We start from the raw sequence: 144,179 nt of genomic DNA, 5'->3' as shown, positions 1-144,179 counted from the left end.
ATACTACACAAGTATATACTGTATACTGCCTGCTATTTTTCAGTGTAGTACCCAGTATGCGACCATTAATAATTACATTTGTAGTATGTTACATTGTCGCTTGAAATCAATGCGAGTTTAGAAACGTCCAGATTTCCTCATGGTATTTTCCAGTTAGACGCCACTTGCATTCTCACAAGTAGTATTGACGAGATCACCTAAAGTATTCGCGAGTTGAAGTATTTTCAGTTTTTTTCTTACCTTTCGGTGGTACGGGTAGGGTGAATGCAGGTATATTGGGACAGCATAAGAAAACAGCATTGTATTTCTGTTGTGCTGAGAAGCTTGCTGTGGAAGCATATGACCAAAGTTCCTGTGACATCACATGGGAGGTTGTGGTCAGCATCAAACAGGAAGTTGACCCCAAAAACCAAGAGGTAAGAGAAATGACATATGCTTAAGCTTGATTTTAATATAAGGGTATAAAATTTGAATGACTAATATATTGTAAATATAGATGATATACAGACATGTATGTTGTAATAGTGTTCCAAAATAAACATATATTGTTTTGAAGTTATGTTTACATTTTTTAAATTAGGACAATTTTTTGGTGTCCCAAAATGGTTTGGTAATTTGGGACAGCATGTTTCTGGTAAATTGGGACAATGTTAAAAGGCTACTGAAATGAAGTGTAGCACTAGTGTATTCAAATAACCTGATAAGAGGGACCTCACATCTATGCCAACACAGAACCACAGAGATGTAGCCTACAGCCAACTTTTAAGTAGACAGAGTAAGACTTTCTAATGATTTATGAATGGACTTCAAATTGATGCTAATCCCCCAAATTGTGTGTAATAGTAGGCCTTATAATTTGGTTAAATTAGCCTATTCCAATCATTTTCTCTGACAATGGTGAACAATAAAGCTTAATCTAAATGTTGTTTAGTATGTTTAGTGTGCAAGTAGTGGCATAACAAGGAATTTAGTCTAATCAAGCAGCAATGTTGGTGCCTGCTGATGCAGGTGTAGCCTACAGAACTCTTGATCACTTTTTTTAATCCATGGTTTAACCCCTATCCATGATGCATTTAAGGCCTGTTGCAGAATAGAATGGCACCCAGGAAACAGTCAGCCAGATTGAGGGAGAAAGTGTAGGGAAGAAGTACAACAAGTGGAACGAGGACAGAATGAAGGGAGCTATCAATGAATACAGAGAAATGGTGAAGGCAGGTAGCAGACCCCAGCTACATTTTTTGGCCAGGGCATGGAGCATTCGTAAGTCCACCCTCCAAAGACGAGTGAAAGGTCTCATACAGGGACACAAACACGTGGCAGGAAGGAAGACCATCATCTCAGCATAGGATGAGGCCAACCTGGCTGAGTTAATTACAAGTCTAGCAAAGCGGGGATTTCCGATGAGGAACATGGAAGTTCAGAAGCTAGCATTTCAATTTGCAAAAGTCAGTGGCCTAAAAGGCTTCTTGGGGAGCAAGGAACGAGCAGGCCACTATTGGTTTCAGGGATTCATGCAGAGACACCCCAGTCTCAGCATGAGGAAGCCAGAAGCCCTCTCTGCAGCCTGGGCCACTTGCTTCAATCCAACGTTGTGGGGCAGTGGTTCAAGACCTATGAAAATATCATCTCTGAGCTCAGCATCCAAGATGTACAGAGCCATTTCTGGAACTGCGACGAGACAGGGTTGCAGGATCATTTTGTGTCTGCGAGAGTGGTGTTACCGGTAGGATCCCCCTGCTTCGAGGTCACTGCGAGTGAGAGAGGAGAGACCACCACTCTACTCACAAGTCTCAACGCAGCGGGGGAATACGGCCCACTTGTGGTGATTTTCAAGGGGAAGCAGTTGCGCCATGAGTGGTGTTATGGGGCTCCCCACAACATGCTGGTCAAAGCGACAGAGGCCGGGTGGATCAATGCAGACGTGTTTCTGGACTGGGGAAGACAATTCATTGCTTCCCTACCAAAAGATGACCCCCACCCACATGTCCTTCTCCTGGATGGGCACAGCTCCCATGTGTTTAATTTGGAGTTCTTGGAACTAATGAGAAACCACAATGTGCATGTCATGTGCTTTCCTGCACACACCACCTACATTCTGCAGCCAGCAGACAGGGCCTTTTTCAGGAGCTTGAAGTACAGCTGGAACCTGGAGGGCCATATCTTCACCAGGGAGAATGGTGGGCAGAGGCTGCAGAAGCCTCTGTTTCTTGGAGTGTTTTCAAAGGCATGGAAAAGTGCAGCAACACCTCAGAATGCCCAGGCAGGGTTTAGGGGCAGTGGAATCTATCCTCTGGACCCAACTCGCATTGACAGGTCTCTGTTCACTCCAAGCCTTATTACTGACAGAGAAGAAGCTCCAGAGATTGACAACACTGTGAATGCAGAGAGGGAGAATGCTGTGACTGAGATGGTGACCCCTGAGATGGACATCTCCCTGGCAGTTAACCTGGACGTTGATCTAGATGTGTTTGCCACCTTTGACCCCACGGTGGCTTCTTCCACATCTATCCAGACTGCTGATATGATGCCTCCAGATCCCAGCAACATAGCCCCTCTACCAGCAAGCCGAAAAGATACAAGCCTCCAAGCTGCTACCTTACAAGTGAGACACACAGACACACTTTGACTATGTTCAAAGCAGAGCCAAGGGGAAAGGGAAGGGGAAACAACCCCAAAAGAAGCAGAAAACTGAGGATAATTTGTGCAGCATTTGCGGAGGGAAGTACAGGGACATAAAAGATCCGAAGAGAGAAGAGGAGTGGATGTCCTGTGGAGCCTGCAAAAAGTGGTACCATCAGACATGCAGGGAGGAAAATGGAGTGATTGATGATGATGAATCATACCTTTGCAAGGACTGCCTTTAAATATGAGAAATACCTTGTGAAAGTTCAAGATCCATGCTCGGGCTGAAAAAAAAAGTTTAGGCTACCTGTTGACATTGATGAATACACTCTTTTTTTGTTTTGTAATGTTTTGATGAATTTTTTTACAAATTTAATGAGTTGATGAATAAATATGAATAATTTTTTACAAATTTAATGAGTTGATGAATTAGATGAATATGTTTCAAAATATTTTGATGAATTAATGGCCAGGTTGATGAACAGGCTAGATGAATGCACCGTTTTAAAAAAGAAATCGATGATCGGTTGATGACATCGGTGAATTCATACGTTGGATGAATTTATGTACTGTTGGTTGATGAACTGATGAATCGATGAAATGATGATTTAATTTTATGAAATATTTTAAGTAAATTAAATATTTTTGAAAACATGTTGGATTTTTTAATCACCTTAACACCTTAATCAATAGCCTAGCCTATAGGGCCTAAGCCTAGCTGTTAACATATTAATCCATTACGCTATCATAACACATGATAATAGGCTAATACATAATATCAACCAACCTTACACATATATTTAAGGCTAAGAAAAACAAGAAATCAGTTTAAAATATTCTTTGAAATATGTCATTAGGGTTGAAAGCAAGGGCCTACACTAATGAAACTGTGTCCCAAATTACCAAACATGCTGTCCCAAACATGTCACTGAAAAACAGTTTTGTGTCAACTACAACAAAATGGTGAGACATGCTTTGTAAAAATATCATACACACTTAATTTCTTCACATAGAGGAAGTAGACACCTTGAGGACTTCAGAAATGTATCATATGTTGGGTTATTTTTTTAACTGATGACAAGAATGCGATCACAAGATAGAATTACAAAAACCTCCCCAATATAGCTGAATTCACCCTACATAACGTGGCACAGAGGAGGAGAAGGCGAACACAGCTATTGTATTTTTGGGTAGCCTATAAAAAGAATCACACATATCCATCCAAATGGTGCTACCAGTACACATAATTTATTATTGTAACCCTCCCACTAAGCTGACCTTTACATACATGTATTATTGCGCCCCACTACCATGAACACGTGAATAATACACAACAAGGGAGGAGCTTAAGTGGAATGCACCAAGCAGGATATAGGTCTAGGGTTACTGTCTCACACAGGGTGTCTAAGAGGCCTGGGATAGCCTATGGGAATGGCTATAGTTAGATGCTGGATAACTGACCTCCCTTGCATTAACTACTAATAACAGTGTGAGCCCCCACTTTGAGTTAATCTTCAAAGACTTAATTGTAAACAATGTATCCCACGAATTACAAATAATTGGACTGCAACACCACTAAAATAGCGGACTCTCTAAATGATAGCTGAATGCTCATTAACATAAAAACTCTTATGCATCAATTACTTTAGTTACAGATGACATTTATTTATCCAAGAAGTGCAATTACGGTTTGAGAAATGAACAGACATGTACCCAGATAAGTGCACAACAAAATACAGACAGCGTCAAATAAAATAAATAATAAAAAAAACACTCGCGTTGTAAACACACACACACACACACACACACAGTACCATTTAGTTGGCGCGCATGGTGGAGCTCATAATGCCGGACAAGGACGTGGTTTTCTTACTCACGGAACCGTTCGTCTGCAGACCAAGGAAAACTTCACGGACATCCGTGATCTGAAGAACAAAGCGGCCTACTCCGAGAGATGGTATCCGATGCGTTGTCCTCACACAATCACCTCAGGCTCTGCTGAACACAGTCCTTTTTTCCCTCGCCGTCTCCTCGCAGCAATCGCGAAAAGGACTCGTCGCTGCCCTCCGTTGACTCACTCGCAACGGTCTGAAACAGCTAAATGTCCCGTGCAGCTAACGGCTAATCCACAAAATGGCGATCAAGCACAGGAATTCTTACTCTTCGCCACTACTGAGTACACCTCAAAATCCCCAGCAAAGTGTAACCCACAAATAAAAATAATGACACACACAAACAGTTCGTAAGTTGTATTTTCCCCAGAATCTTCTGCTTAACGCCAATAAAACTTTTCTTTTCCCCACACAACTCGAACTCTCTCTACCCTCGTTACATCGTAATGAAGACATATGAAACGGAACCACTTGTAAACATGGCAACTAGCCCATTGCAAATACACCTTTACCTTGTTCTCTATTTGTAAATAATTTTATTCAAAAATAAAAGCTATGAATTTCCCAGGGGTACTACATACAATAAGGTAAGTTTTTGTTGTTCGCTATGTAATGTTAGGTCACCAGTTCACCTATCTCACCATACCTATCACTATTACTTAGCTACAGCTTAGCTAGCTACTAACCAGATAATAAACTACTAACCAACGTTATTAATCATCGTAAGCGACAAGTTTTGGCAGTATAGCTATAGTTAACTATCTCTGTAATGATCATTGGATTCAAAATAGCATGTATTTAATAGCATGTATTTGGACGTATCCGCACTGTCAACGAAACAGTGTTTTCATTTTTTAACACTGTTATCTTATTCACACAGTTATCCTGTTCTCGCACTGTTATCCTATTCCCACACTGTCATCCTGTTCTCACGTATGTTATTTTCTCTGTTCTTGCTCAAGTCAGCATTTTATCCTCTTCCCCTGCTGCACCTACTTATCAATGAGACACCTGCACCTGAGTGCACCTCATTCCAGCTCGCCTGTCTGGCTCTCACATCCCTCCATTCCCTGTTTCTTTTCTCCCTACTCCTGCCCCATCTCCTAACAGTAATGTAAGTCAAGTGGCATTCAAATAAAGCTGAAGAGCCATGGTGTGGTGCAAAAATGGTGTGGTTCTAGCTTAATTGTGTATCTCACTCTGACACAGGAATGTAGTTATAACCACTGGCTAGGTCAAGTGTAGAAAGGCAACGTGGCAAAACGTCTAGGTTACGTACGTAACCCTGGTTCCCTGAGGGAGGGAACGAGACATCAACCACGTATGGGGAAGCCCGACCCGGGCTTGACCATTCATGAAGTCACTCTGAAATGGCTAGATAAGCGTCAACAACTGATTGGGGCCCGCCCCAATACTATAATACCTGTGACTGACCTTATCACTTCCTCTGAGCCAACTGAGAGCCCAGTTAGGGCACAGTAAGGCAGAGATTGGTGATGTCTCATTCCCTCCCTCAGGGAACCGGGGTTGCGTATGTAACCTAGACGTTCCCTTTTGGTTGTTCACTCAACATCACCACGTATGGGGAACGTATACAATAGCGCCTTACTGTGTAACTGTGTGAGAACAAGGGCGAATGTACACAAAAAAAACGGTTCCCCAATCACTGCTAGCACATATCCATGCCACTGCGGTACATAAACAGGATGGGTGGTGAGAACCAGCCAGTCACATGAGAAGCAAACCGGCGAGAGCGTATCGAACGTAAGCTCATATACCGAAGTTATGTGCTGTTGCACCTAGGACGCCCTGAGGGTCCTGTGACATCCAACATGTAAAAGCAGACAAATGTGTGCAGTGAAGCCCAGCTTGCTGCTACACAGTTGTTCTCCATCGACACCCCTTTAAATAAAGCCCATGAAGATGCAACCCCTCTAGCGGAGTGAGCACACAGTCCTACTGGGGGTTCCATATCTACACTCTTATATGCTAATGCAATGGCCTCAACGATCCAATGAGCCAGCCGCTGTTTCAAGAATTCACTCCTGAGAGAAGCACACCATCATTGATCTCGAGTCCAGCTCCAAGCCCAGGAAGCGAAAGGACTGGCTCGGAGTCAATGAACTCTTTTCCATATTGACAGCAAACCCCAGGCATACGAGATGAGACATTGTTGCATGCTGTGTCGCCTTTTCCTGTGACTCGCTGCATATCAGCCAGTCATCCAGGTAGTTGCATATACGTATGCCCCGCTGGCGCATGGGCACGAGCGTGGCTTCTACACAATTTCATGAATGTTCAAGGGGCGAGAGACAGTCCAAATGGGAGGACCAGAAATTCGAATGTGTTTTCCTCAAAAGCAAAGTGGAGAAACTTTCTGTGGTGAGGTAGTAACGGCACATGAAAGTATGCATTCTTCAGATCTATTGTCACAAACCAGTCGCCAGGACGAATAGACCGGAGAAGCTGACTCAGTTAGCTTGGTACCTTTGTAGCAACGCTGTGGTGTTAATGGTACGCGCTGCTTGTCCAGCTGCAAGATATGCCTTCTCAGTGAGTGTAGCAGTCACTCTGCACAGCTTCGTAGGGAACGACAGTTTGCCTCCAAGCCTCACAGGAGAAGAGGGTGAGAGGTAAGCCGTGATAATGTCCTCCACCACAGAGAAAGCCAAATAACCCAGCTCTGTATCTTGGACGACACACATAATAATAATAATAATAAGTTACATTTATATAGCGCCTTTCTCAATACCCAAGGTCGCTTTACATGGTAGTCAAGGGAAAAAAAAGGGTAGAGCTATGCAGTGGCAGTGCAGGAGAAGTGATCATTGAAAAGAGAGGTCTTGTGTCGGGGCTCAGGCAGGGACTCAGGCGCGGACCACGGGAGCGTCGGGTTCCGAGCGTCTTTAACGGAATCGTCAGGCAGATCGCTAATCCGAAAACAAGCAGGGTCGAAAACCGGGAGACAGTCCGTGGACAGAGCGAGGATCGGGAAATCGGAGCAGGCAAGGTCGGGGAACCGGACAGGCAGGCAATCAAGCGAACGAGGCAAGGAGGCAGGCAAAAACGAGGTCAGGGTACAAGCAGGGTCGAAAAACGGGAAACAGGCAGACAGAAGCATAAAGCAAACGCGGGGACGAAACAGGCGAAAAACACTGTGACGAACTAGCAACAGGACAGGGAAAAGCAGGGAACATATAAGGCAGGGCAGACGAGGGGATGGAAAGCAGGTGTGCAGGCAATCAGGCGGGCGGAGACCGGGCGGGGAGCGGGGCAGGAAAAACACAAGGAAAACAAAAGCACGACAGCTAAGGAGGCGGAGCACTGACAGTACCCCCCCCTCTACGGACGCCCCCAGGCGTCCTAGCGGGTGCGCCAGGATGCCAGCGGTGGAAGTCCCTGATGAGGGCAGGATCCAGGATGTCCCTGGCAGGGACCCAACACCTCTCCTTGGGGCCGTAGCCCTCCCAGTCAACCAGGTCCTGGAGTCCGCGCCCCCGTCGCCTAACCTTAAGCAGGCGGCGCACAGTGTATGCCTTTGTCCCGTCGATCAGGCGAGGAGGTGGAGGAGCCCGTGGAGCCGGGCAGAGGGGGCTACGGACGACGGGCTTGATCCTGGAGACGTGGAAGGTGGGATGTATGCGGCGGAGAGAGAGCGGTAGCTTAAGGCGGACCGCCGCGGGACCGATCACCTTGGCAATAGGGAACGGCCCGATGAAGCGAGGAGTGAGCTTGCGGGAGTCTGTCCTGAGGGGAAGATCCCTAGTGGAGAGCCACACCCGCTGACCCAGGCGATAGCGGGGGGCTTTGGAGCGGCGGCGGTCGGCGAAGCGCTTAGTCTGGGCTGAGGCTCGCAGCAGGGTGAGCCGCGCACACCTCCAGGTGGGGTGACATCGCCGGATGAACGCAGCCGCTGAGGGGCCGCCGACCTCCTCCTCCTGGGCTGGGAAAAGGGGGGGCTGGTAACCTAGACAGCACTGAAAGGGAGACAGTCCCGACGACGACGAGGGCAGGGAGTTGATGGCGTATTCCACCCATGGCAGTTGCTGGCTCCATGCTGACGGCTCTTGGGAGGTGAGACACCGCAGCACAGTCTCCAGTTGCTGGTTCGCCCGCTCGGCTTGGCCGTTGGACTGGGGGTGGAACCCGGACGACAAACTGACCGTGGCGCCCAGCAGCCTGCAAAAAGCCCTCCAGAAGTGAGAGGTGAACTGGGGACCCCGATCAGACACCACGTCAGTGGGCAGCCCGTGCAGCCTGAACACGTGGTGTACAAGCAGTTGGGCGGTTTCTCTGGCAGAGGGGAGTTGAACGAAGTGGACGGACTTGGAAAACCGATCAACGATGGTGAGGATGGTGGTGTTACCATCAGATGGGGGCAGACCGGTGACGTAATCCAGCGCAATGTGGGACCAGGGTCGTCGGGGAACCAGCAGGGGTTGCAGCAGACCAGCAGGCGGCTGGTTAGGCGTCTTGTTCCGGGCGCAGACCGAGCAGGCAGAAACAAAGCTGCGGACGTCCTCCTTAATGGTGGGCCACCAGAACCGCCGACTGATGAACACCGCTGTACGTCGGGCGCCGGGATGGCAGGCGAGTCTGGACGAGTGTCCCCATTGCAGGACCTGGGATCGGACAGAACGAGGAACGAAGAGGCGATTAGGGGGACAGGAGCTAGGACCCGGTTCGGTCCGGAGAGCGGCGTGGACGATGGTCTCGATGTCCCATTGCGCCGCTGCGACCACACATCGGGCAGGCAAAATGGTGCTGGGTTCCTGGATCTCGTCTGCTGGCGCGAACAGGCGAGACAGAGCATCGGGTTTCCCATTCTTGGTTCCCGGTCGGTAGGACAGAGTGAAGTCGAACCGGGAAAACAGCAGGGACCAGCGGGCCTGTCGGGGTTTCAGACGCTTAGCCGACCTGATGTATTCCAGGTTCTTATGATCGGTCCACACCAGGAACGGCGTCTTCGCCCCCTCCAGCCAATGCCTCCACTCCTCCAGCGCCAGTTTAACAGCGAGTAGCTCCCGGTCACCGATGTCGTAATTACGCTCAGAGGGTGAAAGACGGTGGGAGTAGTAAGCAGATGGGCGGAGCTTGTTGTCGGAAGCGGAGCGTTGTGAAAGGACGGCCCCCACTCCCACGTCCGAGGCGTCCACCTCCACGACGAACTGTCGGGCAGGATTGGGCTGGGTTAGAATGGGCGCTGAGGTGAAGCGGCCCTTCAGGTTGCGGAATGCCTCCTCGGCTCCCGGGGACCAGGTAAAAGCCCTATTGACAGATGTCAAAGCAGTGAGGGGAGCCGCTACCATGCTGTAATTCCAAATGAAGCGGCGGTAAAAATTTGCAAAGCCGAGGAAGCGCTGCAGCTCTCAACGGGAAGTGGGGCGAGGCCACTCCTCTACTGCTTGCACTTTCTGCCGGTCCATTTGGATCTCTCCCGCTGTGATCACGAAACCCAGGAAGGAGACGGTCTTCCGATGGAATTCGCATTTCTCCGCTTTGACATACAGGTGATTCTCCAGCAGGCGCTGGAGAACCCGACGGACATGCTGAACGTGTTCGGACAGGGAGCGGGAGAAGATGAGTATGTCGTCCAGGTAAACGAAGACAAACCGGTTCAGCATGTCCCGGAGCACATCGTTTACCAGAGACTGAAACACAGCTGGGGAATTCATTAACCCGAACGGCATGACCAAATATTCATGGTGCCCGGATGGAGTGTTGAAGGCAGTCTTCCACTCGTCTCCCTCACGGATACGGACCAGGTGGTAAGCGTTGCGGAGGTCGAGTTTGGTGAAGACGGTGGCCCCTTGCAACGACTCAAAAGCAGCGGACAGGAGCGGTAGGGGGTAACGATTCTTAACGGTAATGGCATTGAGACCCCAGTAATCAATGCAGGGACGGAGAGAGCCGTCCTTCTTACCGACGAAGAAAAACCCGGCCCCGGCAGGCGAGGAGGACGGGCGGATGATCCCGGCGGCTAGGGACTCCCGGATGTAGCGATCCATGGCCCTCCTCTCCGGCGGAGACAGGGAGTACAGGCGCCCCCTCGGGGGTGAGGAGCTGGGCAGGAGATCAATCACAGTCGTAGGGGCGATGCGGAGGAAGCGAGGTGGCGCGGGACTTACTGAAGACTGGCTTCAAGTCCAGGTACTCCAGCGGCACTGCTGACAGGTCCGGGAATTCCTCGGGTGCGGCGGCGTCAGGTGACACCGGAGTCAGAGCATCGCGAAGACAGTGGGAATGGCAGAACGGGCTCCAACCCAAAATCTTTTTGCCCTGCCAGTCAACGTGGGGGTTGTGCTGAGCTAGCCAGGGATGGCCCAGGACCACGGAAGCTTATGGGGTGTCTAGCACGTGCAACACGATCTCTTCGCGATGGTTGCCGGAGATGAGGAAGCTCACAAGGGGGGTAGCGTGGGTGATGCGGACCAGAGGGGCCCCGGTGATGGCGTGGGCTTCTAGCGGCGAGTGCAGCGGGATACGGGGCAGCTGCAATCGGGCTGCCAAGCCGGCATCAATGAAACTCCCGTCGGCCCCCGAATCGATTAAGACAGAGACAGCATGGGAACGACCCCTGATGAGCAGAGTGACCGAAAACAGAGGGCGGATCTCAGGGGACTGGTTTAAAGGGGTCACGCTCACCTGTACTCCCCCTGCTACGGGTGAGCGCTGGCTTTTAACGGGGCAGGTCGCCACGAAATGCCCTGGCTGACCGCAGTACAGGCAGGCTCCGGCGCTAATCCTCCTCTGTCGCTCGGCAGGGGACAGGCGAGTCATGCGAGTGCGGTCTACTTGCATCGGCTCCGGGGAAGTAGGCGGCAGAATGGCGGGGCTACGCGCAACCGGTGCGGGCAGTTCTTTGAAGGGGCTCAGCAATCCACTGGCTCCTCTCTCCCGGCACCGCTGCGACAGGCGCTGGTCGACACGGATGGCCAGATCCACCAGGGCGTCAAAGCTGGCCGGCAGTTCCCGAGTGGCCAGCTCGTCCTTGATGGACTCCGAAAGGCCGTGAAGAAAGGCGTCGTACTGCGCCGCTGTATTCTAGCCACTGGTGGCAGCGAGAGTGCGAAAGTCTATCGCAAAATTCGACACTGACCGGCGCCCCTGGCGAATCCTGAGCATCTCCCTTGCAGCCTCGCGACCGTGTCTGGATCGGTCGAAGACCTTCCTCATCTCCTCAGCAAAGGCTGTGAAGGAATGGCAGAAAGAAACGCCGGCGTCCCAGACCGCAGTGCCCCACTCCCTGGCACGTCCCGTCAGCAGGGTAATGACGTAAGCGATCTTCGCCCGGTCCGTGGGAAACGTGGAGGGCTGCAGTTCGAAAACCAGGGAGCACTGGGAGAGGAACGACCGACAGGTTCCTGGATCCCCCGCGTATGACTCGGGAGGAGGCAGACGGGGCTCCCGGCTCGGGGGTACTGGTGAAACTGGTGGGGGAGCTGCCGCAGGCGGCGAGAGGCGATTACCCTGGCTCAGCTGCAACTGTTGCAGCTGGGACGTGACGCTGGCGAGGCTGGCAGCGAGGCCCTCCAGGGACCGGCCGATGGTTCCCAGCTGGGATTGGTGCCCCCCCAACAACGCGCCCTGCAGCTCCAGTGCAGCCCGCAGCTGGGGTAGGTCCGCTGAGTCCATGGTGGCTAGTTCGTACTGTCGGGGCTCAGGCAGGGACTCAGGCGCGGACCACGGGAGCGTCGGGTTCCGAGCGTCTTTAACGGAATCGTCAGGCAGATCGCTAATCCGAAAACAAGCAGGGTCGAAAACCGGGAGACAGTCCGTGGACAGAGCGAGGATCGGGAAATCGGAGCAGGCAAGGTCGGGGAACCGGACAGGCAGGCAATCAAGCGAACGAGGCAAGGAGGCAGGCAAAAACGAGGTCAGGGTACAAGCAGGGTCGAAAAACGGGAAACAGGCAGACAGAAGCATAAAGCAAACGCGGGGACGAAACAGGCGAAAAACACTGTGACGAACTAGCAACAGGACAGGGAAAAGCAGGGAACATATAGGGCAGGGCAGACGAGGGGATGGAAAGCAGGTGTGCAGGCAATCAGGCGGGCGGAGACCGGGCGGGGAGCGGGGCAGGAAAAACACAAGGAAAACAAAAGCACGACAGCTATGGAGGCGGAGCACTGACATCTTGAGATGTGCTTTAAAGAACGGAAAAGGGCAGTCGCAAAGAGGTTGAGGGAGGGAGTTCCAGAGTTTGGGGGCCTTAGTCACATGTAGGGAGCAAACCCCGGCACAGGTGAGCAAGCCGAATACGGGCAGCCCCAGGATTTCCTTACCTCCGCGTGTGCGTTGGGGAAGAAAGCAAGTGGACTGTGGGTAGTGGGCGGGCGATCGTCATAAAATTTCCCATCCATCAGAGACTCCTCAGGAGCAGGGGGGTTGGGCAGAGGGAGGCCAAGTTTAACGACGGTGGCCCTGCTAGCCACTTCCTACAGCTGTGCCCCAAGCAACTTATTGCTTCTCTTAGAGGGGATAGAAGTGGGGGTGTCATATTCGGCCATAGAGAGCTCATCTCCTGAGGCTGATAAAGATACGCAGTCGTCCTCCAAGCAGAACGACAGTCCATATTCAGAACTTGGGTCGGGGGGGGGGGGGGGGGGGGGGGGTATTGTCCATGAAGACCACTGGTTCCGAGCTCAAGGGTCGAGCTTGCTTAGGGGCTTAGGTACATCAGAGCCGAGGCACCAGCTTGCCTGTGGTCTCCCTCGTCGACAGACACCTCTGGAAGGTCCTGCACGGGGTCCACTTGAGGGCTCGTGGCTCCTTACATTCATATGGGTGCAGTGGTTGCAACGTCGAGGGCAGCCACCGTATGTTCTCGGCTCAGGCAGAACACGCAGTCGGTGTGTGTCGCCTTTCACCTTCCCCTGACCACAAGGGCAAACTCTGGACATATTCCTGTCAGAGAAAGATGTTAAGAGTGCAACAATTCTACTTAGCTAGGTAACAACTTAGCTAGCTAGTAGGGAACACAGGTAGCTGGCAAGTGAGCTAGTCAGCCTCCTCGAGGCAAATATATATATATGCTCACTAAAAACTCAATGATGCTCGAGAGGTAGTGGCTTCACCAGCTGAAAAGAGCAGTTAAGCCATCGAGTATGCAAGTCTGGAATAGGCAACGGAAGAAATCATTGTAGGTTAATACTACAGAGTGATACGTGCAGTTCAAGCGCAAAGTTGGCAACAAGGAAGTGATAAGGTCAGTCACAGCTATTATAGTATTTGGGACGTGCCCCAATCAGTTGCTGACGCTTATCTAACCATTTGGTGAGATTTCAGAGTGACTTTGTGATTAGTCAAGCCCGGGTCGGGCTTCCTCATGCACGGTGATGTTGAGTGAACGACCGAAAGGGAACACCTCCGTGTGATGTAGGGGTATGGCCAATTCTGTGAGTGAACATTGGCTTCCCTCTTATTCTGTTTCTCTCCAAGATTATTGTTATGGGGGAGTTTTCAGATGTGTTGAAGGCACTAACTCAAAGAGCAGAATTACTACATTAGATTACTAGATTCTTCCTGAGGATTTTCCCCCTCAATATATCATTGTAAACTTAAATATGTAAATTTAGATAATATAATAATATATACTTAAATTATAAATGCAAAACAATGCGTTTTTTAAGTTTCGTTTTACGATTTCGTCCCCCCTCTGCCTCACAGTGGTTTGGTCCACTGCCTGCTATCCCCGATCTGTCACACACATTAGCCTGGTACGAGTGTTTGTGGCTCAGCTGTGGCTGATTGAGTAAGTAGTTACTTTGTTAATAGTTATTTAAAAGAGCGGATGTGTCAAACATGTTTCTTTACCTCTACCACTCAGCAGAATAACACAAATTTACATTTGTAACCAGACTGCATCTTGTTCGCTCCGTTACCTCGCGGTTTACACAATGACAGCAAAACATTAGAGATCTGCTTCTTCAGTTAAACTAAATCTAATTAAGCTTTAGCTTTATTAGCTTTAGATCCGTTAATGGGTGTTGCTTCTCTCCTACTACTATAACGATAACGTGAGCATCCACACTGATAAACGATAAAGTTCTGTAAACAGTGGCGCCAAGTACGCCCTACGTGCTTAAGCTCCACAGTTTAGGAAAATGGATATTGATGTTGAACGTGACGCCCTGTAAATTCGTATGGATTTTGCTGTCAGTGTTTCTGTCGTTCATCAAATCGCTCTGAAAGTGATCCCAACGATATTGTTCGCAACTGTCGTTGTCGTCATAGTTGTGGTGTAGACTCCGCCATCCACCTGAGTAAGAACGATTTTTAAAACGATATATTTATAGTTATCGTTATAGTTATCGTTCTTGGTGTGGACGGCCCTTAAATAACATGCATGTTGTGTGTGCGTTTTGTCAGCCAGCCAAAATGGCAGTAGAGAAAAGGAAAACGGACATACGATCGTTTTTCAGTACATCAAAACGCCAAGTAAGCCCCCAGTAATATCAAAGGGAATCTGTATACATGTACAATGTATAATTTACATTTATTGGTCTTATTTAAGTTTAGTTATTTAAGTTGCCCTATATTTGGTGGCATAACTTGTTTTGAGGAAAAACTACAATAAATAAATATTTTTGATTCATATTTTGGTTGATTTAGGTTTATTTTGGTTGATTTAGTGGGGTATTCATTGAAGTATTTCTGCTTTTAGAACTGTACTTATTTTGTGTCCCCCTCAGGAATTGCTCTTGAGAAATTTTTCTGTTTATTGTCGCCCTCAATAGTGAAATGAAATTTCCACCCATGGTGCCATTGTCATATTGGCTTTACTAACATGGATATCTTTAGTTTTCTTGGTGTGTTAAGCATTTCAAAATGTATCATAATTGTTTATGCAAATTGTTAAGCTTAATTTGAATAAGTAATAAGCTTGTATTATCGTGCATTTGTTACAGATTTTAGATTTATGTAATATTTTCCCCCAGAAACCAGTGATTTGGCCACAGTAAATGGATTGATTTAAATACATAAGTTTTACCTCTTTTCAATCGTTTTGTAACATCTGTGTATCCTTTTATTTCCCATAGTTACATGATTCATATCTCTAATAAGCTATTATTTTTAATTCTTAAATAACCAATATAGTTTCCTCAAGCTTCCCTTGCTGCTGACTCAGTCTGATTGATTTCAGTCATCCCTCTTCTAAACAGTACCTTCAAAGAATTCAGTTAATGTAAATGCACATTTATTAATACACGCTAATCAAATGTAACATTAATTCAATGCATGCTTAAGTTTGTCATGGGAACTGTTGGACTTCTCAGCTGTTCAAACGAGATGGTTCTTTCATGTTGTACAAAAATAAAAAAAGAGAGCAACTACTACTGTGAGTGTTATGCTGAACAGTAATTGGTTTAAAGTTGGCGCAGCCACTACATTGTGATTTTGCAGGTGGCAGTTCACCCACACTACAACAGATAAGTAAATGGTGGCTACATTGCATGCAAAAAAATTGAAGTTTACTCACACTGCATTAACATATTACAATCATAATCAGTGTTCAAAAAATTGAAACATTCCATTATTATTTTTAATGGAGAAAAAAGCAGGCCTATTGAAAAACAACAATAACTGGAGAACATGTGTACAGATCAAAAAGTTGTTGACAGCACTTCATGGGTATAGACAGACGTGGAAGTACCTGCGTGAAGTTGGCACCCCAAGTATTTAAAAAGGTCGAAATGGTATTACTGTTCGTTTGTGCCACGTTTGTGCCGGTTTGTGCCGTAAAAAATTTCGTTTGTGCTGCTATGGTTTTTTAGATATAAACATTGCATCTTGGGGTCACCCAGCACCCCAAGCTTCTCCGAATTGCCCTTAAATGGTGACGTTAGTTTCTGCTACGTTTGTGCCATGATAATTTTCGTTCGTGTGGTCATGCTTTGGATAAACACTGTACTTCATGGCAAAAATTCTGTGACAACTTCAAGAACGCTGCTTTCTCCATAACAAAGAAAGTGGCTTCTACTGTGCAACGTTTTGCTGGTTGGTGCCCTGAAAAAACGTACATTACATTATTTCCTGATAGGCCTATGTGAGATACAGGATATTTCATGTCATGTAATATTTAGTATATTTAATAAACATAAGCCATACTGTTAGCGCCGGTGATCGGGACACAAATGCGGACCGCAGGATGTTCCGGTTCCAGGCGATTATTTGAAAGGGACAGGCAGTTCGTAAATCCAGGGACAGGCAGGGTTCGAAACACAGAGAAGCAGTCCGGGGGCAAATCCAAAGTAGGGAGTCAGGGAGAACAGGGTCAGGAATCAGGCAGGTGAGTGGCAGCGATCAGATCCAGGCAGGTGCAGGCAATGAGGGAATCAGGTGGGCGGGGACCAGGCGGGGAGCAGGGCGGGGCAGGAACACAAGGAAAACAAAAGCACAAGGACAGGGAAAACACCGCGGCTTAAGGGGGCGGAGCCCTGACACATACGTGTGTGGTCCTGCAGGTATACAGGAAATCTTGAATGTCTATAGACATCACCCCATTTCATTTTTTTACTGTAATGTATTTTAACTGCTCTATTTGAGTGTAGAACGCATGAGACCACCTGTGGGTATTTAAACTGTAACAGGGCATCCATTAGATGGCTGTGCCACATCATTAAAAGCCTCTACAATTTCAACTTTGTCTTTCACTTCATTAGAATCCATCATTAAATGGTTTGGAAGAACAGGACATACATTAGAAGTTGAAACTGTTTTAATCAATTTCCAGAATTTAGCGGGGTTATTAAGGTTCTCTGTGATTGCTTTCAGGTAGAAATCTGATTTAAACTTCCTGATCAACCTTGTGCACTTGTTTCTTAGAGCCCCAAAGGAGTTCCAGTCAGCAGGTGCTTTTGTGCATCTAGCAATAGCCCAAGATTCATCTTTCTGTCTGATTAATTTAGCTAATTTATCAGAGAACTAGGGATTGTCCTTCCCACTAATTCTAAATTTCTTAACGGGGGCATGTCTATCACAGATGGACATAAACTTCTTTTGAAAGTAGTCCCAGGCAGAGTCGACATCTGGAATCAGATTTACTCTGTTAATATTATGGAACAAGTCATGCAAGAACGCCTGCTCATTAAAATGTTTAAAATATCTTTAAAAAATGTAACGTGGCTTGGCTTTGGGCATTTTGGTATTTCTAAGGAACACAATGTGTAGTGTGTGTGTTTATGTAGGGGGTGGGAGTGGGCGATGGTGCAATAAACAGGAATATGTTGTTTTTTTATTCTTCGGTGTTCTTCAATGAGAAACATGGTCTGTTTTGTTTGTTTTGTAATACTGGAACTATGTGAAGTTTAATTAAAAAATGTTGAACTCATCAATGAAATCTGTTTCTTCATTAGTGATGGTGTTAATGTAATTTATTTTAATGGCCTTGAAAACATGTGCATTCTGCCTTGGGAAAAAGTCCCATAAGTAATTCAGCCTTTAGTATACTGGTAACACATTTACAATACTGTTGTGTGTAAGAGTATGTAATATACTAAGTAGCATAGCAAAGTAATAACAAAGTATATTGGTTATTAACTACAAACTGCTTTTTTTAGTAATTGGAATAAGCCAAAATTACTATTACTGTTACTGCAATAAGAATATATTCATGGTATATTGCTTGTATATTTGCAAGACACTCACAATTTTTAATCTACTTATAGCACAAACAAGGCACACTTTAATTTCACTAATCAAGCATGTATTTTAGTACATACACAGCCATATACCTAAAGTGTACATAGTATACTTGAAGTTGTTCCACTTTAGCACATAAAAGTACACTAAATACACTTCAAATTGTGCTTTTCTACTATTTAATTACAACTAAAATATACTTAGTACAAAATTAGTTGTTCCAAAATAGCAAACTTCAAGTTAACTAATCATTAACACACTTGAAATATACTGATCATTAGTCTCGCTGCAAGTATACTTAAGTATGCTAAGATTTAATATACTTAGCACATTTTTTGCACCAGGGTACATAGGCACGAGCACACTTTTTAGACATGTGTAATATACAACGGTCGTTTTCCAGGAGAAAGACTTTTAATTATTATTTTACCAAGTAAAACACCACATACATACTGCCTCTACTGAACACATACTACCCACTGTCCCATGAAGCATTGGAACTTCGTCTTTACTCCCTCAAATCAACTCTATTCATTGGATAGATGCATCCCGCAAGCATTAAACAAGAGCTGTGCTCTACAGGGTAGATAAGGTTCCATTTTATTCTTATCCAGTTGCAGTGCATAATGTGATTGCAACGCGGATTCTCTTTCTGTAGTATTGTATTCTCCGGAATTTGAGTAACAATATTGTAGTTTATCACTAATGCGATTTCGAACATTGCGTTCTTTGTTTTGTCCTGCCGGCCAGCCCATCTGCCTGCGGAATACAATTTGGATGCTGTTCCAGTTGGTATTTTCCTGGAATATTATCGCCTCGTATGTTTCCGTTATACATCCTCTCATTCTTCCAAGAGCGCCGCATGGAACGAATCGCTTGGATGAACGCCGGGGTACAGCGCAGTCACAGCCAGTTCCACGGCAAAGACAGAAGCAAAAACAGACAAGAAAATTGAATAAAGGGCTGGTCTGGCCTCCGGGCAAGGAGTGTTTACGACAGAAAAACTGTTTCATGTGCAGGAGTATTCTACGCACTGATTGCTATAGGAGCGGGTCAAAAGGATGGGATATGCCAAAAAAATCTTCCTAAAATGCGCGTTTCTGCTGTGGATTACTTCTGCACTGCTTCTGGTTGATAGTAAGAGAGCAAGAGCCCGATGCCCCATGTTTTGTACGTGCACCAAAGATAATGCCTTATGTGAAAACATAACATCGATTCCACGCAGCTTTCCTTCTGATGTCATTTCATTGTAAGTGCTGATGGACACGCATGACATACTTTGCACATTTCAAAATATAAGGAAACATGAACGCTATTTATTTACAAAACACATAGATGTGTATTTGTGGTATGTCTAGTCATTTAGATTCACAATTCAAAACGTACTAATATGTTTAAAAATTTATATGAATTGCTCTGTGCGTCCATGTCTTGACATCATTCTGTATTGAACAGCTCAGTTTAACGGGTGCTGCATTGTTCTTGTAAATGTGTTTGATTATACTATATCCCCAGTCGTACAGGAACGGTACTTTCCTCTTTTCCAGATCTTTTGTGAAGTCTGGATTCACAGAAATTCCTGCAAGAAGCTTCATGCACACGCCAGCCCTGCACCTCCTGTAAGATTTGATTCATTTATATTTTTCCGTTTTTACTTCATCATGCTTCGTGACATGTTCTATTTTAAGAGAACGCCATGTTTTAAATGGACAAAGGTTTGAGCTCTCAAATCCACAATTTGCCCAAATGAATACTGCATTGATTTACATTTGTGACCCGTGTTGGAACATTATTTCTAAATTAATACTTCATCAAATTATTCACTGCAGTAAATGAGAAGGCTGCGGCGAGATGTGTATATCTAATGTATTTCTGTGTAAAATATGTAAGCATGTATTTTGTTGTTTTACAGATTGCGAAGAGCACTGACATAAATAGTACAGGATCCAAACTGCCTTTCCCTATCCCCTGATGTTTCGCATCCAGCACCAATATTCAGCAATTGTTAGCAAAACTGTTTCTTTGTTAGGTTATCTTAAACGTACCTTCGCTGTTGTATTGTCCTGTCATAGGGCGTAAAGCGTCGGAGCATTTCTTAAAATACCGAATGCTTCACGTACAGCAATCGCAGACTCGGGTATTAAGGTCCAGTACTAGTTCCCTGAACAAATCAAAGGCAAGCCATTTATCTTGGAACTACACTGCCATAAGTGAAAGGGGTATTCGGTCTTCGCGCCCAACACCCAACAAATTTATCCCATTAGACCCTGTCTAATGTTTCAGTGACTGCTTAGGACCTCACGAAGACAATGATGAAAACAAACTAGCTATGCAAGAAAATGCATTCACTTTCTTTTACTTTGCAAGCATCAATGAAAATATTGGAAAACCCTACAGAAGAGAAATGTTACATAAGTTTCAGGTGTTTAGTATTTAGGAATTGTCTGTCTATTCATCTTTTCATATCAAGAAAGACATACTCTACCCTGCAAATGTATCATCTCATTTTTGGCTTTGTGTAGAGATTTTTTTAATTCTTGAATTTCACACAGAGACCCATGGTACAGAATTCTCTTGTTAAACCACCCATTGCAGTAAACACATCTTTGTTTTCCACTGATAGAATTTTATAAAGTTTTCAGTGCAAACATTGATTCATGCTATACCTGTAAAATATATCACAAGTTTCTTTTCTCAGTGTGCTGCTGGCATGAGGGCTTTTCTGTGAAACATGACATTCACGGTTCATTCTCAATTACTCTCAGTGGTGAAAGAGTTCCACACCTGCTCTTTTTCCTATTAGAACATATTATATATTATTAGCCATAGGACATGTGTTGGGTTTAGAAACTTCTGTTTTTTGGTTATATACTTAGAAGTGTCCTTAGTATACTCTTAGGTGTTTACATTGCTGAAATCCCTCTCTTTAGATTGTTCGCAGCCAACTCATTTGATTCTATAAATGAAGATGCTTTCCTTGGTCTGCCACATCTGGAGTATCTGTAAGTCGTTCTTCTCTCTGTAGACTTAATAAACGGGATAAGTGTGCAATTGTCAGTTCTAATCTTGTATGTATTGTCTCTTACAGGTTTATTGAAAATAATAAAATTAAGTCAATATCACCAAATGCATTTCGAGGTCTAAAATCTCTTATACACCTGTAAGTATACCTTTAATTACATTTCTCTTTCAGTGCAGTGTTCATTAATGCAATGAATGATACATCTACATTGGGAGATGTATCATTTTAAGAGGCATCAATTTAAGAGGTAGATGACAGCCTATTCTGGTAAGTGGACATAACTAGAATGAAGATGACAGCTGATTGTGAATGGACTGACAGAAGTTGCTTGGCTCTGGTGTTGAGGTATTTCAGAAAGTGCTTGCCTGAAAGTAGACAATGACATACTGATATGCAATCGTTACTTCATTCTTTGAAAAAGGGAACAGTTTCAGATGTGTCAATATTTCTTATGAACTTTATGAAATGTTACATTTGTATGACACTAGTTTCTGAAAATTGCATGTATTTGAATGTGGTCCTGATACATACTGAACTGAATTGTTATGGAGAAGACACTGACTGCTTTTAGTACTTGCTAAGGCAATTTTGTGCCACTTCATAGACATAGAGAAAAGTAGTGGTTAAATTAAGGCAGATGAAGCTGTGATTATAGTATTTTTAATGGGGAAAATTCCCTTCAAATAAAGCTCTTCTGAAAATAATTCAGCCATTTTCAGCATGATCATAAAATATAACAGTCGTATTGTCACTAAGATCAATATTGATGGTTAAACTGTACTTTATAATGTACCTTCAAGAAGTATACGCAAAAGGTTTTATTGGTGGTTGTGTTACTGCAAATACTGCAGCTGCAAAGCCATGTAAGAAAATGCATTTGAAGAATCCCAACACCATCCACCTATGTATGTTGGTATCAAGGCCTTTCCCACCTTTGGTAACATTCCGAGAGGTAAATAGTTATCTGTGCTGAATTCCTGGAATCGTCATCATTACAGCGGTTTATTAATGCATATTTACGCACCTCAGTTCTTGGGCTATTGAAGGGTACACACGCAGTTAACAGCAGAGAGTAATTAGATCCTTCTCTCTTAATATAACATAGAATGTTGTGGCTAAAGGGGCTAAACTAAATTTAACTTTGCTCTGTGACCTTAAACTCTTTTGAATCTCCAAGGCACAGTTATTCTGGTTGACAAACTGCCAATTACTCATTGGCTTAATGCCCCCTTATGTTTTAAAAGTAATGTGGTCACTGAAATCAGTGTTTACATTGATTTACATTACATTAAATTTTGAGACACATCAAATTTGAGCTGTGGAGTTTAAGCAAATTGTTTTGTTTTTGTGTTGCGGTGATCCAACATTCCTGATATATTAGGAAATCAGACCTGGAGACAGACCAGCTCAGTCCAGCTGCATTTCAATTGCAAAGAAAGGGTTCCTTCCTCATTCATACAGCCTTTAAACATTTCAGCTGCTCCTCGTTGATTTCATTTTTCCAAATAGAGCCAGTTAATTTCAATTGGATTGAATTTGTTATTTAACAAATTGTTATTTAAAGAAAAGGCTAACAAATTGCAATGCTGTTAGAGGGTACGGCAAATTTTCATTGTGGAAGGATAAATCTAGTCTCTGTTCCCCTATTGGAACAAAAGCATTTCACCCAGAGCTGAGTAAAGTCTAACATAACATATTAATGCCAAACCACTCTTGACTTTGGAATCAGCAGCCCTTAAGGGAAACCTTATACATGGCAAACTTTCTTTCCCTCTCTCTGTTGCCAGGAGCCTGGCTAACAATAACCTACAGACTCTACCCAAAGATGCTTTCAAGGGCCTGGGAGCATTAACAAAAGTGTAGGTATTTTTCTTTTTTGCACCTGACAATCTTCATGATTTTGGATTTTTTGTTTTTAATTGTTTATAGTTTCATTTTGTTATGAAAATGCAGAGATATATCTCCATCAGTCAATCAAACTGATGAAAAGGGTGTTTTTTTCTACTATTCCTTTGTTTCTATGGGCTACAGAGGTGTTTTCCTGCTTATTTGGGTATTCCAAAGTCTTATTTGATCAGAGGTTTTAAAAGAGTATAACTTACATGTCTGTAGTGCTCTGCAGTCAACAAACATTCTTAAATATAAGCAACTGTGAATGTGATAAGTTTCTATATATACCAGTCAAACAGTAACAGTACACAAATGGAATTATGGAATTAAACAAATCAAAACTATCATATATTTTAGATTATTCAAAGCAGCCAATTATATTTTTAAAAAATAAAAGTTTTTGGTAGGAAATTATAGGCATCAACTTCACTATTTATATTTGTCTAAGAAATTTCAAACATAAAGTTACTTGAAACATAAGTTCAAGTAAAACGTAAGTTTTTAGATCAAATGTCATCGAATGCACATTTCAAAATGTCCAAACTTTTGACCAGTACTGGTGTGTATATAATATAATATTGCAACTGTAATAATAAACTTTTGCTTAAATTTGAGGACAAAGCACAGTGTTGGGAATGTATTTCTTAAAATTAACCATATAAATATCTCTTTATGTGCTTTCTCTGTACAGACATACAGTATATTACTTTGTTAATGTGGCATAATATATGAGTAAATCTGTCACAGGTAAAAATGCATAGTCCTCTATAATAGACAGCCAAACAGAAGGGGAATGCATGTACACACAGCTAGCTACTGAACCTCTATTACAAAGGAAGCAGCACTGCAGTGAGGCTGTCTTTCACGAAGAACTATCTTACTTATATTATCTTTACCATTTCCAAGCTGTACTTCCACTCAGAGATCAATGTTACATTATCTTTGCATTTCTGAACTTTGCCTTTGAGGATTGTGAGAATAATGCCTTTATTGCTTAGTGGTTAAGATGTCCATTTATGCATGTATTTTATTAAACAGGGATCTTCGCGGTAACATCTTCACCTGTGATTGCAAACTGAAGTGGCTGGTGGACTGGATGTACCACACTAATGCAACAGTGGACCAGATCTACTGCAGTGCCCCCCCTATTTACCAAGGGAAATCCATCAACCAACTCGTTCCACAGTCCTTTGACTGCATAACAACAGGTGACCCAAGCAATAATTCAAAATACTTCATCTGGAAGTATTTTTCTCTCAGAATTAGAAATGCATGGGAGAGCTTAACAGGATTTATTGTGGAAGGAGAAACCCCTGTGGCAGCCTTAGATACAATGTAGACCACAGGCAGAATGACAAACCTATTTGGGCTGAACTGGGCTGAACAAACCGTGTTCTGGGAACTCATGTTCCCATATTCTTGTTTCCTCTACCCCTATTTGTTTTTAAGAACTAACCCAATATTTTACATTGTATTTTACAGAATTTGCCTCCTATCAGACCCTAAAATTTCAGTCGATTTCAGTGGAAACCTTTTCATTTGGCAATGATCAGTACATAGTGTTTGCCCAGCCCTTCATTGGAAAGTGCAGCTTCCTGGAGTGGGACCATGTTGATATGGTTTTCCGTGACTATGATGACATTGACAGTGAGTATACTTTCATTAAAGCATCCATAAACCCAGTGTTAGCACTGCTTTAGTGCAGAGAGTGTTGTGATGTTTACGCACACTAGGGCCGTCTATGACCATAAGTTCCTTCTGTTCATATGGTCATATAGTGTAATTGTGCAATATAGCTCAGGCTGCCAGCTGTATACTAGCTCTGGGTGTCAGATGCTCTTTAATAAGTGGTGTGTCTGATTACTTTCAAAACCTTTTGGAGGATTATATTCATCTTATTTTTGTAAAAGTAACAATATGAGAAATGATGAATGATATTTTCCATCAGGAACATAGCAAGATTAATTATTAATTAAAGATTAATTATTAGATTAATTAAAGATTATTTATTTAATTAAAATTAAAGTTACTTTTGCCGGGAGTTAATTACTTAGCCAGAAGTGCAAAGCTAGGTGTACTCTTATAATACTATCATTTCAGCAAGGTGTCTACCATTTTAAATTATATGTCAGGAAAAAATGTAGCAAGCCTGCACATTAATGGCCAGCACATTGCTGTTTTCTGAAGCCAACAGAACCCACTCTCTTTTGTTGTGAACAGGAGAGTTTTGCTATCAAAAGTGATGACCTTTCAAAACTGGTGCAGTGTTGGAAACAAACAAGCCTGTGTGTGTTTTCTGGGACTTCTTCTTCTGTGTACTGTTAGTATGTGAGAGAAACGCCTTTGGCCAGGTTCCACTTTGAGACACACGAGGGCCACTTTCACAGGCTTTTTGCATTGAGCTCTACTTCCCATTGCTCCAGCTAGCCAGACCCTATCCTCTCTTATAGTTAATTTAGTTTGAGAAAAGTTTTGAAATGCTCATTATTTTTCCTGAAGCAGGATTTATCAGTAATAAATTTGTGTGTTTCCTATGTTTTCCAGGTACATCTACAGTTATTTGCAAACCTCTGGTCATTGATAACCAGCTGTTCATAATAGTTGCCCAGCTCTTTGGTGGCTCTCACATTTACAAGAGAGATATCTCAGCCAACAAATTTATCAAAATCCAGGACATCGATATTCTGAAAATAAGGAAACCCAATGACGTGGACACCTTCCGCATCGATGGAGAGCATTTCTTCATCATAGCTGACAGCTCCAAGGCAGGCTCCACGACAGTATACAAGTGGAATGGCAATGGCTTCTATTCTCACCAGTCTCTCCATCCCTGGTACCGGGACACGGACGTAGAGTACCTGGAGATTGCCAACAAGCCCCACCTGGTTCTCTCCAGCAGCTCCCAGCGACCTGTCATTTACCAATGGAACAAGGGCAGGAAGCAGTTCAACAGACGCACGGACATCCCAGAGATGGAGGACGTATACGCAGTCAAGCACTTCAGAGTGAAGAGCGATCTGTACATCTGCCTGACACGCTTCATTGGGGACTCCAAGGTGATGAGGTGGGATGGCTCCATGTTCACCGAGATCCAGACCATGCCCTCCCGTGGTTCCATGGTCTTCCAGCCTTTCTGCATCGGCAGCTGGCAGTATGCCATCCTGGGAAGTGACTACTCCTTCACTCAAGTCTACCGTTGGGATGAGAAGAAGGGCCAGTTTGTTCATTTCCAGGAGCTGAATGTCCAGGCCCCCAGGGCTTTTTCACCCATCTCCATTGACAACCGGCAGTTTTTGCCTGCTTCTAGTTTCAAAGGGAAAACTCAGATTTATGAACACCTCATAGTTGATTTGAGTAACTAGTTGGTTCTGAAAAGGCACTTACTGAGGCCACAGCAGTGTGGCTGCCCTGGGGAATACTTGTTGAATTATATGCATGACAAAGCCCACTAATACATAAATATGAATGCCTTGCTAGAAATGTACATCTTAAGTCACCATCTAGTGCTTTTGAATTTTTATTTCAAACAAAAGCCATTCATATTCCCTGCAGCTATACATATATTTGTAATTGCATCTTTCACTGAGGGAAAATAAATGAGAAGTTTTTAATATATTTATTAACTTGTTTGGAAGAAGAAATAAATCTGCCAAATAAAATGTTGACATTTTCTGTCTTTCCAGTTTTACACAAATTATTTATAAGTGAAGCTTTTGTAAATATGAGGGACCATACCAGTAAGATAATTATTTGATAAGGGGATTGTTACCATTTTGAATTCATACAACATAAAATTGAAAATCTGACATGTTGCAAACTTAGATGTTGCTGCATAGAAAATAATACTTAGCAACTTGGATTTTTATTGTTGGTTGTTTGTATGAACTGTATAGTATGAATAAAAATTATGAACCCACTATGTGTTTTAAGAACAGAATTAAAGGCCTTATTTTACTTGCTTTTATTGTTGTACAATAATAATTTAGTTCTGTTCCTTTTTGGTACAGTACTTGAATGCTTGTTCATTAAGTGTCAAAAGAATAGTGCACTCCAATTCAGGCCAAATTTGACTTTTTCTTTCAGAACATACACTCGTACCTTTTTCAACCCACAGCGGGCATATACACTCATACCTCTTTTAACCTGCAGGGGCACATGTAGTGATTTACAAACTGCAGGTCTCCCCGTGAAAACATAATTTCGGTTTGCTTTCAAATGTAGGTTTCTGTGGTAACAGATGAAGCATCTATGCTACTGTATCTTGCTCATTGTGTTTCGACCCTCCTGATTTTGCATGAGGTATTTTTCAGCCCTTTACCCTATTCAGCTTAATGAGGCTAATTTTTGAATGTACATATCATTTACACAGCACTGAAATGTATACCCTGATTATTGATGCTTAACTGTTAGCGCCGGTGGTCGGGACACAAACGTGGACCGCAGGATGTTCCGGTTGCAGGCGATTATTTGAAAGGGACAGGCAGTTCGTAAATCCAGGGACAGGCAGGGTTCGAAGCACAGAGAAGCAATCCGGGGGCAAATCCAAAAATCGGGAGTCAGGGAGAACAGGGTCAGGAATCAGGCAGGTGAGAGGCAGCGATCAGATCCAAAACGGCAGGCAGGAATCATGGTCAGGAAACAGGCAGGATCGGCAATGTAGCAACAACTCTTGAGAAATAAAGTGCGGGGACGAGACAGGTGAAACACACTGAAACAAACTAGCAACAAGACAGAGACACGCAGGGAAGATATAGGGCTGGGGTAACGAGGAGATGGGAAGCAGGTGAGCAGGCAGGCAGGTGCAGGCAATGAGGGAATCAGGTGGGCGGGGACCTGGCGGGGAGCAGGGCGGGGCAGGAACACAAGGAAAAAAAAAGCACAAGGACAGGGAAAACAAAAACACCGCGGCTTAAGGGGGCGGAGCCCTGACAGTACCCCACCAGGCATCACAGCGGGTTCGCCAGGGTGCCGGCGGTGGAAGTCCCGGATCAGGGCCGGATCCAGGATGTCCCTGGCAGGAACCCAGCTCCTCTCCTTGGGACCGTAACCCTCCCAGTCCACCAGGTATTGTAGACCGCGCCCCCGACGCCGAACTCTCAGCAGGCGGCGCACGGTGTGAGCTTCCGCTCCCTCGATCAGGCGGGGCGGCGGAGGAGCCCGGGGAGCTGGGCAGAGACGGCTGCGGACGACGGGCTTGATCTTGGAGACGTGAAAGGTGGGGTGAACACGGCAAAGAGAGAGCGGGAGCTTCAGCCGGACCGCCGTGGGGCTGATCACTTTCGCGATGGGAAAGGGGCCGATGAAGCGGGGAGCCAGCTTGTGGGAGTCCACCTTGAGGGGAAGGTCCCGGGTGGAGAGCCACACTCGCTGACCCTGGCGATAGCGGGGTGCCTTGGAGCGGTGGCGGTCAGCAAACCGCTTAGCCCAAGCCGAGGAGCGGAGCAGTAGCCCACACAGCACTGGAAGGGCGATAGCCCCGTGGAAGCAGAGGGAAGGGAGTTGACAGCGTATTCGACCCAGGGGAGGTGCTGGCTCCACGCCGACGGCTCCCGAGATGTCAGGCATCGTAGCACCGTCTCCAGCTGCTGGTTGGCCCGCTTGGTCTGACCGTTGGACTGGGGGTGAAAACCAGAGGACAGACTGACGGTGGCCCCCAGTAACCTGCAAAACGCCCTCCAAAAGTTAGACGTGAATTGGGGCCCTCGGTCGGACACCACATCGGAGGGTAGACCGTGCAGCCGGAACACCTGGTTTACGAGCAGCTGAGTGGTCTCCCTGGCGGAGGGCAGTTTGGGTAAGGGGATGAAGTGCACGGCTTTGGAAAACCGGTCCACGATGGTGAGGATGACGGTGTTACCGTCGGATGGGGGCAGGCCAGTAACGAAGTCCAGGGCGATGTGGGACCAGGGCCGTCTGGGAACAGGCAGGGGTTGCAGCAGACCGGCGGGAGGTCAGGTGGAGGTCTTGCTCTGGGCGCAGACCGAGCAGGCTGCGGTGAAGCTCCGGATATCCTCCGTCATGGTGGGCCACCAAAACCGATGAACGCCGCTGTGCGCCGGGCTCCAGGGTGGCCAGCGAGCCTGGATGAATGCCCCCACTGCAGGACCTGAGAACGGACAGACTGGGGAACAAAGAGGCGGTTAGGGGGACAAGAGCTGGGACCCGGTTTGTTCTGGAGGGCGGTGCGGACGGCGGTCTCGACGTCCCATAGCGCCGCGGCGACAACGCATCGTGCTGGCAGGACGGTGGGCTCCTGGGAGTCTTCGGCCGGGGCGTGCTGTCGTGAGAGGGCGTCGGGTTTACCGTTCTTAGAGCCCGGACGGTAGGACAGGGTGAAATCGAAGCGGGAAAAAAACAGGGACCAGCGGGCTTGTCGGGGATTTAAGCGCTTAGCCGATCTGACGTACTCGAGGTTCTTGTGGTCTGTCCACACCAAGAACGGAGCACTCGCCCCCTCCAGCCAGTGCCTCCACTCCTCGAGCGCCAGTTTGATGGCCAGTAGCTCCCGGTCGCCGATGTTGTAGTTACGCTCGGTGGGAGTAAGGCGATGGGAGAAGTAGGCGCAGGGGTGGAGCTTGTTGTCGGCGGACGAGCGCTGGGACAGGACAGCCCCCACTCCCACGTCCGAAGCGTCCACCTCCACCACATACTGACGAGCGGGGTCGGGCTGGGTCAGGACAGGCGCCGAGGTGAACTGAGCCTTCAGGTCGCGGAACGCCTCTTCGGCAGCCGGAGACCAGGTGAACGCTCTGTTGATTGATGTCAGGGCAGTGAGGGGAGCCGCTACCGTGCTGGCTCATTCATAGTTACGAATGAAGTGACGGTAGAAATTGGCGAATCCCAGGAATCGCTGCAGCTCCCTGCAGGAGGTGGGGCGAGGCCACTCCTTGACTGCGCGGACCTTCTGCCGGTCCATACGGATACTACCTGCCGTGATGACGAAGCCCAGGAAGGACATGGTGCTCTGATGGAAGGCACACTTCTCCGCTTTCACGTACAGGTGGTTCTCGAGCAGACGCTGTAGGACACGGCGGACATGCTGTACGTGCTCAGGCAGGGAGTGAGAAAAGATCAGGATGTCGTCCAAGTAAATGAACACGAACTGATTGAGCATATCTCGGAGGACGTCGTTCACCAGGGACTGGAAAACGGCTGGGGAATTCGTCAGACCGAATGGCATGACCAGATATTCGTAATGGCCTGACGGGGTGTTGAACGCAGTCTTCCACTCGTCCCCCTCTTGGATTCTGACCAGGTGGTAGGCATTGCGGAGATCGAGTCTCGTGAAGATGGTGGCGCCCTGTAGTGACTCAAAGGCAGACGACAGAAGAGGTAGGGGGTAGCGATTCTTTATGGTGATGGCGTTGAGGCCCCAGTAATCTATGCAGGGACGGAGGGAGCCGTCCTTCTTCCCCACGAAGAAGAATCCGGCTCCTGCAGGCGAGGAGGAGGGGCGAATGAGGCCGGCCGCGAGAGATTCCCGGATGTATTTGTTCATGGCCTCGGTTTCCGGTGGCGATAAGGAAAACAGGCGCCCCCGAGGGGGCGACGAGCCGGGCAGCAGATCAATGGCGCAATCATAAGGGCGGTGAGGAGGCAACGAGGTGGCGCGGGACTTGCTGAACACCAGCTTCAGGTCCATGTATTCAGGCGGCAGTGCCGACAGGTCCGGGAAGTCTTCGGGAGTGGAAGCAACCGGCGATACAGGGGTCACGGCATCCCGAAGGCAATAGGAGTGGCAAAAAGGGCTCCAGCCCAGGATTCGGTTACCCTCCCAATCAACGTGGGGGTTGTGCCGAGCTAACCAGGGGTGACCCAAGACCACGGCGGCTTGCGGGGAACTGATGACGTTGAGGACGATCTCCTCGCGGTGGTTGCCCGAGATGAGGAAGTCCACCAGGGGAGTGGCATGGGTCACGCGGACCAGAGGGGCCCCGGTGATCGCGTGGGCTTCCAACGGCGAGTGCAGTGGGATGCAGGGCAGGCATAGCCGGGCTGCCAGGTCAGCGTCGATAAAACTGCCATCTGCCCCGGAGTCAATCAGGACGGAGACAGCGTGGTTCTGACCTCTGACAAACAGGGTGGCAGAAAACAGAGGACGGGTTTGAGGAGAATGGCGTAAAGGGGTGACACTCACTTGTAATCCCCTCGCTACGGGTGAGCGTTGGCCCTTAGCCGGGCAGGTCACCACGAAATGGCCAGGCTGCCCGCAGTACAGGCAGGACTGGGTGCTGAATCCCCGCTGATGCTCCGCGGGGGACAGACGGGAGCGGTTGACCTGCATCGGCTCTGGAGCACCCGGGAGTGTCGGTGCAGGGCTCCTGGCCGCCGTCACGAGGGGCTGATGACGGACAGGACTGGGCAGGCTGCTGGATGCTCTCTCCAGGCGTCGCTGCGACAGGCGCTGATCTACATGGATGGCCAGGTCCACCAAAGTATCGAAGCTGGCAGGCAGCTCCCGAGTGGCCAGCACGTCTTTGATGGGCTCCGCAAGACCGTGGAGGAAGGTGTCGTACTGTGCCTCCACGTTCCACCCGCTGGTGGCGGCCAGGGTGCGAAAATCAATGGCGTAATCTGACACTGACCGCCCCCCCTGGCGGATCAGCAGCATCTCCCTCGCTGCCTCGCGGCCCTGCCGGGAGCGGTCGAACACCCTCCTCATCTCCTCAGCAAAGGCTGCGTAGGACTGACAGAAGGGAGCGCCGGCGTCCCAGACGGCGGTACCCCACTCCCTAGCGCGGCCTGTCAGCAGGGTGATGATGTAGGCGATCCTCGCCCGGTCTGTGGGGAACGTGGAGGGTTGCAGTTCGAACACCAGGGAACACAGAGAGAAACGAGCGGCAGGTACCAGGATCCCCGCATATGACTCGGGGGGTGGCAGCCGGGGCTCCCGACAGGGAGACGTGGGCGGAACTGGCGAAGAGGCAGCAGCGGGCGGAAAAGGGCGATCTTCCTGACTCAGCTGCAACTGCTGCAACTGAGCAGTGACCCCGACGAGGCTGGTGGCGAAGCCGTTGAGGGACCGGCTGATGGAGTCCAACTGGCTCTGGTGCCCCCCCAACAGAGCGCCTTGAAGCTCCAGGGCTGCCCTCAGCTGTGGGAGGTCCGCTGTGTCCATGCTGGCTAGTTCGTTCTGTTAGCCGGTGGTCGGGACACAAACACGGAAAGCAGGATGCTCCGGTTGCAGGCGATAATAGAAAGGGACAGGCAGTTCGTAAATCCAGGGACAGGCAGGGTTCGAAGCACAGAGAAGCAATCCGGGGGCAAATCCAAAAATCGGGAGTCAGGGAGAACAGGGACAGGAATCAGGCAGGTGAGAGGCAGCGATCAGATCCAAAACGGCAGGCAGGAATCGTGGTCAGGAAACAGGCAGGATCGGCAATGTAGCAACAACTCTTGAGAAATAAAGCGTGGGGACGAGACAGGTGAAACACACTGAAACAAACTAGCAACAAGGCAGAGACACGCAGGGAAGATATAGGGCTGGGGTAACAAGGAGATGGGAAGCAGGTGAGCAGGCAGGCAGGTGCAGGCAATGAGGGAATCAGGTGGGCGGGGACCCGGCGGGGAGCAGGGCGGGGCAGGAACACAAGGAAAACAAAAGCACAAGGACAGGGAAAACAAAAACACCGCGGCTTAAGGGGGCGGAGCCCTGACACTTAACATTGTGAGAATGTACTTGGACCCTTGTCCCACACTTTCTGAGACCCATGTAATTTGCAACTCTTAAAGGAGTGCTTACTTAAAATAATAATAAAAAATAGAGAGACTCTTAGGTTCTAATTAAACATTTATGTTTGATGTAGCTGGTAGCTAACTGTCTTCCCATTGATCAATTTGAGGTGAATTGTTTCCTATTCTTTTTGAAGAAGTTTGTCTCTCATGAAGTAGGTTAGTATGCTGCTGTTTGAGACTGCAGGGATAGCTTGTATGCTATATCTAATGCAACATTGATAAAATGAAGTACCTCCTTAATTCACTCTGCCCACAGCTCTGAGTGTCCAAACAGTGTTGCTTTCTGTGGTAGAAGTTGATAACTGTTGGTAGCACCTGGTATTCTAAACTGAGACACTGTAAGTTGCAGCCCTACTTACTATATTCACAAATAGGATAGTCTTTGCCAACTACCTTACTTGACATTAGCTTGTCCTAGCTACTATCATTTTCCTCTGTAAGGAAAAACAAGGCGCAATTCCGATCTTCGCAGAAAAGACTTCTTTATTTACAGGAACGGCAGTTGTCAGAAATACGTGAAAATGCACTCTGGGTTCAGCGGAGTCAATCTGACCATGAGGGTCCACTGAAGACATTCTTTATACAGATGCCGCACTTTGATCGGGATAGACAATAATGAAGTAACTATCAATAAGGGTGGGAATACATGTGGTGAAATACCGGGGGTTTGGTAATGAGATTATTTCGTCTTTGATCAGGATAGACAATAGAGTACCGGTGGTGAACTACCGGAGGTCTGGTGATTAGATTGTCTTCCCTAGCAAGAACAATTCTCAATCACCCATCGCTGGTTCCTTTAGAAGTGTCAATTGTCGCAGCAGCTAGCTGCTGCCAAAGTGATAGTTGAAGTCTGTGAGCAGGACTGTGGTTACAATAAGGCCATCTAGACAAATGAATACAGGTATTAGCATACCTTAAGTGAGAGGATCTGTGCTATCTTATGCTGCACTGAGTGAGCTGGTTTAGGGATCTGGACCAAAATCTTACACCTCCTTGCAGTATGTTTTGTTGATGTGTTAGTAAATGTTGTGTGAGAGCATGGAGCAGATACCTAATAAGAGACCATCTGGCAAACCACAGAATCTGTGCTTCTAAAGTCCAATTCAAAGGAGGCTGCAGGCTCTGTACTTCTAAAGTCCAGCTTCAGGGAGACCACAGGCTCTGTGCTTCTAAAGTCTAGCTTCAGGGAGACCACAGGTTCTGTGCTTCTAAAGTCCAGCTTCAGGGAGACCACAGGCTCTGTGCTTCTTAACCATCCAGAGGACTATGTACTGCCACTGTCTGAGTCCAAGGTCCATAGAACCTTCAGGAGGGTGAAAGCAGGGAAGACAGCTGGCCCAGATGAAATTCCCCCGCGTCTTCAAGACCTGCGCGGACCAGCTGGCTCCTGTGTTCACGGACATCACTGCAGCAGTCTGTCATCCCAATGTGCTTCAAAGAGACAACCATTGTGCCGTTACCCAAGAAGACCAAGGTAACAGGCCTCAATGACTATTGTCCAGTCACTTTAACACTCATAGCCATGAAGTGCCTGGAGAAGTTGGTCATGGCACACATAAACAGTATTATCCCTGACTCCTTGGACCCACTACAGTTCGCATACAAACCAAACAGGTCTGTGGACAACACCATCTCCCTGACACTACACACTGCCCTGGAACACTTAGACAGGAAGGACACCTACGTCAGACTTTATTGACTACAGCTCTGCGTTCAACACAATCGTTCCCTCCAAGCTGGTCCTGACACGGAGGGACCTAGGCCTGGGCACCCCAATCTGCAATTGGATTATGGACTTCCTGACGGGCAGGCCTCAAGTGGTAAAAATTGGTAACAACACCTCATCCACTCAATCCATCCATCCTCAACACCGGAGTGCTGCAAGGCTGCTGCCTCAGCCCACAGCTGTACTCTCTGTTCACACATGACTGTACAGCCATACACAGCAACAAACGGATCATCAAGTTTGCAGACAACACCACAGTTATTGGCCTGATAAGCAACGACGACGACACAGAGTATAGAGATGTGGTAGCCCAGCTGACACGTGGTGCAAGGACAACAGCCTTGCACTGAACGTCAACAAGACTAAGGAGCTCATCTTGGACTTCAGGAACCACCGAGGGACCCACTCCCCCATCAGCCTAGATGGGACACCGGTGGAAATTGTCATTTGCTTCCGTTTCCTGGGACTACAGATCTCTGACAACCTAGTGTGGACCCACAATACGGCGGTCAAGAAGGGACACCAATGCTTCTACCCCCTACGGTGCCTTAGGAAATGTGGCATAAGCACACAATGGCTTGTGAACTTTTACCATGGCACTATAGAGAGCGTTCTGACGGGTGGTGTCACTGTGTGGTATGGCAATACCACTGCACAGGACAGGAAAGCCATCCAGAGGGTCATGAGGATGGTGGAAAAGATCATCGGGTGTGCACTTCCATCCATCAAGGAGATCTGTCAGACCAGGTGTCGGAACAAGGCCAGCTCCATCATACAGGACCACAATCACCCTGGGCACCAACTGTTCTCCCTGCAGTCCAGTTGCTGGTACCGCAACATTCGTACCAGGACAAGCAGGTTCAAGAACAGTTTTTACCCACAGGCAGTTCACCTACTGAACTGTTAATCGCTCACTGGTCACTTTATCATTATCACTTATCATTACACCTTTTCATTATATTGTTGCTTCAGCTTCACATTTTTGTTTTGCTATTACCACCTAACCCTATTGCTACTATTTATTAGGGGATTATTATCACTGTGCTGCACTTGGTCACTTTACAAAATTTAGTCACTTTTTATTGTACTTATTATGTACTTATTGTTTAGCATTTATGTTTAGAAGAAGATGAGATGAGATGAGTGTCAATCCCTTCTTAATCAAGTGGTATTTTTCCTTCTTAACCAATTGAAGCCAGCACGTGAGAGTCAATAACACCCTTTCAGAATCCAGATCAATCAGCACAGGTGCCCCGCAGGGCTGTGACAGTTCCCCAGTTCTTTTTACACTATACACAAAGGAATGTTCAAGCAGCCACCCCAGGAACTTTGTTTTTAAATTTTCTGATGACACCGTTATCCTTAGCACAAAGACACAAGCCCATCAGTGTATTTCTCTGAAACAGAAAACTTTACAGAAACTTTACAGAAAACTGTACAGTGGTGTGATGCTAACCATCTCATTTTAAATGTTGTTAAAACCAAGGAAATGGTTCTGGATCCTAGATCAGTGGGGGATCACAGCCCTGTGGTCATACATGATACACACATCAATCAGGTCTGTTCATACAAGTACCTTGGTGTTCACTTGGATGATACCCTCAGCTAGAAGGTCCATGTTGACAGCGTATGCTGTCGTCTACAGCAGAGACTATATTTCTTACGCAGACTGTACGGTGTGGACCACAGGATCATGTTTTTATTTTACCAGGCTGTATTAGAGAGCTTAGTCAGGTATGGGATGTCAGCATGGTATGGCAACCTCACTGTGCAATTAAAAACCAAGCTAGCTTGTATGGTTCACACCGCTATGAAGGTGATGGGGAGGAGTGAATACCAACCCCTTCAGTCCATATATGAGCAGTATGTTCTTAAGCAAGCTCAGAGGATCCTGACCGACCCATCACATATCCTCCACACAGAATATGAGCTCTTGCCCTCTGGCAGACGATACAGAGTCCCCAGATGTAAATGCAACCGTTTTAAAAACTAATTTGTTCCTGTCTCTATCAAATTTTTAAACAATGCTGCTTGAGGCTGTATGGATTGTGCAACAGGCTTGGTGTTCTATTATGGGTGTGTGCAACATGTGTTACACATAATATGCAATGTATTTTATCATGGGGTGTGTGCAATATTTTGTTATGTGCATTTTACTGTTGTGATTGGCACAGCTGGTGCTATTCTTTTTATATGTAATTTATTTTATTGTAACTGTGAAGGCATTTTATGTGTGCAGCATTGAGTCCAAGACAAATTTCCCTAAGGGGACAATAAAGTATATCGTATTGTAAGTGATACTGTGGGAGTGAGTGGGGAGTAAGCATTCCATTGTACTTGTTACACATGGCAATAAAGACTCTTGCATCTAAAGTCCACTTTCAGGGAGACCGCAGGCTCTGTGCTTCTAATGTACATTCATAGGAAGCATGCTCACAGGCAAGTAAGCCATTTTGCTAAATGAAAAGCACAGAAGAGCCCTCAGAGAAGTTATCTCTCTGAAGGACAAGAACTTTTCTAACTGAACTGAACAATCATTAACTGTACTCCTTGAACTGTATGAATTTGAGAGAGAATGCTTTTTGGACTGATTATGAGGCAATGCTCTTCAGACTGTGTGAATTTGAGAGAATGTCTTTTTAGACTGTGTGAATTTGAGAGCATGCCCTTTGGCCCGTGAATTTGAGAGAATGCCCTTTGGACTGTGATTGATGCATTGCTGCCTGGGAAACCAGCCATCTTTACATTTTACTTTGATGATGTTCCTACTGATTCTATGGATTCTGTGGAGCCATCTGGTCCTTCTGGTGATATATTCTCAAGCTTTGGCCTGGCAAAAAACAGTTTCTCCAATAACTAGTAAAATTCCCTGGACTCTCTTTGGAAATGCCCAGTGCTGTCAGACTGCCTTGTATATAACTTTAGGTTGTTTGATGCTACGTTTTTGCATACACCCAATGCTTAAGATTACCTTTTTGCACATGAACAGTATTGCTGTATTGCTATCCATTTAAAAAGCTCTGCCTTGAAATACATTTTTACATATGTGAAGTGCTAGACATTACCATTTTGTAATGTTAATGCTCACCACTGTTAGCCTTTCATATGTGATCAGCATGGCTAAATGTTGCTGCTTCGTACATGATCATATTGTTCTGGCTAAGCTTCTGCACATTAACAGTCCTGCTCAGTAACAGTATGCTGCCTTTTAGGCTCTTGGGCTGTGGGGATGGAAGGCTGCGATTTTAAGGATAAGGATAATTATAAGGATGTTTTATTGTCATTCCAGGACATTTGTTTCCTGTCCCTGCTCTGGAATCCTGCCTGGAGCTGTAGTCCAACCATCACACCCTGATCTCCAGTCCTGCTACTTCGCTGCCCTGCCTATCAAGTCAACTGCGTGCCAAGATACGGACATTCTCATTTTATACATTTTACAATTATTTTACAATTACTGTTATTTACTACTGTCTATCAAAACTCACATATCTTAAAATACATTGTACAATTTCAAGTATTCTATGTAATTCTATCTGCCCAGTGCTGGCCAGAAGAAGATGGGCTCCCCCTCTGAGCCGGGTTCTGCTCAAGGTTTCTTCCTGTAAATTAGGGAGTTTTTCCTTGCCACTGTTGCCTTAGGCTTGCTCTCAGGGGGTCTCAGGCCTAGGAAAAATGTAAAGCTGCTTTGTGACAACTTGTGTTGTAAAAAGCGCTATACAAATAAAAGTGAATTGAATTGAATGTTGTACATGACAGGGAATGAAATGAGGTACTCATGTCCTGGTTCGGTAATATCAATAATAAAAATCAAGAAGAAGCAATAATAAAATCAAGAGGAAGCACACAAAAACACCATTAAAGATAAAAACAAGTAAATAAATTTATAAATATGAGTATAAAGTGAGCAGAGTGTGAGGGGAGGAATAAGACTTCAAGTCTCACAGCATCCGGGAAGAAGATATTCTTCAGCCTGGTGGTTCTGGCCTTGATGCTGCGTAGCCTCCTGCCTGAAGGGAGGTGGGCACACAGTCCGTTAGCAGGGTGGGTAAAATCCTCCTGTTGTAAATGTCACTGATGGTGGGTAGGCTGTTGCCAATGATCCTATGTGCAGTCTTTACTACACGCTGCAGTGCCTGTCTGTCTGCAGCAGAGCAGTTACTGTACCACACGGTGATGCAGGAAATGAGGATGCTCTCCACCACACACCTGTAGAAGGAGGTGAGGACTAAGGTGCCAAGGCCAGCACGCTTCAGCCTCCTTAAGAAGTAGAGGCGTTGGTGGGGCTTCTTCACTGTGCTGGCTGTGTTGATGCTCCAGGTGAGGTTGTCAGAGATGGACAACCCCAGGTATTTAAAGCAATAGACCACCTCAACAACTGCTCCCCCGATGTGGAGGGGAGGGGGGTGGTGCTGGTAGTATAGCTACAGTGTGACACAAGGACTGGATCTAACACAGGGCCTCCAGCTACACAGGGCCAGTGTGGCATAAGGACCGGATCTGCAATCGGGCCCCCAGCTACACAGGGAAAATGTGGCATAAGGACCGGATCTCCTCCAGGGCCCCTGGCTACACAGGGCCAATGTGGCATAAGGACTGGATCTCCCCCAGGGCCCCCGGCCACACAGGGCCAATGTGGCATAAGGACTGGATCTCCCCCAGGGCCCCCGGCTACACAGGGCCAATGTGGCATAAGGACTGGATCTACACCAGGGACCCCGGCTACACAGACCCAGCATGACATAAGGACTGGATCTAAACCAGGGTCCCCCGGCTGCACAGGGCCAGTGTAACATGAGGAACGGATCTAAACCAGGTTCCCCCAGCTACACAGGGCCAGTGTGACATAAGGACTGGATCTGGATTTTGATGGTGGAACTGAGATGCAGTCTGAAGAGGTGAGTCTTCAGTCTCTGTCGGAAGATGGCCAGTGATTCCGTTGTCCTGACCCTAAATGTAGGTATGAGGGGGCTGTCCCTTTTACTGCCCTGTATCCCACCACCAAGGGCCAATGTAGTGAGGTGAGGAGATGAGTAACGTGACTGCATTTAGGGAGATTGACAAGTTGTGCAGAATGACTGTTGGCTATCAAGCATTATACCAAGGCTTGTAGACAGTGCTATTGGTGAAAAGGCTTGTAGAGTCTAGGCTGAGTGAGAGGTCATGAAACGGGGAGGACTTGGATGGGGGGAAAGCATCTCAGTTTTAGCCAGGTTAAGCTTTAGGAGGTGGTCCACCATCTACTATGAAATGTTTTTCAGGCAAGCTGAGATGCATGCAGAAACCTGTGTGTCAAACAGCAGAAAAATTGTGAAGCGCAAGATAATGCAAGTACTAACTTAAAATAATGTTCTTAACACTATCACTATCGACAGTGAAACTAACCTGATCTAGTAGAACACTGGATGCTCATTCCACAACTGTAGAAATACACTCTTCTAATTATCTGCTTGATCAGTCTCTAACTAAATAGTGTTGCAACTGTAACTTCCACACCCAGCTAATTATCAGAACAATAAGACTAACTGGGCAGGAAACAGTAAACACACAACAAACAAACATTACATTACATTCAGACACTTAGCAGATGCTCTTATCCAGAGCAACTTACATCAGTTACAGGTTTTTTTTTACAATGTTACCTATTTATACAGCCTTTCAGTCATGAGTCCTGCACCTTAACCACCATGTTACACTGCCACCAAGAAACATGCATGTAATACAGCTTACAAACTGAGGTAAAAAGCTACAAGATATAGTATGTCTCACAACATCAGATTTCACCACAGCTTGGCAACCACTGGAAGTAGCCATCATGGCAGGGTGCACCATGTCCTCATTGGCCTTCGCTATGGCAATGGAGCTCATTATCAGTGCCTCAAAACAGGCTGCGGGAGGAAAAAGGCTACAGACTGGTCAGCGGTTACCATCGATACAAGCCTATACGGATGACATAACAACACTGACGACAACTGTCCCATGCACCAAGAGACTTCTGGAAAAGCTTCACAAAAACATCACATGGGCAAGGATGAAGATCAAGCCCAGCAAGTGCAGAAGCATCTCCATTGTCAAAGGTCAAGTCACGGATCAAAGATTTCATATTGGCAGAACACCTGTCCCAATTGTTTCTGAAATGCCAGTGAAGAGCCTGGGCCGATGGTACGATGCAAAGCTCAAGGACACCAAGCATTTGAACAACTCAAAAATGATACCATCACGTAAGTAGCTGGCATCAACAAGACCTTGCTGCCAGGAAGACTCAAGCTGTGGTGCTTCCAGTTTGGCATACTCCCAAGACTCATGTGGCCTTTAACAGTGTATGAAATCCCCATCAACAAAGTGGAAAAACTAGAAAGAATGATCAGCACACATGTGAAGCAGTGGCTTGGACTTCCACGATGCTTAAGCCCTGTTGGACTGTATGGGAATAGCAAATTGGAATTATCAATTGCAAGTCTTGTAGAAGAATTCAAATGCACCAAAACAAGGTTGGTAATTACCTTCACTGAATCTGAAGATACCGTGAACAGAGACAGCTCGTGGTGGAGGAGGTGAGAAGACAGGAGGAGGCAGAGCGACACGCCTGTCTCAATGGCTAAGCAGGGTCAATGGACAAACTGGGAGAGCCTGGAAAAGAGGAAAGTCAGCTGGTGTGACATCTGGGAGATGGAGGGATCTCTGCTAAGTTTTTGTCATCAGAGCCACTTATGACCTCCTTCCCACACCCCAGAACCTGAAGCAGTGGTTGGGAGAAGACCCCACTTGCTCCCTTTGTTAAGCACCTGCATCACTAAGGCACATTCTAACAGGATGCACTACGAGCCTCACCCAAGGGCGTTACTTGTGGTGGCATAACCAAGTTCTCAGACAGCTGGCATCAATCTTGGAACAGAGGCGAACCACCACAAATGCCTTCCCACAAACATTGGCAGGAAATGTCCACTTTACACCATTTGTACCAGCAGGCCAACCTCCAAAGCACAATATAACATCAAAGGATGCAAGCATTCTGCAGGCTGCTCAGGATTGGAAAATGGATGTGGACTTAGAAAAAAAGCTTGTGTTTCCCTGAGACATTGTGGCTACAACACTCTGGCCAGACATGGTCCTGTGGTCCACAACAGCTAAGTTGGCAAACATTGTGGAATTGACAGTACCATGGGAAGTTGGCGTTGAAGAAGCCTTTGAGAGGAAAAAGACGAAATACTCTGAACTGGCAACTGAAGCTGCCCAGAACGGCTGGAAGACCAAAATTTTCCTGGTAGAAGTAGTATGCAGGGGATTTGTTGCTACATCTATGACCAGACTACTGAAGAAGATTGGCGTGAGAGGTCGCACACTCCAGCAAGCAATCAAATCCTTGCAAATCAAAGCATACTGGGTAGGTTGCCTGACTGATGAGTCCAAAAAATCTTTTAGAATCACTAACCATTACATACAGTACAATTAAACGAGCTGTTCAAAAAGATTCATTTGTTTGCAAACTGCACAATACCGGTTCCCAGTAGCTTCTGGGGAAACTAATGTTGTGTTAAAGTGCACTGAACAGAATATGTAAGAGTATATCCTTTCCATGTAATAGTTAAATAGTCTAAGCAAAGTTACATTGGTGCTTATAGTAAGCCTACACAAACATCAGCACATATCCAGAAAACATATTACCATGAACACTTTGAACACCTTTTATCTTTGAAGGTGTCCCTGTATTAGACACTGCTCTACACTGCTGTTTGGGTTCAGTCATACATATTTTGTGGGTATACATGTATCTTGTATGGGTGTATGTACATGTACCTGCTCAGAGTTAATAACTAATGCAAATAGATATGATTATTTAGCACAGACCCCTTGATTGACACTTGAGACCCCCTGAAAGCCTCAACAGCAAAATTTTGGGGGGTCTCTGAAAAAATCTTAAAAAAACTATTTGTCACTTGCAATTGTCACTAAAAATGTCTTTTAACCCTTAAAGCCCAACAGGCACAGCCGGAGTCCATATTCCATATCGGAGTCCGAGTTGAGCTGCTCAAGAAGTATTCATCGCTAACGATGCTAGTTGCTTGTCTATGCGACGAAGTGTTGGCGAGAAAAATTATTTTAAATTTACATCAAATTTAATCATAGTTACAATCTGTATACAGCTCTGCGTCCATCTCCACACCAGTTACTCTAGTTTGAATTACTCATGAACTCGTCATTGCACAGAAGGTAGAATATTTTTTGATCTTTAGCCTATGTTTGGTGTGACTGAATTGTGATTGACCTGCTGTGCATAAGGTGAAAAGTTGTATAGCGACACACAAGTGTGCGTGTGTCGGGTACTAGTGTATGTGTGTGCATGTGTGTCGGGTTAGGCGAGTGTGCTGTGTGGATTCTGTTGCAGGGCATAGTTGTTGCATGGTTGTGTATTTGTGTGAGTGGCCTTATTGGTAACAATATAAGCCTTGGTGATGTGTGTGCAAAACGTGTATAGCCTAGTTGATTGCCTTGGCTTGCATCCATGAAATCTTGTATATTGTGTATTGAGTCTGTGTAAGACTTCAGCATAACACTGGAGCCCTAGGTAGGGGCATACCTGCCAACACTCCCGTTTTTCCAGGGTTTCTCTCATATTTAAAGGCCATCTCCCAGCACCCTCCCGTTTTGTTGTTTCTCCCGGGAAACTCCAGTAATTTGCATGGCAAACCTTATTATGAATAATTGTCATACACGGATCCATAAGGTTTGTATGTTTGTCTGACGTTACCCAAGTTGCCAGATCATCTATGAAACAATCTACACACACAATCCACACACACTACATACAATTATTTATTTACTTATTTACTATCCACAACCCCTCCCGTATTTTGAAACCTAAATGTTAGCAGATATGGGTCAGGGGGACCCCCCGATTGCCACCAGGTATTTCGCACACTGAGTCCATGTCAGTACAGAGGTAGAGCCTTGGGGGGTGACACAGCAGAGCACTGATATGCTACCTCCAAACGGCTGTCAGAGCTGCACCCTTCTCTCCTGCATGTCACAGCTGGACTGTCGTGTCACCTGTGGCCTCTCTACTCACAGTTTGAGATGAAGCCACTGGTCGTGGGGCCACTTCCCAGAGCGTCTTAGAAGCTTGTAACCTCTGGATCTCTAGACTGGGGGAATGACATGAACTCTCCAGACTGCAGTGAGCCTCAGACTTAGAGTGCCAGCCTGATACTAGCACCCCCTGGCTGGAGTCATCCCCTCAGCCCCAAGCTGAACATTGGAGTTCTCTGGACCCCAACTCTGAGTACTCTTCCTTTGATACAGTTGCAATCACGGTGGCTCAGCCAGAGGGGTTCCCAGGCCAGGCGCACACTGATGCCAGACAACAGGGGATCATTGCTGTGCCCTACTGTCAGTACTGCAGTTTCTCTACAGATGACCAGCAGGACAGCAGCAGCAGCAGCATATCTGAGGCCAAGTTCATTCACAATAAAAAAGAATGGTCCACCCTACAAATCAGGAGGTTTTACAGAAATAACACAGGTGAAGAAAGCCATGTCACCGGGCTCCAGATCTGCAGACAATCAGTCAATCAATTACATTTTAAACAAATTTTACTTGATACAGTACATTTTATCGTCCATTCATAGTGCTGAACACAGTTTTTCCATAGTTTGTGCAGTCAAGGTGTTGGAGAATGTCATGTAATCCCATGTTGACTATGTCCTCTACAGACCTGATGGCCCAATAGGCAAATTGTAGGGGGTCCAGCAGAGAGTCTGTTGCCCCTTCTCCACCAAGACAGTTCAAGGGCCAGTTCGGAGCTGGTGCCAAATCTCGAATTGGTTCGCGTTTCGACAGACAAAGAACCGGCTCTCAGCCAGGAAAACTGATTCCAGAGCAGCACCAACACTTTGCTGATCTAGAACAAAGAACTACTATGTCAGGGGCTGGGGGCAGGATTATCGTGACCAATAAGACCAACTAAAACTTTGTGACCGCCATTTTTCTTAAAAATCAGACCTAGTGTAGCATCTAGTCTGCTTAAAAAGAAGAAAAACCAGAGTTTTATTTTTCAAATGTTTCACCTTGTTGCCAGACAGCTATGTACTCCTTAGCTGTTTAGCGAGCGTAACAATGATGGCTAGCTAGCTGGCTAGCTGTTGGTCACCTAACATTACCCAAACCTATGCTTAGCTACTGATTTCTCACATCAATGTTACGTTCAACATTTGTATCATTGATGTGAGAAATTAGTAGCTGTGCTTTTGTGGTGCCCTAATACCTGGCCCACGATCATCTAGACTGCCACCTTCAGTCTACAGAGGAGTAGGACCTCGACCCATCCCATGAGCTAATAAATAAGATATCTGTATGCGGGGTTAATAAATCACCAAATGAGACATGAGCTGTACAAAAGGATATATAACAATTTATTGTAATCAGTATGTATACATTAGTTAAAAGGATAAAAACTCCCACTGGAAGCGGGTTTCTTCAGCGCCAGCTCCAGCTCCACCCTGCCACTCACGCCAGGTGCCGGCTGGAGAAACTGAAGTGAACAGCAGCAGTGTAACCTTGCGGGGAAAATGACCCCACTATAGTCGGCCCCAGCAGCAGCAACAGAAGAGAAAGTGCCCCGGCTGTGAACACTCGAAGCACCGCCTACTGGCCATCTCGGCACCGCTGACGATGTGGGACAATGCAAAAGATCCACCAAGCAGTACAGTACAGTCAGTAATGTGCAGTGAGGTCCATGGATAGTGAAGCAGTGTATTATTATAAGCATGTAGTCAATTAACGCAGCAAATTTATCAAAAGTTTACAAAAGAATAACATAGCTTGCTTTAAAGACAAAATGACGCCATAGCAGCAACACACCAAAATGTTCATTATTGACCCAAACAGAGAGAGAGAGAGAATTATTCTGACATCTTATATATATATATATATATATATATATATATATATATATATATATGTTTGTAAAGGATGGAGCTACACCCACTGCCGTCCGTTGATTGGTCGACAGAGAGTTGTCACTTCCGTGCAACAACGTGATTACAAACTTGAAGGGCTGTTAACATTAACACTTTAACGCTCATTCGCGATTAATCTGGACTCTTTAACGCGTTAATGTTTTAACGCAAATTAATCATATTATCAAGTTTGACCGCAACTTCCTTCCGTAATTCCAGTGCAGATATTTACCTGGCTGAATTACTGAAAGGCGTGGCAAACGCAGATGTGCTGAACGGCAAATTTCGTTTGAACGCTTTCGCGCGTACGGTCACACCGGTGTGATTAGCCGTTTAGCGCATATGCTAAAACTGGTGCGATTAGAACACTAGATTGGAGAAATTCTCTTAATTCTCTAAAAATATAGCAAATGCTAACTGAAATCTATAAGAAACTTAATAACGCAAATGAAAACATAACGGACCATATAAGGTAACAAGTGCGTTACATACCATAACAAAGTAACATGCGAAAGGGTTAAAACGAAATGTGCCATTCAGCACATCTGCATTTGCCACGCCTTTCAGTAATTCAGCCAGGTAAATATCCACGCTGGAATTATGGAAGGAAGTTGCGGTCAAACTTGATAATATCAATAATAATTGACAGCCCTAAATATAAGTCATCCTTACCTGTGATAAGCTAGGTCATTGCGGAATCGTGAAAAACTGGAGGGACTGATTATATATGTGTGTATATATATATATATATATATATATATATATACATATATATATATTGAAACTGAGGGGGCAGTTTCACCCGTACTAGGTTCAGGCTACTTTGCTGTCACAGTGGAGTGTCGGTCAGGACACAGGAGTCAGGTTCCGGGTTCAGTTGTTTATTGGGGATTTTGAATGGATGGATACAAGGGTTTGTGGTGTATGGGTGTGTGGTTCCTTAGGCACAGACGCACACAACAACAGCACAATGTTTGGTCCCCAAAGGCTTGGTCTCTCCAGTTCTTCACCTCCCAGATATTGTTGTGGTACTGAGGTGGGGGAGGTCGCTACCACCTTTATCTTGTCCCGTATCCCCGGCCCTATTGAGGCCCTGATTGGTGGCCAAAGGATACGAGCAGGTCCGAGGGCAAATGGTGACCTGGGGGCTGTCCTTAGGGGTGCGCCTGTGACTCGAGTTACCGGTGGGGGTCCTGCTGATAAGGGGAGCAGCAGGACCGGTTTGGCCAGGTTTCAGCTGAGTTGTAAACAAGTGCCTGTGAGAGGTGGGGGTGGTGCGCAAACAAAGACAAAGACAAAGACAGAAACATAAACATGTGGCCCTTTTCTACAGCCGCCCTCAAATTTCTTGTGGAAATTTGCTCCATACAAAGGGCCACATCATACACATTACGGGCGTCCGGTTGTGTTGTTAGGTCTGGCAGGGAGCACAACCAGTCGGGCAACTGGGCGGGTGTAGGTCTGGTCCTCGACCTGTACTTTTGCAGTCCAAACCTATCCGTCTCTGCCAGCTCCACCGGCGACGACACGGCCTCTCACACGGTGGAGGGTAGGCCATGTTGGTGGAGTTGGAGGTTTGCAGGCGAGTAGGGGGGAGGTCCGTCTCCTTCGGGACCGCAGGCTTAGCTCGCCGTCGCTTCCATTTCACACTGCTGTGTTGGTGCCGTCGACTGGACCCCCTTCCTCGCAGAGTCCAGGACTTACGTACCGAGCTGGGGCCACCCGAACTGGGCGACAGGGTTGTCAGGTGGCTGCTGAAGGGCACTGGCTTGTCTGCTTCCAAACCAGTGGGCTCTTCCTGAAAGCTGCCTCGTTGAGCTCTCTTGAGGAGCTGGGCCTCTGCCTTTGGGTGCTTGGTGGCTGAGGGTTCACTGGCCTGATCAGCCGCCCCGTAAAGGGATGGTGCACTCCCTTCCAGTAGCTCTTGGGAGCCCCTGACTGGGCTGCCTTCTAGGAGGGAGGGGCTTGTGTTCCTTGCCACTAGCCCACAGAAGCTGGGTTCCTGCCGCTTTGCAGCATCCTCCACTTCTGCTCCACTTGGTCTCGCGGGTCCCTTATTTGCTCTTTGGCGGGGGAATGCAGCATGCTGGCCCCATTGGCTGGGTTCAGCCAACCCCAACCGGGGCTTGCTGCGGGTGGTGTCCTCTCTGGGTTTGCTGACTGAGGTCAGCAGACATTTGGGGGGAGAGGTGCGGTGCTGAAGGCGCTGTGCCGGCCCTTGGAGTGTCCAGCCCAACCGGGTCTTGATTGCTGCTGGGCCCCCTGGTGGGCCCAGACGCACTGGCTCGATGGGGGTGATCAAGTGGGTGTAATCCGCCCCGATCAGCAGGAGTGGGCGCACCTGGTTGAGGGACTGTAGCGGGAGGCCTCTGAGGTGTGCATACCTCTTCTGCAGCTTTGCCACTGGATAAGTATGCTCTGACAAGGCCAGGTGGTCAGCGGTGAAGGCATTCCATATCCAGTAGGTCCTCTTCGGTCCGGACGCAGGGGAGATCTGGAATGACACGGCCGCCCCGTGGAGGATATTGACCTCCTGCCGTATGGTGCGGAGGGCCAGATCCTCAGCTTTGCCTTGCAGGTGGAGCTGTTTGGCTGCGGCTGGGAGGAGGATTGTCCGCTCAGAACCATCGTCCAGTGCCGCGTAGGTCTCTGTAGACCAGCCCTTGTGATGCAGGGAGACTGGGATGACTTTGAGCATCACAGGGCTGTGGCCACTCGGCCGGTTCAGGTACAGAGTCTGGACGGCTGGGCGTGTCCTCTCCCCGGACCTCTCATTCACATCGTGCAGTACCTGCAGGTGCTTGCCGTTGCAGGTACTGCAGGGCCGCTTCAGGGTGCACTGCGCAGCCTGATGAGCGCGAGTACACCGCCAGCACCTCTGGTTCTCTTTGATCCAGGCCACCTTCTCGTCCCTGGAGAGCCGCTGGAAGGCGGTGCACTGGCTGAGGTAGTGCTCGGCGTTGTCGCAGTAGGGGCAGTACGCGTCTTTCCTCCCCCTGAGGTTCCCAGCAGGTGGCGCTGCTGGCGATGACTTTGGGGCTGCGGTGCTGGTGGCCTGGTTGTCTCCGTGCAGGATGTTGGCCCTCCGCCAGGTGGGCTCTGGTGCAGGCCGCTGCTCCTTCTGTCCAGCTGGGGGGCGCTCTCTCCTTGGCTGGCAGCGGGCCTCTAGCTGGAGCCAGGTTGCAAAGTCCAGCAGGGTGTACGTCATGGACTCGGGCCTGAGTCGGCTGATGTACCTTTTGAACCTGCTGAACTGCTCAGATGGGAGCTTCTCCAGGAGGCGCTCCACGTGCGAGCCGCAGGCTAGCTCAGCTTGGCCCTGCCCCCCCATAGTCTGAAGGAGTCCCACCAGGGCGTGGATGCGGAGGGCGAAGTCGTCAAGGTGGTCCAGGAGGATGTGGTACTTGTACTGCTCTGTCTCTTCTGGATCGAGCAGGTTGTCAAGGGCCATCCGGAGCATGGTGTACTCGGTCTCATCCTCCTTGGTCAGGTCTGGGAAGGTCGGACCTTCCACCCTCCTGTAGGACCGTCTTCGCACAGCAGGGGGCGCTGTTCCTGCTGTCTGTAGTGGAGACGTCATCACTGCTCCAGGGTGCTGCGTTAGCCAGTGGGAGGGCAGGGTGGCAACCGGTTGTGGGTAGGGCGTCAGGTATGAGGGCACGCCCATTACTGGTCCCTGCGGCAGATACTGAGTGGGCTGCAGGAGGACTGGGTTCTGGTCTGCAGTCACCGCCTGCATGGCAGGGGGAAAACTTGGCTGAGGCTGAAACAGGCTGTAGGGCAGCTGAGGGAGCTGGCCCTGTGGGTGCTCCCCCTGGTGGGTTGGGTGCACCTGCAGTGGCAGCAGGGGATGCTGCTGTGGAGGGGCTGGTTGCAGTGGCAACACTTGGCTGGGCGTGGCACTGTCTGTCAGGGTGCCCTCCTGCCCCGGTGGCAGGTGGTACAGGGCACTGGAGATGGACGCCGAGGAGCGGCTGACTGGCGGCGGCGTCGGGGGCGATGATGGCAGCTGCATCCGATGGAGGTGATCTGTCAGCTCCTGGACAAGGGCTAGGTGTGTTCCTGGCTGCACAGGCTGGGTACGGGCCGTCTGGGGTGATGGCTGCCTTGAGCTCCGGCGTGAGGACCTGGCGCTGAAGGGAGTGGAGGTGGCAGAGCACTGCAGCATGCGCTCCATGAGCTCGCTCTGTCGCCTCACGGTGTCCCCCATGAGCTCACTCTGTCGCCTCACTGTGTCCCCCACGAGCTCACTCTGCCGCCTCATGGTGTCCAGGAGCTGTTGCACCACTTTATCACGACTCTGTGGGGTTGTGGACGATGGGCTCTGCTGGACTGAGGAACTCCTCTCTGGCGTCCTGAGGGGGGTCATCTCGGCCTGTCCCTCCTGCTCACTGGCGTGGACGTCCGCAGGTCTGTGGGTGCTCTTCCCCACATACTGGACCTCGTAGCTCTCGTGGTGGACCGGGCGACGGGTCTCACGGCAAGAGCGGCTTGCGGATGGTGGAGCTGAACCCAGTGTGCCTGACATTTCCACTGCAACAGCACCGATCCGGCTCGAAGGACCACTGAAACTGAAGGGGCAGTTTCACCCGTACTAGGTTCAGGCTACTTTGCTGTCACAGTGGGGTGTCGGTCAGGACACAGGAGTCAGGTTCCGGGTTCAGTTGTTTATTGGGGATTTTGAATGGATGGATACAAGGGTTTGTGGTGTATGGGTGTGTGGTTCCTTAGGCACAGACGCACACAACAGCAGCACAATGTTTGGTCCCCAAAGGCTTGGTCTCTCCAGTTCTTCACCTCCCAGATATTGTTGTAGTACTGAGGTGGGGGAGGTCGCTACCACCTTTATCTTGTCCCGTATCCCCGGCCCTATTGATGCCCTGATTGGTGGCCAAAGGATACGAGCAGGTCCGAGGGCGAATGGTGACCTGGGGGCTGTCCTTAGGGGTGCGCCTGTGACTCGAGTTACCGTGGGGGTCCTGCTGATAAGGGGAGCAGCAGGACCGGTTTGGCCAGGTTTCAGCTGAGTTGTAAACAAGTGCCTGTGAGAGGCGGGGGTGGTGCGCAAACAAAGACAAAGACAAAGACAGAAACATAAACATGTGGCCCTTTTCTACATATATACTGTATATATAATATAAAATATAAAATCAGTGGCGGCTGGTGAGCTGGAAACAGGGGCTGAAACATTAGGCCTACCTTTAAATCTGTCATTCAAATCTATCATTACTTTCAACCTAGGTACTTACCTAGCTGATGCAGCAACCGCCATGCAGCATACACCCCGCCTATTAAGTGGGGTACGGTTGGTAGTGGAGACACAAGCTGTACCAGGGTTTACCGTACCAAACTGTTACTTAACGAACCCAATTGTACTGTACTGCTTGGTGGAAACGCACCAATAGTTTCACTTAGCATTTGTTATATTTTTAACGTTACATCACTGTTTCCTCAAAGATAAAATTAGCTAGAATTTTTCCAATCTAGTGTTCCAATCGCACCAGTTTTAGCATACGCGCTAAACGGCTAATCACACCGGTGTCACCGTATGCGCAAAAGGGTTATTCCATTATGCTAAATAATTGCCTAATTAACATTACTGATTTGCAAAGTTAAGGCTATATGCAGATAAATATATTGTCATATGCGCTTTTAGGCTTAGGCTATCCAAGTGTTTGTGGGGACTGGGGAAGCTAAATTACCTCGCTTACTACATGTTTAACTTCATGTTCTGTTTCATTTTTATTTATTTTACAAGTTATTGTGTTGGTGTTACAAGTTCATAATTTGTATTATATTATAGCCTACTGTGTTGAAATAAATTAACAAAATGTTCAGTCTCCTTGATGGCTGTTCTGACACATTCAGATTCAGAATCATTAGGCCTACCGCTTTTTTCGTTAGCATTGTCATTAACAGCTAATAATAAAAACATTTACAGAGACAGAGATAAAATATAAAAAACCTTTCCACAGCACACAAAACACAAATGGAACTCCTTAGTTACAGAGGCTGGATAAGTGTAAATACTTCAGGCATAAAAGAAACAATACCACACAGGTATGAGCTTGCTTGCATGTCTCCCAATTCGCACAGGCTTCACCGGTGAAAAAAAATGAAACAAACACAGCCAAATGAGTGTTATTTAAAGAGCTGCTTGGCTATAAATCAGTCGCTCATTGGTCAGACAGCCGTCAGTCTGTCCACGGCGGCCGCACGCATACCTCTCATCAATTAACCACTCAGTGATTCCCGAACGCAGTGCACCCAACCCAGAAAGGAAACAGACAGGTAGGAAATAATCCCAACCTAAAACAACCGCGATTACCTTTGAAACCCGCTAAGGTATATTGATCATTTTCGTCAGGGATATGAATTCTATAAACTATTACTTTTAAAAAATGTTCACACTCCCATTACAACGGTGTTGCACAGTCCAACAGGGGAGTCTGGATTTCTGAATGGTGGAATGGGAACCCTGGTCTGTGAGCTGTCATTTGGAGTGTTGAAACCGTGCTGAAAATACATTTGCCATTACACTGTCAATGTCCAATTTAAAGGCAGAAATGTAATGATTGCCCATTATAGCCATTCAGAGAACGCCTTGATCCATTCCACAAGAAAGGGGCACACGCATGCTTGTCAGAACTCAGGCAGGGACTCAAGTGCAGACAGAGGAGATGGATGCCAAAAACAGGTTTAATAATCCAAACGGGTAATCCACAAAACGAAGTCAGGGCAGGCAGAGTCAAAAACCGGGCAGACACGGCGACCAAAACCACAGGGCAAAAATGAGGAACGAAGTCAGGAAAAACAGGCAAAGTCCAAAACCAGAAAAACACAGCAAACATACCACAAATCAGGTCCAGAAATCATAGTCAAGAATAAACAGGCAAAGCAACCAGAACCAACAGGCAAACCAGAACAGACGGCGAGTAGCGAAACAGCAAACTGAGACGAACTGGCAAACAAGACAGAGACAAGCAGGGTAGATATAGGGCTAGGCTGATGAGGTGATGGGAAGCAGGTGTGCTGGCAGGCAGGTAGAGACAATCAGGTGGGCGGAGAGCGGGGCAGGGCTAGAACACAAGGAAAACAAAAGCACATGGACAGGGGAAAGAAAACAACCGGCTAAGATGCCGCAGTCATGACAATGCAGTGGCAAAGAATACAGTCAGACATTAGGTCTACCTCACATTTTTGAAAATGACATTAAAGCATAGATGATATTCGACGATGTTCTCGTTTGTAGACGATAACAACACCATGTTGGTCCTTTAGCTCCTGATTGTGTCAGGCAGTCTCTTGGTTTGGTGGAAACCATTTTATATGCCCAACTTTGCTCAGATAAAGCTGCTTGGAAGGAGAGCCATGCAGGCATCAACCAGTATAAACAGTTTTAATTAATATTTGTTATGTTGGAGCCAGCCAGCTGCCATTTACAATGAACATAATTGAATGAGGAGTGTCTGTGTAGGATTAGGTACATTTCAGTACCTCTAAATTCAGTATTCAAAAGAGACTCTGACTCTAATAAGGAGAAGTAGCAGATTTATGTTAATTATAACATACTGCATTGTTTCTGTCTGGTTTAAGAATGTGACAAATTCTGTACAATTTAGTCCTCTAGAATGAAAACAGTAAAAGTAAAACAGTTTCTTGGTATTGCTCTGTAATGACATAAGACCTTAAGGAGTATTGCATGAGGTGCTAGCAAAGCCTGTTGGGAAAAAATATTACCCAGGCTGAAATGAGCTCAGTCATGTCTCACCTGGGATATATGGAAGATACAAACTGATGGATAAAAGAGATGTTAATTTTTTTATATATCTGTATCATCAAGTTGGCCGATTTATTACCATGGAGTACAGAGAAGGCAGTAGCAAATATACTCAAGGTGAAGAGGACTTAATGCATTTATGTATTTTATGTCCTTTAAAGGATCTGAGCAGCTGAGGAGTGTCTCAAATTTGAATATGATGAAGACAAATATTTGAGGTACTTTAATGCACTTTGACTGGGCTGTGAGATTGCTGACTGGGGAAGTGCTCCTGAAACTTATTCTATTTACTTTAGGGAGGGGCATCATGGTGGCTGGCTGCCCCAGGACCCCTGATAAGATTGGCTGACCCATGAATTCCTCTCTCCAGTGTTTTAGAACGAGTTAATGGGATACTTTGCAGCTTTTATTGGGGAATGATGAATGATGAATACAAAGAATTTGTCAGAAGATAGCAGTTGTACCATACTCTGCTGAGATAGTGTTGTTGTACCCTGCTGAGGTAGTGTAACTGTACCACACCTTGCTGAGGTAGTATAGCTGTACCCTGCTGAGATAGTGTAGCTGTACCACACCTTGCTGAGGTAGTATAGCTGGACCCTACTGAGGTAGTGTAGCTGTACCCTGCTGAGATAGTGTAGCTGTACCCTGCTGAGGTAGTGTAGCTGTACCACACCGTGAAGATGAAGATGGCAGTTTGTTTGTCAAGTCTGTCAGTTTGGAGATCTTCAAATGTATCCTGTGGATTGAGGGTTTTCTACCAAACAACTTCTCTAACAGTCCCTGGGGGCAAGATACACCAGAGTCCTCTTCTAGGGTTGCCACCGTTCTAGTAATGATACCTTTCTTAATAACGGACACTACAGTGCAAAGTGGTAGGTTGAACTTTTTGTGAGTTCCTTTATAGTCATCCCCATGTTGTGGAGGTCAATGACCCCTTGTCTGCAGGACGGAGAAGTCTCTGACCTTGACTATGATAATGCATGCTTAAAATGATTTTCTCTCATCCATACATCCTTTTTCATTCCGAGGAAGTATACAGGGTACTGTATATCATAAATATGATCTATATATCTCTAGAAGTCCATTGATACAGTACTTCACTATCAGCGAGTGAGAATATTTCAGTAAGCTGCATGGGTGTTCAGCTCAGATTGGTACTTGCTAGGATTTGGCATTTCAGCTCCTCCTCCTCATTTCACCTATAATAACCAGGGTCCCTGAGAGAGACAGTGGAGATTGAATCCAGATTGTTATGAAAGTTGTTTCCTATGTGCTGAAGCCATCAGTGTCATCTGTGTACTTGTGTTTGGAATTGAAGCCATCAGTGTCGTCTGTGTTCTTGTGTTTGGAATTGAAGCGGTCAGTATCGTCTGTGTTCTTGTGTTTGGAATTGAAGCCACCAGTGTTATCTGTGCACTTGTGTTTGGAATTGAAGCCATCAGTGTCCTCTGTGCACTTGTGTTTGGAATTGAAGCCATCAATGTCGTCTGCGCACTTGTGTTTGGAATTGAAGCCATCAGTATCGTCTGTGCACTTGTGTTGGGAATTGAAGCCATCAGTATCGTCTGTGTTCTTGTGTTTGGAATTGAAGCCATCAGTGTCGTCTGTGCACTTGTGTTTGGAATTGAAGCCATCAGTATTATCTGTTCTTGTGTTTGGAATTGAAGCCATCAATATCATCTGTGCATTGTTTCTGGAGTTGGCTCCAGCAGACTGATGGAGTCCCAAACCAGTGGATCTAGAAAGTCTACACACATTTCAAATTTTCTTGTTTTTGTTGTCTTAAGAAGATATATTTCAAAAAGCCAGCCATGATGTTGTTGTTACAAAAATATTTTATTTAGTAATACATTCAACATAAAATAAAGGTTACATAAGTCATTATCTATTGCATTCTTAAACTGGTGAAGCAGATTTTCACAAATGAAAATTGTCATCTTTTTCTGCTTAAAGATATGTATGAGATAGGAAATGTTTATTGGGCTTAAGGGAAATAAAATGTTGCAGATATCTTCAAAAACATATTTAGACAGGAATTACGCACAGGCCTGAATAATGTTGTGACATCCATCTCATTACATCCTTTGAGTCAAGCGCAGAATGTCATTGCTGTTTTTATTCTGTTCTGGAGGGAGTCTTACAGTGGATATAAAAAATCTACACACCCTTATGAAATTGCAGGTTTTTGAAATGTAAAGACAGAAATAACAGCAATGTAAATGTCAGACTTTTTCCATCTGTAACGTGATCTCCCAACAAACAAAAATCCAGAGAAAAAACAAATAGTTATTTATTAGGAACATTTTAAATAAAAAAAGACTACAACACCCTGATTGCATAAGTCTGCACACCCTTTCATAATGGGGGCTCTAGCTGTGTTCAAAGTTAACCAATCACATGCATACACCTGCCATAAATGAAAGTGATTCTGAGTAAACCCAAATTAAAGCCAACTGTTGCTATAGGATTTATTTGAATATTTGGGGTTGCATCCTACTGGGAGAGCCGTAGTCCGCAAAGAGTTGCCGAAGAAACTGCAAGAGCTAATTGTTGACAAGTACCAATCAGGAGAGGGATATAAAAGAATTTCGAAGGCACTGGATGTACCATGGAACACTGTCAAAACTATCATAAACAAGTGGAGAAAATGTGGCACCACGGAGACATAGCAAAGATCAGGACGACCCTCCAAAGTTGATTAGAGGGCGAGGAGAAAACTAAGGGAGGCTACCAAGAGGCCAACAGCAACACTGTAGGAGTTACAGGAATTTCTGGCAGGTAGCGGTCACTCCTTGCATGTGACCGCCATCTCTCATATTCTGCACACGTCTGAGCTGTAGGGTAGGGTGGCAAGACAGAAACCCTTTCTTACAAAAAGGAACATCCAAGCCCGTCTAAATTATGCCAAGATTAAAGAGAGCTGTACACAGTAGATCCTCTCACAATTTGAAGGAACTTGAACTTTTTTGCAAAGAAGAGTGGGATAAAATTCCAAAGTCTGGATGTGCAAAGTTAATAGAGACTTATTCACAAAGACTTGCTGCTGTAATAAATGCAAAAGGTGCTCCCACAAAGTATTAGTTGTGACTCTTTGTCAGTTTTGCACAGTTGAGGTTAATTTGGCTGAATTTCCTGCTAATGGTCTTGCAGGCAGTGTGGAACTTTAAGCCACTGTACTCCCATGCTTTTATATATGAGCTGTGTGAATTTTGACTGACTGCTGCACCTACACATAGTAGTAACCTAACAGTACATTAAATTACATGACATTAAATTATTGGCATTTAGCAGATGCTCTTATCCAGAGTGACATACATCATTTAGTTTTTTTTTTACAATATTATGCATTTATACAGCTGGATATTTCCTGAGGCAATTGTGGGTTAAGTACCTTCTACAGTAGCAGTGCCACAGCGGGGAATTGTAGCAACAACCTTTCGGTTATGGGTCCTGCTCCTTAACCACACTACGCTATACTGCTACCCCCAGTACAAGTGCATTCAACCAAATCCTCTCATTTGTAACTAGCTTAGTCTATGCTTTTGAAAAACAGCCTCCCTGTAACATCCATGTGCTTGCAAGATGATTTTTATTTTCATTCATTTCCAGAATGCAATTTTTTGCCATTGGATTTTTTTGCTGACCATTGTGGCCAGTAAGATTTTTTATGTGTTGGACCATTTATTTTTTACCAGCTAAAAGCTGGTGTACACTGGCTAAGGGAAACCCTGCTCATGACATGAAGGAAGTTTTAAAAGTGTGTCAGTGTTATAGTGTTGCTTTTGTGTCCTCAGGTCAGCCATGTGTTGATGGGTGGAGAGGGAGTGGCCCATTCAGACAGCTTGCTGCATCCTTGTGGGAAGATCCTGGCCTCTTCTGTCCTGGAGCTAAGGCTTCTGCTGCTGGGATAGGGAGCCATGCTCCTACTCTGGTCGTCCTAGCCTCTGCGCATCCCTGCAGAGGACTGCCATCTCTGCTGACATTACGGGAGTGCTCCTTGAGGCCACCGTGTCCATTGGGGCTCACAGTGTCCTGCCCAGCATCTGCATCATGCCCACACACAGAGTGATGCTGAAAGGTAGGCCCCAGGAGCTCCATTGCTATACCAGCTACACAGCCATCCAGGAGCTCCATTGCTATACCAGTTACACAGCCATCCAGGTGCTCTACTGCTATACCAGCTACACAGCCATCCAGGTGCTCTATTTCACAGTACAAATATACTAAAATTCACAAGTTAAGATGTGGCACTGGCCGGGAAGAAGCACTCAGTTGGGTGTATGTGTGTGTGTGCTGGCTGTAAAATTATAATTTATATATTAAGCATTTTGTAGCAAGAAGTAAAAAAACAATATTATGAACAACCAAAGGATACAGGAGAAAGTCTCTGCCACAGGTTAATAGAGAATAGATGCATGCAGCTGTGATGCAGTTGAATGATGCTGAATGATGGTCTGTGGTAGATTTCTGTTACATCTACTCATTCAGTCCCAAATGAATTGTGATGCCCTTTTCCCACGTCCCTTCCTGTTCCCATGACAACTGCTGAGAGAGGAGTCCTTTAATAGAGCCCAAGCTGAGCGGGTCACATGTCTCTCACGTCTGGCTGTCCCCCCCAGGGCCACGACCATGGTTCCACTTTATTTACATACACTGAAAACACTGAGACAGATTTGTCTGACACATGTTTATTACACTTAAACTGAATTAGTGCTGCAACTAGATTAAAGCTGCTGGTTGGGTTTTATAAACATCAGTACGGCCTGGTATTCATTCAGCATTTTATCAAACCTTTTTTTCTGTTTTTAAAAGAAACAAAGTGTTCAGTTATTCCTGCAAATGATTTGTGGGACTGAGAGGCTCTTTATAGGAACAAACACATACTCTGTTCTGAGATACCCTGTCAGGGTATTGCTTAGTGCAGGCTACATAAGTGCATACAAATTATGCAGTCTACAACCACAGTCAGTTTTGTCTTATTTTTTCAAACAGCAGTTTAAAAACAAAATATAACAAAAAATGAATATAAAGTATAAATCAGTATATGGAAAGTATTAATATACAATATATGATCCAAAAATTACCAGAATTTAGTGAGCATTCCTGTTGAAAATTATGCCAAAAAGATCACACTAGCTAATGTGCTATCCTATCAAATGCTCTATGCTGTCCTATCAAACGATAGCAGTAGCATTAGCACGAAACAAACTTAAGTCCAAATGAAAGGGGCAGTTTTGCAAATGTGGCACAATCAGCAGGTGAGCTAGTAGGAGACGATACCAAGCCAGATGTAAGTGCTGGATCCTTGGTGGTGACAGACGGTATTAAGGTCATTTTAAGGTCAGTCAGAATGGGATAAAATGCAAGAGTGAGTTTAAACAATTTCAGGTGTGTCTAATAGAATATTTGACAAGAATATGGCCAAAAAGTGCAAGAATTTAAAACATAATTTGCTTTGATTTGCTAGTGAATGGGACTGTTGAATGCTTTATTCTGAAATGCGGGAGGTAATGCCGTTCATCTTTGATAGGCAGCAGACATGCACACATGCGCATACCTATAGATATTGAGTATCTCAGCCTTATGAGGACTAATAGGGCTCTGTGATTCTGCTCCTTATGAGGACGAACTGAGCCCTATGTTTCTGTTCCTTATGGAGATGAATTGAACTCTGTGTTTCTGTTCCACACTGTGGCTCACAGATCTCTGTGTTTCTGGTCTTTACTGTGGCTAACAGGGCTCTGTGTTTCTGTTCCTAACTGTGGCTAACACGGCTCTGTTACTGTTCCTTACTGTGGCTCACAGATCTCTGTGTGTCTGTTCCTAACTGTGGCTAACACGGCTCTGTGTTTCTGTTCTTAACTGTGGCTAACACGGCTCTGTGTTTCTGTTCCTTACTGTGGCTCACAGATCTCTGTGTTTCTGTTCATAACTGTGGCTAAGACGGCTCTATGTTTCTGTTCCTAAGAGCGGCCACTGTATGGCACAATGTCTGAGTCTGGTGTGCCCAGTGTGACAGGCATCAGTAAAGAGCTGTTGGACCCGCAGCATTTGGTCCAGTTCCCAGAGGAGATGGCCATCATCCTGACAGATCAGGAGCAGATGCTCTACCACAGGGTGCTCCCTCTCAACTACCTCTGCTTCCTCACAAAAGATCTGGATAGCCCCCAGAGCCCCCTGAAAGCTTCTTTGTCCACCCAGCCGCACTCACAGGCAGCGGTTGACACAATGCAGTGGAAGACCTGGTCGCACACTTCAATGAGGTGAGCCTGTGACCTTGTGACCTTAATAGTAAGGACATATGTTTTGCAATTAGGTTGAACAGCATGTGTTGGAGCTGAAAGGCCAATTGCACTGTGATGTAAGGATATGTGCATTACAAACTAGTTCCCCCTGGTCAAGACACACCCAGGTTCAGACCAAGACAGTACAGCTCAGCCTGTACTAGCACCTTAACTGCCTGAGTTATTCAGGAGCCCCTACTTGGTTCAATTTTATTGAAAACCATCCCATTGTAAAATTTCTGATATGACATAAACAGACTTTAGACAGTAATTTGATAGTGGTAACATACTATGCATGCAGTGTGTGTGACTTTTGACTTAATCGATGGGGAAACTGTTTTTATAAGCCTTGTGCCATGTTACCCTTCTGGTAAAGTCTACTGAGATATTACAATAGGAATGGTTTGTGTCAGACCAGGGAAATGACAACACAGGTATGAAAGTGATGTAATAGACAATACTGCCACTGCACCACTACACACTCTTTGTCTTCCAGATCACCTGCATGCATGGACGTACACATTATTAAGTAATTTCTGAAAATTCTATGCCATGATGCTGACAAATATGAAACCCAAAAATTAAGAAATGATTTAACATGCATATCATATTTTGAATTTTATTTATTTTTCACAATATACTTTAGAGTTATCTGCTGTTTTACACATGTAGTACCTGTCTCTCAGCCAATCTCAGAGCCAGCAGAGAACAGATTAACTTTTATTTTCTGCTGATTTAAAATGGGCTGGACAGTCCATAAGACAGTGACATCCCCATCTAGACTCTGGTTTGGCTCAAAATAGCTAGAGGCCAGGGCTTGGGATAGAGATTGTAGATTGGCTGTTTTAGCTTCTCTACAGTAATGTGTGACTTATCAGTGAATTTCATGTTACTAAAATAAAACCCAAATGGAGCCCCCAAACAGAGTTATGAACAGACCCAAAACACAGCAAAACCATACATAGGTTAATGTACCACAAGTGCCAGTTTACTGAAATTTGCAATTTTCTTTTTCTAAAAAAAAAAACGGATGTTACACACAATACACAATACTCATTCAATGAAAATAATTTAAAAAGTCTTTAAGTCTTTAATGGCCATAGCCCCCGTTGGCATGCATTGCCTTGGAACTCAATTTTCCTTTGGAGAAAAAATGCAGAGGGTACTCACATTCACCCGAGAGAGGGTGGAGGTAGTGGCATCTAATAGCAAAGGCCTAGCTTCATGTAGCATCACAATAATCCAACAAGAGTCCATCCTGCAGGCAGATGCAACTCCAGCATCCACAATGTAGGTCCCTGGGTCACTGGCATAACTATAGTTTATGCAATAAAGGCTACAGCGTCTTCAGTTGCCTCATAATTTCTCAATCAAGCAAAGGTTTCACCGCAAAACTCTCCACAGCACCAGACCACATGCAGATTTTTGCCATCTTTTTTTCCCTGTGTACTCTCTTACAGTCTGGTCTGGTCTGGCCTGGCTTACAGCTAACTTACCAGACCTTTCTCTGACAGCTCTTCTCTGCCTGCTCTATTAGCTGCAAATTCACACCAAAATAAGAATTCATGGCCCAGATGTCCAGACAAGAATTTTAGAAAGTAATCAGACACAAACATACAAACTAAATTGCGCAAACAGTAATATTAAAGGTCAAACAGGAAAAAAGCATGCACACAGTGGTACAACGAATCACAAAATGGAAATCCACATGGCCATTCAATTAACCTGCAGTCCAACAGAGCACACACAAAAAAAAACAAAAAACAAAACAAGAAACAAAAAAGCTGAATGTCTAACTGAAAATTAACCCTCTTCTCCATATTTATCCCCTTTTCCAAGTGGGATACACACATTTTTAATGAGAAGTACGTGTAGCAGAGCTGAAGTGATTAGCTCGTGTGAGTCCTGCGTAAAGCCTTAGGTAGCGGGTAGCAGGTAGCCGAGTGGTTGCAGCGGCTACGTCACTCCCCCTGAGACCTGGTTAAGTAGCGTTGTCGCCGACAGGCTAACGGCAATTTGCCTTTAGCTCAACTGGCAACGACGCTGGCTTTAAAGGGGTTGGCAGCGAGCAGTAAGAACCTCGGTTCGAAACTCGCTCGCTCGCCGACCCACGTAACATCACATTAAAACACAACGCAAGAGACCACCCGTTACATACGCCAAGAGAAAGGCATATACATGTTGTCTCACAGCTGGTTTTCATAAAAAATGTGCAATGTAGCCATATTTGGCAGTGCTGGAATGCAGCCAGAGAACTGACTTCTCCAAACAAACCTTAAGATATGAAGGAGGATTTTCCAGGAGGACTCAGTTGTCTCAACAGAAGTAGGTCCCTGTAATAATAAAGTTTAAAAACACTGTGGGGCAATTGCTCTGTCATTAGCTTAGCTGTGGTTTATAGTTTAACATGGTTTTAAATGCGCATGTTGCAGAAGAAGTCACGTGGCTTCTTAAGCCCCATTGCTGTGTCATCGGTACCTGTGGTTTAACCTGCTGCTGAGGTTTAGCTTGATCTCAGTTGCTGTGTCTTCAAGAAATTACATATCAGCCACTAGAGGTCACTTTTTGTGCGTATTTGCTTAAACCTGACACTGAGGTGGTTTAAGGAGAGACTAAACCATCTCATTTGCAGAATGAGACCTACGTCACATCCTAAACACAAACTGTAGTAACATTTTGTTAATTTCTGCCCCCATGTTGGCCTATGTCGTCACTTACTTTGACTGTGTGAAATAAAAGCTTTATAGGCACATCTCTTTATATAGTCCTATAATTGAGGTTTGCAGAGATAACTCTCTACATATTCTTCCATGAAGACAGACAAAACACGCTTAATCTAAATAGTGCATTCTTTATTCATCACCAGGATTTTTTTGAAGGTTTCCGTGGGCTAATGAACTTTGTCGAGCCAGGATATCGCATCCCATCCAGAGGCACATTGACAAATCGTTTGGAAGAACTATACGTGGAAAGGAAGGATAAATTAAAAGTACAGCTGGCTATGGTTGATGTTGCTATCACTGTTGGACTGCATTAACTACAGAGAGCTACATTACTGTTACGTGCCACTACATCGAGGAGGACTGGCAGGTGAAATCAGCGGTCCTGCTCACAGAAAGCATGTCACTTCGACATACTGCTGACAACTTGGCAGAAAAATTGAACCAGACAGTGCATGCATGGGGCCTAGCTGGCCAAGTTGTCGTATGTGTTCATGACAATGCTAATAATATAGTTGCAGCAAACGACCCCACTCGAGTGAATTGGCAGTTGGTCCCGTGCTTTGCACATACTTTGCAGCCGCCTGATCCAGTCATGCAAAAGCAGATGGAATTCAGTCTGTGAAATGTTCGACAGGTTGATGGAATAACGATGGGCTCGTACAGTGAGCAACCTCCAAGACGCCAGGGTTCTTGAGCTAAAGGATGAATGTTGGCAGCTAATGGAAGACTCGTTGCCTGTGTTAAAAGCACTTAAGTGTGCCACCATGGTTGTGTCTGCTGAGACAGAGGTGTCCATCTCCAACACGTACCCGATCACATTCAGCCTGATAAATACCCATCTGATGAGAGAAGGGGACAGCCCCAAAATAGTAGCGTTCAAGTCTAAAGTTCGGTCTAAGCTGGCTGAACGAATGAAGGTGATTGCAATGATTGCATCAATGATGGACCCTTGTCATAAACATTAGGATTTCTCACACCAGCGAAGAGAATGGCTGCGAACACCAAACTTCTTGAGTTAGCAACAGCAGTGGATGTGACCACCACAACAGTTGAATCGAATCATACGACTGGTAGCGTAGATGAAGGGGCTGGTCTTGCCGGGGAAGATGCACCGCTGCAAAGAAAAAAGCGCTGCTGTAAACGCCATGGCTGTACTGTTAGGGGACAGCTACACCACTCGCCCCAATGGTGTAGATGCAAAAGTGGAGAGCTACCTCAAAGATAATCCTCCCCCCTAGACACAAGTCCCACAGATTGGTGGAAAATCAACGCAGCAAGATTTCCAAGGCTGGCTAAATTGGCACGGCGCTATTTATGTGTACCTGGGACATCGGTACTGGCTGAACGGGTATTTTCAGCAGCTGGACTTACAGTAAACAGATTGCGCACACGCCTCATGCCAGAGCATGTAGATATGTTAATCTTTTTGAATAAAAATAAATAAGTAGGCCAACCTTTATCTTTGGAAGGGCTTTAGAAAGTTGCAGTTCATACAATTGTTTAAGTTAATGGCCTTTATCTTCTGATTTTATATCAACATGGATATGTGGCCTAAATAGCCTATTAGGCTAATCTTCACAAGCAAGATATCATGTAAGTGTAACCCAGGTTTCAAACTGAGCAATAAATAGTAATAAATACCAAATTAAATAACGCTAAATAAATAAATAAATAATTCACGGTGATAAATAATCTTTCTTAAAATACTTTAAAATGTTGCGCTGTTAGTTTCATACAAGTTTCAAGTGAGGTGAGATAAGGGTTTAACAATCCCTTTTAATTCAACCTGACCTCCCAGTGCAGTTAACGTAGCTCAGAGAGGAGAGCGAGGCCAGCAGCAGAGAAAAACGGTGTGTAGAGCCAGAATATTTTCGCTTGGTGAATTAATGGTTTCTTTAAACAAAACCAGCGTCGATGATTGTTGAAAACAGTGACCAAGAAGGTTTTGGTGAGTTTTACATTGATTTTGTTAAGTTTGAATGAAGTTGTCAGGCAGCACAGGGTAGGACACAGTCGCAGACCCCAAAAAGACGCGAGGGCAGAGAAAAAACACACGGCAGAATCAAAAAACCAGAATACAGGCAGGGTCAAAAACCAGGGAGGCAGTCCGTGGGCAAATCCAAAACGGGATAGTCAGAACGGGCAGGGTCAGACAACAGGAAGGCACGATCAGGCAAACTAAGCAAAGCGGCAGGCAAACAACGGAGTCAAAAACGGGCAGGTCGAAATCACAAGAATAGCGAGTAAAGAAAACGCGGGGACGAAACAGGCAAAAAACACTGAGACGAACTAGCAATGACTGCACAGCGAGCAGGGTATATATAAGGACAGACCGACGAGGGGATGAGATGCAGGTGCGCAGGTAATCAGGCGGAGACAGGGCGGAGAGAAGGGCCGGGCAGAAACACAAGGCGAAAAAAGGAAAAAAAAACCAAAAGCGCAGGGCTAGGAGGCGGGAGTACTGACAGTACCCCCCCCCCTACGAACGCCACCAGGCGTAACAGCAGGTGCACCAGGGTGCCGGCGGTGGAAGTCCCGGATGAGGGCAGGGTCCAGGATGTCTCTGGCGGGGACCCAACATCTCTCCTCAGGGCCGTAGCCCTCCCAGTCCACCAGGTATTGGAATCCACGTCCCCGGCGCCGAACCTTAAGCAGACGGCGCACAGTGTACGCCTCCGCTCCGTCGATCAGGCGAGGTGGCGGCGGAGCCCGGGGAGCAGGGCAGAGAGGACTGCGGATGACGGGCTTGATCTTGGAGACGTGGAACGTGGGATGGATGCGACGGAGGGAGAGCGGGAGCCTGAGCCGGACCGCTGCAGGACCAATAACCTTGGCGATAGGGAAGGGGCCGATAAAACGAGGAGCCAGCTTTCGGGAGTCCACCTTCAAGGGAAGGTCCCGTGTGGAGAGCCACACTCGTTGGCCCTGGCGATAGCGAGGGGCTTTGGAGCGGTGACGATCAGCAAACTGCTTGATCCGGGCCGTGGAACGGAGCAGCGCGAGCCGAGCACGTCTCCAGGTACGGCGGCAGCGTCGTATCAGCGCCGCCGCCGAGGGTACGCCGACCTCCTCCTCCTGGGCCGGGAACAGGGGCGGCTGGTAGCCAACACAGCACTGAAAGGGGGACAGACCCGTGGATGCAGAGGGTAGGGAGTTAATGGCGTATTCCACCCAAGACAGGTGTTGGCTCCACGCCGTGGGCTCCTGGGACGTCAGACATCGCAGCACCGTCTCCATTTGTTGATTCGCCCGCTCGGTCTGGCCGTTAGACTGGGGGTGGAAGCCGGACGACAGGCTGACAGTGGCGCCCAGTAGCCTGCAAAACGCCCTCCAGAAATGAGAAGTAAACTGGGGACCCCGGTCAGACACGACGTCGGTGGGCAGACCGTGTAAACGGAATACATGGTTCACCATTAGCTGGGCCGTCTCCTTGGCGGAGGGTAGTTTGGGCAGCGGAATAAGGTGAACAGCCTTGGAAAAACGGTCGACGACTGTGAGGATGGTGGTGTTACCGTCAGACAGGGGCAAACCGGTAACGAAGTCGAGGGCGATGTGAGACCAGGGTCGTCTGGGTACAGGCAGGGGTTGCAGCAGGCCGGCGGGTGGTCGGGTGGTAGTCTTATTCTGGGCACAGACCGAGCAGGCGGCTACGAAGTCCCGGATGTCTTTAGCCATGGTGGGCCACCAGAATCGTTGACTGATGAATGCCACGGTGCGACGAGCACCGGGATGGCAGGCGAGTCTCGAGGAGTGCCCCCACTGCAGGACCTGAGAACGAACTGGCTGGGGAACAAAAAGACAGTTAGGGGGACAGGAGCTGGGGCCCGGTTCGGTCTGGAGAGAGGTGCGCACGGTGGTCTCTATGTCCCAATGCGCCGCCCCGACGATACATCGGGCGGGCAGGATGGTGCCGGGCTCCTGGGTCTCATCTGCAGGGGTGAAATGACGGGAAAGAGCGTCTGGCTTACGGTTCTTGGCTCCCGGGCGGTACGACAGGGTGAAGTGGAATCGGGAGAAAAACAGGGACCAGCGGGCTTGTCGAGGGTTAAGGCGCTTAGCCGTCCTGATGTACTCTAGGTTTTTGTGATCTGTCCACACCAGGAACGGCAGATTCGCCCCCTCTAGCCAATGCCTCCACTCCTCCAGCGCCAGCTTGATAGCCAACAACTCCCGGTCGCCGATGTCGTAATTACGCTCCGTGGGCGAAAGGCGATGGGAGTAGTAGGCGCAGGGGTGGAGCTTGTTGTCAGCCGATGAGCGTTGCGACAAGACTGCTCCCACACCCACATCCGAAGCGTCCACCTCCACCAAAAACTGCCGGGCAGGGTCAGGCTGAGTCAGAATGGGCGCCGAGGTAAAACGGGTTTTTAGATTGCAGAACGCCCCTTCAGCTTCCGGGGACCAGGCAAACGCTCTGTTGACCGATGTTAGAGCCGTGAGGGGAGCTGCCACCGTGCTGTAGTCGCGAATAAAGCGTCGATAAAAGTTCGCGAATCCCAGAAAGCGTTGCAGCTCCCGACGGGAGGCGGGGCGAGGCCACTCCTCCACAGCCTGGACCTTCTGCCGGTCCATCTGCATGCTCCCTGCCGTGACGATGAAACCCAGGAAGGAGATAGTGCTACGGGTAAATTCGCACTTCTCCGCCTTGACGTACAGGTGGTTCTCCAGCAGGCGCTGGAGAACACGACGGACATGCTGGACATGTTCTGACGGGGAACGGGAAAAAACGAGGATGTCGTCCAGGTAAACGAACACGAACCTATTAAGCATGTCGCGAAGGACGTCGTTTACCAGGGACTGGAACACGGCAGGGGCATTAGTTAAACCGAATGGCATAACGAGATATTCATAGTGCCCGGATGGAGTGTTGAATGCCGTTTTCCACTCATCCCCCTCTCGGATCCTAACCAGATGGTAGGCGCTACGAAGATCCAGTTTCGTGAAAACGGAAGCCCCCTGTAACGATTCAAATGCAGATGTCAGAAGCGGCAGGGGATAGCGGTTCCTCTCCGTAATGGCGTTGAGGCCCCGATAATCAATGCAGGGACGGAGGGAGCCGTCTTTCTTGCCCACAAAGAAAAACCCGGCCCCGGCGGGTGAGGAGGACGGACGAATAATGCCGGCGGCGAGGGATTCCCGGATGTATTTATTCATTGCCTCGGTCTCCGGTGCAGACAGGGAATACAGGCGGCCCCTAGGAGGAGATGAACCGGGCAGGAGGTTAATGGCGCAGTCGTAAGGGCGATGCGGGGGCAGCGAGGTAGCGCGGGACTTGCTGAAGACCGGTTTGAGATCCATGTATTCCGGCGGCACAGCCGACAGGTCCGGGAACTCCTCAGGGGCTGGGGCAACCAGCGATACAGGGACCAGAGCGTCGCGAAGGCAGCTGGAGTGGCAGAATTGACTCCAGCCCAGGATCTTGTTTCCCTCCCAGTCGATGTGGGGGTTGTGCTGGGCCAGCCATGGGTAACCCAGAACCACGGGAGCTTGAGGGGAGTCAATGATGTGCAGCACGATCGCCTCGCGGTGGTTGCCAGAAATGAGGAAATTCACCGGGGGAGTGGCGTGGGTGATGCGAATCAGCGGGGCTCCGGTGATGGCGTGGGCCTCCAGAGGTGAATGCAGCGGGATGCGGGGGAGACGCAGGCGGGCCGCCAGGTCGGCGTCAATGAAGCTCCCATCGGCCCCTGAATCGATCAAAACAGAGACCGCATGAGGCTGATCCCCAACGAGCAGGGAGGCAGAGAACAGGGGGCGGATTTCAGGGGACTGGCAGATAGGGGTAACGCTCACCTGTAATCCCCTCGCTACGGGTGAGCGCCGGCTTTTACCGGACAGGTCGCCACAAAGTGACCAGTCTGCCCGCAGTACAGGCACGACCTGGTGCTGAGTCTCCTCTGACGTTCGGCGGGGGACAGGCGAGTGCGGTCGACCTGCATCGGCTCCGGGGAGGCAGGAAGCGGGGGCGTGGGGCTCGGTGCTGCGAGCGCTAACGGAAAGGCTCGAGAGGAACCAGGCAGTCCACCGACAGCTCTCTCCTTTCGTCGCTGCGACAGGCGCTGGTCCACACGAACGGCCAGCTCCACCAAAGCATCGAAGCTGGGGGGTAGCTCCCGGGTGGCCAGCTCATCCTTGATGGTCTCAGCAAGACCGTGGAGGAAGGCGTCATACTGAGCCTCGGTGTTCCAACCGCTGGTAGCAGCCAGGGTGCGGAAATCGATGGCGTAGTCCGACACCGACCGGCGCCCCTGGCGGATCAGCAGCATCTCCCTAGCGGCCTCGCACCCGTGCCTGGAGCGGTCGAACACCTTCTTCATCTCCTCGGCAAAGGCGGTGTAGACGTGGCAGAAGGGGGCATCGGCGTCCCAGACCGCAGTCCCCCACTCCCTGGCTCAGCCCGTCAACAAGGTGATGACGTACGTGATCCTCGCTCGGTCAGTAGGGAACGTGGAGGGCTGGAGCTCGAAGACCAAGGAGCACTGGGACAGAAACGATCGACAGGTTCCCGGATCGCCTGCGTACGACTCCGGAGGTGGCAATCGGGGCTCCCGGCTCGGAGGCACGGGCAGGACAGGTGGGGAGGCTGCTGCGGACGGAGGGGAAGGGGAGCGGCTGCCCAGGTTGAGCTGCAGCTGCTGCAGCTGTGCAGTGACGCCCGCTAGGTTGGTCGCGAAGCTCTCCAGGGATCGACCGATGGCGTCCAATTGGTTCTGATGCCCCCCCAACAACGCACCTTGCAGCTCCAGTGCAGCCTTCAGGTGAGGTAGGTCTGCTGGGTCCATGATGGCTAGTTCGTACTGTCAGGCAGCACAGGGTAGGACACAGTCGCAGACCCCAAAAAGACGCGAGGGCAGAGAAAAAACACACGGCAGAATCAAAAAACCAGAATACAGGCAGGGTCAAAAACCAGGGAGGCAGTCCGTGGGCAAATCCAAAACGGGATAGTCAGAACGGGCAGGGTCAGACAACAGGAAGGCACGATCAGGCAAACTAAGCAAAGCGGCAGGCAAACAACGGAGTCAAAAACGCGCAGGTCGAAATCACAAGAATAGCGAGTAAAGAAAACGCGGGGACGAAACAGGCAAAAAACACTGAGACGAGCTAGCAATGACTGCACAGCGAGCAGGGTATATATAAGGACAGACCGACGAGGGGATGAGATGCAGGTGCGCAGGTAATCAGGCGGAGACAGGGCGGAGAGAAGGGCCGGGCAGAAACACAAGGCGAAAAAAGGAAAAAAAAAACCAAAAGCGCAGGGCTAGGAGGCGGGAGTACTGACAGAAGTGTGTTTTACTACGAGCTGACAAAGCATTTAAATTCGTCTTAGTTCGGGAAACGAGACAAACTTTATTTCAGACGGTGTATGGTTGTATCTTTCTGTTTATTAAGGAAAATAGATGTGAGAATATTTTCTTTCTGGACAGTTTGTGAGTTTGTGACTGTAAAGATAGAACAGCCAACGGCGGGAGGAAAAATACTCCACCGCCGCTTGTTTTAAGTTAACTTTTGTGGAGTAACACTGTGTATTTTTGTTGATGCTTATGAAGTTTATAAGAACTGCTGATAGAGAGACCTTATTTTCTGTATGGCCTGCTACCCAGGCCAGGTTTTTTCCCCCGGGAGAGTTTCCCAGGAGGTTGAATGAGGAGTCGAAATTTCGTCGGTGTGTGTAGCCGTGGGAAAACAGCACGCTCATAGTGAAAATGAAATCTGCAGGGATAACAGGAGCTATCACTGAGTGGGTTCGAAGTTATCTAATAGATTTCTCAATAGCACACAAACTACAGACAATCTGCGCTGTTTCGCGAGCATAATCATTTACTCTGTTTACGCACTGGTGCCAATCACCAACAGGGATCCAACACGTGTATGGCAGGGCATCCAGCACGTTACCAATTACAGGAGCAACAAAGACCCACGTACAGACAACAATGCCTTGCTGGCAGAAGAACTCAACTGCTTCTTTGCCCGCTTTGAGGTAAAAGAGAACAATGTAGCCACTCCCCCACCAGCTACCACCAGTCACTCACTTACCATACAGACACGGGAGGTAAGGCGAAATTCTCAGCACGGTGAATGTGAAGAAGGCGGTGGGGCCTGATGAGATTCCAGGGAAGAGTGCTCAGAGACTGCGCCCATCAGCTTGCGGAGGTGTTTACTGACATCTTCAGCCTGTCCCTCTCCCAGGCTACTGTACCTGCCTGTCTGAAATCAGCCACAATCATACCAGTGCCCAAACAGACCAACATCAGCAGTCTGAATGACTATAGACCAGTGGCACTCACACCCATCATAGCAAAGTTTTGGTTGGAAAGACTGGTTTTGAAGCACATCAAATCCACCACTTGTCCACGGAGCTGCTTGTATCCTTCTACCACTGCTCTGTTGAGAGTGTATTGACATACTGTATTACAGCATGGTATGCCAACTGCACATCAGCAGACAGGAGAGCTCTCCAGAGAGTCATAAATACAGCCCAGAAAATAATTGGACTCCCCCTGCGCTCACTGGAAGACACCTTCAGATCACGCTGCCTCCGCAGAGCCAGCAGCATTCTGAGAGATGCAACTCACCCCTGCCATCACCTCTTCTCTCTGTTGCCATCTGGTAGGCGCTACAGGGCCTTAAAGTCCCATACTTCCAGGCTCAAAAACAGTTTTTACCCCAGAGCCATTACTGAACTGAACTCCATAAAACACTGATAACACCCCACTGCTACCCCCCCCCCCCCCACAACTGGAATAGTATTCCCATTCAATCTGCATATAACGTGCAATAATGTTTATAAGTGCAATAATACTGGTACTTTTGTAGTTGTACTTTTTACCACAGTGAAATAATATTTCTTCATGGTGCAATATCATAAGTACAATATAAGCTTTCGATATGCCACTTCTTTTTTATTCTATTTATTTATATATATATATTTAATTACACTTTTTATATATTTCTTTTCTTTGTATATATATATATATATATATATATATATATATATATATATATATATATGTATTCTGTTGTGTGTTTGTGTGTGTGTACATGTGTAGAATGTTAATGTACCGTCTCAGGGGCTGCACAGCAAATTGTACAACAATGTGCGATGACAATAAAGGCATTCTATTCTATTCTGTGAATTATTTGTTTTATTGTTAATCAAGGAGGATAAAGGGGAACAGGTTGAAAGTAATGATAGATTTGAATGATAGATTTAAAGGTAGGCCTAATGTTTCAGCCCCTGTTTCCAGCTCACCAGCCGCCTCCGATTCTCCGATTCCGCGATTACCTAGCTTATCCCAGGTAAGGATGACTTATATTTTGGGCTGTCAACGTTAACGCGTTAACGCTCGTTCGCGATTAATCGCGAAACTTTAAGGCGTTAATGTTTTAACGCAAATTTATCATATTATCAATTTTGACCGCAACTTCCTCCCATAATTCCGTAATTCCGATGTGACTTATTTGTTATGGTATGTAGCGCAGGTGTTACCTTGGTTTGTTATGTTTTCATGTGCGTTATTAAGTTTCTTATAGATGTCAGTTGCCATTTGCTATATTTTTAGAGTTAAATTGCTGTTTCCTCAAAACTAAAATTAGCTAGAATTTCTCCAATCTAGTGTTCTAATCGCACCAGTTTTAGCATATGCGCTAAACGGCTAATCACACCGGTGTGACCATACGCGCGAAAGGGTTCAAACGAAATTTGCCGTTCAGCACATCTGCGTTTGCCACGCCTTTCAGTAATTCAGCCAGGTAAATATCCGCGCTGGAATTACGGAAGGAAGTTGCGGTCAAACTTGATAATATGATTAATTTGCGTTGACCGCAACTTCAAGGCGGCCAGCTCATCCTTGATGGTCTCAGCAAGACCGTGGAGGAAGGCGTCATACTGAGCCTCGGTGTTCCAACCGCTGGTAGCAGCCAGGGTGCGGAAATCGATGGCGTAGTCCGACACCGACCGGCGCCCCTGGCGGATCAGCAGCATCTCCCTAGCGGCCTCGCGCCCGTGCCTGGAGCGGTCGAACACCTTCTTCATCTCCTCGGCAAAGGCGGTGTAGACGTGGCAGAAGGGGGCATCGGTGTCCCAGACCGCAGTCCCCCACTCCCTGGCTCGGCCCGTCAACAAGGTGATGACGTACGTGATCCTCGCTCGGTCAGTAGGGAACGTGGAGGGCTGGAGCTCGAAGACCAAGGAGCACTGGGACAGAAACGATCGACAGGTTCCCGGATCGCCTGCGTACGACTCCGGAGGTGGCAATCGGGGCTCCCGGCTCGGAGGCACGGGCAGGACAGGTGGGGAGGCTGCTGCGGACGGAGGGGAAGGGGAGCGGCTGCCCAGGTTGAGCTGCAGCTGCTGCAGCTGTGCAGTGACGCCCGCTAGGTTGGTCGCGAAGCTCTCCAGGGATCGACCGATGGCGTCCAATTGGTTCTGATGCCCCCCCAACAACGCACCTTGCAGCTCCAGTGCAGCCTTCAGGTGAGGTAGGTCTGCTGGGTCCATGATGGCTAGTTCGTACTGTCAGGCAGCACAGGGTAGGACACAGTCGCAGACCCCAAAAAGACGCGAGGGCAGAGAAAAAACACACGGCAGAATCAAAAAACCAGAATACAGGCAGGGTCAAAAACCAGGGAGGCAGTCCGTGGGCAAATCCAAAACGGGATAGTCAGAACGGGCAGGGTCAGACAACAGGAAGGCACGATCAGGCAAACTAAGCAAAGCGGCAGGCAAACAACGGAGTCAAAAACGCGCAGGTCGAAATCACAAGAATAGCGAGTAAAGAAAACGCGGGGACGAAACAGGCAAAAAACACTGAGACGAGCTAGCAATGACTGCACAGCGAGCAGGTATATATAAGGACAGACCGACGAGGGGATGAGATGCAGGTGCGCAGGTAATCAGGCGGAGACAGGGCGGAGAGAAGGGCCGGGCAGAAACACAAGGCGAAAAAAGGAAAAAAAAACCAAAAGCGCAGGGCTAGGAGGCGGGAGTACTGACAGAAGTGTGTTTTACTACGAGCTGACAAAGCATTTAAATTTGTCTTAGTTCGGGAAACGAGACAAACTTTATTTCAGACGGTGTATGGTTGTATCTTTCTGTTTATTAAGGAAAATAGATGTGAGAATATTTTCTTTCTGGACAGTTTGTGAGTTTGTGACTGTAAAGATAGAACAGCCAACGGCGGGAGGAAAAATACTCCACCGCCGCTTGTTTTAAGTTAACTTTTGTGGAGTAACACTGTGTATTTTTGTTGATGCTTATGAAGTTTATAAGAACTGCTGATAGAGAGACCTTATTTTCTGTATGGCCTGCTACCCAGGCCAGGTTTTTTCCCCCGGGAGAGTTTCCCAGGAGGTTGAATGAGGAGTCGAAATTTCGTCGGTGTGTGTAGCCGTGGGAAAACAGCACGCTCATAGTGAAAATGAAATCTGCAGGGATAACAGGAGCTATCACTGAGTGGGTTCGAAGTTATCTAATAGATTTCTCAATAGCACACAAACTACAGACAATCTGCGCTGTTTCGCGAGCATAATCATTTACTCTGTTTACGCACTGGTGCCAATCACCAACAGGGATCCAACACGTGTATGGCAGGGCATCCAGCACGTTACCAATTACAGGAGCAACAAAGACCCACGTACAGACAACAATGCCTTGCTGGCAGAAGAACTCAACTGCTTCTTTGCCCGCTTTGAGGTAAAAGAGAACAATGTAGCCACTCCCCCACCAGCTACCACCAGTCACTCACTTACCATACAGACACGGGAGGTAAGGCGAATTCTCAGCACGGTGAATGTGAAGAAGGCGGTGGGGCCTGATGAGATTCCAGGGAAGAGTGCTCAGAGACTGCGCCCATCAGCTTGCGGAGGTGTTTACTGACATCTTCAGCCTGTCCCTCTCCCAGGCTACTGTACCTGCCTGTCTGAAATCAGCCACAATCATACCAGTGCCCAAACAGACCAACATCAGCAGTCTGAATGACTATAGACCAGTGGCACTCACACCCATCATAGCAAAGTTTTGGTTGGAAAGACTGGTTTTGAAGCACATCAAATCCACCACTTGTCCACGGAGCTGCTTGTATCCTTCTACCACTGCTCTGTTGAGAGTGTATTGACATACTGTATTACAGCATGGTATGCCAACTGCACATCAGCAGACAGGAGAGCTCTCCAGAGAGTCATAAATACAGCCCAGAAAATAATTGGACTCCCCCTGCGCTCACTGGAAGACACCTTCAGATCACGCTGCCTCCGCAGAGCCAGCAGCATTCTGAGAGATGCAACTCACCCCTGCCATCACCTCTTCTCTCTGTTGCCATCTGGTAGGCGCTACAGGGCCTTAAAGTCCCATACTTCCAGGCTCAAAAACAGTTTTTACCCCAGAGCCATTACTGAACTGAACTCCATAAAACACTGATAACACCCCACTGCTACCCCCCCCCCCCCCCACAACTGGAATAGTATTCCCATTCAATCTGCATATAACGTGCAATAATGTTTATAAGTGCAATAATACTGGTACTTTTGTAGTTGTACTTTTTACCACAGTGAAATAATATTTCTTCATGGTGCAATATCATAAGTACAATATAAGCTTTCGATATGCCACTTCTTTTTTATTCTATTTATTTATATATATATATTTAATTACACTTTTTATATATTTCTTTTCTTTTGTATATATATATATATATATATATATATATATATATATATATATATATATATATATATATTCTGTTGTGTGTTTGTGTGTGTGTACATGTGTAGAATGTTAATGTACCGTCTCAGGGGCTGCACAGCAAATTGTACAACAATGTGCCATGACAATAAAGGCATTCTATTCTATTCTGTGAATTATTTGTTTTATTGTTAATCAAGGAGGATAAAGGGGAACAGGTTGAAAGTAATGATAGATTTGAATGATAGATTTAAAGGTAGGCCTAATGTTTCAGCCCCTGTTTCCAGCTCACCAGCCGCCTCCGATTCTCCGATTCCGCGATTACCTAGCTTATCCCAGGTAAGGATGACTTATATTTTGGGCTGTCAACGTTAACGCGTTAACGCTCGTTCGCGATTAATCGCGAAACTTTAAGGCGTTAATGTTTTAACGCAAATTTATCATATTATCAATTTTGACCGCAACTTCCTCCCATAATTCCGTAATTCCGATGTGACTTATTTGTTATGGTATGTAGCGCAGGTGTTACCTTGGTTTGTTATGTTTTCATGTGCGTTATTAAGTTTCTTATAGATTTCAGTTGCCATTTGCTATATTTTTAGAGTTAAATTGCTGTTTCCTCAAAACTAAAATTAGCTAGAATTTCTCCAATCTAGTGTTCTAATCGCACCAGTTTTAGCATATGCGCTAAACGGCTAATCACACCGGTGTGACCATACGCGCGAAAGGGTTCAAACGAAATTTGCCGTTCAGCACATCTGCGTTTGCCACGCCTTTCAGTAATTCAGCCAGGTAAATATCCGCGCTGGAATTACGGAAGGAAGTTGCGGTCAAACTTGATAATATGATTAATTTGCGTTGACCGCAACTTCCTTCCATAATTAACGTGTTAAAGTTTCGCGATTAATTAACGAGCGTTAACGCGTTAACGTTGACAACCTTACTTTTATCCTTTGTCTAAGGTAAACCAAGTGACTAAGAGGAAGGGCTCCCAGGTCCTAATGCCCTGCCCATTACATTGGATAAAAGACATAGAGGATCTTGAAAGAGTACAAAGAAAGGAAACAAAGACTGGTTCCTCTTTTCAGTTCATTTCAATTGATAGATTTCACTATTCTTAGTTAATGTCTTTACTAAACACATGAGCTATGGAGAAAGGCGTAAGATTCTTTTGTCTTTATCAAACATGAGTTATGGAGAGAGGCTCTCAATCTCTTTAGTCTCAGCAAAAGGCATCTACTTGGGCTTGGGCTGTCCTTTTCAATAAGCTTCTTATTTTCTCTTGCTCTGAACAGTAGACTTAAATTTGTCCTAACTCGTAGGTGCAGCTTTGGGTGTGACAGTGACATTCTGTGGTGCAGGTGTGCAGCCATGTCTAATAATAAACATGCTGTGATTCAAAGCAGGGAGGCCAGTGAGTGGGGAAAAAATTATATTTTGGGCATGGAGGCTAGAACAGAAATTCTGTTACTATGTGTTTATTTTTCCCAGAGGGAAACTGGAACATTACTGGGTTAATGTATTGTAATTTCTGCATTCCCAAAAAAACAATCTTCATGTAATGAGCAGTATCACAGCATTTCCACCAACTACCAACAATTTATTGTAATTATTATTAGTATTGGAGTATTATAGTTGTTAATAATAATACTGCATAATACTACTACAGCAATGACAATAAAAATGCAGAAATAAACCATCCATTTTTAAATACTTTCAAACTACCTGGATTAAGGAAACAAAGCTCTTTTGTTGGATACACTTTTCAATAGCTGGCACAGGTCCTCCACAGCAACCTTTTCCACATGATACAAGGCCAGATCTGTCACATGAGAAGACCGTTTAAAACACCAAACTTATAAGCTTTCTGAGGAAGGAAGAATCTGGTATCGAGATTTCAGTTTATTTCAATTAAGCAATATATTTACATAGTTCTTAAACATAGCTGCAGTCATATGAGTAGGGTTTCTAAGACATTTCCCTGTAAAATATGACAGTTGAAGCCTGTGGGAAAGCTGACAAATCAGTCTCATTTTTTCTTGTGTGGATGTCTGAAAGCAAAGGGTGACATTATTATCAATGCTGAGGAAACAGAGGTCCAAAACTTTGCTAATGTGCGGCTCTGAGTGGCTTGGGCATCTGAAGTGCTTACTCAGAGTGCTGGCTGAGTCCTATGCCCCAGGGTCTGATCCCATCTGTGTCATCAGCCAAAAGTGACCCATGGTGGTGGAACAGCTTGACTTCATCCTGCTGGGAGTAAGGATGGGTTTGTCAGCCATGGTCTCCCTGCTCACTGGCACCCTGCAACTCCTCAGGAGCCTGCAAGTTGCTCAGGTGGAGATGTGCCTATCCTCTAATTGATGTTTGCTTCACTAGAGAATAATAATACCGCATATACTAATAATATTGATAGAGTGGTGGTCTATGGGTGTGAATGCTGTACTGTAAAGTGCTGTTTTCCAGATGAATAAATCAAAGCTTTTGGTTTCTCCATTTTTGTTCTATATGGAAACATAGTAATAAATCTGAATTGATTTTAATTTCATGTCAACTGCATTTCTTGGTTTGAATAATGGATATTCCTGTTCAATATCTTAGCTGTACACTAAGAAAGGAGTCTGTATCCTAGATGAAGGGTGTGTGTCCTTGTAAATATGCATTAATCCTAGCTGTGGGTACTGTCTGTAGGTGAGCTTGTGGGTTACCTGGCTGATCCTGATGGCTGGATCCATGAATGAGAAACAACAGGTGTTCTCCTACCTGGGGCATGCCGCTCGATGCTACTGGAACATGGGAAATTACAATTCTGTGATGGAGTTCTTGGCAGGACTCAGGTAGGGAAGCAGCATGCACTGTGAAATTACACATTAAAGCTGGAATACTTCCATCTGTAATACAGTACTTACATTACCTTACATTATTGTCATTTAGCAGAGCTTTTATCCAGGACAACTTACACAAGTATTCACCCCCCAGAGTCAATACTTAGTGCATTGTCCTTTTACAGCTTTGAGTTGTCTCAGATATGTCTCTGAGAGCTTTGCACATTTTGATTTTGGAATTTTCTTCTACTCCTCATTGGTCATGCCATAGATTTTCAATTGCTTTGAAATCTGGGTTTTGACGGCCATTCCGGAACACATTCAGACCATTCCTTTGCAGTTTTTGCCCTGTGCTTTGGGTCATTTTTTTATTATTATTTTATTTGTATAGCGCTTTTTACAACACAAGTCACAAAGCAGCTTTACATTGATCCCAGGCCTGAGACCCCCTGAGAACAAGCCTAAGGCAACGGTGGCAAGGAAAAACTCCCCAATTAAAAGGAAGAAACCTTGAGCAGAACCCAGCTCAGAGGGGGAGCCCATCTGCTTCTGGCCGGCACTGGGCAGCTAGAATTAGAGAGAGACTTAAAGTTGTACAATGTACTTAAAGACATTTGAGTTAGATAGACAGCAGTAATTAATGACATAGTAATTATAAAATCTATCCTATAATGTCCGGTTCTTGGCACGCAGTTGGCTTGATAGGCAGGGCAGCGAGGTAGCAGGACTGTTCGGTTCTTAGCACGCAGTTGGCTTGACGGGCAGGGCAGTGAGGTAGTAGGACTGGAAGTCGGGGTGTGACGTTATTGTCCTGTTGGAACATAAATCTTCGCTCTAAACTCATACCTCTGGCTGACTGGAATAGGTTCTCTTCAAGATTTTGCTTGTATTTGGCTCCATCCATATAGCCCTTGATGGGAACAAGCTTTCCAGTTCCTCCTGCTAAAAAACAACCCCATAGCATGATGCTACCACCACCATACTTGACGGTAGATGCCAAACATAGCAATTTGCCATTTAGACCAAAGAGCTCAACTTTAGTCTGATCAGACCACAAAATCTTCTTCCAAAAGCTCTCAGGTTTTGTCACATGACTTCTAGCGAACTCCAGGCATGCCTTTATATTGGCCTTTCTCAGAAATGGCTTTCTTCTGGCCTGGTCTCTTGGTTACCTCTCTGACAAATGCCCTTTTTGCCCAGGCACTCAATTTGGAAGGATGGCCTGATCTTAGTAGCACCTGGGTTGTGCCATATTTTTCCCACTTTGTTATGATGGATTGCACAGTGCTCCCAGGAAGGTTCAAAACTTTGCTGACCTTTTTATAACCTCCTCCAGCTTTTTTCCTTCATCGCAAAGTTTCATGACAGCAGGTCAGATCAGACCTTCAAAAATCAGTGATATTTATTATGCAAGCAGACAATTGGACACAGGTGGATTTGTAATGAATACAGGTGTAGCTTGTTTACTATATTTAGTGTGAGCTCTTGTAGCAGAGCTGAAGTGATTAGCTCGTGTTAGTCCTGGGTAAAGCCTTAGGTAGCGGGTAGCAGGTAGCCGAGCGGTTGAAGCGGCTACGTCACTCCCCCGAGACCTGGTTAAGTAGCGTTGTTGCCGAAATGCTAAGAGCAATTTGCCTTTAGCTCAACTGGCAACGACGCTGTCTGTAAGGGGTTGGCAGCGAGCAGTAAGAACCTCGGTTCGAAACTCCCTCGCTCACTGACTCCCACCCGTTACACTCTCAAGAAAATGAAACACTTCTCCTAATTTAGTTTGTTTAAAGAAAGGGGGGTGAATACTCATCATTTAAGCAGTTTTCAGATTTTTATTTTTAAAATAATTCTGAAGATATTTCTGTAGAGACTCACTTCAAAAGGAGCAGAAAAAAATCCCATTCTAATATACTTAAATTTGATGTTGCAACACAACAAAAAGAATCACGGGGGGGGGGGGGGGGGATTACTTTCTGAAGCCACTGTAGGTCTTATCCCTTTATACAGATGGATATTTACTGAGGCAGTTATGGGTTAACCACCTTTCCCAAGGGTACAACAGCAGGGATTCAAACCAGCAACCTTTTTGTTACGAGGGCTGTTCTTTGTAGGAGATGTTAATCTTCCTCAGAGAGGGCACCACTTACGTAGGGACAATGCCTGCGATTAGAGGGGGTACCACTTACGTGTAAGGAATATCCTTACATAAGGTACCAATTATGTTGGGGATAATTAAATTAAACACATGGAGGCGCCACACAGAATATGGCATCTACCACAGTGGTTAAAATAAAATATCAGTCTCAATTTCGTTTCGTATATCAGTCTCATAAAATATACTAAACTATTATTTTGGAACTTCAATTCATAATTAAATTAATAAGCATAATCGAAATTACCACATCAATAGTTATTCTCAATCAGATCACAATATTATCTATTTAGCCAACTAAACAAATAACACTGATAATTCAACTAAGAGGTGAAGGTCTTTAAAATTCTGATCAGCAGTGGTTGGCGATATTCATTCCACGTGTTACAACAGACAACCTTGGAAAACAATGCATTTATTGAAATATAAAATCAAAGTAGTAAGGCACATGTGTCACGTACAATGAGTGAAGCATGTGTATGTATTTACACTGATATGTAGGTTTGAGCAAATGTCTTGCACTAGTGTGTGTGAGCGCGTCGTAGGGTGTGCGTTCCTTTGTTCTGAGTTGTGCGTGTGTTGCGTGTGCACATATGTGCGCATGCCCGCTGAACACACGTGTTCAAGGAGAGCAAAGGAACATGTGTGGTGGCGAGTTTGAGTTGCCTGTGTGCATGTATTAACGAACATAACATCTGTCTGGTACAGGATATGTTCTGACGATTCATAACCGCGGAGTTATTCTGTGCGGATTAAAAGAAGGTAAAAATAAGCCTCAGGACCCTAGAAAGAATGCTACAAAAGCATCCACTGACATTATGGTAGTCACACTGTCATTGTCGTGACAATAGTCAGTGTAGGTTACTGTATGTCATCACGGCATTTCAATGTTCAGAGAGACTATAAATGATATTGACGGAATCTCTGGATGGCTATGTGTCTCGCACCCTTCTCTACTGTTTACCGTAAGCGGCACCAGAGATCAGACACAGTAAGGGCCTGGCATTTACACTAAACTCTGTTGTTACACTAAACTCGCATAGCCTAATTCCAAACAACGAGATACTATCTCGACTCGATACTATTTCGACAAATTATCTCAATATTTAGACATACTATCTCAATATTTCGAGATAGTATGTCGCTATTTAGAGATACTATCTAAAAATAGCGACATAGTATGTCATTATTTTGAGATATCTCAAAATGATGAGATACTATCTGTAAATAATGACATACTATCTCAAAATAACGAGATACTATCTCGAAATAACATATTATCTCTAAATAATGAGATATTATCTGTAAATAACGAGATGATATCTCTAAATAACGAGTTGTGATCCATTTTTTTTTTTTTAAGTGGCGGAAACGGGCTTCCGTAGGTAGCAAAGGAATGCACCCAGTTTTTACTGGCATCTCTGCGGGGGGAGGGGGGGGGGAATTTCCTGTTTGTTGTCCTTGGTTGGATGAAACTGCAACATCACTGTAGATTCATCCTGTGAGATTGCGTTTCACATTAAAATCAATTTATATATTACTGTCCATAAAAGTTGAACAAATAAAATAAACAAATCTATCAGTGGACGGCACTGTACCTACATCTTTACCACCGTGTCACACTACTTAGTGAAGCCTGAATGTAAGATTTCAGTGCGTTTCAATGACAGTGTATGTAATATTTCATGGATGTGACAGCAGCCACTGGATTTGTTCTAATTACTCTGTAAGGTTAAAGCTAGCTGTAGATTGTTGCAACTGTTTCCCAATAAAGACTGCTTCCACTAATCGCGAGGAAATTGCTTTGTTCATTTTTTTCTCACCAAGGAGCAATCACAAGAGGAGAGACTGAGGTATCAGTCTCTGACAGTATGTTCTCTATTCAGCCTTCTTAATCAGACATTGATGCTACCCTCCAGGAGAGGTGGAGATCTCCTCATAGTAACTGTGTTTGGTTTTTGCCTCAGTCAGGTCTCCTCTTAGTAACTGAGTTTGGTGTTTTAACTGGCCAGGTCTTGTAAAGTGCTAAAGATGTGGCAGTTCATGGACCAATCAGATGTTGAGACCCTGCGCAGGCTGAATGATGCCATGGCACACCATGAGTCCTCATCCACCTACAGAAGGATGGTGAACCACGCCCACAACATTCCGGGCTGCAGGGTAGTGCCCTTCTTTGGCGTGTTCATGAAAGAGCTCTGCCAAGTCCTGGAGGGTGCCACCAGCCTGATCAGCCTCCAGCCACATGCCGACCCCCAGACGGACCCAGTGGAGGTGCAGTATCATGTTGATAAACTCTCTGGCTCCAGACTCCTCTTCTGCAGAACCTACCAGTAACTGAAGCTTATATCCTCTTCAGTTTGTCACAGGCTACAACAAGAGGGAGTGTTTTCTCCAGCAGGCAGGGAAGAGTGGCCCGAGCAGCGGTGAGAAGGAAGCCACAGTCAGCAGCATCCTGCACACCATCCACAGCTGCAGCCAAAGCCTGGGGGCTGAGGAGAGGGATAAAGGTGCTGCGGAAGGAGCTGCAGCTCACAAGAGCTGTCTTAAAGGCAAGAAGCAAAACTAGTAAGTGGCCTGTGGTATTGCAGCAAAGCCTCTTCACCTCCTAATGCAATGACCTGCACTTACAATGGTAAAGTGATCAAAATTTTCATACTCTGATATGAAAGGAAATTAACTGTGCCTTTTAGTCTTGTTCCCTGTTCTTAACAGAGGTCTATTCACAGCAACACATCCTTTATGTGGTAATTTTAAGTGTCCTTCATACTGGAAATGCACATCTCAAAATGTTCTACAAAAGTGCAAGTGGAGGTATAGTTGGAATTCTGTGTCATTAATGAAAGGAGTGTTAATCTGAATCCACATCTCTCTCTCTCTGGAAAAGTGACTTAAGTATTCCAATAAAGTCTTATTTATGTTATAATGTTTTATTTTTATTAGCTAAGCTTCCAGTCTGACCTTCAACAAAGTTCATCCGAGTTCGAGCCCTGAGGCTTATGTGGGTGATATATTCAGGATCATCTGAATTGCTTAGAGATTATGGAATTCAACTGGGTTACTGCGTCTCTGCTGTGGTCTTCCTCTTGGGGCCCAACTCCTTTACTTACTCCTTTACATTGTCTGTCTGTATTCCTTTTGCTGAAATACCTTGGGAATCTGAATGGCTACTTTAGGCACTATCTCCCAGATGGAACCTTTGTATCAGCTACTATTAAACCTTGAAAAGCATTATATATAGCACATTTTCTGTAAATTCAATGAATAAATAGTTTATGTAAAATGACCACATGGAAAGGCCTATTTCTTATTACATTTTGAATTATATACTCGACAAATAAAAGGTACTTACATTTGATTATTTTTCTCCTTTTATTTAGAACCTTTGTGCAAATTTTCAATTTACGCCTCGTTTTCATATAGCTCTGTGTATGTATGCGAGTCAACCGGAAGTCCATTCATTCCTATGGGAACCTCTGTGATCTCCAATGTGTTTGCGAAATTCCTCCTCCATTTTTTAAGGTCCAGAATTTGCCTTCAAGTGTGGTTGAAAAAATTAACATTTGCAGCGGATTTCGGAGAGTCCGTATGCACTGTGTGCCAGGAAGTTAATGGCATTGAAAAAACGAATTAGCTAACAGGCTATTTCCTTCAATTCAGTTGCTTGACTAGTGATCGAAGTTAAATAAAAGTGAGAGTTCATTAAACATATTTTGAAGAAAGAATTTGCATAATCAGGCAACCTTTTGCTTCGACATAAACACTGTGCTTTAACCAATAATCTTAAGGACATACAGATCATCTTTTACTCACTTTGATATGAAAACTTCATCCTCCCTCCCATTCTACCACTGTGATTTTCCCTCCATTATATTGCCGCGCTCATTTGACATATAGAGGCTGCTCACCCGTTGCCATCATTCCATGATGACACCGACATGAGTGATGAGTTACGTTTTGATCCATCTCCTTTTCCTTGCGTTGAACACTAGAGGGGAAATATTGCGTATAATTATACTGAATTATAGACACCAAACAAAACTGTGGGGAAACGAGGCATAACCCTTTCGTCGCGTACGGTCAACACCGTGTTAATTTGCCGTTTAGTGTGTATGCTATAACCGGTGCGATTATAAAACACTAGACTAGAAAAATTCTAGCTGATTTTAGCTTTGAGGACACCAGTGATTGAACATCTAAAAATACAGCAAATGCTTTACTGAAAACTCTGAGAAGCTTAATAACACTAATGAAAACATGAACCATGTAATGTAACATACTTCATAGCATAAAAACTAAGATACGTGTGAAAGGGTTAAGCATGTAACAAATATAAAATATAATTATAATATAAAATAATTAATGTTTAAAATATGAAAAGGTTAGTATAGTTCTGTCACATTCACTCTCCTCCATGTTTTGTTTGTGTTGCCTTCATGCAAATTTCCTGCCTGCATCCATGCCATGTGGAAGAATGCAAAGCATGTCATCCAAATGACGAAAAATATTGCCGTAAAGTGTGTGATTTGCGAAACAACAAAATAAACGATATTAGAGCATAATATGAAACGATAGGCGTCTTTTTCTATCGTCACACCATATATATCGTCATATCGCACAGCCCCTAGTAGGAGTGTTACAGTGGCTCCAAGTTGGTCAGTGAGACTCATTAATGGCAGAGTGTTACAATGGCTCCATACTACTTAATGGGTGTTACAATGGCACAGAGAACTACAGTAGCTCCACATTGGTTGATGAGAGACATAGTGGCAGAGTGCTACAGTAGCTACATACTGGTTAATGAGTCATAATGATGGTCATGGCATGCTCTTGGTATGCCCTTGAGAACAATGGCATAGACAGCAGTCTAAGCACACTGCATTCTTGGTAATGCTCACGTACTGGAAGCAGGCCTCAGGACAAGCACTTTCTTTCCTTAAAAGGTAGAGCTGTGGGGTCAGTTTGTCTCCCAAAGGTATGCTACAGTTTTTCAGTGCAGTGAAACATGCTTTAAGTGCTATGGAAATTTGGCTACATTTTTGTAAGTGTAAGTGAGCTGAAATCATAGAATTAGAAGTTCTTTCTGGTAAGCAGGCATTCCACTGGTTTATTAGATATTTCCCTTCATATCGCTGATGTTGTTGAAAGAATGTTTAATTTCAGTGCTTGATAAAGGTAAAGTACTGTGCTTGACTCCACAGTGGCATTTAGTAAGGAAACGGAAACACCAGTATCACCCTGTAGCCTCTCCTAGTGGCTGATGTTAAGTGGGGGGGTGCTAATTTAGGAGACCTCTTGGGGGCGTTTTGCTCCTAGTGGCGGTGTTGGTGGATGGGTTAGAGCAGTTTTAGAATAATTTGGCTATAGAGTTACAGTATGGTAACCCACTGTAAAGATCCCATGCCATGTATTTCAGTAAGGAGCTCTCAGTATTCTGAGTCTCAGTCTGGCCACCTCATCATTCCCCATTTCAGTTAGCTAAATATCTCCCTCAGGGGTTAAGGCACCAAAACCCATTCACAGTTGCCTTTACCTGTGTGTGATTGGGCAGAGTCTGTTGCTTTAAGGCTGTGCTTACCTGTAGTAGTACCTTTAGCTGTGTGTCATCAGGTTCGCTGTGGAGACTCAGAGGAGGATGTGGCAGAGCTGCCGAAGAGGCGGAATTCCAGGGGGTGGAGGAGATGCAGAAGGCCTTTGCCCATGTCACAGAGCTCATCCCCTGGTACATGCTCTCCATCCGCCCCCACGTCCACCAGTTCCTCCTGCAAGGGAACACTGTCATCCACTACGATCAGGACTCGCGTCTATCAGCCCGTTGCCTCCTGAGACTGCAGCCCGACAACTGCTTCCTGACCTGGACCAGACTCCCAAGCAGCAGCTCCTCTTGCAGCAAGGTAAAGGACTTCGCTGAGCTCCCCCACTGCAGACCCCAAGCCGTTGGCCAGGCAGTGCTACATGGCTTGACAGACGGCTTCCTGGACCTGTCTATTGCAAAGGCGGTGTTGATGGGCCATCCCAGAGTGGACATCCGCTTGGTCTGCCTGCAGAACAAGTTGTGCAGTATGAACCCGGAGGAAAGCTTGATCACACTGCTTTTGGGGTTCCACACCACTGATAACAAGCTCTTACACCTGGTGGCCCCCAAACACACCTCCCACATGCTGTACGACGGGCTGCAGGAGCTGCTGAGTGCTGTCAGGAAGATGAAGAGCTTTCCTGACCAGAGGCTGCAGTGGTTGAGAAAACAATATGTCAGCCAAAATCAAGAGTCTCCTCACAGATTTACACATGAGTGTGGTGTCATCTGCAGGAGGACGGCAGGTACGAGGGGCCCACCCTGGCTCAGGCCATAGTGTTCTTTGGGGGCAGGCACTGGAACATAGCTACCCAGACCACGGAGAAAGCCAGCATGCAGAAAAACAGTCCTCTGGCACTACCAAGAAGAGGAGGAAGATGATGATGAGAGTGAGTCACTTGTGTGTGTCATGGTGATAGGCTCTCATGCGCTAGTCCTATAATGATTGGTTCTCGTGCGCTGTTTTCATAGTGATTGCTTCTGGTGCACCGTTCTCATGGTGATTGGCTCTTGTGTACTAGTCCCATGGTGACTGGCTCTCACTCTGAGAATCCAGATGTCACTGTGGCTGTTCTGCATGGCTGATGCAGGGTGACAGTGGGGAGGCCACCGATGATGAAATGGTTTTCCGGAAGACGAGGAGCGGCAGGCATGGATTGGACCCTTCAGGAGCAGGAGTAAGACATCGTAGGTCCGGGTGTTAATAAGCCTTAACAAGCCAGCAGATGTAAACAAATGATTGCTACCTGAAAGGCCTGGTTTTCAGAAAACCAGATGCACTATATGGACAAAAGTATTTGGCCACACCTGTTTTTCAAGGTTTGGGCTAGGCCCCTTATCTCCAGTGAAGGGCAATCTTAATGCTTCAGCATACCAAGACATTTTGGACAATGTTATGCTTCCAACTTTGTGGCAACAGTTTGGGGAAGGCCCTTTTCTATTCCAACACGACTGTGCCCCAGTGCACAGAGCAAGGACTATAAAGACATGGTTTGTTGAGTTCAGTGTGGAAGAACTTGACTGGCCCGCACAGAGCCCTGACCTCAACCCCATCAAGCACCTTTGGGATGAACTGGAACGGAGATTGCAAGTCAGGCCTTCTCGTCCAACATCAGTGCCTGACCTCATAAATGCTCTACAGAATGAATGGGCACAAATTCGACAAGAAACACACCAAAATCTTGTGGAAAGCCTTCCAAGAAGAGTGGAAGCTGTTATAGCTGCAAAAGGGGGACCAGCTCCATATTAAAGTATATATATTTGAATACAATGTCATTACAGTCCCTGTTGGTGTAATGGTCAGGCGTCTGAATACTTCTGTCCATGTAGTTTAGGTTGTTGACAGAAGCATATGCCCTTTTGTTGGACTGTGCCATGTCAGACCACTCCTTGAAGAATGGGTCCTGGGAGGGTGCAGTAAACAAAGGGCTCCTATGACCTCTTTGACTGTCAAACCTCCTGAGTCATCTTTCAGACAGTTCTGGACCCTTTCCAGATCTTTTGGAACAAACCTATTAAACCAGCTAGTACTCGACAACATCTTTGCTATCCTGACACACACACACACGCACACACACACAAAATTATCTATATGCAGCTATCTGTGTGCGGTTATCCTGTCAATCACACACTGATGCTTCTCCATAGGTGACAGCGGTTCCTTTGGCTTCCCTGGGTTCTTCACCCTGTCTGTCAGCAAAGCGCCACCTCCCAACATCTCTAGTATGAGTCCCCCTGGCCCTGCCCAAACATGCTCTGCCCCCATCCTCACCTCCACTACCAAGAGCCATGCTGAGTAAGTTACCATGCCTTAATACTCCCACATGTAACATATATACACACTTGGGTAAGTTATCACACCAGAGTACTCTGGACTCTGGAGCATAAATTCTCAGACAGAGAGAGGAGCACAGCTACAATCTGCTACTGTCGCTGTATTAATGCTTTTCTCATAAACACTTGGTATGGTTCAATTATAGCATTGCACTGTAATGCAGTGGGCAGTGTAATGCCAGTGACACCGGTTCCTCTCTGTGTGTTAGTGACATCAGCTCCTCTGTGCACTAGAAACCGTGAAATCAGCTCCTCTCTGTGTGTTAGAGACAACTGACATCAGTGTTTTGTGATCTGGTTTGGTCCCTTTTGCCAGCAGCTGTGACTGGCAGAGTCGGGATAAGGGCAACCTCACCAGCTTTCAGAACCTCATGACTTCTGACAGCACCCTGACCTTTACTCAGTTCACTGAGCTTTTCAAATCATTCAGGTAATTTGCTGAATATTTCTATGTCTACTGTCTGCTGTGGTTTTGCTACTTTGATTTGCTTTCGGAAAGCATGTTTTTTACTGTGTTTGAAAAGTGCATTTTCCCCTTCTTCGCCTTCGCTGCAGCATAACCAATCATACATTCAGCTGACCCCACCACATGCTATACACTCACACAGGAGCATTGAAGCACAACAAATACAATCCCATGATACGTTCTCAATCACTCACTCAGTCACTCACTCACTCACTAATTCATTCCACTCTGTCACTCACTCACTAATCCATTCCACTCATTCACTCACTCACACACTAATGTGGCTCCCTTGTAAGCAAGCAACAATAGCAACATTTTACCACTTGAGAGCAAAAGCTGTTGATTAGTGAAAAGACCAGCAAAGCACCTGTTGAAGAGTACCTGTGCAATTTTTTAAAGGACTGATTCTCAGCTTAATTAGGTAATTAGACATGTGCAGGATGCAATAACCTTGATAATTCATCTTTTCTCATGGTTGTTTATGTACAAAAATTTAGAGCAGTGATGATGTTGTTTCATCAGAAATAATACATGACAGGGTTCAACACTAAGGTTTTTTTTTTAAAACTGTAAGAGGGTCAGAAAAATCGACTTACCCAAACTAAACTAAACTAAACTAAACTTACCCTCATTTGGCATGTTTTAACTGTAATATAAAACAGGTGAAAGAACTTGACTGTTTGCCTTTGCTGCGTTGCCTAACTTTCATCCAGATTTGACATTGTGTTATGATAATTCCTTTGTGCACTGAAAATTCTTTTACAAATATTTACATTGCAGGAAGACACACTGATCAGCAAGTAGAACCTTTAAGTTTAAAAATGTGTGAATTTGTCATTGAATTTAAAAGTGCCTGTTGTTTTGTCTTGGATCTAAGGAGGACCTAAAGGACATTTTCAGCGCCTTTGCTGTGCCCTGCAGTCAGTGGTCCCAGGAGTCAGTCCCGCTCTTCACCAGCCTCAGGATCGATGACAAAAGCACTGAACTGCAACCAGAGCTTGGTGTGTTCCTGCCTCCCTCAGTCTCTCTTATACTCAGAAACAAAGTCTCCATCAGCCTAAGATAGGTGCGGTCCTGCCTCCCTCAGTCTTATGTTCAGAAACTACTTCTACCTCAACGTGCCAAGCTAGCAATCCCTTACATACACCTCAGGTTAAGGTGATGTTAGAGCTCACCTGAGCAGTAGGCACAGTGATATCACTGCTTGTTGGCTGTGGCATTGGAAAATGTTGGCTCAGGCAGCAGCATGGTTTCATTCGCAGACCTTTTGACACGCAACGGCTCAGACCTGGGTCTCTCCATCCATACCCAGCAGCAGATGTCGGACAGCCAAAAGCAGATCTCAGATGCCATTGCAGCGGCCAGCATTGTGACCAACAGCACAGATATGGAGAGCTCCTCTCTGGGGGTCCTGGGCATGGCCATCCAGCAGCTCAATAACTTCTTGGTGAACTGCCAGAGAGAGCACCATGCCTATGACCACACCCTCAGAATCATCCAGGTGAGCAGAAAAGTGAGAGTAGAGATGTAACGCATATGTCCAATAAGGCTGTTGTATCGATATTTACAGTATGTGTGTGTGTGTGTGTGTGTGTGTGTGTGTTTATGTGTAACATTTGTTTTTATTTGTTGTGTGTGTTTCAGAAATCTAAGCCTTGTGTGAGCATGTGACGGATGGGGTGGATGTCATTTGAGGGTTTTGCCAGGTGAGTATGAGATATGTAATGCCCCTCACTATCATTAATAACACATATATATATAAGGAATACATTCTGTGCAATACTTGCATTAAACAGCATAGGGAAATGTCACTGTACAGCTGAGTATGAGATCTCCAACACATAACATTATGAACTAATGTTAATAACTAATGCAGACTATACAATATATGCATTCCCACAGTATTGCATTAAATCATATCATATCGCAGTACTGTACATGATGGTATAGAGTTAGTCATTGATCACATGTAAGTAAGATTAAAGGCTCCAGCTATCAAAATATTAATTTATTATTTATTTATTAGCTCCTTTAACCCTTGAAAAACTGATTTCCCCTTGCTGAATCAGGCTATACCTCTGAATGGAGGGCAGTGTCAAGCATTATTAACAGCAAATCCTACTGGCTTGACACTTCCTCCTCTCCAGGTTTCTGATGGACAAGGACAACTTTGCATCTAAAATAGAGCAGTCCCAGGTGGACCTGGACACTCTCCAGTATCCACTGTCTAACTACTACACTCAGTCATCACACAACACCTACCTGACAGGCCATAAGCTGAAGGGGGAGTCATCTGTGGAGCTCTACACTCAGGTGAGATCAAATTTTCAGCCCTGGGTTGAGGATTGGGGTAGGTTGGCACCAGGTTGAGTTTTGGGATGGGGTTGGCTCTCAGCTGAGATTTAGAGAACAGTTGGCTCTTGGTTGAGTTTTAGGGTGTGGTTCGCGCTGGGTTTGGTTTTAGGTTGCAATCGGCTCAGGGATGAGATTCAGAGTGCAGTTGGCTCCGGGTTGAGGTTTAGGGTGAGATTAGCTCTGGGATGAGATTCAGAGGGCAGTCGGCTCTGGGTTGAGGTTCAAGAGTACAGTTGGCTGCGAGTTGAAATTCAGAGTGCAGCTGGCTCTGGGTTGAGATTCACAGTGCACTTGGCTTTGGTTTGAGGTTCAGAGTGAGGTTGACTCTGGGCTGAGATTCAGAGTGTGCTTGTCTTGACAGGTGCTGCTTCAGGGCTGTAGGAGTGTGGAGCTGTAGGGATGGACAGGACAGCATGCCCGTTATTTACCATGGCCACACCCTCACCACCAGGATCTCCTTCAAGGTGACTTTCTCTGCTGGAGACGGGACCTCATTCCATCGCACACTGTCATCTACTGCCAGTGCCTTACTCTCAGTCCACTTGGGCTGGTGCGTAATGCTTTAATATTCCAACATTTATCTCCCTGCCCCTTGTCTCAGGAGGTGGTGCTGGCGGTGAACCGTGCTGCTTTCGTGACATCGGACATGCCTATTATTATTTCCATTGAAAATCACTGCTCCTTGCTCCAGCAATGCAAAATGGTAGAAATTTTTAAGGTACTTCCTCCGGCACAGATTTCAAGATTGTCAAGATCTTTATGCATCAAAATTGAAGGACAATGGATTTGATCATTGCCAAGTAATGTTATTGTCATTAGCAACGTCTTGATATTGGTCTTAAATCTATTTACACCGATGTCCAGATTTTGACAGACATGTTTTTCCCTTTCATCTTTAAAGACAGTTTTCGGGGACAAGCTGGTGACAAGGTTCCTGTTTGAGAGTGATTTCTGTGATGACCCATGGCTCTCTTCCCCACTGCAATTGAGAGGAAAGATCCTCCTTAAGAACAAGAAGCTGTAAGCACACCAGACCCCTGTGGACATACTCAAACAGAAGGCAAAGCTATACCCATATGAGCCTGCTCTCCATATTGGATAACTTTACTTATCATGAGTGCATCAAAGATGCAGAACACAGCCTGTGTGCTTAACAAGATTCAGCTCTTTTAAGTATTGGCATGCACTAGTCAAGCCTGAGGTCATAATTTCACATGGTTTAGCACCGTGTGTCTGTGCTCATGCTGTCCCTACGTGTCGGACCGTTCCTTTCACCTGATGCCTCCCCCTCTCCTTACGGCCAGGAAGGTAAATCTACTCCTGTGATGGCCACTTCGACTGCCTGCTGCTGGCTGCTCCCACTACCTGCTGCTGGTTGTTCCCATTACCTGCTGCAGGCTGCTCCCATTACCTGCTGCTGATTGTTCCCATTACCTGCTGCAGGCTGCTCCCATTACCTGCTGCTGGCTGCTGGCTGCTGGCTGCTGGCTGCTGGCCGCTGGCCATTCCCATTGCCCATTGCCCACTGCTGACCACTCCTACTGCTTGCTGCTGGGCACTCCCATTTCCTATTGCTTGCTGCTACTCCCACCACCTGCTGCCTCTCACTCACACTGCCTGCTGCTCATAGGCCAGCCTATGCACAGAGTGCTTTGCATGACTTCATTTGTAGTGCCGTTATCAGCACAGTCATGTTTATCAGTTAAATAAACAGCTGGTTTATATGGAATTGGCAATGGCACCATATTTGAAGGAACCTTGATGTTGTAGCTCATGTAAATGCAGCATCATCGAGTTTGCTTCACCCCGACAAAGTGTAGTTTGGTAATATAATGTTACGGGTGAAAAGACACAAAAGGGACTACAGTACAAACACTCCACCACCACTCCACTACCGCTGTTTGTTTGTAAATTGTTTGACCTTTGACCTACTTAATTGCAGCAGCTCATCAAAAAAAAAAAAAAAACAAATCAATCCTGATCAGCTTCCATAAAAATGATAGTTAAACATTTAACTATCTTAACTTTAAAATTGTAAGAATAAGCCACCTGCTTGATATTCCCCCTGCACTCTGGGCATTACCCCCCACCAAATATTTGCCCTGCTCTCTGGCAGTAAGTATGCTGCATATGTTTAATTCAGGGAATACTGAACATATCCCCCGCTAATATATAGGTCTTTATAATATATCATGTCTACACTACATTACTGGTCAATTTCCAGACATCTGGTTTATCATCGTGTGAATTGGGCAAATGTACCATTTCACAACAGTATTCACGTTGAACAGATTGTGGGTAAATGCTTTTGATACTGTTGTCCTCTCCTTTCTTACATCCACATAGATATTTGATAAGGCGCTGGGGGAAGAGTTTTATCTCCCTCAGAACAAGAAGGAGAGCCAACAAATAGCACAGGGACTCTCTGATCTGATAATATATTGCCAAGCTGTCAAGTTCAAAGGTCTGTACAGCCTTCCTAATTTGATCATTATTGATTTCACATGTGAAGTGTGCAATAGATTATGGGGTTCCATGTGCAGCATGCAGTAGATTGTGTGTTTGCATGTGCAGAGTGCAGTAGTAGTGCTTGCATGTGCAGTAGTAGTGTTTGCATGTACAGAGTGCAGTAGTGTTTGCATGTGCAGATTGCAGAAGTAGTGTTTGCATGTGCAGAGTGCAGTAGTAGTGTTTGCATGGGCAGAGTGCAGTAGTAATGTTTGCATGTGCAGTGTCCACTACATTGTATGTTTGCATAGGTAGAGTGAAGTAGATTGTGTGCTTGTATATGTAATATGCAAGAGAAGATGAGTGTCTCAGTTTTTGTTAGACTCATTCATGATACAAATTTCTCTTTCTCTATCATCCATGATAAATAACACAAGTACAGTATGGATTTGTGAAATGTATTTTGTCAGCAGTGTCCTGTGGACCTTAGCTGTGCTTGGGAGTATTATTTGTGAACCTCATGTTTTGTATCTATCATACTGCATTCACATTTAAATTGAATTTACACATCTCAAAGTGGCAAAGATGTCCAGCCATAAACTCTCTGGTTCCACCTCCTAATAAATCCACCTGTCACTGCATTTGCAAAGATCGAACATGTTCTGAAGGGGAATTTCTGTGTACAGTTCATCTTATCCAATTCTCTTTGCTTGTCCATTTCAATTGTCATTGCTGTTTCATTTCTTTTATCATAATCAATTACATTCCTTGAGTTGCCAGCGAGCAAACATTAATGTAACGTTACAATACAAAAAAATGCGATACAACTATGGAGCCCAGCTATCAGTTATTGCTAGCTATGTAGCACAAGCAGCTTGACATTGATAGATGAGTTCACAGGTTGTTTAGCTACAATCTTTATTTTAAACGAACCTGGTAGTGGAATTGTACTGCAAACAGAAATCTCCGTTTGGAATTCTCTTTGACCTGACGATAAAATACGAGATCGAGAGCCCTCCCCTCATCACCACTTGGCTCACCATTTGATCCTGAGCAGGAAAATAGGACAGTGTTGTATTATCTGTTGCCAGTATCACTGCTGGCAGCCACCTAGTGGCAGACGAAAACTGCTTTCAAAGCATCGTTCTAAAACATGTCTTGTGCTTCACAATATAAAACTCCACTGAGGAATGGAAAAAGGGTAGAGACAGAAAGGATAACCTGAACATATAATCAAGTCAGAATGTACAGGTATTGCAATACTGCAAGTATTCCCTGCAGTAAGTATGCTGGACTGTGATAGCAGGGTAAGTATTCCATGCAGTAAGTATGTGATAGCAGTATGAGTATTCTATGCAGTAAGTATGCAGAGGAAAAGACAAAAAGGGCAGAAAGACCATATTTGGGAACAGTCCAGGTAAATGCAGCTCATGGGAGCCAATGGCCCATGGCAAAAGGTAGAGTCATGTCAGCATTGCACATTCACATTATGGGCATTACACCACACACCCTCACAATAATTACATCAGGATTTCATCATACACTGTTATAAGCACTATACCAGCATTACACCATACATTGCAAGAAGCATTACACCACACACTGTTTCATGCATTACATTAGAGTTACACCACACCTATTACATGCATTCCACTGGAAGAATACCCACAGAGTCTCAAAATATATATCGGAGACACAGTCTGCTTACATCAATTACATTCACTCTCAGAGGCCTTCATAGATTAGAGTAAGTTTGGCTTTACATTAATAGCCTCATAGACTATAGTTTAGACATAGTTTAGCCTTAATCTCATAGACTAGATTTGTCTGACCATAGACTCCAACTACCAGTATCACGGACTCATTGACTAGAGTTATTTTGGCTTTGGATTGTGTACTTAGTTTGTACTCGGAGATTAGAGCTTATGATTTTCTGTTATTGTTCTCATTTCACATAAACTAAATGCATCTTCTGAACACACAGTGAGTGGCTTTACTGAGAAACAGATGATAAATGGATGTTTTGTGAATTACCCTGTACACAATAAGTTGATTTGCTGAGAAATGGTGTAAGGTGGTACGTAGAGGTTTTGTGAATTACTGCACATACAAGTGAGGGCCTTGGTTGAGATGCAGTGTAAGACCTGTGTCCCTGCCTGGCAGGTGCATCAGAGACGGTGCTCTTGAGTTGGGAGGAGTCGGCTCCAGCCCTTGTCAGCTCTACCACCTCCCTCAGTGCCATTATTGGAACGCCCAAGTGCTACCACATCTCCTCTGTCAATGAGAACGCAGCCAAGCACTTGTGCCGCTGCTACTCCCAGAAACTGATCCAGCACACTGCACACCAGCTCCTGCGCACCTACCCTGCGGCCATGTGCATTGATTCCACCAACGCCAACCCCCTCACCTTCTGGCTCCATGGCATCCAGCTGGCTGCGCTAAATTAGCAGACCAACGGTGAGTACCGCCCTCCTCCTGTCCTGCCTCTCAGGGATCAGCAGGAGCAGGATGCACAACAGGCAGGGCAAAAGTGTCACTGTTAAGTTGCTCTCATCATCACAATCTCTAAGAGCAGACAGAAGCAACTGTGGTGCAGTTGTAAGGAAGGAGAACAGGGTTTTAACTGGGCTGATGTTTTCACTTTTTCAGAAATGCATAAAACTTAGCTATACATGTTGCCCATTCCTTCCTATGTGCCAGGGCCAATACAGAATTCCCAAATGATAGGGATTGTTGGTGGTCATACATCAGAGATGCAGTGGATTTGGAGTGAATGAAAGTTTATTCAGCTGTGGAGCAATGTGCAGAGAAAGCATGTTTTATTGTTTTGGAGTTAGAGGACAGCATCTCTCTCAGGCCTGCCCCTACAGCTGAATGCAGCCAAGCTTGATATCTCTCCCTCAGACTTGCATTTGCAGTTGAAAGTAGCCATGTTTGATATTTCTCTATCAGACCTGCCCCTACAGCTGAATGCGGCAATGTTTGAGGCTAATGGTGGTTGTGGGTACGTGCTGAAGCCCCCAGTGCTATGGGACCGAAACTGCCCCCAGAACCAGCACTTCAGCCCCCTAGAGCAGGATGTGGAGAGAATGGGTCCCACCCACTTCTGCCTTACTGTGAGTGGCCCTTGACCTCTCTCTGTCCTGGGAATGCCGTTATCATAGACATCTCAAAATAAGACAGGAAGCTTACTGAGGGAGTGACAAAGGTAATTCTACTCTGGACAGAAAGATGTTACCACTGCTATACAGAATCATTTTTACTTCCTTTGTCTTTGGCACACATCTTTCACTAAATATAATCCAGTAAGATAGTGTAATGGAAGGATGTTGGTTGATTTCAGATCATCTCGGGTCAGAATGTGTGTCCTGGGTGTGGCACTGGCAGCCCCTGTGTGGAGGTTGATGTTCTGGGCATGCCGGCAGACACCTGTCACTTCCGCCCCAAACCCATCCACCGCAACACCCTCAACCCAATGTGAGGCGAGCAGTTCTTCTTCCGGGTGTATCTGGAGGACATGGCATTCCTTCGCATTGCGGTAGTAGAGAACAACAGCTCACAGATCACTGCCCAAAGGATCATTCCCCTCATTGCACTAAAAGCAGGTGGGCATCACAGTCAGAGCAGATTCAAGGAGTGGCCTGGGAGACTAACCGCACATGATATTGTTCTAAATAGACTGGTGTTCAGAAGATGATCTGAGCCAGGCCTCTAGGTTCACACTCTAGGTGTGTGCACCATTGAACCAGTGAAGTACATTCTGAAATTTGTTTTGTCTATGAAATTAGTTCCAAAACATTTTTGTGAGCGTCATATTGAATACTGGTCTAGACAAGACGTCCATATGAGTCAGCTGTATCCTGAGTGACAGGCTTGGATGACTGCCAGACATGTTGAACATTTTTTTCTCAGCATCAGAAGTCATCTACTGTAAGGGCTCAGGCAAGGGCTCAGTCGCAGACCAAGAGAGCTTCAGGTTCCAGGCGGGTTTATTAATGACGGCAGGCAAGTTGCGAAACAAAAGCAGGCAGGGTCGAAAACCGGAAGGCAGTCCGTGGACAAAAGCAGGGTCGGTAACAGAAGCAGGCAGGGTCAGGAACCGGGCAGGCAAACGATCAGGCAACGGGACAAATCGGCAGGCAGAAAATGAAGACGAAGGGCAGGCAGAGTCAAACACGGAGAAATCAGACATCCAAAAAACTGCGGGAACGAAACAGGTATGACAACACTGAGACGAACTGGCAAACAAGACAGGAACAAGCAGGGTAGAAATAGGGCTGGGCTGATGAGGAGATGGGATGCAGGTGAGCAGGCAGGCAGGTGAAGGTAATGGGGCAATCAGGTGGGCGGGGACCAGGCGGGGAGCGGGGCGGGGCTGGAACACAAGGAAAAACAAAAAGCACATGGACAGGGAAAAACAAAAACACCACAGCTAGGGGGGCGGAGCCCTGACATCTACTCTCTCTTAATAACTTCTTGACTTATGATACATGCAACTGTGAAATAATTAGATTCACTGTAGAGTCCCTGAAACTCTAAAACCATGAAGGCTCTATAGCCGCATTAGTGGCAGGGTCATTTTTTCATTTTTGTTGCTTCAGCAGTCAGGGATATATATATATATATATATATATATATATATATATATATACAGTATATATATTCAATTCAGTTTAATTCATTTTTATTTGTATAGCGCTTTTTACAACACAAGTTGTCACAAAGCAGCTTTACATTGTTCCCAGGCCTGAGATCCCAAGCCTAAGGCAACAGTGGCAAGGAAAAACTCCCTATCGGGAAGAAACCTTGAGCAGAACCCGGCTCAGAGGGGGAGCCCATCAGCCCATCTGCTTCTATATATATATATATATATATATATATATATATATATATTTGTGCTAAATTGTACAATTAACCTTCACTAGACAATTGCTGTATTAAACTTAACATGGTGTCTGTTCTGTTTGTAGTTCATATTTATTCTGCTTTCATCAGTGACAGTCCCATCTGCACCATGTCATTGCCTTTGATGGAGTCAATTCTGTGATGTTAAAAGTCTATGTGCTGCAAAGTTGCATTGTGAAGGGAGGTCACTGGTTCTGTTTTACTGAGCTCTTTCTCTCCTTGTAGTCCATGGAAACCCAGTCTTGTACAGAAATTTAGTTGATACTTTCTCTGCTCAGTTGTTGAGTACAGAGGACCGGCGGGCTGCGGTTAAGCACACAGTGATCGTGCATGGAGTCCCAGGGACAGAGCCCTTTTACTGTGGTGTGTGTGACAGAGAAGACCACAGCCACACAACTCTTGACCATGGTACGGTCACACCAGAATGCACTGCCAAGGAAACAGTAGAAAGCACAGAACTGTAGATACACCCTAATACTCCTCTGCTCCCACTCCTACCCTAAAACAGAGAGCTGTTTCCCACTCCGATCCTAATGGAGAGAGCTACTTTCCACTCCTTTCCTGATACAGAGAGCTGTTTCCCACTCCAATCCTAACAGAGAGAGCTACTTCCCACTCCTGACAGTGGCTCAGGAGATAGAGCAGTCGACTAGGGATTGGAAGGTCCCTGGTTCGAATCTGGCTTATCCTGGCAGAGTGTTGAAGTGTCCTTGAGCAAGACACTGAACCCCCAACAGCTCCCAGTGGCCAGTTGGTAAGCCTGTATAGCAGCCTCTGCCACTGGTAGGTAGATGTGAGGCATATAACTGTAAAGTGCTTTGAGTACTCAAATGAGTAGAAAAGCGCTATATAAATGCAGTCCATTTAATACAGAAAGCTGTTTCCCACTCCTCTGGTAATGTTTTGACCCTTATTATCAACCACAGTTTCTCTCTTCCCTTATGGAGAGCAGTGAGCATGCTTGTGTGAGTGGGCTTCTGCTGCTACTGGTGGTGCTATTATGATTATTCCTGCTCTTCATCTTGTCTGCAGCTGCTCTCCCCTTCCAAGGCCTCCACCTCTGACTACTTCCTTCTGGAGGAGAGGGTGTCCATGTGCAGAGAAAGGAGTGGTGCGAGGAGGTCCAGTCTCCAGCGTGTGCTTGGCCCAGAGGAGGAGGTTCTCCAGGTTTTGAGTGGCTGGGTCCCAGACCAGGGGTACATTGGAAGACTCTGCCTGAGAACGAGAGAAGAAGTACATCCACACCTCCACACTATGCATTGGCAGAGGTTCTCATAACTCCAGTATCTGCTGAACAGTCCGTCTGAACAAAGACAGGGTACACTATGCATGTTATGTATTTCTGGGATAACAGAATGCAGGGCTTTGAGTTTTCATTCCTTGGGGGCGACAGTGGCTCAGGAGGTAGAGCAGTCGACTGGGGATTGGAAGGTCCCTGGTTTGAATCTGGCTCATCCTGGCAGAGTGTCGAAGTGTCCTTGAGCAAGACACTGAACCCCCAACAGCTCCCAGTGGCCAGTTGGTAAGCCTGTATAGCAGCCTCTGCCACTGGTAGGTAGATGTGAGGCATATAACTGTAAAGTGCTTTGAGTACTCAAATGAGTAGAAAAGCGCTATATAAATGCAGTCCATTTACCATTTAATTTTCCCAGGGAAGGTCTCCAGATGCCCTTTTATAGGAGTGTGAATTTTGACAGAGCCTGAATAAGCAGCACTCAGGGATAAAGGAAGTGGAGGAGGAGAGCAGTCAAGCGGAGGCGGACACCTTCTTCGTCCATGTGCACGAGGTATCCCCAGAACAGCAGCACACCGTCATCAAGGCCCTACACTACAGCACCGCCCAGGAGGTCATTCAGCAGGTGAGAAAGCTGCACTGTCCCACAGGTGAGAGAGTCGCACTGTCCCACAGGTAAAAAAGCCACACTGTCCTGCAGGTGAGAAAGCAGCACTCTCCGGCAGATAAGAAAGCCATACTGTCCTGCAAGTGAGAAAGCCGCACTGTCCCACAGATGAGAAAGCAGCATTGTCCCACAGGTGAGAGAGCCATACTGTCCCACAAGTAGCCTCACTGTCCCACAGGCGAGAGAGCCATACTGTCCTGCAGGTAGCCTGACTGTCCCACAGGTGAGAGAGCCACACTTCCACAAAAACAAAAATACTTCCAATTGCCACGATCCTCATCATTCATGCAGAATACATTACTGAGAAGCTGGGCGTATGTAATTTCATGGAATACTGCAATGAGGTGCAAGTATACCTCAGTTAATGAAGCCTCTATGAACAAAGCTCCTCATAGCACACATAGCATAGCACGTTAATGTTTTTAACAATTAAAAATATTTGTAAAAAAAAAAAGTAAGTGTAAAAAAAAGTAAGTAAAAAAAAAAGTGGACAAGGCAGGACGTTATTTGATTATTCAAGGGAAAATTCTCAGGGAACAATTAATTTTGGTAAATATTTATGCCCCAAATACAGATGAGCCAAAATTTTTCCAAGACCTATTTCTTATTATTGCTTCTTTACCTGGTGTTTGCATTATGGCGGGCGACTTCAACTGCACTTTAGATCCACGGAAAGACAAAAGTTCAGAAACAGATCGATCACATTCAGGAAGCAGGAGTGTCATTCACCATTTCATGAAAGAAATGAATTTGATTGATGTGTGGAGGGAAGATAATCCCAATGATAAAAAATATTCATGCTTTTCTAGTACACATCAGTCATATTCCCGCATAGACTTTTTTCTGGTTTCAGCAATACTAAAATGTAAAATAAAGAAGGTTTCCTATGATGCCATACTCCTGTCAGATCACGCCCCAAACTCTTTAGTCTACTATGATCCCAAATTGACTGGTGATACTCCTAGATGGAGATTTAAAACAAAATGGTTGGCGGATACAGGCTTTGTTACCTTTCTTGATGAACAGATTAAATTCTATTTTGAAACAAATACAACAGAGACCTCAGGAAGTACCAGATGGGAAGCGTTTAAGGCATATATTAGGGGACAAATAATTAATATCACTAGCTCCAAAGCCAAAGAAACTTATAGGAATACAAAATCATTAGAGACAAAAATAAAGAAATTAGAAGAAGAGTACTACCAATCAGGCTCTCAAGTTACTCACCAAGAACTACTTCTACTAAGAGCGAAATATAATGAAATATCTTCAACAAAAGCTTTATCAGGTCTACTACGACTTAAACAAACATTCTATGACCAAGGTGAAAAACCCGGTAGGGTGCTGGCATGGCGCATCAAACAAATGCAGAATGAAAGACTTATAACTTCATTTCAAAACGGTAATAATGAGACTATTGTGGACCCAATTGAAATAAATGAAACCTTCAAGAATTTTTTTGAAAAGCTTTATACTTCAGAAATAGGTCTAAACACATCTGAATTAAGTAATTTCCTGGACCACATTCATATTCCCAGGATATCGGAAGCAATTAAAGAAGAACTAGAGAAAGATATAACTTTAATGGAATTATCTGTTGCCATTGACAGTATCAAAGGAGGGAAAACCCCTGGGCCAGATGGGATACCCATTGAAGTTTATAAAATGTTTAAACATAAAGTTATGCCACCACTATTAGAAATGTTCATGGAATCTTTTCGTAATGGAATCCTTCCAACATCCTTAAGAGGAGCTTTAATTACTTTATTGCCAAAACCTGGCAAACCAAATAATAACTGTGAAAATTTTAGGCCAATAAGTCTTTTAAATGTGGATTTAAAAATTCTGAGTAAGATAATAGCCAAGAGACTTGAGAAAATTATTCCAAATATTATTGACAAAGACCAAAATGGCTTTGTACAAGGTAGGCAAGGCTTCCATAATGTTAGGAGAATCCTAAATATACTGATAGAGGAAAAGGGCACAACAGATACAGCATTACTGTCATTAGACGCGGAAAAAGCATTTGACAGAGTGGAATGGCCTTATTTGTTTGAGATCCTTACACGTTTCGGTTTTGGAGAAAACTTTAATAAGTGGATAAAACTACTTTATACAGAACCATATGCTGAAATCATGACTAATCGTAATATATCCAAATCTTTTAAAATACAAAGAGGATGTAGGCAAGGAGATCCCTTATCCCCTTTGCTGTTTATTATGGCTATAGAACCACTGGCAATAGCTGTAAGAACGCACCAAAACATAACAGGCATAATAGTTGGGCAACAGGATCATCGCCTAGCTCTATTTGCGGATGATATAATAATTTTTCTGAAAAAGATGGAAATATCCATTCCTGAATTATTAGAACTCATCAATATATTTGGAAAAATCTCAGGATATAAATTAAACAAATCAAAATCATCAATTATGTTCCTAAATCAATTAGAAAGTAAAAACCCTCCTAAAATAGCCACTCAATTTAAAATTGTGGATTGCTTCACATACCTGGGTATCCAAATTGTACCACAACTTAAACATATTATAGCATGTAATTATGAACCATTAATGGATGAAATTTCAAAATCACTAGATAGATGGACACATATACCAATATCACTAATAGGTAAAATAAATGTCCTTAAAATGAATATACTGCCTAAACTATTATATCTATTTCAAAATCTCCCACTTCCTCCTCCAAGTAACCTGTTCACTCAACTAAAAAGATTGTTTATCAGATTTTTGTGGAATAATAGACGTCCCCGGACACGACTGTCACTACTGTACCTACCCTTTGACAGAGGGGGCCTTAAATGTCCCAACCCACTCTGGTACTATTGGGCAGCACAATTGAGAACATTGCTGTTCTATTTCACGGAAAGAGATGCCCCTCTCTGGAAAGAAATGGAGGAACTCCAGCTAAGTCTGCCCCTCCCTACATACCTGTACTCAGCAAGCACTAAAATCCTTAAAAAGAATACAAAAAATCCTATTGTGAAAAACATGATTGTAGTGTGGCATCAAGTTAAAAAATATCTCAGAGAAACGCCCTCTCTCTCTGTCTTCAGCCCAATATGGAGGAATGACTTCTTCCCACCAGGAAAAGCAGACGGGGGATTTAAATCTTGGGTTATGAAGGGGCTGGAGAAAATAGGAGATCTGTACAATGCGCAAAAGGTGTTGATGACATTCGAAGAAATAGTTGATAAATTTAATATACCCCGTAATCATTTTTTCAAATATCTGCAGTTGAGAAATTTCATTAGAACCCAACAAAATCAAATATTAGACATTCCTGAAATGTCTGTTATAGAGAAACTAATGAACACGAATTGTTTAGGAAGAGGTTTGATTTCCAAAATGTATAAATGCCTGGTGAATGGATGTACAGAAACGTCTGTAGAACGACTGGGGGCATGGAGAGAGGATCTACAAGAGGACATCTCAGTGGTAGAGTGGGAAGAGGCATGTACTAAAGCACAATCAAGAACTACTAACACCAGCCTGAAATTACTGCAATATAATTGGTTGATGCGATCGTATGTAACTCCAGAAAAGCTAAACAAATATAATAGTGCTATTCCTGATATTTGTACTAAATGTGAGAGGGAAAAGGGTACATTTTTCCATTGTATTTGGCAATGTACAGAAATACAAAAATTCTGGCAAGAAGTGAAACAATACATTCAGAATATTTTACAGGTTCAAGTACCCTTAATCCCACAGCTGTTTATATTGGGTTTGCACCCAGAGAACTTGAAAATTAAAAAAAATCAACAATCATTTATACATTTAAGCATATTAATTGCAAAGAGAGTAATAGCCCTATCCTGGAAAAACACCAGAAGACCAGGAATCAACAAGTGGCTATCAGAGCTATCTACCACTCTCCCTTTAGAGAAAATCACCTACACATTAAAACATCAAGAACATAATTTTCATCACATCTGGGGCCCCTTCATTTCTTATATATCAGGATCGGACTTGTGATGGAAGATCCTGGAGAAGTGTGAATAGTGGCCCTCTGCAATACTCAATTCTGCAGGAATGCTTTGTTTTTTATCCTTTTCTCCTATTTAATGGACTATAATTATTTGGACCCCCAACCAATAATTGGAACAACTGGGAAGGTGGGGTGGGGTTGATATGTTTGTTCAATACATGTAACTGTATTTTTTTTGTGTTGTGAAAACAATAAAAAGAATGTTGGCAAAAAAAAAAAAAAAAAAAAGTAAAGCAATCACAGGAAGCCATTCAAACTAGTGCAAAAGGAATGCTGTTTTTCAATGTCAAAAATGTCCCTCAGAAGTGCCAGAACCAAAAAAATAAGACTTCTCAGCGTAGTCCATGCAAGAGGAAGATTGACAATGTTAACTACAGGGATGTGGACAAAGGTGACACTGAAGTTTTCTGTATTAAAGCTCAGTATTTGTGATTCTGAATTTGCTATATTATGCTGTTAATATAGCAGTATAACATTCTGTTCATTTGTTTTTTCCTATTTACTGGAAGGGTAAGACAAAATAAGGAGGGCACAGTTTACAGTATGTATGTATTTCCATTGATATCACAATGGATATTCTTTATATTTGGATTACTATTTTACCACCTAAATGTATATAATGCAGTGAGAATAGATTCAAATTGACCAATGTTCTTTGCCATGTTGTAGTCAATAGAGGAATGTCTAAAGAGTGCTGTGGCTATCGCAATTGAGTGCATAAATGGGAATTGAGTGGTAGCTTGTTAAAAGTGCATTCCTTCTGTGCTGTAGATGCTGAACACAGCCAAGCACTTGGGCAGCGCTTCCAGCAGCCCCGCACCCAGCGACTATGCACTCATAGAGGAGACACTCAGAGACTAAGCACGAAGGCCACAGCCAAGCACTCCCAGCGTGTTCTCTCTGACCATGAGTGTGTGTACCAGGTGTACTGCAGGTGAAAGGGGGCAGGGCGCTTCATCCTTAAACTAAAGGAGCAGTTGCAGGTGAGGAATACCCACAGATATTCCTGTCGCACTGATTTTCTGATACCCACAGGTAGTCCTATCCCTGCTCACACTTGTGTAGGTTTATTAATACACACAGAGACACACCAGTGTAGCTTTAATGATACCCAGAGTGACACCTTTGCAGGTTTACTAGTACCCACAGATATTCCTGTCCCTGCCATAACTGTGAAGGTGTATGGATTTGCTTGGTAAGATGTTCTGCAGGCTGTAATATATGTGCACAGAAAACTACACAGCGTGACCTCCAATAGTTTGAGAGCTATGACCAATTATATGATGGGGGCATCATTTAAGGAAATGCAATGAAGACAATGCTACTATTTAATGGAATTACTTTAAGTAACTTGGCACTATTCATAGGTCTGAGTATCTTAGTAGTAGTGTTGTGAATCTCTGGTTGGCTTTGTGTTCATTTAGATTTTTACACTGTGTGTTACATTTTTTTAAATAACTGTAGAGTCCTCTTAAAACCCATTGCCAATCTACATTTATGCTTTGCACATTTTCATACCAAAATTTTGCACCATTGACAAGATCTTGTTTTGCAAAGGTAAAGAAAGTAAAGAGCAGTAAAGAAAGCAGTAAAAACTGGGACTTAAAAGTTCATCTTGGCTGCTTGTTTAAAATGCTAATAGCAGTTGGGATAAGTGTCTTCTCGTAAATGTTCTTTTTTACCAAAGGTACTGTGTACCCTCTCACTGATGGGAGTGGCTGAAAGGAGTTATGGAGGGGGTGGGAAAGGTAATGAGGGGGGCTTTCCTTTTGACAGCCAGTGTGTACAGTTCTGAAAGAGGTGCTTGCTGTGTGCCTGTTATCTTGCTAGCTTGGTTTGTGATCCTTGAAAGCCTGTTTTTGCATTTAACTGAAGGAGAATTGAACCAGGATGAGATGTTGAAGGTGAGCACAGATTCAAGGAGTGATTTGTACACAACTGTTAAAATGTCCTTGCTAATATTAAAGCTCCTTAGCTTCCGTAGAAGGCCTAGGCATTGTTGAGCCTTTTTAAAAACAGTCTGCGTGCTTGGCAAAGGTGAGATGAGGGTTGATCTCTGTGCCTAGGTATTTAAAAGAGCCCACCTGCTCAACCACCTCTCCCTTAAGCTGTATTGGTTTAAAAAGTGGGTGAGTGTTATCAGCACCACAGCACAGTTCTTTAGTTTTGCTGATATTAAGCTCCAGGGACCTCTGCTCAATCCAGGCTGTGCGGAAGTGTACAAAGTTAAAATAATTGTCCAGTGTCTGACTGTCCTTCACACACCCCACCAGAGCTGTGTCAACTGCATATTTGATGAGTGCCAGATTGTTGCTGTTGCAGGTTATTTTGTTGGAGTAAATGGAAAAGAAAATTGGTGATAAAACACAGCCCTGAGGGAGTCCTGTATTTAACTCAAATTAACATTCCCTGATTTAAAACCATTTACCAGCGCATGCTGTGGTTGGTGCTGTAAAAAGCTTTTAATCCATAAAATCAGGGTTTGGTGCACTCATAGGTCTTCCAGACACTTTAAAAGGATGTTTGTGTTCACCATATGAAAAGCAGAGGAGAAATCTATGAATAAAATCCTGATGTAGGGGTGTGGCAAGTCCAGGTGCTTTGCAGCTTTGTCTAGTAGGGTGAGGCTGGCATCCTCAACTCCACACCTTACCTTGGAGGCGAACTGCAGTGGGTTGAGCTTGTCCTCCACTGCCCGGGAGAGCTGCTAGCAGACCACTCTCTCCATGCACTTGTAGAGCACAAATGTTAGTGCCACAGGCCTGTAGTCTTTCACCTCCTTGGCATGTGACTTCTTAGGGAGGGGAATGATGGTGGTTTCCTTCCAGGCCTGGGGTACAAAGTTGAGGAGAAGCTGAAAAAGTTGTGCTAGTGTCAGGAATTTCTCCTGACAGCAGTAATCCTTCGCACTGTACTCCCTGGGAGAGCGAGGGGGCTCGGGCGTGTGGCAGGGCTAATTCAATTATCGAATTATTGTTTGTCTGACAGGGTTCGCTGCCTGGTGCGTGCTCCGCACCTGCTGCCTACCTGGTTAAGGGGACGCCAGGACTATTTAGGCAGGTGAGTGGGAGCAGCAGGGCAAAGACGCTGATGGAGGCCAGTTACACAGGATTTTACAATGGGAATTATTATTTGGTTAGTTTTTGTTAAATGTGGCAGCACGGCGGATTTTGAGTTAGTTATTTTCAGTTTGTTTCATTTGTTTGTTTTTGGTTTGAGCTCCAAGAGTCGCGACCCGGGGCAGATTTTGGAGTAATTTGATTAGTTAATTTCTTTTTCTTCTTTTGGCGTGCGTTGATGTGAGGTTGTCTTTGTGCGTGATTTTAGGCGGCTCCAAGAAGAGTGGCAACCAGAAGAGTGTACATAGCGAGTCCCTGAGGTAGAAGGATACGGCCAGGACCAAGGAGAGCCCCCACCCCGTGAAAGTGCGTGCCCGGGAGGTGGTTCCCCCGGTTGAGAGGGAGGTGATACTGCGAACCGGCCAACTGTGTGCGTGAGTCCCCGGCACGAGGTGGAGAGGGAAGAGGGTGGACTGGCTGCCGAACTGTGTTTCCCTCAGTGTGACCCTGGAGCCGGCACAAGCTGCTAGCGAGATGATGACGTGGGTCGCCACCAGAGCTGCCAGCCGGTCCACAGGAGCGACACAGAGGGCTTTGTCTTTTTGCGTTTCTTTATTTTTTTATTTTGGGATGTAGGCGAGGCCCAGCATGGTGGCGTGGGCCGGGCTACTTCCCTCCTTATTTTTCTGTTTTGTTCTGTGTGTGTCTCACGTGGTGTGCATGCGCATGTGTGTGCATGTGTGGAGCCTCCCCCGCGGTGGTAGGACTTCCCCAAGGCATAGGAAACAGTGGTCCTCTCTCTCCCCATGCCCGGGTGGCGGGGGCGCCAGATCATGGAGTGTACTGCAGTGCGGCACGTGTGCAGAAGAGTATTGTGTGGTGTGTGGGTTTGTCGTGTGTGGGGTTGCGTACCTGCTCATCTGGGTCCCGGGAGAGGAGGATGCAAGTGGGTAGCAGGGTGGGGGAAGGAGAACAGCTGTGGGTGGGAAACGTAACAACGTCTCTATGTTTTTATGAATTTGTGTTTAATTATTTTCATCTTTCATCTTATTTTCATCATCTTGTGGCAGGCGGATCCCTAGGAGGGAACAAACCGGTTAGGGCGGTGTTGGGCATTCTGTCCACTCCCAACACTAGCATGCTTCTTTCATGGAAGAAAATGGGCGACGTATGACCGCAAGCTATGGGCCATGGTCTGGTCTGTGTGACATTTTAAACATTTTCTTTCCGGAAGTTCATTTAAAGTGATAACAGATCACAAACCTTTGTTGAGTCTCAGAAAAACTTGGGTGGACAATGACCCGACAGGGAGATGAGTTCACTGGATCCTTGAGCTGGATGTTTATGATTACACCATTATACACAGACAGCATGCTAATGCAGACGCTATGTCCCAGCGGCCATGTCACAGTAGCAGCTGGAAAGTAATTCAGTGCTTAATCACCAAGCCAAGCCAAGGCATGTCATTGCACACTGTAAGCAAGGAACAGCAAACTGTTCAGAATGCAGTTGTCCCTGACACCAGTCCAACATTGTCCATTGACCTTGATGACCTACAAAGAGCAACAGGAGGACACATGTCTTAAAACAGTCATGTCATGGATAGATGCTGAAAAGCACTGACCACCTCTTGGCCACCTCAAATATTTCTCTGCAACTTTGAGTAAACTTTGGCATGAGTCTCCTAGATTGACTATCCAGAATGGAATTCTCTGTAGAAAAGTGAAATTTTCCTCACAGACACAGCCTTCTTACCAGGTAGTTCTCTTTGAGGCGCTTATTCCTACAGCTTTGGAGGCTCTGCATGGGAATATATTCAGTGGACATTTAGGTCCTGAGCAGACTTTGAAAAGAGCTCGTAGAATTTGTTACTGGCCTTATAATGTCTCGTGACATTTACAAGTTTTGTACTCAGTTCCTGCTATGCCAAACACGTGGGTCTCAAATTCCAAATGAGAGAGCCCCACTGCAGTCCATTCATGCTATCCGGCCTTTCCAGAAAATTACCGGTTACCTCACAAGGGAATAGATATGTTCTTGTTGTGATGGACTATTTTACATGCTATGTCAACCTCTTCCCATTGAAAGATCAGCGTGCTACCAGTGTAGCTCGGTGCATTTTTGAGGAGTATGTCCAACAGCACGGAATCCCAGAGTCTATCCATATACCCCTGATATATACTGATCAGGGTAGACAGTTTGAGTCTGATCTTATTAAACAGCTTTGCAGTTTGCTAGGACTTGTGAAAACTCGAACCTCACCCTATCATGCTCAGTCAGACAGCATGGTCAAGCGACTGAACAGGACACTTAAAGATCAGCCTGCAAAGTACATCTATCAGAGTGGCAGAGAATGGTATCTTCCGCAAGTCGAGCTTGCATATAATTCCAGTGTCCACTCCAGCACCCTTCTTCCTTGCTCATGGAAGAGGCGGTTATCTTCCAGTGGATATCTTGATAAACTGTGGTCCAGGAGTTACATCGGCAACCGTGGATACCCTAGCAGCATATGCTACTGATCTGACCAGTCTCACACATGCTTTCAACAGTGCAGCCAAACAGTCTGCTCATGTGAAACTGCAACAGAAGTATCATTATGACAAAAAGATGGTGTTCCGTCCACATGATGTAGGGGATCTGGTGCTCCTGGATGATCCAGCTCAGCACTCAAACAAACTTGCACCCAGATGGAAGGGACCATTTTTCGTTTCGTCGAGGAGAATGGACAAAGACCAGAGTCCTGGTGTGACATATGAGATTACAGATCCACAGCAGGAGCATTCCAGAAAATGGGTGGTTCATCACAAACGACTGAGGGCATTCAAGGGTTCTTTCCCTCGTTTTCCTGACCCTCCAGTGCCACCACAGCAAGATGAGGATTCGGGGGTGAACACCCGAAGTTCACCCACCCTTACCGCACTGTCTGGAGCTCTGCCATACCACCCCCCAGCTTTACCACATGTAATGCCAGAACGCCATCCTGGAGTGGATGCTCCAAGGCAGGTGCCTCAGCAGCGGGCAGTTTCCCAAAGCCATGCAGATACTGGGAACTGTGATACTTCCAGGTCTTCTTCCCCAGTGCGGGTACTGCCTTCTACAACACACAGCAGCCGCATAGTTAATAAACCTTCAAAGTTCAAGGATTTTGTTATGTAGTGGACAAAAAAAGTTACTGTTATCATTACAGGCAGGAAATATTCAGTACCTGTAGGACATGTTTTGTTTCATAATGTGTTTAAAACTGATGCGGGAAACAATGTGTCGGATTAATGTTATTCTACATACAATACTTGAAACGAGGGTATTCTTCTTGTAGTAGGGGACGACTGTAGCCAAAATTTTTATATGATTTATTATTTTATATATAACAAACCGGCTCTGGCAATTTCAGTGGGTGCTTAAATGTGGCGAAGTTCACCATCAAATTATACACCAGCTCTGCCCATGACAAGCAACAAATTGCTGAAATTTGCTCTTGGCCTGTATTTGGAAACAAGATATCACTACAAGTTTGCATTTTCATCAGTGCAAACGGAACAGTTTCAATTTCAAATTATTTGTACCATGAACAGAACCGTTGCTTTTCCCAAACTGAATGGTTGTAGGGCTGTTGATTTTCGGAATATAAGTGAAATGTTCAATTTACTTCCCCAGTGGATTTAATGCCGTTTGTTAGCAACGCTAGATTCCACAATGTGCAGCCCCCAGCATAAATCAAACGACTATATATAGCTGTCGCCATTATCAACACTAAACTGAAAAGCTGACCAGACAATGTGGCGATGAGTGCACCACAATTTAATTTCCGTTAATTGCAGAAATGTTTCAAATGAGCTAGTATGTTCATAATGGTATTTCTCACAGCTGCATTCATGATAAATATAACATAAAGGAACAGTTTATCTTTTCTCTTGACTGACTCAATGAAGTTTCGATGCTGTTGCTTTCCACGTCACACTTAGTGATGGGCATTTTGACGCTTTTTACTGAACTGAATTATTTTGTTCATTTCAATATGAAGATTTGTCCAGTCACTGATTCATTCAGACAATACAGTAGGCCTACTGGTCCCTCCCTTTCTGCAAAAAGGTGATTTGGATTGTCTGACATCTCAGACATCTTAAGTTTGAATGTTCAGCAGTCTGCCAAGTGGTCTACATGTTGTGTGAAGGAACCCAGGATAGCTAAAGTGTCACAGCAAATACCAAATCAGTGTGCCAAAAAGCCTTCATTTGCTGGCTTTTGTGTCATTGGGATGCAAAGTTTCATTCTGAGAGACTTTTTTAAACGTTTGTTTCGTTTTGATGGAGTTCTCTGAGGTTCCATAGAATGTTTGTTGTTTTGTGTTTTCTGTTCATAGTTTTGGGAAATGAGGCATCCTTACTGGAAACGTGTGCACAATCCACAGAAACTTTAATATTCAATGATAATCCACATTCTTGGGAGAATTTTAATGATATTACATTATTGTCATTTGACAGATGCTCTTATCCAGAGAGACGTACATCAGTTACAATCTTACATACACCAAGGAATTGAACCTGCAACCTTTCAGTTATGAGCCCTGCTAAATACCACTATGCCACACTTCTGCTCCTAATCTAATGCTTTAAGAAGTTAATATTCAGCCATATTGGTATGTTAGCTTTAAGACTGGTAAACACCACTCCCTGATAAAAATGTCTCTGTCAAGCAACATTAGTCACACTAGCATGATAAACGTTTAAAGTAAGAATGGCAATGGTCTCTGGGAAACGGTGGTTACTGAGCAAGGAGAAATGGATACATGAGCTTTATAAACCCATTAGTTTATAAAAGTTTATAAAAACAGAGTAAGCAAAATATTTCACTGCAAGGGACCTAATTATAGTCAGTATTGTAGCTCACTGCTATAGTGTGGCATACTGCTGTGAATAAGGATTGTTCACATATAGTCTACAGTTATATTTCACATACTGCTACAATTACAGTGTTACAAATACAGCATGAAGTCACTTCACAGAAAGAGAGAATTTATTAAATCAGTAACATTTCTACTTGCCTTATGTAGCTTTATCCATGTTGTCCTTGATAGTCACTGGATACCTTGTTAAACAGTGTTACTCAGAAACAGTGTTCACCTTCTTACTCTCTGTACCACTAAAACCACTATAAAGGAGGAGCAGTAGAGTTCTGAAACCTAACACTGGATACAAGTAAATAAACTATAATGAAGGACTAGCAAACTCCCCAAAAGCTTTTATTTATCCAGGAATCAGAGCACAAAACAGACCCCAAGATCCAGGGGCTGAGAGATTCTTGCTTGAGTATCCTGACACCTGTTATTGTTTTGATGTATTCAGCAGGCACTCTTATTTGCAATAAATAATCACTTATCACTTCAGTATTTCCACAAGAGTTTCCAAGAATTTTTAAACCACAAACTACTATAAATTTTTGTCACTGAATGGTACTTGTCACATACAGAACACATTGTAAGAATATTATGCAGAAATGTAATAATTTATGTATGCAAGGAAATTATATTTACCAGATATGGTGAATGGCAGGGGAAAGCACTGCACTGATTCACATGAACGTTATTAAATTATACAGACTTGTTGAATCAAATATTACTCGGTAAACAAAGTAATATGGTATCTTCACAATGGCTTTAACACAGTAACACCTAAAGAGAGACCTAGACGTCTTTACACTTGCCACCTTCTGAGGGACTACTTTAGAATACACTGAATAAAGCAGATTCCATTTGACACGTTAAGCTTTTTTTTGCAGGAATACAGCACACCAAACAAAAAGAAACAAGCAAAATTCACTTCCATTATCTAAAGCAGGCTAAAGAAGGCTGCTGTGGTGGAGTTTACATTGTAAACTACTACTGCTGCAGTGTGTTTATATTTTGGTATTTATATATGTATCCACAAACAGCAGGTCAAAAAACGTAATATTATGGCCTTGATGTACCTGTGAGGGAGTTGCCTCTTACCTTCTGAGTCATGTGTTGCTACATGTGGTAACAGAGGCTCAATCTTGTAGCTGCTTGCTATGACAGCATTCAACCCATTATATACGTTTCATTTATTTAAATATGCTGTTGTAAGAGTACAAAATAGGTCTACCACTTGAAATAGCAACTGAAGTCTATTAGCAAACCAAACTCAAAAATGAATTTAATTAAATTAACTTGATTTTGAATTTGATCACAAAAACTGAGAGGAAAGGTTCACTCTAGAGTGACACATAATGTCTACAAGACCTAATAACACAGAAAAATAATATATTTTTAATCTTGGCAGTGTATCATATTTCATAATTTCTGAATTTCTTCAAAAGGGCAGATGGAGTATCAGCTGACCACCGGAAATGCAGATGGCAGTACTTCTCACCTTGGGGGAGAGGAGGAAGACAGGTTACAAAAAAACTGAGCTCATGTAGAAGCTCACATATTACTGAACATTATAAACACAAAATCAATTACAAGGTATGACATATTAAATAGATACAGTTACAATCGGTGATCGTAATCCTTACAATCCTTCTCAGTGTGTTAAACTACTCACTATGAGAGTGTGGTGTGAGAGGGCACTGTGACTGAGCCGAAGAGTCCTCCTCAGTCTGCCTGACTGCATGCTGACGGCTGCATGGGAATGTGTCCTTTGATCCCTCCAGCATCGGTTCCTTCTTTGTTCTAACAGCCCAATGCATGGACTGAAAAATGTGATATCGCATTCATTCTGCATGTTCACATATTTATCAGTATAATCCATTGATACCCATCCCTATCAGTGTTCAGAAGAAAGGTTGAATGGAGCCATTGCTCCATTGCCCCCCCCCCCCCCCCAATCAGTGCTTTCGTAAATTGCTGTGCTCTTTAAAGTGTGCTTTTTAAATTGTTTCTTGTTGCCGCCTTTACCCTGACGCTCATTGCGCCGTTTGAAGTTGTTGAAGTTTGCCGTTTGAAAGTGTATCGTATTAGTTGCCCTATAGGCTGTAATTGTACAAATCTAATAGTACTGTGTCCTCAAACAGACCTTGCTCTCAGCTGAGAACTGTCTCATTGTGGAACTGTACACATCCTGTCCCCGTACTGTCGCTATACTTGCTGTATGCACTTTTGTAAGTCGGTTAAATAAATAAATGCTAAATAAATAAATGTAAATGTAAACATAGGTGTCCTTACATAGCTAGCCAGGAATGACCATGATGATAATTAATGCTTCCATTCCATCCTTCTATTGGCCAGCAAGTGATAATATTAATATAAATTTGGTTTCTTACTTTCCCCTATGCAGCTTCATCTTTCTGTTTATGTGACATGCATGAATACAATAAATGTATTTGGGAATATGTTACAAGTGTGTTTCATTCATGTTCAACTACATTCAAAAGCACGAGATCAATTTCAATGACTTAAATTCCACCATTCTCAGTGAGATGTCACTCAAAGCATCAGAAAGATGATGGCTATGGGGCTTTTTCTCCAAATCAGAAAGCTTTTTTGAAGGAAAGTATGTTACTTTAAATAAGACTGCAGCCATGAGCTCAGTCAGCAGGGTCCTTTTAAATCCTGTCCCATCAGCAGAGCTGTGACACTGCCAATTATGCAGGTAAAGAAGGTTCATTATTAATTTGAAACACACTTTACACATGCATACCTCCACTGTTAATTCACTTTTAATGTTTACCAGTAAGAATGAAGTGTCTCTGGTTTAAAAAGTTGTAATTAATGGAAGGGAGAAATTGGGTGATAAATTCCTATATATTGTATCAGTGCAAAATTCAAGTCAGAGAATTTCAGGATTTCCAAATAGAGTTGAGGCATTCATGCTAAATGGGTTGGAAATATCACAGGAACATGGCAATAGTCACTTGACTAAAAAATGGCCAGCTGATTATAACTGATGTACAATTAAATGACTTACAGTTTTGACCGAGTCACTGAGGGCTTGCCAGTCACGAAAAGGTACTGTCACTTTACTGCGTCTCCAAAAGTCATAACTTTTCCTGCTGTTTTCATTGGTCAAAATGTGTTTGGCTTCTTGTAATTTCTGGAAGTCTTCCACTAAAACAAAATAAAAGGACCACTGTTATTTGAGACTCCAGAAGATAATATTTCACATGTATAAAGCAACACTCCCTCCATAAAGTGCCCCAGAGTAAGACACAATGTTTCAGAATCAGTGGTAGCACCTGGATGAAAATAAAATCCCAGCTGAACCCATCTGAACTTGAACCGTAGAAATGTACTGAATTAGATAACGTCTCACAGATTTTCACTTTAATTCAGCTGGGTGCTTCAGAGGTTGAAGTTAGGCCTAATAGTTGTACAACAGCAAATTTTATTTAGCATTAAGAAGAAAGAACCACTGCTTAGGATGAGTCAGTGTGTAAATAATCAGATACAGTTTTTACCATGCACATTTGTTAAAACATTATGTTCACAAGAAATAATAAATATACATAATGACCTGCTTTGGGGTTATCAGGGTGCTTATCTGGATGGCACTCCAGGGCTCTTAGCTTATACTCAGCCAGAATCTGTTCAGCCTGTAAAACAAAATGAAACAAACCATAGGAATAAGAACAAGAAACATAACAGCCCTAGCTATGTTTTCTGCTTATAGTGTTTTAAAAATATGATACTTGATATCATTACATTACATATTACAGAAAGTCATATTTTTTACAAACAATGATTTATATTTGTTTGCATTTGTACATTGATTTATTCAAAACTTCACAGGGGGTGATGGCCAAATATGCATTGCAGTTCCACTGGTGATGCTTCTAATGAAAGGACAACATAAACAGTCCTTGCTCAAGAGCACCCTCAAGGTAATATTATGTCATGCATTACACATCACTTTTAATCACAGAATTCATATAACTTGAAATGGATGTCGTTTTTCCCCCCATTAATCCAATTGCTATACATGTGTAAGAGGAAGACAATGTTTAACTGAATCATGCCTATCTTTGCCAGTCTTAAATCCAGATGCACTGACACAAGGCTGTATCAACTTTATGTACAGTTACAGTATAAGTTATGAACAGTTTTTACCTGATATTTCCAATTGTTCCTTTTGTACTTTGTCAGTACTTTTTGTTCAAATGCATAACAGGTGAACAGGAAAATGATTGAGACTTAAAATAACTATCACTTTCTTATCAGTTACCATCTTAAAATTTATCCAACAGTATTTTTATATATCCTGACAAATATTTCTGAAACTGAAATTGCTGCCACTACCTTGCTACTGTGGCTGGCAAAATGAGTTTACAGACAGCAACTGAAATAATAAGAGCTTATATGCATAAAAACCAATCTACACATTACCACCACTGTGATAATTCAGTTGTTAAAATGTGCTGCATCAAATGCAATTTGATTGATTGAGGTGAAGCCATGACTGTCAATAAACTGATAATCAAGTTTATCTATTGTACTCTACCCAATAATCACATGTCACTCCATGGTAAATATTTTTGTTTTCCAATTTTACTCAAAACTCTCACTGATTTCTTTGTGAATCCAATGGGGGTCATGACTCCCCCTCACTTAGCATGCCACTGATGCTTAAAGGACCATGATTTTTTAAAATCACAGGCATGTGTATGGCCAGTACAGCTGATGAGTTATAAGAGTTGTCTGACATTCACTCGAGTTAGGCCTGACACACCACATAAGTTTTAAAATCTGGGTAATACACAACTGTAACACAAAATGATTTGATTTTAGCCCTGATAATGGCTATTACTGTTGAAAATTTGGACAGGCAAACTGAGCTATGGAGCATTTCTATATTGTGTGACTTTGTACACTGGCTTAAGAGTTCAGCTATTGTAATGGGTCTGCTAATTATAAACAAGCTGCTAGCATGGCAAAACTTTCATAATCACTTTCATTGTTAGCCAAAAGAAGCCACTTGATGACACAGGCTACCAGCAGCCAATGAGAAGAAAGCACAGAGGATTATTGTACATACATGAGGTCAAAATGATAGCCCTCCCTGGGAAAAGGATATATTGTGGTCACATGAAACAGACAGTCACCAGGATATTTCCAAAATGATGAGGTGGTTTATAAACAAAATTGCTAAAGTGCTTGTGTGGTCAATGTATTCAGTACACGCCCCAAAACAAAACTGACACACACTGAGAGACAACAGAAACAACAAAGTAAACAAACATTGCAGATAATAACTGCCTGCCAACCCTACTGGTCAATACCACTGTAAACCAACAATGCAGACTACAGCTGCCTGCCAGCCCTACTGGCTAACACCGCTGCTGCGAGGCACGCAGCATACACTTAGATTCACATAAGGAAGCAGGAGTAACAGGTGGCCTTTATGAGAGCTCTCCCCACACTGAGCTTAAAAGCCCGGTTAAACAGACTACCCTTACTAGACCCCACCCTGGACTACATCACCTGAGGTCACAAACAGAGGGAACAGTCACATTAAGCATGATTTGATTTTATAACATTGTAGTGCTGTTTTACATCATTGTAGAAACAGTGGAAACTGTCACAGAATATAAAACATTCTCTTTTCAAATTGCAATAAAATCATATAATTCAATCTCCTTATGAAACAGCAGTCCAGCCCCTCTCCCATTGCTGGAGGAATAAGCAGGCATATGTGGCCATGATCTCTTTCAGCATCACACAATCAATCTGATCTCTTTGTTAACATTTACATATTAGCAGAGGTTCTGACATTATGTTGTTCCCCCTCACACTGAATTGCTAGCCAGAGTACTGCATAGTGTGTACAGCAATACATACAGTGCATTCAGAAAGTATTCAGACCCCTTCACATTTTTCACATCTTCTTATGTTGCAGCCTTACGCTGAAATTGTTTACATTCATTTTTTTTCCACAACAATCTACACTCAGTACCCAATAATGAAAGCAAAACCAGGATTTTAGAAATTTTTTGCAAATTTATTAAAAATAAAAAATTGAAATATCACATTGACATAAGTATTCAGACCCTTAACTCAGTACTTAGTTGAAGCACCTCTGGCAGTGATCTAGAGGCTCGAGTCTTCTTGGATATGAAGACAAGCTTTATACACCTGGATTTGGGGATTTTCTGCCATTCTTCTCTGCAGATCCTCTCAGGCTCTGTCAGGCTGGATGGGGAAGGTCGGTGGACAGCCATTTTCAGGTCTCTCCAGAGATGTTGAATTGGGTTCAAGTCCGGGCTCTGGCTGGGCCACTCAGGGACATTCACAGTTGTCCCTGAGCCACTCCTGCATTGTCTTAGCTGTGCGCTTAGGGTCATTGCCCTATTGGAAGGTCTAACTTCAGCCCAGTCTGAGGTCCTGAGCACTCTGGACCAGGTTTTCATGAAAGATATCTTTGTAATTTGCTCCGTTCAGCTTTCCCTCAACCCTGACCAGTTTCCCAGTCCCTGCCACTGAAAAACACCCCCATAACAGGATGCTGCCACCACCATGCTTCACCGTTGGGATGGTATTGCGCAGGTGATGAGCGGTGCCTGGTTTCCTCCAGACATGACACTTAGAATTGAGGCCAAGAGACCAGAGAATCTTGTTTCTCACAGTCTGAGAGTCCTTTAGGTGCTTTTTTGCAAACTCCAAGCGGGCTTTCATGTGCCTTTACTGAGGAGAGGCTTCCATCTGGCCACTCTGCCATAAGACCCAGAACAGTGGAGTGTTGCAGTGATGGTTGTCCTTCTGGAAGTTTCTCTCATCTCCACACAGGATCTCTGGAGCTCAGTCAGAGTGACCAATGGGTTCTTGGTCACCTCTCTTACCAAGGCCCTTCTCCCCCGATTGCTCAGTTTGGCCAGGCAGCCAGCTTTAGGAAGAATCCTAGTCGTTCCAACCTTCTTCCATTTAAGAATTATGGAGGCCACTGTGCTCTCGGGAACCACCAATGCAGCAGAATTTTTTTTGTAGCCTTCCTCAAATCTGTGCCTCAACACAATCCTGTCTCTGAGCTCTGCAGCCAGTTCCTTCAACCTCATGGCTTGGTTTTTGCTCTGATATGCACTGTTGGCTGAGAGACCTTAGAAAGACAGGCATGTGCCTTTCCAAATCATGTCCAATCAATGGAATTCACCACAGGTAGACTCCAATCAAGGTGTAGTAACATCTTGAAGATGATCGAGAGAAATGGGATGCACCTGAGCTAAATTTCAAGCATCATAGCAAAGGGTCTGAATACTTATGTCAATGTGCTATTTCAGTTTCCTATTTTTAATAAATCTGCAAAAAATTCTAAAATTCTGCTTTCACTTTGTCATTATGGGGTATTTAGTGTAGATTGATGAGGAAAAAATTAATTTAAACGATTTTAGCATAAGGCTGCAACATACCAAAATGTGAAAAAAGTGAAGGGGTCTGAATACTTTCTGAATGCACTGTACAAGGTATAGAAATGAATATGTACAAGAAGATGCTTTAAACAGTGTGCTACAGTATGTAAACATTAAATCCTTTTGTCTTACATTTCCAAATTAATGAATACTGAATAAAGCTGATGTTATGGCAAGGAAAGAGACGGTTTGAATTTATGACATTGTATGTGCATACATGGTTCATCAGATAAATGACATAATAGTGACAAGTGGGAAGATCTACGGGGAGAAACAAGAATGCACACTTTAGTTCATTAAGCAGGAAGGGCCCACTTAAATTCATCAAATTCCCCTCGAAAATAGTGTAGTTTTAGTTTTATGTATTTTTAAATTTCTTCTGTTGAACGAATGGGCTATTAATCTCAAACTCAGCTATTAGTTTTGTACGCCTTTAGATCTCTGGTCCTACTCCATGCTATGGCTGCCACTACACGGATGATCTTTTGATCTGTTGTCCAATATTTACCCGAAGTGTTTGTGTCTGTTGCCATCTCAAGCCCAATAAACTTTCTTTGCAAATAAACAAACCCTCACCATGACACTGTAAAAAAGGTAACAGCACCAAGCAGGTACCATCACCCCTCCCTAAGTCACTGCCCTGCCCCAGCAAAAGAACAGGACAACACGCGGGGCTTGGGGAGGGGCCTGAAACAGTGAGTTAGACATGCTGGAAGGAGAAGACCTGAGAGACAAAGGTGAAAGGCCACTCAAACAGCTGCCGGTCTAAAGTGGACTCAAGTCCTTGCTCAGAATGGCACTGGACCCCTGGAGCTCATCCAAAATGCTGCTTCTCGGCTGATCCACAGTCTCAACAAATTCTCGCATGTCTCGCCTCTCCTGATCTCCCTCTGCTGGCTGCATCCCTTTTAAAATGCTTTCTGTTATCATCAATCTATCATATTAACCATGCATAGCGGCCAGGTAACTCAGTTCTTGTGCGATTTGGGGATGTTTCCCCTTCCGACCATGACAGCCTACTGACAGATTTTCGTGGATCGATGATTTAACATAAGATTTATATTTGCTAATTTATATTTGCTACTTGATTTTTGAGGGGATGGAGGAGACGGTATTCACCATGGAGTTCTCACACAAGCACTATAAAACTTAAACTGTCAAGGACTAAGAATTATGCCAGTTCTAACTAAAAAGTTGATCCATGCAAGTTACGTTCACTGAGTACAATGACGGAGGTAGCTAGCTATCGAACATAACATCAAGGTGGCTACTTGTAGCTGTATCATATCCATACACAGAAATATTGCTCTTATTGTACAGTATACCAAGCTTTGACATCTTAATGAATGTTAGTTAGCTAACCTAGCTAGTTAGCGATTGAGGCATCTCCGTAACAAATGTCAAAATTATGACGCAGCTACAGAAACATGCTAACAGGTAGACAGACTAACAACTTGGTAAATCAGTGCAGCTACAAATCTTCACATACGCCTTACGAAGTCGTTTTGGAATTAAATGTTCCGACAAAATTAAAATACACCCAACATATTATCTATGCTTGACACTGGTCCCCTTTCACGATTAGCCTGTTAAGGTTGCTAGCTAAACTACAGTAGTCTGTACTGCTACCCAGGCTTTACAGAGGGACGCGTAGCAAATTGTTTTGCTCGCTCGCACGCTATCGTTTAGCCTCTGCACTGCAAAATGTTTGTTTAAGAGATTTGGTAATCTTTTTCATCTACTGATCAGCCAGCTAGCAAGCCTGTATCTCATCATCACGCATAATTACCTTTGTAACGTTACTCTTAAAGACATGAATCTTACCGACGATAATTCATCACACCCCAGCAATCCATAATAGTCCTCCAAGTCCTCCATCTTAGTATTTAAAATTGCGTCCATCTGCAAACAGTGTCAGTTTGGAGAACACTCGTCAATTAGCTGAAGTACAAAACGACCAAGAGCGATTACTCGTATACTGTCGTTCACGTTATATATTCCAGACTAAGTAACTCAGGGTTGCCAGGATTTTACAACTTCGTTTAAATCCCCATTTAAAACTAGCGTCCTGATATCGTCCCAGTCCCCTTGCACTCCAATAGAAATAGTCGACTCCTTTAATTAAGGTTGTACGACTTATCTTCTGCATTTAATTCAACTTACCTTTCCACTGCATACACGATGAGCTTTTCCTCTTGGCAATACATTACAATAGGCAATGGAACTATTGATCTACTGAATTCAGCTAACTAAAAATGTCTGTTCTTGACACAACCCGTGCTGCTGGAATATGGTTTGAAAGTACCACGCCTTACTTTTATTAAGGGATTAAACCTGAGCAAGTGGGGAAACGGCAGCGCAGCTGTAGACGAATCGCCTATTTAAAAGTATAATCCCCATCAATTTCATTCAAACAGCCTGTGGAAGTGGGAAGAACTTGTTTCTGCCCTGTCTATCGGCATCTTCTATCACATTTTTTACTCCACCCAATCTGGCACTCTCGCCGTGAGGGGAGGGAGTTTATCTCGAGTGGGCTGGAACTCTGAGCACGCTTACGCCGTAATACGAGTCATACGTTTGGTCGTCATGCCGCGCAATATTCTTTGCAGCTCGGACGGATAAATGCCATTAATTTTGCCCATGATATCAGGAGTCTGCGCTCGGCGCTCATAGAACAATCATCATCCCAACTACGAGTACAATTATTCTTCTGTGTCTATGCATATATATATTGCATTATGAGTGTGCGAACTGCAAAGAAAAACTTGTTTTTGAAAAATCCCTTTTGAATTCTCTGTGGTACTCAAACTCAACAACGCATCACCATTTTACATAATTAAACATACTCAATATTGTCATATATCCGTATGTAGTCAAGGGAAAATTTTTATTTATTATTTAATAACTCCTATAGATGAATGTTTGTAGAATAGCACAAGGGTTAGCTGGACCACGGGCGCCTGCGGCTGTACGGCTGTACGCACAGTGCGTACCATGAGATTTCCGATTTGTGAGCGCTCCACGACAGACAGAGATGTGTACCTGTGTGTATATTTGTCATGCCAATAAAGCTCTTTGGAATTGAAATTTGAAATTGAAAATTGAGGGTGAGAGGTGTGTCAGAGACATTAAAAAGGAGAAGACAGACCACGCCTTGAAATATGAATGGCATTGGCCGTAACGCTCCGTGTAGCGGTTGCATTAACGGAAGTCCCGCTTTTACACCAAACGGTCAATCGCTTTGTTGGTAAAGGCGTAACCCAGGAAAAGCCAGGCCTATCGTATTCTTAAGGCGAAAAATGAACGCCCACAGCGCACTCTACTGTCACAGTTATAGCTACGCAGCACACAAACGGGGCAAATCTACACAATGAGTAGGCTACTTAATATTAGTTACCAAGCTAATGTATCTGATGGAGATCGGCACATTATTGCGCCAGCTTTTCCGCCAAATATATATAAAAAAAAAAAAAACATATGTAGGCCTATTATATATTATATGTAAAAGACTACACAATTGTGTCTGACAGAATTAAAGTATAGACCATTTTGGATTGTATGATCGTAATAGCGTGAGCATTTATTAACATTTGGAATTTACTGTGCTTTTTTCAATTTCTATCGAAGAAGAAATTAGCTTGCTAGGTGTACCTAGGTAGATACTAGATAGGTGTATCAACTAGCTAGCTATCTTGCTAGCTAAAGTTAGCTTGCAGTACACTGAAAAAGTAGCCTAGCTATAAAACAAACAACAAACTGTGATACACCGATTTTATTAAGTACCGGGCATAAAAAAAGGCTTAACGTAAGATAACGACCGTATTCCTTGGATTTCGTTTTTTGATTTTTTGATATGTGAAAGTGTTTATGACAAAAGATGTGTGAGAGAAATTTGGTCTTCTTTGATCGATGTTTATAGGTACATTAAGCCACGTTAAGCTTGTTTCTTATAATGGCAGAAAAGCCTTAATGTTCCTTATTGCAACAGTAGGCCTACACATTGCTGATCACCACCCCAGTGTAGGCTGTAGCTCAAGTGATGTCCTAACAAGTTAAACATGAAAATTTGCGTTAAGCTATTCCCAATAGGCCAACTGTAGGCCAGCCGCAAGCAGTGTCTCTATAATGGGTTCCTATGAGGAAAACTTCAGTATTTATATTTAACCCATGGGTTCGTTGTATTGGTTCTTGAACGTGGTCATGATCAGAAACATGTTAGAGAAGTGTAGTCCTGATACTGTCAGTGCTCCCGCCCCCTAGCTATTGTGTTTTGTTTTTCCCTGTCCATGTGCTTTTGTTTTCCTTGTGTTCTAGCCCTGCCCCACTCTCCGCCCTGTCTCCGCCCACCCGATCATCCCCTCCTGCCTGCTTACACACCTGCTTCCCATCTCCTCATCAGCCCAGCCCTATATCTACCCTGCTTGTCTCTGTCTTGTTGCCAGTTCGTGCAGTGTGCCTTTACCTGTCTCGTTCCCGCCGTGTTTTTCTGCCTGATTGCTGTTCCCCGAATCGACTCTGCCTGCTCTTCGACCTTGCTCCTGCCTGCTGTCCTGCCCTGTTCACCTGATCTTCCTGACTACCTGGTTTGACCCTGCCTGTCCCCGGCTTTGATTCCTGACTGTGTTTGGACTGCCTTCCTGGTATTTTGACCCTGCCTGTTTTGGACTGCCTGTTTGTTCTTCGAGTCTGTTTATAAACGCCTGGTTTCTGGAGTTCTCGTGGTCCGCGCCTGAGTCCTTGCCTGTGACCTGACAGATACGTCGCTGTTTTGGTCCATAATGTTATGTTAAGCTTTTTCCTTATAATGGGGGTCAATTGAGAAGAAAGGGATTAACGCAAGATAGTTACCCGTTTCACTGGGTTTCAGTTTTGCTTTTTTGATAGGAGATAGTGTTTATGACATGTGAGATGTCAGACAAATTTGGTGATCATTGATCGCCAATCCACCCCATCCACCTGAGTTGTACACCACTAGGTGGGGCAGAGTTGTGAAGTCTCCTGAAAGATTGAACCTTTCAATTCAATTCAATTCAATATTATTTGTAGAGCGCTTTCTACAACACAAGTTGTCACAAAGCAGCTTTACATTGATCCCAGGCCTGAGACCCCCTGAGAGCAACGGTGGCAAGGAAAAACTCCCCAATTAACAGGAAGAAACCTTGAGCAGAACCCAGCTCAGAGGGGGAGCCCATCTGCTTCTGGCCGACACTGGGCAGATAGAATTAGAGAGAGTCTTAAAGTTGTACAATGTACTTTAAGACATTTGAGTTAGATATACAGCAGTAATTAACGACATAGTAATTATAAAATCTATCCTATAATGTCCGGTTCTTGGCACACAGTTGGCTTGATGGGCAGGGCAGCGAGGTAGCAGGACTGTTCGGTCCTTAGCACGCAGTTGGCTTGACGGGCAGGGCAGCGAGGTAGCAGGACTGGAAGTCGGGGTGTGACGCTTGAGTTACAGCTCCAGGCAGGAGCCTGGAGCAAGGATAGGAAACAGACAGAGAACAGTGATTAGTGGATGTTAAGTGTGAGAATGGAAACAAAAGGCATAAAGGCAAAGGGGGGAACAGAGGGGGGAAGAGGGATGCATGTGCGTAATAGGGAAAAGTCCCGGCAGATAAGGACTATGGCAGCATACCTAGGGGACGAGAGGGGACCTTTAACAGTTCAAGTCTGATGTGAAGAATAGTGGTGATTATTTAGTGCTCATTATATTGGTAGACTGATTAGTTTGGTAGAATTAGTATGCACAGTGTATAATGTGACTGTGTAGTTTTTAGGCCGCTCACGGAGTTGTGACCTGTGGCCTACTTTCCAAGAGATGCTGCTATGTTGAACTAATCATGCACACAAGGCACACTGAAAGTGTGTACGTGGCACAAGGCCGTCCCAACGGTGAGGCCTATGATTTCGAGCACTCATATAGCTGTAGAAATCACTCATGTAGCTGTAGTTCAGTATTAGGTTAGTCATGACATGTTTAACCATTTGGGATGATCAGCACAACCAAGGTACCTCAGTTCCTAGAAGCTTCTTTTATAATAAAGGTTTTGTTCTTAGGTGATATAGGGGTTCTCTACCCGGCTGAACTTTCTCCCACTCTGCCTCCCTTGTCAGTGTCTGTGACAAAGAGGAGTTGGGTCAGAGTGTACTCCTTATCAATCTAGAGATACCTTCAGAAGCAATGTTTTTCCAATTAGGCGCCAGACTCTAGGCGATGCAAGGACAGTTATAATTAACCACTCTGGACAGCTCAGGGATGGTATAAGATGTTCTTTGTTCTTTGTTTAGTACAGAAGCAACGCAACAACAACGTGGCACGGACCAGAGTCGTGTACATATATCTAGGTGTGGGTGCGAGAATTACCTAGCCGCACTAGAGACAGACTGAGCGTGAGGACGAGTGTGCAAGGCTTAAGACTCTAAGTGAGACTTAGTGCGTGTAGTACCTGAAGCCGACCTTCATGTATGAAGTCTTGCTGTATTGAAGACCATCAATAAAACCTGTTTCTACCTCATCTTCGACCACGCTCCAGACTGAAGTTCTTTGTGTAACAGTTTATTAGTTAGCTTGCGAGAACATCAATTCACCAAGAGCCAACAACTTGGTGCCGTGACCCGGATCCACGAGGAAAAGGAGAGATCCTGCCAGAAAGTGAAGAGAAGACACTTGCGCGCTTTCAACATCTGTTGATCTTCTCTAACAATTGGTGAGCCCCTTTCCTTACCTTGCTGGGTTCCAGAAAGAACCGAGACATTTACAGAGTACATGTAACACTATAAGTAAAGGCTAACAGTTAGACAAAGAACTGTGAAGATACGTGCCTACAATGAGGGAGCTGTAATCATTGTATGTTTGATGTGTACACGAGGGTGAAAGAAAATTTGCAAACTGCAAAGTGTGTGGTGCACCTTGACTGCAGAGAAAAAGAGTCTGTAGTGACCGGTTAAATGCATAGCTCCTTTGGGAGAGCGCTATAGCGGATATCCTACGAGTAAGGGTACACTGGTGGAAAATTGGCATTTGTATGTGTACGCTTGAATTCGTGGATGCACGTGCCTTGTCACGGAAGATCGCGATATTCCTACAGTTTGAAATAGATCTGTAGAAGCCCGTCAGGGAACGGAAGAGCTGTCTAGACGTTGATGTGTTTTATTTGTTTTATGTGTTTTTGTACTGTCGACAGTGAGCGAGTGAGTGTGTGTGTATATATCTTGTGGTTTACGGTGTTTGGATAAAGAGCTCTATTCAAACAACCGACGGAGTGAAACTCTCCGGGAGGAGGAGAGTAGTGTGTAAAAGACATCTGAGTTTTCCTAGTGAGAGAACTAGCACTGGTGTGACAACAGCCTGAGATTAATGATAATGGCGGGTGCTCAGGGAAACTCTGAACCTGGTGCTGACAAAACGGAGCAGATTCCTACTACTGAGAAGGGTGGGAGAGCTGCGCCCGATGTTGATTTTGAGACAATGGTGGCAATGAGTACGGCGTATTTGCGGTCCACTTTTAAATTGGAACAAGTTGAAAAAGAGATTGAGCAAAAGTATGGGATTGAGCTTGAATCTGGTGGTGTGTGGCCAATTGATGATGTTAAGAAAGCTTGGGGAAAGTCGCAACGTGTGCCTGAAAAAGAAAGAGTGCCATTAACTTTGGTGGTGTTGGGTCAATTGCGGAAAAGATACGAAAAGCAAGTAATTTCGGAGTCTGAGAGGCAATTGAGTCACGAGAAAGAAAATGTCAGGGCGTTGGCTGAGGAGATAAGAGAAAAGAATGTGAAATGCAAGAGGCTAGAAGAGGAGCTGTCGGAGCTCAGAGGCAGACTGAGAGAAAATGGGAAGGAGCAGGAGCCCTACTGCAGGGGCGGAGCTACAGTTGAAAGGGGAGCTCACGCCTGCCCCACTGCTCCTCCCTACAGTGTCTACCCGTATGCGGAAATGGAGGAAGCAGTTCAGTTTGAAAGACGATATGCATTCAGAGCAATGGCAATGGGCGCCTCTAGTGATGATGACGAGGAAAGCACGGTTGTTGCAGATGATTCTGAGCCCAACAGTGAAAGGCGCTTAAGGCCCCTAGTGGTGAAAAGGCACGGGGATCAGATGATCTACGCTCACAAAGCATGCAAGCCAGAAGAAATTGATAAGTGGTCCAAAGGCCTGCAGCATCCACGCAAGGCAGGGATGGAGACTTGGACAACAATTGAGCGTTTGCGTCACATCTATCGCCTGCATCCCAGTGATGGCCTTCAGTTACTGTGTACAGTGCTTAACACTGCTGAAATCGCTAGAGTGACTCATGAAGTTGAAACAGCATTGGGAGATGATAGACAGAATTTGGGTAATGCCTGGGAAGCAATTCGTCTGTGGATCCAACGAGCTACAAGAGCAACAACAGATTGGGGAAAAATTGCTGCCTGCATCCAGAAAGCCGGAGAAGCAATTGATGACTACTCAGACCGGTTTTCCAAGCTGTTCCTGAGACATTCTGGAATAGAAGGCCTCAATGAACGGAACATCGGAGGGAATGCGAATGGCCCACTGAAGGCAACATTCATGCAAGGCCTGTTACCTGAAGTGCGGAAGGCGGTCAAGTTGAGCACGCCTGGATGGGAAGATAACCGCACAACATTTGAAGACCTGGTGACAGCAGCAAGAAGAGTGGAAACAGATCTTGAATGCAAGATCCGCAATGTGGCTGCACAGAAGCAGAAGAATCAGAAGGGCAAGACAGGAGCCTGCAGGAAGTGTGGGAAGTACGGACATTGGGCTAGAGAATGCCGCACGGGAAACCGAAAAGGCAACGGTCCACAGCATAAGGATGCTGAAGACAACTTGATGCAGAGATTCAAGAACTTGAGTGGAGACAAAAAGAAAGAACTCCTGGACCTGATTTCGGGAAACGAGTAGCCCCCTCCATGCAACCCCTCGCAGCGGCAATTGAACAACGGAACGACGGACTTCATGTGTGTGCAACAATTAATCGGATAATTGAAATTGATTTCCTTTTGGACACGGGAGCTGAATTGACTGTGATACCCGCTTCACATTTGAATGGATGTGCATTACCTGTGACAAACAAGACACAAATAGCTTGTGGTGCTGGAGGAGAAAGGTTCCTATTAAGACAGACACAACCCCTATCAGTGACAGTGGGACCGGCAGAGATCATCGTCAGTCTGTGGGTTGGAAAGGTGACGCAACCATTACTGGGAATGGATGTATTGCTGCAACTGAACTCCAGTCTGACCTTCTCGGAAGGAAAAGTGACATGGAATTTGAGAAAACTGCAGAAGCCAGAATTGGCACAGCATCCAATCTGGGCACAGGGCAAGAACGACTGTGGCCTCCTGGATATGGAACCTGTCACACTTACTGGGAAACCGCCTCCATGCACACGACAATACCCCATCAGCAGAGAAGCAATAGCAGGGATAAGGCCAATCGTCAATGAGCTTGAAAAACAGGGCATCTTGAAGAAGACTCAAAGTGCATCCAACAGCCCTGTATGGCCTGTGAAGAAAGCCAACGGCACGTGGAGACTGACTGTCGATTATCGGAAGGCGAATGAGACCATCGACAAGCTGACACCGCTTGTGGCAGATCCGTCCATGATCTTCAATACGCTGAAGCCGGAACATCAATGGTTCACTGTGATTGACATGGTGAATGCGTATTGGACAGTGAAATTGTCTCCTGAATCGCAAGACTGGCTGGCCTTCACAGTAGATGGGCAACAATACAAGTGGGAACGGCTGCCTCAGGGCCTGCACAACAGCCCCACTTTGTACCACCAAGCTCTACGAAGACATTTGACCTCAGAGGACGTGCCGTCAATCACGTCTGAAGTGATTCAGTATGTGGACGACATCTTGATTGCGTCAGTGACGGAAGAAGAACACGACAAAGATGTGGCGGCCCTCTTGGATTACCTGTATGGGAAAGGACACAAAGCAAGTTTGGAAAAAGCACAGATTGCACAACAAGCAGTGGTGTATCTTGGACAAAAGATCTCACAAGGGAAGAGGGAAATCACACAAGATCGAACAGTCGCAATTCGGAACACTCCTGAACCAACAACAGTGAAGGAACTTCGGTCCTTCCTGGGCCTCTGCAATTTCAACAGGGCCTGGGTGGAGTCCTACACTGAAATTGCCCAACCGTTGACTGAAATGCTGAAAGGTCGACGGGAATCAAAAGAGCTCATACAATTGGATGAGAACCAAAAGGAAGCATTTGAAACTTTGAAGAAAGCATTATGCGAATCACCTGCGCTGGGCATCCCGAATACGGAAATGCCATTCACTCTACATGTGAATGAGAGGGATGGATATATGTCTGCTGTTTTGACGCAAGAGCATGGCGGACTGCAAAGGCCAGTAGGGTACTACTCTGCGAAGCTGGACAACGTGGCTCTGGGTTTTGGACCATGCTTGAGGGCTGTTCAAGCAGTCTTCCTGGCAATTCAATCAGTAGCCAGTCTGGTCCTAGATCAGAAGCTGTTTGTGAAGTGCCCCCACGCTGTTCACACTCTGCTGACAATGAGACGTGCGACACAGGTCTCAGCGAGCCGGTGGGGCAATTGGCAAGCAGTATTGGAAGCCCCGAACATTGTCATTCAGAAGGCAACAGTCTCCAACCCATCTACAATGATGAGCGCTGTTGAAATTGAGGAAGATGACCACGTCTGTGAAGACATTGTCGTCACCTTGGAGCAAGATCAACACCTCAGGGAGACACCTCTCCACAATCCGGAGTTGGTGCTGTTCACTGATGGATCTTCGACAGTGGAGGATGGAGTAAGGCATGCAGGATGGGCAGTGACGACTGAGCATGACATTCTGAAGAGAGGCTCAATGGCACCTGGAACGTCAGCACAACAAGCAGAATTGAAGGCCTTAATAGAAGCGTGCAAAATAGCAAAGGACAAAACAGCAAACATATACACTGATTCAAGATATGCTTTTGGGATTGCACATGACTTTGGCCTGTTGTGGAGACAAAGAGGATACATGACAGCTAAAGGAACACCTGTCAAAAATGGTCAATTGGTTAAGGAGCTCATGGATGCAATCCAGCTGCCAAAAGAAGTGGCAGTGTTGAAGGTCAAAGCGCACACGAGACAGAGTACCATGGAAGCGAAAGGCAATGCCTTAGCTGACGAAGCTGCGAAAAGGGCTGCATGGATGGAGGGGGGAGAACAAAGTGAAGACCAAGATGAAGACACTGAAGCTGACACTCCTAGATCACACCTGGCAGTGTGTCAGAACAGTGAACGATTGACGGATGTCAAGGAAATGCAACAGAATGCCAGTAGGGAAGAAAAATGGGGATGGATTGAGCACGGAGCGAAACTCCATGATGACTGCCTGTGGCGACATGGCACGAAGATAGTGGCTCCATCCAGTCTCTTACCATATCTGGCGACTCAGATTCACTCCCTAGGACATGTGGGAGTAGATAAGATGAGATATCGATTTTCACAAACATGGTGGAATTCAAACTTTGCAAGTGTTGCGAGACAAACGGTGCTAGGGTGTGTCACCTGTCAGAAGAACAACGACGACAGGAGAATCAAAGTGCCTGCCAAAAGGACATTGGCACCACCGGGACCGTTTCGACATCTACAGGTGGATTATATTTCACTACCACCTTGCAAGGGCTATCGAGATGTACTGGTGATTGTGGATAAATTTTCCAGGTGGGTGGAAGCGTATCCCACTAGGAGAGGCACTGCAACACACACGGCGAAGACATTGGTGAAAGACATAATCCCTCGATGGGGATTGCCGGATCAGATCGATTCAGACCAAGGAACGCACTTTACAGGAGCTGTTTGTGCGGAGGTTTGTCGAATGCTGGAGATCCAGTGGTCTCTTCATTGTCCGCATCATCCACAATCCTCTGGACAAGTGGAGCGAATGAACAGGACGTTGAAAGAGAGGCTGGCGAAAAAACATCAGGATGGAATTTCATGGCTCGAGGCCCTACCTGCGGTTCTGTGTAGCATGAGAGCGACACACAACAAGGAAACGGGACTGAGCCCCTTTGAGATCATCACTGGAAGGCCTATGTCTTTACCAGGAACAATTGACATGCGCAAGGCTGACATACACTTGACATCAGATGCCTTGATTTCTTATTGCACTGAATTGACTGAAGCAGTTCGAACAGCTGCCCAGCAGGTGGTGGAGGCGTGGAAACAGCCACCTGACGGGGGACATTCTTTAGTACCTGGTCAATGGGTCATGGTTCACAAGCCCCAAAGGTTACCATTGGAAGCGAAATGGGAGGGACCCTATCAGGTGTTATTGGTGACAGACGCTGCAGTCAAGGTGCAGGGGAAGCAGAAATGGATTCATGCAAGTCATTGTAAATTAGCTGAGCCCCCAAAAGAATAGGGAGAGTACAACAGCAGCGCTATGGGAAGAGTCGGAGGGTAGAACTGGAGGCAGTATGTTCCAGGGGTTACCTAAAGACGAAGAAAACATGAAATGACATGTTTCATGCTGTTTCATGTTAATACTTCTCATTGTGTTACGACCCTGCTGGAGGGCCAGACGGGGGAAAGTAGTGGAATTACTGGAATTGACAGTTAGTTAGGACGCTTAAAATGTCATTACGGCTATGATGTGTTGGTCGTTTTCCTGTGTGTTTGTGTGTTTGTGTATCTTTCAGGGTTCTGAGTCCTGGGCAGTCAGAGGTTACAGGAGCTGGCCTGGATCAACCTGTGGATCGAGTGACCCTCCTCCTGAGCTGCGACATCGCCTCGTTTGTCATCGAGAGTGCCTGAGGGACGACGACAGAATCTTTGGGAACATCGTTCAAGATCATCTATGAACTGATATATTGACATTCTGTGTGATAACATCTATGATGAATATGTGGTTTGTTGTGGTGTTTGTGTTGTTTTTGAAAGTTCAAGCACATTATGACAGTCATCATGATACGCACAGGGATAACACATTTCTAGCCATGGCACACAGCTATGCTAGGGCAAAGGGACAAGATTCATGTTGGGTGTGTGGGTTATTGCCAACATCTTCTAACACATATCCATACGTATCAGTTCCATTCACATTAGCCGACTATGCTACAGCATATAATGACACACAAAGCCCCTTCTTTGAGGGAAACGTGACCTTCTATACGCGACCAATTCCATCAAGCCCCCCAGAGCGAGTGAAATTGAGTTATGCGCCTGAGGGTATGTTATGTTGGGAAAACAATGGTACGGGTATGTTTTTGGGACGAAGTTCATGTAACTATAGTCTTTCTACTTTAAGACCATGGGAAGCGATGCATTGGCATGGACATTTTGCTGTAATATCCTTGTTCGTTTTAATGCCAAATTTAGGAGCTGAAGACAAAGCCGCTCCAAATGGGACAATGTATGTTTGTGGGAAGCATGCTTATTCATATTTGCCTGCTGAATGGTCAGGATCGTGCTATACGGCATATGTAGTACCAGCTATGCGTATGGTTAACATCAAGCATAGAGGTAAGAGGGACGTGTTCCACAGCACAGAAACTGTTGCTACCCCAACTCAACGTTTCTTTGCTTCATTAGTTCCAACTTATGGTATTACTGTCGCATTAGATGAGATTAGGCAGATGGCTTTTGCCTTAGACAAAATTGCTAATGATACAGCAGGAGCATTGACACTGATAAATCAGGAGCTACATTCAGTGCGTCAAATGACGTTGCAAAACCGCATAGCCTTAGACATTATTCTGGCAGATAAAGGCGGAACATGTGCAGTTTTGAAACAAGAATGTTGCACGTATGTACCAGATGCGTTTGTTAATGTCACCACATATGTACAAGACATTTACGAGCAAGTGGCCCACTTAAAAGCATCTCAGAAGTGGAGCTGGGAGACATGGTTAGGATCTTGGGCGGGAGAATTGTTACCCCAGATCATTCAGATTGTGACACCTTTTATTGTTTTGATTTTGGGCATATGTTTGTTTTTTAAGGGTGTAACCTGCTTGGTCAGCAGAGCTATGACACCTGCACGTGTGGCCCAGATGACAACGACGTTGAACTTGACTGAGACTTCGTTTTTCTATTAGCTTTCCTTTCCTTTTATTAATGCTAGAAACGCAAGATGCCTATGCTCTTGAGAGTATAAGATTCGCTTCGCTTATATATATATTCACTTTATCTATCACATATAATCACTTTCCTTTTTTGTGATCATTGATGAGTTTGGGAATGATCAGACGGGGGACTGAAGAATAGTGGTGATTATTTAGTGCTCATTATATTGGTAGACTGATTAGTTTGGTAGAATTAGTATGCACAGTGTATAATGTGACTGTGTAGTTTTTAGGCCGCTCACGGAGTTGTGACCTGTGGCCTACTTTCCAAGAGATGCTGCTATGTTGAACTAATCATGCACACAAGGCACACTGAAAGTGTGTACGTGGCACAAGGCCGTCCCAACGGTGAGGCCTATGATTTCGAGCACTCATATAGCTGTAGAAATCACTCATGTAGCTGTAGTTCAGTATTAGGTTAGTCATGACATGTTTAACCATTTGGGATGATCAGCACAACCAAGGTACCTCAGTTCCTAGAAGCTTCTTTTATAATAAAGGTTTTGTTCTTAGGTGATATAGGGGTTCTCTACCCGGCTGAACTTTCTCCCACTCTGCCTCCCTTGTCAGTGTCTGTGACAAAGAGGAGTTGGGTCAGAGTGTACTCCTTATCAATCTAGAGATACCTTCAGAAGCAATGTTTTTCCAATTAGGCGCCAGACTCTAGGCGATGCAAGGACAGTTATAATTAACCACTCTGGACAGCTCAGGGATGGTATAAGATGTTCTTTGTTCTTTGTTTAGTACAGAAGCAACGCAACAACAACGTGGCACGGACCAGAGTCGTGTACATATATCTAGGTGTGGGTGCGAGAATTACCTAGCCGCACTAGAGACAGACTGAGCGTGAGGACGAGTGTGCAAGGCTTAAGACTCTAAGTGAGACTTAGTGCGTGTAGTACCTGAAGCCGACCTTCATGTATGAAGTCTTGCTGTATTGAAGACCATCAATAAAACCTGTTTCTACCTCATCTTCGACCACGCTCCAGACTGAAGTTCTTTGTGTAACAGTTTATTAGTTAGCTTGCGAGAACATCAATTCACCAAGAGCCAACAGATGGCAGTATTGTAGTTAGGGAGAGGCATGGTAAAGATGTCTTAAGGAAGTGAAGTACTAGTGACCTCTCCTTATATATTTGGTTACATTGTTTACATACATACTGTTATTTAGTCATTGACATAGACAGAAGCCTGAAATCTGTGTTCATTTAAGTAAAAGATCTGTAAATAAAAGATGTGGATCAGAATATTTTAAAGTTAATGTGTGAAAATGTTCTCAGTTGAAAAAAGGGAGATGCAATGTATTGGTGCGCTACTGCGCATGGTTTGTGTTGTATGGGCCTCTGCAGGGCAACTACCCATTTGTGGAGGGGTATGCATCAACATTGGCGCCCCCCGTCAGAACAGCATGGGGGAAGTCAGTCATGTATGTACAAAAGGCAAAAAACTATTTGCTTGAACAGATCATTTTAATAACTATTTTGATCATTAAGTTACATTTCATGACTATGCACTAGTATTTTGTAACCATTGACAACTGTACATATTTTACAATAGATTTAGGCGTCTGTTTGACCATTCTTACCAGACCCATGAGACGGACACCACTCTGTAGTTGCCAACTAAATTGTGACAAGTATATCATCAAATGAAGTTGACCGTGCCTATTCGTTTTCAATTGAGATGACTGCCAATTGGGTCAAGCGGTCAATGTTCATACTCGATCGAGAGGTATTTTTTTTTTTTATTTTATTTAACAACAACAACAACAACAACTACAAAAAACAAAGAGCAAAGGGAAGCAATGAAGAAAAAGAAAGAAAAAAAAATATGGAAAAAAGAAAAATAAAAAAAGGAAAAGGAAAAACAAAAAACCCATAATAACATTTAATAAATACATAAATAAAATAAATACATCATTCTTTCTATATATGTATTTACGTTTAAAGGTTGAGGCATAAAGCATAACAAGACTGACAAGACGTGATGGGGCAGGACAGACAAGACCAGACTGGTGGGACAAACTGCACACTGTGTTTTCATGTAGGTTTGTTGGAACGGAAAGAAAAGAGAAAAATATATAAGAAAGGAAAAAAATATATACAAATAAATAAAAATTAAAAAGAATAGTAATGTTAAGGGTCATTTGTGGAGAGAGGATTCAGCGTTGAAGGTATTGTAGAAAAGGGGACCAGTTATCTTCATAGGATTTAATGTTGTTTTTCAAAGATGCGGTAAGTTTTTCTAGATTTGAATGGTCTATTAGTAGATTGAGCCAGTGAGCTATGGATATCTTGGTTCTGTCTTTCCAGTTCAGTAATATGGTCTTTTTGGCGATGGTTAGTGATATTAATATGAATGATTTGAGATGTTTCGGTGTATGTAGTGTAGAGTCATCGCCAAGTAAAGCTATGATGGGGCATAAAGGGATGCTGAGGTTAAGAATCTCAGATAGCCTGCTCAAGACCTCCGACCAAAAGTTTTGGACATGTGGGCAGAGCCAGAGGGCATGGAAGTAATCATCTATTGAGGCTGAACAATATGAACATGTATTACTTTGGTTAAAGCCCATGCGGTAAAGTTTGTGGGTAGTAATGTGTGTTCTATGGAGGACTTTATATTGTATAAGCTGGGTTTTGGAATTACATGTCATAGAGAATGAATTATTGCATATGGTATGGATAGATTCTGAGAGGCTGTAATGGAGAATTTCATTTGACTTCCACCAAGCAGTTAGGGTGGTGCTGATAGTGTTGTTGTTTTTGTAACAAGTGTGAGTTTTTATGGATTTATCTATAAATGGGAGATTTTTGATGTTCAATTCTTGAGCTAAAGTGTTTTTGATATCTAGCCAAGGTGGATTGGTGTTATTTGTCCAGTGGCGGATATACTGTAATTGGTGTGAGAGGAAATAGTAAAAGAAATTTGGGGCCCCAAGTCCTCCGTATTGTTTGAGCTTTTGGAGGGTGGATAGTTTAATTTGTGGTTTTTGGTGTTTCCAGTAAAATCTAGTGACTGCACTATTGAGAGAGGAGAACCAGCCCAGGGGAGGGGTGACAGGGGTCATGGCAAAGAGGTAGTTTATTTTTGGGAGGATGTTCATTTTAACTGTTGAGATTCGGCCAATTAAAGATAGTGGTAATTTATTCCATCTTTCCAGATTGTCTTTTATTTCTTGTAGTAGGGGGGTATAGTTAAGTTTGAATAATTCGTTTAAATTTGGAGAAATGTGGATTCCAAGGTATGTAATAGATTTTGCTGTTCGTTTAAAGAGGGGGGCCCCAGCCTCAGCATCCCAGTTGAATTTGGATATAGGCAGAATCTCTGATTTTGTCCAGTTGATGGAGTAGCCAGACACCCTGCTATAATTACTGATCAGATTATGGACTGCTGGAAGTGAGGATGAGGGGTTTGTAATGTATAACAGAATGTCATCGGCATTAAGACTGATTTTACGGTGGTGTGAGTTTGATTGGATGTCTGAGATACGGTCACATTGCCTAATGGAAGCAGCCAGGGGTTCAATGAAAAGTGCAAACAGTAGTGGGGATAGAGGGCATCCTTGTCTAGTACCTCTTTGTAACTGAAATGGTTTTGATATAAGTCCATTGGTTATAACAGATGCAGTGGGTGAGTTGTACAGTGTTTTAATCCAATTGGTGAAATATGACCGGAATCCAAAGTGATTAAGGGAGGTGAAGAGAAAGGACCAATCTACCCTATCGAACGCCTTTTCGGCATCAAGGGTTGCTATGATGAATAGTGGATTGTTAGAGGAGGTGCTATTTTTGTAGAAATTGATGTGCTCGTGTGTTTTCTGAGGAATGCCTCCCCTTGATGAAGCCGGTTTGATCTATGTGTATTCATGATGAAATTACAGATTCCAGTCTGACTGACAAAGCCTTGCTAATAATTTTCGTGTCTGTGTTGATTAATGATATGGGGCGATAGTTGGAGCATTGAATGGGGTCCTTGTTTGGTTTTGGGATGAGTGTAATATAGGCAGTGTTCATATGATGGGGAATAGTGGTATTTTGGTGGATTTCAGATATCACTTTAAAAAACAGAGGTGAAAGGAGAGGCCAAAACTGTTTATAAAATTCTGCAGGGTAGCCATCTGGTCCAGGTGATTTATTATTAGGCATGAGATGAAGCGCTCTGGTGATTTCTTCTAAGGAGAGAGGTACCTCTAGATCTTCTGCTTGGGTTTGAGTTAGTTTAGGTAGGGAGACATTCCTGAGAAATCTTTCAGCATCTTTAGGAGAGGAGTTCTGGTCTGAAGTGTAAAGATTTGCGTAAAAAGATCTAAAAGAGTCATTAATTATGAAGGGGTTTTGAGTTTTATTTCCGGATGAGTCTATGATTGAGGTAATGATAGATTTCTCTGTTTGTTGTTTTAACTGATTTGCTAATAGTTTGCCTGTTTTATTTCCAAATTCAAAATGTTGCTGAAAAGAAAACAACAAGACGATCACCCCAAGCATCTAGCATCTTTAAATCGGGGCGCCCCGTTTTCTGGTTGGCCGAGCCGGAACGAGGAGGCGGGGCGCAGCGCCGCGGGATACCTGCGTCAGGGGAGAGAGTGGAAGAGGAGAGGGGGGGAAGAAACCGAGACGCAGGCGACCCAGACTCCACACGCCCAGTGCGCAGCATGTAACACTAGTGAGACATCTGCTGCTTGCAGTGCCTTACATGAGTGATCTCTGCCAAAAGATCATACCGAACTATCAAACACACAAGAAATTCCATGCAGACAATTTGGTCTGACAATGCTTTTGCCTCTGATGCAATTTTACCGTCTTTGGAAACTTTTTCAAGCTTTTCCAAAGCGTCAAGAATTCCCCCTAACTGGTAACGCAAGGCTTTAACAGAGTCTAATTTTGCCTCCCTGGTGACATTCAGTGGCTTCAGTATTATATCCACAAATTCTTTCAAAACATCCCATCTCTTAACAGATGAAGAAAGAATTGTGTACAATCTTTGTAGAGTGCTAAAGAAGCTCAAACACTCTCTGTTGGAAGAGGTTGCATCACACAAAAGCAGATTAAGACTGTGGCTACAACAAGGAATAAACAGTGCTTCCGGGTTCTTTTGCAATATTAATGCTTGTACACCTTTGTGAATTCCTCTCATGTTGGAACCATTGTCATAGCTCTGTCCCCTACAATTAGTCAACTCTAACCCTAGATTTTTCTCTATGACACTAATCAATGTCTCTGAGAGGCCTTGCCCAGTTGTGTCCTTCACAGCTGTGAATCCAACAAATGATTCATGCATAGTTGCCTTTTTGTTTTCATCTGTGTGCACATACCGAATTATGATGGAGGCCTGTTCCTGTTTTGAAAGATCAGGCGTGCAGTCAAATTCTATGGCAAAATATTTAGAGGCTTTAACCTGTGCACAGATTTTGCTAACAATGCATTCTGATATGGACTGTAAAAACTCATTCTGAGTGCACCAGGACAGGTATGCTGTGTTTTTTTTGCAAGGGGCTTTTCTAAGATGTTCTGCCCTTGTGACATCATAATGCACCAACAGCTCAATCAAACCTAGGAAGTTTCCACACAATTGTGTGCTCTTGCCTCTCAGTGGCAAGTTTCTTTCGGCAAGAAAAAGTACGCAAGTAATACTCGAGTCAAAACACTTCTCCAGTGGGACTTTTCTACAGCCATAGCTTTTTGCAATTCATTGTCAATTGTTTTGCCTAGTTGTAAGCAAGAGGCCAATTCTTTCCATGACAGGTAAGCATTTATATGAGAATTGCTTGTTTCATGATGCTACAGTGTGTTTGAAAGAGACTGCCAGTTGTTGTATCCCAACACAAGACATGTATCACAAACTTTGACTACACCAAATAGCTTACATGCAAAGCAATACACTTTATCTGTAGTTTTTGAATACAATAACCAGTCCCACTTAACTTGCTCCTCATTGGTGAGTAAGAATAAGAATAAGAATACCCAACCGTAGTGACAGCACTGTCACACACATAATGTATCAAAACATCTTAAATTCACATCAAAGTCATAGAAAACATAGAAACATTACGTGTTTATGACGTGAGATGTCAGTCAAATTTGGTGATCATTGTACACTATTTTGGAACATTAAACCACGTTAAGCCTTATCCTTATAATGGGCATCAATGGAGAGGAAAACGCTTAATGTAAGATAATGTCCATACTCATAGGATTTTGGTTTTGATTTTTTGACAGGTGGAAGTGTTTATGACAAGACATGTCCGAAAGAAATTTGGTGATCATTGATCGCTGTTTAGGAACATTAAGCCACATTAAGCCTTTTCACATTGAGCTTTTAGAATGACCCTGAAGTGGCGCTGAACTTTGCGTCTTTTACCGACTGAAACGCTGGTATCGCAGATGAGGCACACACATCCTTCACATTCGTAGAAAAAAAAAAAAAAAAAAAACTCGTGTTCCCATTCCTCATGGAAATAGCATGTTTTTTTTGGCCTGGCCACTTTCTTTGTTCATCATAAATCTGGCTATTTCATAAGCTAAACTGGCTTGCTAACACCACCAAACTCCTTGCTTTAGCTCAGTAGCTACCTCAGTAGTGTAAGATTTTGGTCCAGATCCCTAAACTAACTCACTCAATGCAGCATAAGATAGCACAGATCCTCTCACTTAAGGTATGCTAATACCTGTATTCATTTGTCTAGATGGCCTTATTGTAACCACAGTTCTGCTCACAGACTTCAATTGTCACTTTGGCCGTGGCTGGCCATTGCAGCAATTGGTACTTCTAAAGAAACCGGTGATGGGTGATTGAGAACTGTTCTTGCTAGGGACGATAATGCAATTACCAGACCTCCTGTATTTCACCACCTGTATGCTAATTATTGTCGATCCTGATCAAAGCTCTGTATCAGTATAAAGAATGCTTTCGCTGAGTGCTCGGGGTTCAGATCAACTCCGCTGAACCCAGAGTGCGTTTTCACGTATTTCTGACAACTGCCGTTCCTGTAAATAAAGAAGTCTTTTCTGCGAAGATCGGAATTGCGCCTTGTTTTTCCATACAGTAGCTAGCCTACAGGGTAACTGACATGACGACGTGTTGGCAAACTTGACAGTAGCCTAACTTATTTGATTGACAGCTGATATCATTTTGTGTTGGAGGGCGGTGGGACATCTGTGTATTTGATTGGATTGAAATAGGTAGAGGTTTCCAGGGGGCATTTATTTGCTGGCAGATTTTTTTATACATCGGTATATATATCGGTATCGGTACATTATTTATATGTTTGAACCTTTTGGCGAGCTACTCAAAAACAGACATCGAGCTACCGATAGCTCGCGACCGACGTGATGGAGACCCCCGATTCATATAGCATAGATCAACATCTAACATCAAATGCTCGAGCCACCTCGTTTGGCCTTCAAAAGGCAGCCTTAGGCTACTAATGAAGATGATGAACTGTCACCTAACGTGAAAGAAATATGATCCTCCAACTACATTTTCCACTTTAACCATAAACAGAAATGAGTTTATTCCATTCGCCCATTGAAACGATAATAAAAAAAACCATCTACCATAATATCGTGCCTGATGTGTGTTTGTGTGTGAATGTGTTTCGGAAGGTTATCTTACTTACCATACTTTTGTTTATATGATGATAAATCCGTTTATTGTTTGATAAGATGCTTGTATGTTGGTATACCGTTTTGTGTAATTATTACTCTGTAAAGCCGTTTTCATATATGAACTTCGGACAATGTCGGGAGAATCAGGTCCGCACATTGTCCGGAGTTGCGCTTTCACACATGTAGCACACAACAGGAGCTTGTCCGTGTCAAGAGGCGTTCTCACCTATTGGAAATACTCCGGTTTGGTTTAGGCGAGGGGTGTCGCCTGGGTAGAGCGTGCAGGAAAAAGTAAAAAAGTACGCTGCAGAAATCGGAGTGGCTGTATTCAAAACCACCTACTCACTGCATATGTAGCAGAGCTGAAGTGATTAGCTCGTGCGAGTCCTGCGTAAACTTTAGGTAGCGGGTAGCAGGTAGCCGAGCGGTTGCAGCGGCTATGTCATCCCCACCCCCCGACCTGGTTAAGTAGCGTTGTTGCCGACAGGCTAAGGGCAACGACGCTGGCCGTAAGGGGTTGGCAGCGAGCAGTGAGAACCTCGGTTCGAAATTCGCTTGCTCGCTGACCCACGTAACATCTACTACACAACGCAGGGAGGTCCCACCTGTTACACATACTGTGTACTGCGTACTACACAAGTATATACTGCATGCTTTTTTTCAGTGTAGTACATTTGTAGTATGTTTCATTGCGAGTTTAGGAACGAGTTTAGAAACGTCCAGATTTTCTCATGGTATTTTCCAGTTAGATGCCACTTGCGTTCTCATGGGACATTCTAAAACGCTTAACGTGAAAAACGCTTAACGTGGCTTAATGTACCTAAACGTCGTTCAAAGAAGACCAAATTTCTCTCACACGACTCTTGTCATAAACACTCACATATCAAAAAATAAAAACCGAAATCCAAGGAATATGGTTGTTATCTTACGTTAAGTGTTTTCCTCTCCATTGACGCTCACTATAAAGAAAACGCTTAACGTTGCTTGATGTACCTAAACATCGATCAAAGAAGACCAAATTTCTCTCACTCATCTCTTATGAGCTCTCTCTCATCTTAAAATTTGTAATGGAATTTGTAATGGAAGTGCATAAAGATTTCCTCTATCTTCTAATATCAGGAAAATATGTTAATACAGTAAGTAAAATAAGGATAGTGGCTCGTTGGTGATTGGTCACTTCTCTGACCAATCACAGATATCAAAGCCTGCTAACGAGCCAATGAAAAAAATGTCATTTGAAATACACAGAACAGACTCTATGAACATGCCAGCAGCACAAAATTTAAAATTTCAGACATTCAGAGTCATGTGAAAAAGAAAGTACACCCTCTTTCAAGCCTAGGTTTTAAGTGTCAGGACATAATAAAAAAAATCATCTGGTCCTTACCAGGTCTTAAAATTAGGCAAATACAACCTCAGATGCCCAATAACACATGGCATATTCACCCTGTCCTTATTTAACACAAAGTAAGCCTGCAGTAGCAGTGTGTGAAAAAAATTATGTACACCCTTACTGCTTCCATAGAAATTATGAAGGCAATTAGCAGCCAGGTGTTGTTGATCAAATGAATTTGATTACTTGATCAGCAAGTGTGACCACCTCTTAAAAAGCAGAAGTTTGCTGGTCTGGAGTACTCAGGTGTATGTTAACACAATGCCAAGGAGAAAAGACATCAGCAAAGATCTTAGAGAAGCAATTGTTGCTGCACATCAGTCTGGGAGGGGTTATAAGGCCATCATTCTGCTGTGAGTAAGATTATTCAGAAGTAGAAAACATTCAAGACAGTTGCCAGTCTTCCCAGGAGTGGACATCCCAGCAAATTTACTCCAAGGTCAGACCATGCAATGCTCAAAGAAGAAAACCCAAGAACTACATCTAGGACTTTAACATCCTAACTGTGGCCTGTAAAGTTCATGACAGCACAATTAGAAAAAGACTGTGCAAGTATGGCTTGTTTGGAAGGGTTGCCAGAAGAAAGCCTCTTCTATCTAAAAAGAACATGGTAGCACGGCTTAGGTTTGCAAAGATGCATCTGAACAAGCCACAAGCCTTCTGGAACAATGTCCTTTGGACAGATGAGACCAAAGTGGAAATGTTTGGCCATAATGCACAGCGCCATGTTTGGCAAAAACCAAACACAGCATATCGGCACAAACACCTCATACCAACCATCAAGCACGGTGGTTGAGGGGAGATGATTTGGGCTTGTTTTGCAGCCACAGGGCCTGGGCACCTTGCAGTCATTGAGTCAACCATGAACTACTCTGTATACCAACGTATTCTAGAGGCAAATGTGAGGCCAACTATCCAACAGCTAAAGCTTGGCCGCAATTGGGTCATGCAACAGGATGATCCCAAGCATACCAGCAAATCTACAGCAGAATGGCTGAAAAAGAAAAGAATCAAGGTGCTGGAATGGCCAAGTCAAAGTCCAGACCTCAACCCAATTGAAATGCTGTGGTGGGACCTTAAGAGAGCTGTGCATAAACAAATGCCCTCAAACATGAATAAACTGAAGCAATGTTGTGAAGAAGAGTGGGCCAAAATTCCTCCACAATGATGTGAGAGACTGAAAAAATCATACAGAAAATGGTTGCTTCAAGTTATTGCTGCAAAAGGTGGTTCTACAAGCTATTGAATCATGGGGTGTACTTACTTTTTCACACATGGATTCTGCATTTTCACTTAATTTTTGTTAAATAAATAATGACACAGTGGAATCTGTTGTGTGTTGCTTTACACCTGAGGTTAGATTTGCATAATTTTAGGACCTGCTAAGGATCAGATGATTTTTATGTCATGTCTTGATTGGTACCATGTAAGAATAAGAATAAGAATAAGAAATACTTTATTTATCCCGAAGGAAATTTGAGTGTCACAACTGCACCGTCCAGCACACATCAAAAACAACAAAAGAATAAATTGAATAAAATAAATAGAGAGGTATAAAATACAACAAATAGAAAGAAGTTTGTGCAATTATGCGTTGTGCAGTAGCTGTCATATAATAAATAAATGAGAATAGTGAGATGGAGAAGTTATCATGCTTGTGCTATGATTATATACATAGTATAAAATGAATTATGAAACAAGAATAAACAAGGGTAAGGTTATTGCTATTATACAGTATGAAGTGCAGTAGAAAAACAATTATTG

General features: G+C 44.8%; 2 protein-coding genes and 1 pseudogene across 3 annotated transcripts; 2 read left to right on the top strand and 1 right to left on the bottom strand.

Moving 5' to 3' along the window:
- The first annotated feature begins 18,605 nt into the window (after nt 1-18,605).
- Nucleotides 18,606-26,981, top strand: LOC118790419 (leucine-rich glioma-inactivated protein 1-like). Its single transcript, XM_036547325.1, has 8 exons — nt 18,606-19,407; nt 19,706-19,777; nt 21,089-21,160; nt 21,247-21,318; nt 22,968-23,039; nt 24,109-24,278; nt 24,553-24,717; nt 25,615-26,981. The coding sequence occupies exons 1-8, from the start codon at nt 19,220-19,222 to the stop codon at nt 26,430-26,432; spliced, it is 1,629 nt and encodes a 542-aa protein (XP_036403218.1). The 5' UTR covers nt 18,606-19,219; the 3' UTR covers nt 26,433-26,981.
- A 26,362-nt stretch (nt 26,982-53,343) lies between these two features.
- Nucleotides 53,344-107,290, top strand: LOC118789753 (annotated as a pseudogene).
- A 5,942-nt stretch (nt 107,291-113,232) lies between these two features.
- dnajc12 (DnaJ (Hsp40) homolog, subfamily C, member 12) lies at nt 113,233-121,309 on the bottom strand. 2 transcript variants are annotated; one of them, XM_036547065.1, is made up of 5 exons: nt 121,142-121,309; nt 115,435-115,513; nt 114,889-115,028; nt 113,527-113,674; nt 113,233-113,352 (listed from the first exon to the last, which is right to left on the bottom strand). In XM_036547065.1, the coding sequence occupies exons 1-5, from the start codon at nt 121,217-121,219 to the stop codon at nt 113,267-113,269; spliced, it is 531 nt and encodes a 176-aa protein (XP_036402958.1). In that variant the 5' UTR covers nt 121,220-121,309; the 3' UTR covers nt 113,233-113,266. The 2 variants fall into 2 exon arrangements, with proteins under 2 accessions (XP_036402958.1, XP_036402959.1); XM_036547066.1 differs by lacking the exon at nt 113,527-113,674 and having other exon boundaries at nt 113,236-113,352.
- Between the last annotated feature and the right edge of the window lie 22,870 nt (nt 121,310-144,179).

Source organism: Megalops cyprinoides, chromosome 15, assembly GCF_013368585.1.
Source record: "Megalops cyprinoides isolate fMegCyp1 chromosome 15, fMegCyp1.pri, whole genome shotgun sequence".
NCBI classification, from domain to species: Eukaryota; Metazoa; Chordata; class Actinopteri; order Elopiformes; family Megalopidae; genus Megalops; species Megalops cyprinoides.
Note: the sequence above shows the minus strand (reverse complement) of the source record. Positions and strands in the feature narration are given on the sequence as shown.

Bases quoted from the DNA above. Each gene is read 5' to 3' on its own strand.
- LOC118790419 (XM_036547325.1), top strand. From the start codon at position 19,220: ATGGGATATGCCAAAAAAATCTTCCTAAAATGCGCGTTTCTGCTGTGG. The intron at 21,319-22,967 runs GTAAGTATACCT...CTCTGTTGCCAG, and splicing joins CTAAAATCTCTTATACACCT to GAGCCTGGCTAACAATAACC. The intron at 24,279-24,552 runs GTGACCCAAGCA...TGTATTTTACAG, and splicing joins CTTTGACTGCATAACAACAG to AATTTGCCTCCTATCAGACC.
- dnajc12 (XM_036547065.1), bottom strand. From the start codon at position 121,219: ATGGACGCAATTTTAAATACTAAGATGGAGGACTTGGAGGACTATTAT. The intron at 115,514-121,141 runs GTAAGATTCATG...TTTGTTTTACAG, and splicing joins GGTGTGATGAATTATCGTCG to GCTGAACAGATTCTGGCTGA. The intron at 113,353-113,526 runs GTGAGTAGTTTA...CTCTCCCCCAAG, and splicing joins TCTCACACCACACTCTCATA to GTGAGAAGTACTGCCATCTG.